This window comes from Phodopus roborovskii, unplaced genomic scaffold, assembly GCF_943737965.1.
Source record: "Phodopus roborovskii unplaced genomic scaffold, PHOROB, whole genome shotgun sequence".
Lineage (NCBI taxonomy): Eukaryota > Metazoa > Chordata > Mammalia > Rodentia > Cricetidae > Phodopus > Phodopus roborovskii.
In genome coordinates, this window is record NW_026126611.1 from 9,674,292 (window position 1) to 9,793,219 (window position 118,928).

At 42.0% G+C, this 118,928-nt stretch overlaps 1 protein-coding gene across 1 annotated transcript; it reads left to right on the forward strand.

Annotated features, from left to right (window-relative positions):
* The first annotated feature begins 24,928 nt into the window (after positions 1-24,928).
* Positions 24,929-91,066, forward strand: Ipcef1 (interaction protein for cytohesin exchange factors 1). Its single transcript, XM_051205984.1, has 10 exons — positions 24,929-24,970; positions 38,332-38,371; positions 39,191-39,360; positions 56,926-56,999; positions 58,295-58,366; positions 63,279-63,337; positions 64,633-64,733; positions 73,803-74,175; positions 83,380-83,573; positions 89,854-91,066. The coding sequence occupies exons 1-10, from the start codon at positions 24,953-24,955 to the stop codon at positions 90,055-90,057; spliced, it is 1,305 nt and encodes a 434-aa protein (XP_051061941.1). The 5' UTR covers positions 24,929-24,952; the 3' UTR covers positions 90,058-91,066.
* The last annotated feature ends 27,862 nt before the right edge of the window (positions 91,067-118,928 follow it).

Sequence of the window (118,928 nt, forward strand, 5' to 3'; positions counted from 1 at the left end):
CACTATGCTACTCTGCCCAGTGAAATTCAGCACCACTGTCATGGGGTTCCATCTTATGGCTTCTCAGTACCATAGACATATGTCTGTGGGCCACAATAATACAGATGTCTTTTGGGTCTTGAAGGTATTTATTTACTTATATTTTTAGTGTCACCTACCCGGAAGCACTTAGCTCTTGAAGTCAATATTAGTGACTCCTATTTGTTTCAGATTAATGTGAGCCCACAATGAGAGCCCTGAGTGTGTACTACATTGGGTTCTGCACATAATTTTGAAGACTGTAGTACTCCACAGGGCCAGGGTCTAAGACACAGAGCAATACATATGCCTTTAAACATATTTCATAAATGATGCTGATCGTAACTGAGCGTTTGGGTTGAGAACCAGTCGTTAGGATTTAATGTTCCTGGCAAGGATTGGAATGTGGTTAATTCTAGGCTGCAGATTAAACATTCCAAAAGTCTGGAGAACAGGAAACTCGCAGGCGCATTTAACAAAACACCACACATGTTTCAGGCTTGGAGGAGAGCCTGGATCACACAACACAGTCTCTGGTGCTGGAGACTCTCAAATCCCTGGAGTACAGCTCAGGTTTCTGGTGGCTACTCCTGTCTGGCCCCAGGAGATGACCCCCACAAACACACCAATGTAGACATCTCTGTGATTTCCTACATCCTTGTCAGTTCACAGTCCATGTTGAGGAAGGCTAGGCACAGACAGATGTAGGACCAACATGTTCCTTACCATATTGCAGAGACAAGGGGTTTCCAAGTTTGTAGACAGCAGGAGTATATACTCTTCTAGAAAGATCTCAATCTCAGTTGCAGACATGTGTTGTTACCATAGGGTCCTAGTACAACAAATATCTCAAGAATGTAGTACATGCAAAAATACTACTTGGAACTCTTTGGGACCCGAAGTTGTTCATAGGTATACGGAGTTATGTCGGTAGGCACATACTGCTATGGTGTGAATGTTATTTTCATGTCTGTCATGTGTCAGCATTAGGAGGTGTGTGAGTCATGAAGTTCCGTCCTCATGAATGTGTTAATGCTGTTCTGTGGGATGGCTATCATGTCCCAGATATGGGCTTATGATAAAAAAGATGAATATGGCCTCATCACTCTTGTCCTGAGTTTGTGTAATGTTTTGACATATTGTTATGTTTTGACAAAAATCTCATGTCCTGACAAAAATCTCACACCACTCCTGATCCTTTCCAGCCTCCAGTGCCATGAGCCAAACTTCTATTGTTTAAGAATCTCCCAATCAGTGGTATTTTTATTTATTTATTTTTTTAACAGTGTCAGCAAACAGACGGAGGAGCCTAGATGATTTACACTTGGTCCAGTGATTTTTATCTGGGAAGACTGACGTGTCTGAAATAATACCAGTCTCAGTTATAAACTGTTCAACACAGTGGACTGTTTAATCTGTAACTGATGGAACTTTTTGTGCCTGCCTAAAGACAACTAACTGGGGATATGTGCTTCAGTGAGCGGCCGAGTTAACTTGCTTTATTTGTTGAGTATGAGTCTGTTATGTATGGAGCAGGGTCTAACACAGATAATGGCTTTAGACTTGGGGTGGTTGGTCTGTGATTTCCCCTCACCGTCACCAAAGCAATTCCTTGTTCATAATCATAAAAACAGTTTCGTCCAAATAGCTAACCGTAGCCTTTCATCTATAGTATGTTCTTGCCAAAAAAGGAGAGTTTACTGATCGTCTGAGAGAAGAGTAAGTTATTAAAGAATGTGAAAGGGCTGTCTTTTCAAAGCCCATGGGAAATTTAAGATGTATGTGTAACACACACACACACACACAGTTTGGTATACACATGTATGTATTTTGACATATGCATGTGTATGTACATATATTATTTGTTTTTGTGTTTGAGACAAGATCTCACTGTGTAGCCTAGCCTGGTTTGGGACTCACTCATACTCTGGGCTTCTCTCTAACACAGCCATCCTGGCATTACAGGTATGAACCCCATTCTTGACGACTGTGAGTGTATACTTCGTTTGCTTAGTAAAGGTGAGCTTAGTTTTCAGTGACTAACTTTGCATGTGTATGTGCGTGTTTCTGAAGATCAAAAATTGGGCCTTACAAATAATACCCAAGGCAAGCGCTCTTCCACGGAGCTGAAGCCCCGCCTTAATGTTTATATTTGAATTAGTTGAAGAATATCTCCCGAGGCTTAGCGAGGCATCTTAACTAGCAATGCTTTATGCTTAACTTGGTTTTTCTGCTTTGGACTTTTGATGTAACGAAGTGAACAATACTTGCTCTGTCCTCGGAAGGACCACAGCACCGCCCTGGGCTCTGTTACGTTCCTTGCTGCTGTAACAAAAATGCCCAACAAAAGCAAGGAAGGAATGGTTGAACTGGGCTCCTGGTTTGTGGGTCCGGTCCACCATGGTGAGGAGGCACATGGACAAAAACCTGAGGCCGCTGGTTGTATTGTGCTCACAGCCAGGAAGCAGAGTGTGCCTTATTATGGTGCCTGGGATCTCAGCCTGTGGGAGGGTGCTGTTCACACAGAGTGAGCCTACCCTCCTTAGGCGAGCCTGCGTGGAGACACAGATGCTCTCTGACATTTGTCTCCCGGCTGATTCTAAATCAACCTGACCGTCACGATTAGCCGTCATGGGAGAAGTGCCCTCCACCTTACAGTGAAGGTTTGGAAAGCCAACAGATGCTAATGAGTCTACGCTGGCACTAGTTGTCTAAAACACTCAGCGAGATGGGTCTTCTTCATGTTTTGAATAACTGATGAATTTGGTAGACAGTGGAGGTGCAACATTTGAATTTTGGAAAAGTCAGATAGAATGCTCACAATTCTCAAGAGAAAAAACCAAACCAAACCAAACCAAACAAACAAACAAACAAACAAGCAAAAAAACCAACCCAGACTGCTCTATCCGAGCATAAGCATGGAGATACCCACTGAGGTTGCTCTGGGCAGCACAGCCTCGACTTCAACTTCATCTCCTGCTGTGCTGGGGCAGATGAGCAACTTAAAAGCTTACATATGTATACCTGTGTGTGTATGTGTGTAAGGAAGGTTGGGGACCACATGGGTAATCATTCCTGAGCAGTATAGAGTGGCAGTCTATCCAGCATTTGGCATGCACACACATAAGTTATCTGACAAACAGAACAAACACTTGGCTATTGTTTTTCTTATCGCTGCTATTCTTATAAGATTTCTTTTTGTCTAGATGTGTGTTCATGAGTGTGCATGAACATATGTGTGGGGGCCAGAGGTCAAGCTTGGGTGTCATTCTGCAGGTATCTCCTGCCTTGTTTTTTGAGCAGGGTATCTCCCTGTACTGGAACTCATAAGTAGTCTAGACTAGAAGGTCAAAGATCTAACAGACGCTGCCTCCTGGATCTGGAATTGCAAACAGTAAGCCTGGTCTTGTTCCCTGCTGAGGGTTCTAGGCATAGAATTGACAGCATCATGCCTGCTTTCAAAGCACGTACCTTACAGACAGAACCATCTCCTTGCCCCGTGGTTTTTCCTATCGATTTTCTACTTTATTTCATTTTGACTTTATACGAGACAATAAAATGGATTTGTTCCTATTTTGTGTTTAGAAGGAAAAGCTTTCAAGATTCATTTGGAAAAGGTTAAATGAAACCTGAAGGGGTTTAAACTCGAGCAAAGTTTTAAAGGTAATTGTATCTTAAAGTTGAATTTTTCTTGAACAAAAAACTTGGGCATTAATAATTTTTTTTTATTTAGGAAAGTTATGAGGGTAACTAGTACCCCCTGAGGAGGTTAACATATTACTGAAAGTAGTACTTTTAACGGTTTTAAACTCATGTTCAAAGATAAAATTGGACTAATTTTCAAGAGATGCCAGTCGTCTTCATTTCTCAGTAAATCACAGTGATTAAATTAACTGCAGTCAGCCACTCTTATTATTTGAAGATAATATGAGTGTGTTAGGGCTGGAGAGGAAAGAAGAATGATGTATATTCTAGCAAGGGCTTCCACACTTGAGCATCTCCCATCTATCTCTTTTGAAGCAACTTAGGTATTCAAGGCATAAGCCCCTACTGAAGTTTCCTTTACTGTGTTTGGCTTAAAATCCAATTCAAATGAAGGGCTAGAATGTTTTTCTTAGAACTGGAACAGAGAATTTTTTTTAAATGGAGTGCATAATATGCCAATTCTAAAGAAAATACTGTTATATATGAAGAACTCTGAATATTGAAAAGACAGTTCAGTTCCTGCCTGGGATGTATTTCAGGGACCTGTCCTAACTTCTCTATGAAATTGGGCACTGGACAAGCACAGTAATGTCACACTCATTTCTCAGCCCATTTGAACTGTTCTTTTCCCTTTGGAATGAGCTATTGAAATTGCCAAGTGTTAAGGAAATTGCACATGGATGAGAGACTTAATGATCCTTGTCCTTTGTGTCAGCAGAGGCTTTCTGGAGATGACGTGGCTTCCATCAGCAAAAAAGAGCACCTTCTTTTCTTCAAGATCTTTCCAAACGCAGAACGCTGCGGGCAGTATGCGTATATCTCGTCCCACCCAGATAGCAACCATAGTCTCTCCTTCCCAGACGGAGTGGGATTACCTTAAATTTTAGCCTCACTGGAAGCTTTCTTTTGCTCTGAGGTGGCCAGGACCCTAGACATGCAGGATGGAGCCTGTCGGTGTTCTGCCTGGCTGGACTGATCTGACTGTGATTTAACTTACATGCATACATTTCCAACTTTTTCCGCCTTGATCCTAAACTAACCAGAGGTCCAAAGTAAAAGGAGGTGTTGTTTCTAGTTAAACCACGATTGTTTCAAGAAGCGCTTTGAAAATGTTTAGCTAAAGCACCGAGTCAGGCTGCTCTGTAATTTAACACAGTAAAACATGGGAAGAGGAGAAAAAAATGATTGCCATTTACTTTGCGTGATAATGGAAGATTTCTTGCTTTAGGGCGATATGTCACATCTATATTTAAATTTTGGTCCCAGAAGCAGTTTTACTGCTTATATGAATGTGTATAGATTTCCATTCAAAAGGAAAAGATCATTTAAAATATTCCACCTCAGTGGAGTGGCAGTACAAATCAAGCACAATCATCCATGTGAGAAGGATTTCATTAATTAAAAACTGACACTAAGTTTATTTTATAGGAGGCGGTTACTTAATGTAACTGGGACTGAAGTAAAATATTTGTACAATCTATTGTTTAATTAGAAGACACACACACACACACACACACACACACACACACACACACACACACACACACGCATCCTAACCCATGAGTCAAAAATGTTCAACCCAAGTCTAACTGTGAGGAAACAATTATATGAACTCCACAGGAGGGATGCAGCAACCAAAACCAGAGACACTGTAGATACATTCTACAGTAGCCATGCGTTCTACACCCAAGGATTCAGTCAATTTCAGACTGTTGATTAGAAAAGGAATTGCACCTGCGCAGGATGAAGAACTTTCTTTTCCTGTTCTTTTTATTTTGAGCAACACAGTGTAGTATCTTAATATGAAGTATTCATACTGCATTAGCTATAGTTCCCAGGGGTTTAAAGCACACTGGAGGGTGTTACACGCTTCCTTCTGTGTAAGACATTGGAGCATCCGTGACTGTGCTATCCACAGGCTTCTGGAAACAGTCCCTGATAGATACTAAAGATACAACCAAGCATAAAGTAGTGATCCTTGAACGAAACCTGAATTTAAAATGAAATGCAATGACTTCTCTAGGCCGGAAAAGACATTGTCAAGACAGTTAGGGGAATTTGAATTGTATAGGTCTTAAAAAAGACACACACACACACACACACACATATTTCAAACAAATATGTAGTTTAGACAGTGAGTGGATTATTATTACTAATTTCAAACACTCTGTCACTGGCAAAATTCCAGGAAAATGAATGGAAGTTCTGAGTTCATGAACACATTTTTCTTTTCTTTTCTAAATGTGTATGAGTGTTTTGTTTTCAGGTATGTAAGTACACCGTATGTGCCTGCTACCCTTAGAGTAGTACAGGGTCAGCTTGGAGACCAGAAAAAGGCATTGGGTTCTCTGGAATCAGAACTACAGACAGTTGTGAGCTCCCGTGTGTGCGTGCGTGCGTGTGTGTGTGCGTGCGTGCGTGCGTGCGTGTGTGTGTGTGTGTGTGTGTGTGTGTGTGCTGGGAATTGAACAGAGGCAAGTGCTCTTAATTAACTGCTGAGTCATTTCTCTGGCCTCATGTGCACCTTTTCAAAGCCAGTAAAAACATGCTTGGGTGTATGTGCAAAGGACATGCTTTTCAGTATAGCAACGAACATTCATTTTCAGGGACCAGTGATTTCCCTACAACCTAACACTCATGTCTTCCTTTTAAGGAGTTGAAGCTATATAGAGAGAACTATACAGAGGCCCCTGGCTTTTCTACATTGGCAAACTTTTTTGTTTCCTGTTCTTAGGTTGATACACAGGATTCTGATTTCCTCACAGGTAATTGAAATTCTAATAACCTCTGTTTTTTTTTTTAAATCTTTTTTCTTGTCTAGATCATTGGCAGCAGCCCTGGACTGAGACACTTCCGCACATTTTGGTATGTAATTGATAGCTCTCTGAATCCCACTCTCCCCTCTGATATTCTAACTTATGCTTGTCCCCAGACTAACATTATGAAAAGGAAAGATAATAGTATCCATAAATTACCAACTTAATTTACCTTTAATTTCTCTTGAAAATGGATTCTGGGTGATGGTTATTTTACAAGGAAGGAATTGTCTATTTATTTGTGGGTTAATCTCTTTTTATTTTCCCCTCAGTCTGAGAAAAGCTTACTGTAGCACCATAGGATCATGTCATGAGAAGAGTCTATGTTGTAAACAACCGTGGGTTTAGATGTTCTACAAATGGGTATTATAATATACGTTTATCAATAATTAAGATGAAATGAATTATGATACAAAAGCATAACAACATTAAGGTGTTCCTATATCTAAAATTAATTCTAATGACCTATCCAAGATATAGGTATCTTGGTATAGGTATACCAAGGTATAGGTATAAACATTTATGGGTACCAATATTTTTTTTGTAAGCTGACTTAAGAAAGATTACATGTGCTAGCTCTCAACTGTGGCATACAACTCCTTATTGGTTTGGTTATTTTTTTTTTTTTAAAAAGATGAACCATAATTCTAAGCTTGCAAGGAATAGACTATTTTCAGAGTTATCTATCAAACACACCACCTCCTTTGGTGACTCTGGATAAGGCTAAAGTGTGGCAGTGGCTCAGAATGTGTTAGTCTATTCATGTAATGCTATTTTCTTCAGAGCCAAGAAGTGATCATTTTCATGAGTGTCTCTAGTAGGAAGTGTCTACCATTTCCAATTATTTGCCTACTCTCTCTGAGGCATTGTTACACATGATCCCTTTTAAAGCACCATTCCCTTCTTAGTCTGCAGTAGGTAAAACCCAGGTGCTAGATGTCCAGCTCAATGACATGAAATCAGTTTTGGGGTGTAGCTCAGGTGTTCAGATGCCTTCAAATGTATATACTCATGGCTTTGACAAGTGTATAAGAGGCATTTTTAAAACATGTATTTTATATGTATGAGAGTATATGAATGTTTGTATGGGTGTCATGTACATGCAGGCAACTGTGGAGGCCAGAAGAGGGTGTCATATCCCTAGGAATTGAAGTTACAAGTGGTTGTATGTTACCTAATGTGGGTCCTAGGAACCAAGTGTATAGGTCATCTTCGAGAGCACTAAGTATTCTTAACTACTGAGCTGCCCTTTAGTCCCATATGCATTAGTTTTTGATGAGCTACTTAATATGATTTAGATTTTGCCTTCTTTGGTAAAGAGTGCTTTATTATAAAATTGGATGCCATATCAAGTAATTTAAATGATAACCTTTCATATTTGCATTTTTACTGATGGCTTACAAAATTGGTTTCCTAAGATATGGATGAAAATGAGCAATTTAGCCATCTTCAAAAGTCAAGTACTTTTTTTCTAGTAAAATCTTTAGGTGAGAGACCGCTCTATCATGAAAACCATTTAGTTAGAGGCTGACTCATCAGAGAAAGGCATGTTACAAGGGAAGTCTTCACTGCTCCATAACTGGATTAGATGGGTTCTAACATCTCTTGGTATATAAAAATCTTGTGTTGATATAAAATAACATCCGGTTCTCACCTCAGTAATCAAACTGGATAATTTAATTTGTAAAAGTATTGTCAAAACGCTTACCTTGAAGAACAATCAGACATATTATAAGGGCGAAGAGAGGAGGCTCCCGATACTGATGGCTAGGATTGAAGCATGTCTTGGCCTCAGCATTTAACCTTTATTATTATTGTTGTGGGGTAGGGGAACACGCCAGGACAAGTGTATGGAGGTCAGACAACTTCTTTCCTTTTTAATGGGGGGCGGGGTAGTGACTCTTAAGGCTGGAACAGGTATTGATGAATTAGTATAAGCACAGTATTTAGAACATTGCCTGGTACCAGCGGGGTGTGTAGACTGTCAGTGGTGATGGTTCCTGTGTCAGCAGGGGCTAGGGGTAAGGGCGTGGGGGTAGGGGGATGGGAATGGGTGGGTGGATGAGTGTCTCTTACAGGCTACAAGACCTCTGGGACTCCGTTTATGAAAAGAAGGTCTGAATGATTTTGTTTAACCAACTGTTTCCAAGAGAAGGTCTTGAGGTAGCTATTAAGACAATGAAAGGTCCTTCGGCCATTGCAGAAGTATTTCAGCGATTTTCATCCTTGTGGTGGCCATTGAGCAGTGGTGAAGGGAGCTTGTTGCCACAGGCTTGGTTTCCAGTCTAAGCACATGCAATAGGAGCCAGCAGTTCGTACTCAGGTCTCACTCACATGTGTCCAGGTTTCTCAGCCCACGAAGAGTTTGAGTCCTTCCCAGGCTTCTTAATCATTAAATGCCTATCTAATTATTTTGGCATGTTCCCTTTGGGCAGTGAATATTGTCAGCTTTGTGACAGCTTTTCGTACTCTTTCTTGTTGTATCTATCAGTGCTTTGTTCTAAGACCTACTTAATTTGATTTATGTTACCATGTGATTCAAAGGCGTCAATGAACTTTTTCCCGAACTGAATGTGTGGGGCCAAGTCTCATTCCAAGGTTCCCGATTTATTTTAAAATAAACTTTTTGTTAAAATAGTGTGTGCTGGTAGTAAAGGGGTAGATGGCCACATTTTTTTTCCTTAAAGGTGCCTATCTTTTTTTGCACAAAATATGACATTATGAACAGGAATGAGGACAGTTGGGTTATAAGGCAAGAATTGGCAAGTTGAAGACATAGAAACTGTTACTCCAAAACAGAATCCGCAAGCTGTTTTGGTTATCTAGAGGGCAGATTAACATTTGAGTGATTATTTTTTTTTTTCTAGCGAACAAATTTTTTTCCTTCCTATATGTCTGTTCAAAATATAAAAATAGCTTTCTAAGGGGCAGAATCTAGTTCCAAGAATGATGAGGTGTTAGTTGGAAATCTCAAATCTTTTGAAGTTATTTCTACAAGTGAACAGAGGTTTTCTTTTTTTTTTTCTGTGAAAAAGTTCTGTACTACTTTGTAGATAGTGAGAAGTCGGGTGATGGAGGGTAAAGTTCTCCAAGTCCAAAAAGTTTCTTCTTGTCTAACACTTCCATTGTTATTAATCTTGTCACCCTCTGTGGAGACACCAGCATCATTCCCAATAAAATCTCTTGGGTGTCAGCTTATACAGGAAAAATGTACACAGACCTTAAAGAGATTTCAGGGATTTCGTTAATAATGGAAAACCACAGGAGCTCTTGAGGGACTATTGAAATTAACCCCTAGATATCAGAGGCTCAGCACAGCAAATCTTTATTTCTCACCCGCACCGAATGGATACAAAAGATCCATGCAGCGTGCCAGTTGCTGAGGGAGGGAGGTTGTCGTGGCTTTGGAGTCCATCAAGGACTTGGGTTGATGCAAACTTTGCCACCTTGTGGCACCATCTTGTTAGTAAATGTTCTCAAGGGTTTGTCACCATGGAGAAAGACAGTATGGAGTGTGCTAGCTAGCGTTCCTTAAATTGTGACACACATCACCTCTGCCCAGACTATTGGCTGTAGTTACTCACACTGTCTTTCCTAACACACAGGAAACTTAGGGAGGAGAGAACTGGGTAGGGGCTTCGGGAGTCATTTTTTTCTTTGATGACATTTGCTGTAAAACTTTTGCACCTATACGCAGTAACTTTCCCAAATCCTTCATACATATTGGTTCTCACGCTTTCCTAAGTAGCTGAGCTATTTGGATATTTTAATAATAATTTCACATTAAATGGCTATCTATTTATTTTTTTATTATTTATGTTTATGGATGTGAGCTTGCATGGATCTATGTGCGCCACATGCATGCAGGGGGCAGGGGAGGGTAGAAGAGGGAAGCAGATTATCTTGAGGTAGAGTAGCAGGCAGTTGTAAACACATGCTCTCTGCAACAGCAACTAGTACCAGCCCCTAATGTCATCTTTTTAAACTTATCGACTTTAATAGGAACAGATTCAAAGTAAAGGTTATTGAGGAGGGAAGTTTTTGTTCACTTCCGTGAAAAGTAAAAATAAGAGGCTTTGCCTGTTGTACCTAGCATCGCATCCTTAAGCCCCAGACACTTTGCTTGGCACATGGTTTATTATATTTGGTGAATGAGTGAGGGAGGGATGAGGCCCGATCCTTGCTCTTGTGTCAGATGGGTGGGCTTATAGTCGACAGTACCACAGAGATGGAAAGAGGCATGTCTTGACGGCAACAGAGCTGGTCTGAGTGAAAACCGAGTGTTCAAAGCCAAGGTGCTTCTGATGAGCATTAGGAGATGGAGATTTGGGCGGTAGTGGTGCACGCCTTTAATCCCAGTGCTTGGGAGGCAGAGGCAGACAGATCTCTGTGAGTTCCAGGCCAGCCTGGTCTACAGATCAAGTCCCAGGATAGGCTCTAAAGCTACACAGAGAAACCCTGTTTTGAAAAACAAAACAAAACAACAACATAAAGAGATGGAGGTTTGGGTTGAACAGCTTTGGGGTTGGAATTTGGAGAAGGAATTGGTAGACGTGATTGCTTTTTCCTGTTTGCTTGATTATGAGTTTTAAATTCATACAGTCGTCATTATATGTTCCAATAGTTTTTACACAATAAACAATTATGCCTAGGGAGGTTGTAGGGTCAATCATTTACCCTAATTTCCTGAATATATTTTTTTAATTACAATTAGAATTTTGATTTTTACTGAGCGGTGCGCGCGCGCGCGCGCGCGCACACACACACACACACACACACACACACACACACAGGCTTCAGGATAGATTCTCAGATGGTAGACTGGTAGGCAATGTGTCTATTCAACACATCTATTATTTGGTTTATCTTTAGTTTTAATCCACATCCAAATGCATTTTTTGAAATTAATGATTCTAAGTTGAATAACTGACAGATTATGAGTTACAACTGGAAGTTTTTTTTTGTTTGTTTGCTTATATTTGGTTTTCTCCTCATAGGTTTTATTTCATTACATTTTTCAGAACAACAGACTTTATTGTTATTAGTTTTCTCCATTGATTTCTGCCTTGATTATAACCTTTTTTTTTTTTTTTTTTGCCTGCTTGACAGTTAACCTCAGATCTCTCTGTGGTTAATTTGCCCGTGTAGCTGGAGCTGGGAGGTTGACTTAGTAAGATCATGTTTGTACGCGCACACACACACACACACACACACACACACACACACACTTGGCATCTTTCACTTTGTTTTCTATATATATTTATTATTTTTTCTTATCTTACATATCAACCCCAGTTATATAGAGGGTAACATGGGGTATATAGCTTAGTAGTATGTTTGAACTTGAGAATTGTGCACACAGAAAAGGGAAGAAGTGAATGAGAAAAGGAGAAAGAGAAAAAAAAATCAAGCCAGTAAATTAAGTCTTATGAGCCTGGAGGAATCCCACTGGGTCCAGTGACCTTTGCCTGAAGTCCCAAACACTGGGGGCGCTGACTCAGGGAATTCCTTGAGGCTACAAGTTCCAGACCAACCTGAGCAACAGACAGAGACTCTCAAATACGTGAGTTGGAACCCATAAGATCACACAAATTGCAATTAATTTGAGGTTAGATGAATTACGGAGGACAAGGAGAAAGAGCGAGTTGTAAGTTAAGGCTGGGGGTGGGCTCAGCGAGAGAGTGATGGTAGAGGCAAGTGAGTGATGGAGGGAAGGCAGTGGGTGGGACCACAGGAAGCTGCAGGGACCACAGGAAGCCAGGTGGAAAATAAGACCAGCTTTGGCTTTAACCTAACTTTAAACCAGAATACATCAACCCAGAGACGAGTGGAAAAATCTCACACACAAAGTCTGTAAAGAGGCAAAAACAAAAGTCAGCACTCACGCATACGGGAAAGGGAGGGGAAGGTAGGTGTTCAGTTACCTTCTGCTCTCTGCTGTCTGCATTGCTTCGAGACTTGATGTAGTGATGTAGTCAAATTCAGAAGACAAAAGAACCAACAGTTTTAACAGTTTTGTCAGAAATAAGCACAAAATGCACTATTGCAATATATATATATTGGTGCATGGTTCTAACAGTTTGGAAGGTGCTATCTTGAACTCAAATGCATGTGAACTCAGATTTCAAAGGGAGTGTCTCTTAGTCCCAACAATACATTTTGTACTTACAAGTGTTCCCACTAGGTGTCCCTTTTCATACATGTTCTGACTGCAGTGAAAACTGCTGCTTCTGAACGCATTAGCTTATGTGGACTGTATTTTTTATTTTTTTATTTTTCAAATCTGAATCTCGGATGATGTGAGGAACGTCTTTAGTTTATTGGAATAGTTCATCCAGAAGAGCCAAAGCTCTCTTAACTCTTGTTTTAGAGTCTAGGGGACACTAGCACACACTAGGTAGCAAACAGAAAACTCAAGTCCCTGCCTGTACTGGCAATGTTACAGAACAGGGGGATGGAAATGTTAGACTTCACAGCCCCGGTTACAAATTCTGCTGGGAGTTCAAGTGAAATCCCGGAAAGGATGAATGATACCATATAATCCATGTTTGGTTCTCTAGGATCTCCTGGGAGTTTATGTTCTGACAAAATCTCCCATTCCGCCTTGTGACAGCTCATCTGTGATCCTACAGATAGCCCTCTGGATGTCTACATGATAACTCTGGGTCATGTTGGATACCTTATCAATACATTGCCTGCCCACTTTTACATATTCCAAATCTGGGGTAAGGTCTACATAAATCCACACATATTTATTAGCCTCCTGCTGTTTGTCTGAGCTGGTCCCTTGTTGGAGTCATCCATCTGGAAGACTGAGTTAAGATTTACTGCTCTCAGAGAGCTTGAGCTTGTGGCAAATGAGCAGCAAAGGCAAACACCGAAGGAGACATCACAGCTGGTGACCGACACTTTGGGCCTGGTGTCAGAAGACCTGAGTGTGGATTCTGGCTCTCTAACCTGTTAACTGGGGAAACTCTTGGTGTACCTGTTAGTAGGGCAGTGTTTTCATGCCCACAAGTGTAGGGGATGGTGCCGTACAGGTTTGTCTGAGAAGAGACTCTGAGAGCACTGTTGTATGTCATCCTCCCAGACAAGTGGCCCCGTTCTTGATAAAGGCAGTCTTTCCCCTGACCATGCACAGGTGTAGCTAAGCGTGAGCCTCCGTTTTCCCACGAACAGGCCTTGGGCACTGTTTTTGCAAAGCCTCAGAGCTCATTAAGGTGAGAAAAGAACCAGACAAAAGAGGAATTTTGGTTCCAACTCTAGAGCAATGTGTGCAAGACACTGGTAGATGTTACGTTGGTTTTCCTTCAGTTGCAGATGCCCCAGCTACACAGGGAATATGTATTCACTGTGGAGAAGGACTGTGGGGTCAAATGATATTAAACAAGGCTGAAGTAAAGCGATTGGCTGCTTCAGACATGCATGCACTACCCAGATTTCACCAAAAAAGAAAAATGAACTCTCTTCTATGGAGAGGAAATATGATGATTACTTCTGTGGAGAAGCTGGGGAGGGGATGTCAAGAGATACAAAGGGAAGTGGCATTAAATGACATGCTTGGCCCACCTTCCAGTCTGTCACCTGTTCTTGTCTCCAAGGCTTCAGCGAATGGGAGTCTGTGGTGGGCCTAAGAACCGGACACTTGTCTGTGGGCTGCCAATGCTTTCTGTGGGTGTTGAACTCTATCTCTTATGTAATGAAGAGTGTAGGCCAGGTATAAACCGTTGAAGACACTCATTGGGTTCTCACACCTTCACATTGTGCTTAGGTACATAGTGAGTTTGGGTCTTAGAGGGACAAGTTCTGAGTTCCTTGCATTTGGAGCCAGAAGAAGAGAAAGGATGAAGTTACCTACAGGTTGTATGCATTGGTGGACAAGGGCTCCCAGTGGGGTATGTTTGTATGCACTGGAATGTTTGTGTGCATGCGCTCTAGGACTGGAATATACATATCCTTTTGAGGGATTCTGTCCATGTGAGTAACTGCAGAACCAAGACCTCATGCTCGTCAAGGTACTGATCTGTCCCACACACAAGTGAAGGGATGCTCAGGTTCAAGCTCTGGGGACTAGGAGATACTTCTTCTAAGGTGCAACCTATGGCAGTCACCCTATTGCTCCAGCCTAAGGGTGTGCTGTGGGGATAGATTTTAATTTTTGAGTTCTGAAACCCTGAACAACAGCAAAGAACTCCCGTAGATGAGGAACTCAGAGGAACCTCATGCCTCCCAGGATAGAATGGCCCACGGTCGTTGGTGCTTGGTAGGCCCTTCCAGGGTGCAGCAGAGAGAATTACTGGGATCTCTTGCAGCTACTATGTCTTCAGGGAGCAAGGTTTGACACTGAGAGCCAGAAAGGTTTCTTCTCACATATTTCAGATCCATGTGCCTGAGCCTTGTGAGAACACATGGGAAAAGCAGGAAGGAGCCTGTCGGTCTCCTCAGATGATGTATTCCAGGGTTTTAATGGTGTTGAAAACAGAGTAATTTTAAGCATCACAGTTTCCCTGTTTTATAAAAAAAAAAAAAAAAGCTTGAGATTCTTATAACCATCTGTCAGTTCTTCGCCAAAAGATATTCTGCAAGTGAGTAGGGGAAAAGAAAACCAAACAGGAGAATTTCCCAAAGTAAGAGAAGTGTGTTGAAGTCAGAGCCCCCAGAGGGAAATAAGCTGTACAAAACCACTTTCATCCCCATGGGTTTCCCAGAGAAGCAATCCCCGTGCAACTTGCACACCCATGCCAACCTCTCACACCCTAATGGCGGGTCACTCTGCATTGCCTTTCTTCACAGCTGCTCTGCTGTGACAGGAGAAATTTTGCTTTAATTGCTAAGACGAATGGATTATTTCATGTCCTGTGCTTTTGCACGGGAGCCAAGATGAGTGTCCTCTTTGCTTTCTATGGTGCCATTGGGATGGGCCACCAGCATCACACGCCTGCTGAACAAATGATCCTGCTGTCAGTCAAGGGGGAGTGTTCTCTGTGCTATATGCTGCTTGGTTTTTATGTCTGGGTCTTAGGCCCTGAGAACGGTGGCTCACAACCCTGTTTCCTCTGGTTCCCAGGTTCACAAAGATGTCCAGTTTACCCACGTTCCTGTACTCTCTGTAACCACTTCTGTGCTTTCAGAAGTATTAGTTTAGCATCCTGGTGTTTTCGTTTAAGGCTCAGGAGATGGAGAATGAACCTAGCCCACCCTGTATTTAAGTTGGAAAATGATTTCTAAGTCATGGTTCTTTTTATAATATGTCTATTGTTATTATTATTGTGTGTGTGTGTGTGTGTGTGTGTGTGTGTGTGTATGACGTGTGAGTGTGGGCACTTGAATGCAACAGCAATCATGTAGAGAACAGAGAACAGTTATTAGATGTCTGTTCTCTCTTCTCGCTGTGGGATCTGATGGTCGAACTGTGTCACCAGGTTCATAAAGCAAATGTTTTTTTATCTATTGAGTCATGTCACTGGCCTTAATCTCCTCTTTAAGACACTTCAAAATGCTGGACCTTTACACATTAAACTTCATCATCCTAAAGAATATCATGTCCAGAGGGTACTAATCAAACAGCTGTTGCTAGGTCTCATGAGTCTATAAATCCGTGTAATGAAACTTTTATTCTTAGTTTTTAAAACATATTGAATATACCACCCTTCTTTATTAATTGCCTGCTGCCCGTTCATATTCTTTTCCTATTTTCTGGTTTCTAAACGATATGGGGCTAGAGTGGACATTTCCAACTCAACTTACCCAATAGTTTATAAAGCAATTGGAATGCACTTGCCATACTGTTACGAGCATGTTTTTGTACCGGCCCTAGTCCCAGAGCCGCACCAGCCCCAAATAACACACTGAGACACTGTATTATATATAAAGCCGTAGGCCAGTTACTAGTTTCTTATCTGCTAACTCTGTCTTAAATATTAACCCATTTCTATTAATCTAAGTATTTCCACATGGTCTTATCTTACCAGAGAGAGGGGCTGGACCTCTGTTCTTTCAAGTCTCTCCAAGTTGACCCTCCCTACTACTTCCTCGAATCCTCCTTGTCTCCTAGTCCCGCCTATCTTGCTTTCCTATTAGCAAACAGTGCTTTATTCACTAACCAATAAGAGAAATATATTTACAGAATGACATCTCCCATCACCATACAGAGGATGTTTGTGCTTAAAGCAGAATGGGATGATTTTTCATTAGGATTCATTGACAATGAACTATATCTTTGGTGCAGACCTGCCAGGAACGCAACGTATTACACATCAGACTTTAAAAACAAACAAACAAACATGCATATGGAATCATTGGTTTGGCTGTGCCATGTGTTGTTGGGTCTTGAGAAGTTCTCTGATGAGAAGCCCGACATCAGTAGAACTGAGAAAATTGTACTCTTGAGATCAGAAACAAGGCTCCAAAAAACACTGTGGGGACTTCCAGCTAGGCGTTTTAATCAGTTTCAGAGTATGAGAGCAGCTCCTTTTGATGAGGCCCATTATCACACCTGCCTAAACCTCCTAAGTGTGTACTCCTTCCGTTTGGAAGAGTTGTTTCGCGTAACAAACCTACTCCTAGATAATTGTGCCACTCTCCACAATTGCTCCCACCTACTGAGTAGTCACTGCACCTGAGTGCCAGCATAAGTGGTTTCATTTTGTTTTTACAAACCCCTCATGAGCTGGTTGTTATTATCTGTTTAACTGGTGAGGTATCCTCTAATCAGATGAATTAAGTGACTTTTTCCCCCCACAAATCTGTATGCTTACCAAGTGACAGAGTTGAGGTTCAGACACAACTTTGTTTCTTTCTAATTCACATGCTTTAGTTCACTAGGTCAAGATTTAGATCTAGTGTTGTTTTTGTGCCTAAAATAACCTGGAAGCCCTGTGGATACCCTGACACCCCAAAATTGTCACATAAGGTTTATAGTATACGTATAAAATGTGCTTTTTAGAACACTGTAATCTCTATAATTGTCTCTATATAATAAATATCACAGAGATTTAATGAGTTACATCACTAAAAAAATATCTTCAGGACTTATACATTTCATATTTTTCTTTTCTCCTGAAAGTCAAATTGCTATTGCTTTTCCTCTTGGACTTTTATCCTACTGCATAACACGTTTAGGCTTGGCCATCTGTTGGTAATTCTCACATCTGTGCTATAGCATAAAAGTTTAAATAAATAAGAATTAATCAACATTTTTGGTGGAGCATTTATACAGATTAATTTTGAGTGAGCTATTGTTCCAACTGTTATATTATGATATATGAAATGATAGTTTATTAATATTAATAATTCATAGATATTTAGCAGGCAGCATGAACATATTACATACTTACTCAGTAGGCATAAGTACGATGGATAAATATCTTTGTTGAGTGCATGCTACTGGATGACATAAATTGGGCGTTTTCCTCTCTAACCGCAGAACACAAGTGTGAATGAAAGTTGCTTATTGCTAGGACGAAAGGAATAAAAACTAATCATAATCTTATTGTTAGTCTTTATATCTGTGAATATTTGAAAATACTTTCATATGAATAAAATGCACTGGGCACTTTCAGATACTGTATTAGCATCTATTAATACCCATAACAATCAATCCCATTATGACATTTCCATACGTGCATGTGGTTGATCACACTAACCCCATTTCCCTCTCCGTCTCCCTCCCACTCTGACTGCACCTCTTCTTCTTGGCTGGCTCTGCTTCTGCATCTGTGGTTTTTGTTTGAAATTGGGGAACCAAGGAGTTTAATTAGGGCTGTTTCCAGGCGCACAGAGGAAAGGTAGTTAGTTACAGGAGGACCGGCAACCTACCAATGTCTAAACCACTGAAGAGAATCTCCCAGCAACCACTTCCTGCCTATAGCTCCTCATGGAGGGGAGTGGCTATAAAACCGCAAGGAGGAGCTTGGCCTTGTGAGCTCCTCCCCTCTCCATGCGGGCATGCTGATGGGACCAATCTTGTGCTGGCCTTGTGTTGGGAATCACAGCTATGGAGCTCAGCCCCGTCGCAGCTAGAAGGCAGCTCTCTACAGCATTCTCTCCCTTCTGTGAGCGCTCACATTCTTTAAGCCTTCTCTTACACATGTCCTACTTACCACTTTAGAAACATTGCCAGCCATGTGCCGAATATCATACGATGATTACTTTTAATGATCACCAGACTGCTCAAGTAGGCTTCCCTTTGATTTTTGTTGAAAGAAAATAATAAAAGATATTTTTAAAATATTTATTCTTTTTAAATGATGTGTTTTTGTGGGGTTCATGGGCACAGGAGTTCAGGGCTCTGCAGGGGCCAGCAAAGGGTGTCAGACCCCTTGGATGTGGAGTTACAGATGGTTGTAAATTGATTGATACAGCTGCTGGGAACTGAAGTCTGAGGATAGAGTAGAATGTGCTTCTAACCCCTAAGAAACATCTCTGCACTTAAAAAAAAAATAATACACCCACAAAAGTGTCTTATGACATTTTCATTAGGGTCTTAATCATTTTAAAAATATCTGATAATGCAAAAATTATTTATCAAGGCATACCAAATTAATAGCATCTCTTCCTTAATTCTTTATTGGTGGGTAACTTGATATTTCCAGATGGATAGGTGAATAGCAAGAAAATAATTATTTTCCGCATGATTTTGCTATCACTCCTTTCCATCAACCATTGTGTGAATAATAATATTCTCACCAAAACCTTGGAACTACACTGTCATGTTACCAACACACGCTGCCCATGTTCCCTCTAGTGTGGTTGGGAAGTTTGTTCTCACTGTCAATTAGGAAACACCCCGGCCCCAGTCTTCCCAATTATGTCTGAATGTTTTTCATGGAAGAGAAACATGGGCTGAGTTTCGCTTATTTTCACCATTCTCCAAATTACCTTTGAGTCACTTTTGTGAAACTTTAGGTTTTAAAGGCTGTATTTATTTTCATTTTATGTTTACCTACATATAAGTATGTGTACCACATGTGTGCCTGGTACCCATGCAGACCAGAGGAGGGCATTGGATCCCCCAGAACTGGAGTTACAGATAGCTGTGAGTCCTCATGTCAGGGTTAGGACTGGATACAGGTTCTCTGCAAGAGCAGCTATTGCTCTTGATTCCTGAGCCATCGCTCCAGCTTCCCACAGTTTAGGTTTTGCATGTGTAGTTAAAGAAACAGAGCTCTGGAGCTCTGGGGTCATTAGCCAAATGCTCACAGATGGATAGCTTAACAAAGGGAATATTCATCCCCAGCTGACTCTGTTGCTCACTCCACCCATGCCAGTGACTGTTATTTTTACCATTCACTCTTCAAGCAGAGACAGAATAGCAGTAGTTCTGTTCATGCTCATGTTCTATTGACGGAAAATAAATTTCTAACCAATGATTCATGATGGCAGTGTTCCATGAAACAAAAAAAATGAGAATCCGTAGGTTTCTTTGTGGAAACTCATAAATAAGTGATACTATTGTTGGTGTATTTGACTTACTTGTTCAACACATATTTACAGAGGATAAGGATTATCAATAGATATGTGAATGAGACTCGACACAGGTAGTTATTGTGATTGGGTGTCATATAAAAAAGAAACAAGGATGAACCCCAACTAACAATCTAAGAAATAGTGGTTTGTCAGTCTGAAAAAAGAAAAGAAAAGAAACAATTGCAGAATTAATGAATTAAGTACTAACTACAATGATGCAAACACATTTCTGGATAGCATCTGAACTTTAGATTCTAAAGAGTGGTATTTGGCGAGAGGGAGGAAAAAGTAGATGGTATAAACCACTTTGGTGAAAGGTCAAGTGTGCATGGAAGTCCTGTGGTTAGGACAAGTATGTTTAGGGAAGTTTAGTTTTTAAAAAGACAAGTGATTCAGGAGATGGAGGAAGCGAGACATGAAAACCATCCAAGACAATGGCAGAGAAGAGTCCTGAGCAAAGAGTATTAGGCTCCCTTGTAAGAGATTTTCGGAATTTTGATGTTTATCTCAAGACCCCCTGTGGGGACTTAAGAAAAGCAATGACTGGTCACATAGTCTTAAGTCCTCAGGCCAGGCCCTGTGCTAGAATGGTCCTTCTGTATCAAGGAGAAAGAGTTGGTGTGTTGGGTAGGGTCAGGAGATGATGCTCAGGCAGAGGCATCCCTTCAGAGAGGTGGCTTGAGAGGAGCAGAAGTACGCAGAAGCAATATATTCTTCCTTGTCTGTGACAGTTCTAACTCCGTGTCTCCCAAAAACCCAGCATTGAGAGGAAGCAGGAGGGAGATGCCATCCTTGTTTTCCATACTCTCACATCGTTCCCAGGCTTGTTTCTAGAAATCTGGTTGAAGAACAAACTTAGAATCTAGTGGAATGATGTCTTCTGAGGGTGTGGTGAACACCCTCACCAGGTTGGGCAGCCAGGTACAAAGAAGACCGGGTCTTGGCCATTACATGTAATAGGCTCCTTATCAACTCAGGGTGCAGGAATACCACCAGAATAAAGGTCTAACACTGTGGCCATCATGAACAATGGCGTGGCCGGGATAGAACTCGTGGTAGGGCTTAGTGGTGCAGTTTTGTAATCTCATCTACTCAGGAGGTTGAGGCGGGAGGATCAAGGCTAGTATGGAATATAGAGCCCGCTTTAGGACAGCCTAGTAAATTAGCGAAATCTTGTGTATTAGAGAGGGGGAAGGGGACGGGGAGACCGACTTTGAATGAAGAGGAAGTCTAGATTCAAATTAAGACACAACTTTTGTCATTAGTTGCCTGACTTTCCTCATCTAAGAAGGGAGAAATAATAGTATTTTTAAAATAAGAAGCTCCGATAGTTATACGGCCTGGCACAGAAAAATTTCCAGTGAGTTTGGTACATAGCACATATTTAGGAAACACGAGAAAGTAGGCTGCCGTATTATGATAAGGAAGAGGCCAATTAGCTTCCAGGATAAATAAGTACAGCTTTCAAAGGGCTGTATTATATATTATTAGACAGTTTACATGGTTAACCAATAATACATTCTTCCTTAAGTGATGGATATATTTTACAATATAAGGATTATGAGATTTTATTATGTGTTAGGTCATGCCTTCAGCCTTATGAAGACCTATAATCATTTAATTTTCCTCCAACCCCCCAAAAGGAAATATGAATTATGTAACTCCACCTCATAGGTGGGTGTTCTGAGGCCTCAAGTCGGCTACTTACCTGAGATTTCATATAGTCAGCAAGTTGCCAAACTACATTTACTTCTATTTTAGTCTAGTCCAAAATATCCACTCTTAACTTCTACGGTTTTTCTCTTTACCTAAAAGTGTTGCTGATTTCAAACTATCTTTAGCTTATGATGCATTTTCTCAATCAATGAATGCTAAAAACACATCGCCTTAGTCAATAAAATATTCATAGGAGTCTCCCTCAACATTATTATTTTACACATAAAAGCTTATTAGAGAAAATAAACAAAGGTGATAAAAAGAGATGATTGGCTATTTCAGTTCCCATGGATAATTTCAGTAGGCATATTTTTTTTCTGGGAATATATTCAGACTTATTTTCTATCAATATATTGATGTTTGGGTGGCTCTGTATAAAGTTGTGTATATATATATATACATATATATATATATATGATTTATTTTTTGTTTGCATATGGGGTGGTGGGTGGAATATTGCTTGAAGAGGCCAGAGAGGGTTTCAGACTCCCTGGAGCTGGAGGTGTAGATGGTTGTGAATTTGCTTTCCATGGGTGCTGGGAAATGAACTTGGGTCCTCTGAAAGAGCTGCAAGCTTTCTTAACCACCAGTCCATCTCTCTATCCTCTAAAGTTGTATTTTTCTTGCATAAAATAATGGAATTATCATACACACATATTGTAAAGACACAGTCTGATCATGTAGCCCAGACTAGTCTTTAACTTGTGATCGAAAGATCTCAGAGATGCCTTAGCCTCCAGAGTGCTGGGACGGTGTTCAAGTACAGCTGATAATAATTCTGTATGTATTTCAAGCAGAATATGGTGGTGGTGGCACGCAGCTTTAGTCCCAGCACTCAGGAGGCTGAGGCAGAGGCAGGTGGACCTCTGTGAGTTCGAGGCCAGCCTGGCCTACAGAGTTCCAGGACAGTCAAGGCTACAGAGAGAACTCTTCGTCTCGAGAAACCCAAACCAAACCAAACCAAAGCAAGCAACCAACCAACCAAAAGTTATTTCAAGCCATGTTTTAATTAGCAATAGTTCTAAAAGCAAAATTCTTTTCCTACTGGGCATCGTAGCGCTGAGTATACTACATGTCACAGGGCAACGGCTCACTGAGCCTCAGTTGTTACACACTAACTATTGTCACTGCTATTCTCGCAGACGGGCTCTCTAGCACAGCTGTACCAGCACAATCTTCCAGCCCTCCTCTTCCTCCAAAGCTGGCTTTCACCGCTTAATCTTAAATGAAACTGTATTGTTTTGTTTTGCACTTATTTTAGAACTAATGCTTAAGGGTAGGCCGGTTGAATTTTCCTTCACGCTTGTTACTTCATTACTGTCTTATTGGCGTGTATAAATGCATAGAAAATTTCTCTCGTTTGTGACTTTTGGTGTGAAATTGAAAACTAAGTGCTTAAAGCGTCAGCCTTATTTTTGTTTCCTTTGTGTTTTTATAAGTAAATGTCTTAGTTGCGGCTAAGTAAGTATGACATTTTTTTGGCATTAGAAAGTAGTGTCATACTGCATCATGTATGTAGTATGAGTATATCTAAGACATGTGCATATCTGTGCCTCACTGTGCCTTAATTCACAATCACTAAGAAATGGAACCAAGTTAGCTATCCTACTAACAGATAAATAAATAAATAAATACATAAAGCATGGTGAATATACACAATGGGGTTTTATCCAACTGTAAAGAAAAATGAAACTATGGTATTTGTAGAAAAAAAAATAGTGTAGCTAGGCATGGTGAGAGACAATGCTTGCCATGAAAATATGATGACCCCGGTGCAATCCTCAGAATCCACGTGAATGTTCCAGATGTGGTGGCATGTGTTTGTAATCCCAGCACTGGGGAGGCAGAGATGGGAGGATCCTGGGGCCCAGGAGCAGCATTCTGGTGGCGGCTCTCACCAGGAAGCTTCAAGAACTTCCTGGGATACAGGCGATGCTACTCTAGGACCGATGGCAATGTTTTCCAGTTTCTTAATGCACAATTTGAGTCTGCATTCCTCCCAAAAGGAATCCTTGGCAGACAAATTGGACTGTCTACAGAAGAAAACACCAAAAAAGGACAATTGTGAGAAGCTCCAAAGAAAAGAATCGGCAGTGCCGTCAAATCTGAGCTGGCCGCCACTGGTGCATCTCTTGCTGGCATCATGGAGAAGAGGAATCGGAAACCAGACGTCAAGAAAGCTCAGTCACTGCAGGCTATCAAGGCTGCCAAGGAAGTAAAAAAGACGAAGCAGGCATCCAAGAAGCAATGGCTGCTGCCAAGGCAGCTACAAAAGCAGCTAGACAAAAGATCCTGAAGCATGTGAAGGTCTCTCTCTGCTCCCTGGGTTGGTGGAAAACGCTAACTTGGTAGATCAGCATTTTGAATGAAGATCTATCGATCAACAAACCGACCAACAACCAACAAGGTATAATGGCATATTTACCTATGCAACCAAACACTTGCATATATAAGGATGCATCTGCATATACAATAGCATATCCATGCATATATGAATATTTGCATGAGCATACCCAAATGAAACCTATGACCTTGTTAACAATAAATTAAATGATTAAAGAAACAAATGGCAAAAAGGGGTGTCAGTCTTCAAATTTGGGGGAACCTATGTGGTAAGAGATTAAGTCAGTGGGAATGGATGTGAGTCGGTGACACTGGGCAGGTTAAGAGGGATCTATCTGCTCTCATGTTTCAGTGGCTTCTGGGACTTCAGAAGTCAGGTCCCCTCTTGTTTTGTGTTTCTCAAAACCAGAGACTCTTGTTTTTCACGTAATCCACTACGAAGCAGCACTCAAAAAAAAAAAAAATAATAATAATGGTACCATAGCTGGGAGTCTTTGAAGGGGTTGGTTGTATTTATGAGATTTGATAACAGCAGTGGTCAAATAATTCCATGTTACCCACATGTCTGTACTGTTCTTCACTTTCTTATCTCAAAACAATCAATCAATCAATCAATCAAACAAACAAACAAACAACAAAAAAACCAAAAACCCCAAACTTCTACTGACAAGAAGGTATGTAAATCATATGTGTCATGCTCATACTATGAAAATACTATGTTTAGATAAAACTGGTTTGCTTTATGAATTGAACTTTAAGACATGGATTTACTTAAGTAATTAATGAATTGCCCTTACTGTGAAGTTTTCCGTGAGCAGCATAAGCCTACACTTAACTGAAACTATTTTCCTTTTCCAGCATTTGTTTCTGGCAGCCTGACTTCAATTATGGCTACTGAAGGCAATGTAAGTACCTGTATTGGCTTCTCTTAGCACGCCCAGGCTTTAGATATTTCCAGTTTGAAGAGTACGTACATTCCTTTGACCATGTAGATCCTAGTGATTAGTGGCTATTCTTGGTGGCAACTGCCTTTAGCTGCCGAGCCATCCCTCCAGCCCTCAAAGTTCGAGAAAATTGTAAAAATGTCTGTGCTTATAGGAATACGTATATGTGTTCTATGGACAGAAAAAACGGGGTCGGGGAGGGGGAAGTGTTGCCAGGGCCTTGAACATTATGCTCGTATTACTTCATTCTTAACTGAAAGGTTGAAATTTTCCAACTGGGGGAGATTAGTTTTTTGTGTGTGTAGAGGAATGGAAAGTTAAGGTAATGTGGGTGCATCTCACACTGCAGTGTTCATAGAGGTCTAGGAAGAAGAAAAGAAATCACGTGTCCTCTCTCATACCCGAACTTGCTTATGAGGTTTGTATGGATTTGTGGGTGTAAGTGTGGAGGTCGGCCCTGAGGCTAGAAATGAAATGAAAAGGGAAATGGGGTTGAAGAGGGGGAGGGTGATAAGACACACAGGACACGAACTATGAAGGAAGGTAGGAGGTAAGTAGAAGAGGGTGGGGAGGAGGAGGAGGAGGTAGAGAGGGATGGCGACAAGAAACGTTTCGGTTGGTTGAAAGTTTCATAATGAAAATCAATTGTGTGTTCTAACTAAAATGAATAAATAAAAACATCCATTTACTATGCACTCAGAATCTATTATCTGTTGGGGGGGGTCTGTGTTAGGTTAGAACTAGACATTTAATTGACCAGATAATGCGGTGGTTCAAATGAAAATCACTCCCACAGGCTCACAGGGAGCGGCACTATTGGAAAGGATTAAGACATGTGGCCTTGTTGTTTTGTTGTAGCCTTGTGAGAAGTGAGTCACTGGGGGTGGACGTTGATGTTTCAGAATCTCAAGCCAGGCCCTGTGGTCCCCTTCCTCTTCCCGCTGCCTGCCAACCCAGATGTAGAACTCTCAGCTACCTCTCCAGCCAGCCCCATATCTGCCTGGATGCTCCCATGCTTCCGGCCGTGATGAACTAAACCTCCGAACTGTAAACCTAAGTGTCTTCCTTTGTAAGGGTTGCCGTGGTCACGGTGTCTCTCCAAAGCAATAGAAACCCTAACGAAGACAGATAAATTGATGTCCACATCTTTAGAACGTAATTCTCAGGGATTAGAAGAAAACGGCTGAAGTCTACGGTGTCATCTGTGTGACCTCTGATCTGCAACCATCATCACCGTGGCTCCATTATCCCGGTCCTGGGCACCAGTGAATTCTGTTCTTGAGTGGAGGGAGACTGGCTATGTATGCAATTGCTCATTCCCTGAGCCACCCTGCACTGCATCCTCCTTCGGCCCAGCTCCTTCTGTGGCTCCATTTTCCTCTGGCCGCCATGGGCCCTGGGCGCTTCTATTAGCATCTCTCAGGCTTTTACCCTCCTTTCTTTTTCCATTCAGAAAATTAGTTCACTTTTCTGCTGTCCTTCCTCCCCTAAGTCAGATGAGACCTATTTTTGTCCCGCTCATTTCACAAGGTTTATTCGATACACTTGACCTAATCATATCCCGGGTTACACTTCATTTCCCCTAAACTAATTGTTTGCTGAGCCTCGGGAGCTGAACGGTCTGCCCGGGGCAGGGAAGCAAAGATGAGCGGCTCACCATCTCACGGAGTCGCTGGGACGTGTATGGTAAATAGTACCTACACCTTAAAACTAGAGTTAAGTATTTGGAAATTTGCTACGTGTAGGTTTTACCCATTTCGGCTAAGCAAGCTGGGTTGTTTGTAACTTGGCCGTATTCTTTTCTCTCTACTAAAGAAAAGAGTAGCATTTTTTTAGAGCCAAAGCTGGGGTTAGAACCTGAAATAATTAACTCAGCAACTTCTAGGACTTTCCTCTTTCTGTCACCTTCTGCAGAGTGAGTGACACGTGCCATTCCCTCTTCTCTTTGGGCTTTCCCTTGGGTACCTCTCCCTCCCAGCCCACCAGCCACCTAAATACTTGAGTGGGCTTTCTTTTTTTCCCAACGTAATCTTTTTATTGATTGTTTGCGAGTTTCACATAATGTACTCCGAGTACATTCACTTCCTAGTCTTCCCAGGCTCACCTCACCCCCTCCCCACCTTGTGACCTCCGCCAAAGAAAAGCAAGAGAAAAGAAAAATAAGTTAAAAAATTATCAAGTCCAACATGTTGCCCATATACTCACTGGAGCATGGTCAAACTCTCAGTGGCCAGCCCCTTAATGAAAAATGAGTTCTCCCCCCACAGGCCATCTACAGAGCTACACTTCAGGATTCCATCACAGTTTTAAAGCGTTCTCTTCAATGACTTCCTGTCTAAACTTTTTCTTTTAATTTTTTTGGGGGGTGAAATGGGGGTGGTCGTAGTGATCTGTGTTATCACCTGAGTCCATGCTGATGTCAGGGGCCTGTAGGGCTGCCAAGGGCCATGATGGTGCCCATGGTTCTTGTTATGGCCATGTACTGCCACCAGAGACCATGCTGAGGTCCATGGACTATGCTGATAGCGGAGGTCACATGGATGCCCGTGGTCCATGCTGTCACCAGAGACCACGGGAAGTCCATGATCTGTGCTGCGGCTGACTGTGGAGGGCAGGGAAGCTTCTTCTGCAGAGCTATCAATAACTGCAGGCTCACAGTTGGAAATAGGGACAGAGTGGATTCTCTGAAATGCAGTTCTCATGGTGTCCCTTAATAACTTACATTGGCTTGGTGGCGACCTATTGGACTCCAATAAGTCTGACAGCTTGAAACACGATTTACAAGGCCCCGTGTGACATGGCTTTGCCACTCAGGGCCGTTGTCTGTCACTCTATGTTGATACTTACTAGATCAGCCATGCTTACACTGTTGCATTGCATCCTTTTAGGCCTGGGTCTTTCTTTTTGTAGCATTTGATGCAATCAACTCTCAGGCTTGACTGCACACTTCTGCTAAACTCTCCTCCTTCCTCCGTGTCTCTGTTGCACCCTGTTTGAACACTTACCCTGACCCTCATTATCCTTGATCTATTGCATTCTCTCCGTTTCTTGCCATGTCTTGCCTCTCTGCCCCCCTCTGTGTGTGTATGAGTGTGTGTGCGTGTGCGTGTGTGTGTGCGTGTATGTATGTGTGTGTGTTTGTGGATGCCACAGGCCAAGATCAGATGTTTTCCTCAATTGCACTTATTTTTTGAGACTGGTCTCTCACTGGAAACTCCTGATTTGGCCAGAGTGGCAAACAAACCCCAGAAGACTCTCCTATCTCCACCTCCCTTGCTTACAATTACAGACGTGTGTCACCATGCCTGACTTTTTTACGTGGGTGCTGGGGATCAAACTCGGGTTCCCATGCTTGTGCAGTGAGAACTTTATCAGCTTAGCCATCTTTCCAGCCTCTAACCGTGTCTCTTCTGTGTTTGCCCGGAAGCTTTCTGAGAGCATGCTTAGCAATGAGTATCTGGCCTTTGGCAATGAACAATTTTCTAATAAGTGATTATTGAATGACCAAGAGCCACAGTTTATAGATAGATGTCTAAGAAAAATAATTAAGGCTATGGGTCATTGCTTCTTGGGAGATGTTTAACATGTCTAAGAATCCATATATGTATTCCTTGGCATCCATACAGCATCAATCAATCAATCAACCAACCAATAAATTGATCTAGCATGTATTATTCTTTAATACTTAATTAGAAATTCTCTGGTCTTGGATATTTTAATGGCATTTTTTTTGGTAAGAATAGAGAACAGATTTATCAGGTTTATAGATAATGGGACTGGCCCAATGCCTCTACTGCTATTCACTGCTCTTGTACCTATACTTGCAAAGCTGTCTTGCTTCTGGAGATGGTTCTTATGGAGAAGAAACTCTAAAGTTAACTCAGTTCAAAGCTGTGTGACTGTCTTTTTCTAAAGACTTATTTTAAATAACATCCCTTCACTGAATAGTGCCAGAAGATAAAATGTCAGGTAAAAGATTTCTTCTGAAACAAAGTCTACCCAAGCAAGTCACGATCATCTCCGTCTGGCACCCTACTTGTGTCCCTCTGCTCCAGTGGTCATTGTGCCTTACACTGTGGTTGTGTTCCTTGACGTGGGGTGAGTGGGGTGCTTATCCCCTGTGCTTCTTCCTGTGTAGGCTTCACAGAAGTCTCCGTATCGGCCCACTCCTCATAAAGTAGTTATTGCCTAGTTCTTTTTATGTCATTATGGCGGGTCAGCATCTTAGACTGCTTGCTGTCTTTAAGAAACCTCTGTGACCCTTTCTTTCTCTGGGCTGTGATGTGAGGGAGCCCCAGGGATGTGGTCGTAGTTACGGTGAAGAAAGGAGTTTAGTTTCACATGTCAGATCACATGAAAGGATGTGAAACCAAAGTGGCAGTGTTGTGTTGTGGGTGACATCAGCGTGAGCCCCACACTGAAGTGACAGAGCCAGCGCTGCTCTGTATGAGTCTGACATACAGATCAGGCCCTGGAGTCTGGGTCACACATCTACTCCCACGGAGCCTCATTAGGAAGGCTCCATGGGCTGCTAGAGATAGGTTAATGGGTAGGGTGGGAAGTGTTTTTGCTAATTGCCACTGGAAAACATCTGTCACCTGTCACAGGAGACTGTCTTGGGTTCCAGATTCTCGGCACTTAAATGGGACAGTTGAGACATGCTGAAAAAGGCATTGTGATTTTTGTGAAAACAGTGTGTTACGTAAAGCTAGACGTAGGCTTAGCATATTTTACTTTCAAGGAAAAGTTGAGGTCACTGTCTAGGTGGGCTGAAGTTTAGTGCCGGTTAATCTCAGGGGAGTTTTAGGGCAATACATGCGCTGGGGTAACTTTTAGATTTCCTAACATTACCAGTCTCCTTTTCCAATGTAAATGATTTGCAGTCAGGAGTAATTCCACAGCAGGAAACTTTCCAGATGATCGTCAACTCACCCTGTGACGGGAACATGGGGATGCATCCTACAGCCATCATAGGAAGCAAAAATAGACACAAGATCCTGTGTTTTGATTATTTTGTGTCAGACACAATATGTCTGAGTGTAATATGTCTACAAGAGCATTGGTTTTATCTTGAAGTCTTGGCCAGAGGCTCACTCAGCCTGACTGTCAGTAGTCAATTATGAGCCTAAGTATTTTTAGTAGGACCATCATGGTATGTTACTCAGATTGTCCAAGGTCTACACTGTAGGTGGTGAGATTGGGTATAATGTACTGCTAGTTTCAGAGAGAACAAAATGAGAGTTTGACAGAGGCAGCAATGGTGGAACTTAATATAGATAGAGACTAAACAGGCTCTGGCAGGCAACCTGGCCAGGGCAGTGATGGAGCATGTGTGTGGGATGGGGGAAAGAACACAGAAGTGACTCACAATTCTGGACTGAACCTCAGGTGGGCAGCGTTACTATAACACATGCATCACTTTGAGCCATACAGAGTGATAAACACTTAAATCATGATACCCAGTAACACATCCTAACAAGATTGGAGACTGGGGCGAAGTAATACACAGTTGAGCAAAAGGCTTGGCCTGCCTCACAAGTTGTAAGTGATGTCTATGCTAACCACAGTGGTGAGGTTCCTCATCTGTGAATGAGGGCAGAACAGGACATGCCTTGAAGGAGCTTGGGAGGTCACATAAGGCAGTCATTCCAACAAATAAAGAGCACTGAGTGAAGTTAAGAGCCATACAAGAGCTAAGTAACCACCTTCCAAAGCCAGAAAAGTCTTCATGTGGAAATGGCACTTGACAGGGTCTCAAAGGATTAGCTTAACTAGGTGACAAATAGAGGAAGGAAAGGCAGACTTGAGTCATCAAAGTGCCAGAGACTCCTGCAGGGTAGAAGAAAATATTAAAGTTTTAGGAGAGAAAGCAGGTATTTGGTGGTATGACCAGAAGAGACACCAGATTGACATTTCAATTGTAACTTTAAGATATATCACTGTAAATGAAATATGTGACTTCCATCTTAGCATGTGGCCGTGAGTTCACACTTAGCAACATTCTAGTCTCCTTCAAGCACATTATCAATGGTAGACAAAGAGAAACAGAAAGACAAGAAGCTGTGGTTACAGTCAAAAGCTTGCTAAACAGCTATGGCCATCAAACCTGGAAGACAGTAGGTGTTACTGAAGCCAAGGGCCTGATGGGTGCACCCTGGTTGGTGATCTGAAAAGTGTTTGGGTTCTATGGCAGGTTCAGAAAATGTGGGGGAAGTGAGGTCCACTCACTGGCGACAATGGCAAACACAGGCTCCCTGTGTATGAATGGGGCATGGCTAGAAAAAGAGGGGACATCTGGCCATCTTGGGGAAGATGGAAATACAGGCAGGGACTAAAGAGGTTGGTCAACTGAGTGGCTGCATGTGCAGGGTCCCTAACCAGCATTCCAAGTGGTGGTGGGGCTAGCTTTCATTAAGGAGAGGCAGTCTGAAATTATCAGAAAGGAAAGAGAGACAGGGACAGGAAGGAGCAGAAGGGGGAGAGGAATTTTATAAACATATATTTTTTAAAGTGACTGGTATGTATATATCCTCTCTGCCACATTTGTATGCTGGAGTGCCAATCCAATTCAAGATGGGATGCTGTTACATGATGTGTTGAAAGGTCATACGTCATGAAGATGGTGCCCTCATGAATGGTGTTGTGCCCTTACCGAAGACGATTAGTTTCTTATTGGTCATGTGAAGACATATTAGGATCATAGCTGTCAGCAAGTCAGAAAGAGATCATCACCATTGTTAGCAATTTGATCTTACCTATCCCAGCTTTTAGACCAAAACAATATTTTGTTTTATTGTTTTTTTAAGTCACCCAGTCTGTAGTTTTCTGTTAATAGCAGTCCACATTGACTAAGAAAAATTTCAGATACATTAAAAATAATTCCAAGAAAGACAGGGTATGGTATATGATTTAAAAAAAGACTCATTTTGAGTCTTTCTTTCTTCCTTCCTTCCTTCCTTCCTTCCTTCCTTCCTTCCTTCCTTCCTTTCTTCCTTCCTTCCTTTCTTCCTTTCTTTCATTTTTGAGACAGGGTTTCTCTGTGTAGCCCTGGATATTCTGGAACTCAATCTGCAGACGAGACTGGCCTCAAACTCACAGAGATCTGCCTGCCTCTGTCTCCCTAGTGCTGGGATTAAAGGCATGCACTCCGCAACCCCAAGCGAGTTAAGAGTTTTAAACTCTAATGGAAAAAAATCAAGGATGAGGAATCTAAGAATCTTCCTCTCTCTCTTAATTCTTTGGAGTCTTTCAAAACCTTGATCCAAATGGAAAATTATAAATGGATCTTGAAATTATTTAGTAATCTTAAAAAAAAGAAGGTATAATTCTTGAATTAGAGCTCAATATATGAGATATAGATGAGATAAAATCAATATTGAACCCCCCCTCTCTCTCCCTCTCTCCCTCCTTTCCTCCCTCCCTTCCGTCCTCTCTCTCTCTCTCTCTGTCTCTCTCTCTCCCTTCTGTATGTGCACGCACCCTTTTGGATCTATGTTTGTTTGTCCATGTGGAAGTCAACCTTGAGTGTTAGTCCTAAGGAGCTGTCCAGGGTCTCCCGTTGGCTTGGAGTTCACCAAGTAGGCCTGCCTCATTATCGACAAGTCTCAGAGATCTCTCTGCCTTCCCTCTTCACACGACTGAGATTATAAGCACTTGCTGTCATGACAGCATTTTATGTGGGTGGTAGCAATGAAGCTGAGGGCCCCATGCTCATGAAGTCAGCATCTCATAGACTGAGTTCTGTTCTCAGCCAAACGTCGCACACTCCATACCAAAACCTGACACCTGGAGTTTCATCTCTGGAATCCACATGGTGGGAAGAGAAAACTGACATCTTGTTTACACACACACACACACACACACACACACACACACACACACACAAATAAACGAACATAATAAAAAGCCTCAAAATTGTATGTTTCATGAGGGATTGTAAATGGACACTCTGAAAGCAATTTGAAAATAATTAAAGATTTGATGATGCCCATATCCTATTACCATGTAATTCCAGCTCAGATTAATACCAAGCCCAGAGTACCATGCATATATGCATACAATGTATATGCATACTTTTACACAGAAGAGTTGTTAATTGCTGATTTATAGCTGATAGCAAAACTGTAAAAACATTAAAGCTCATTACTAAACAATTGGATAAAGAAATCACAGACTATGTATTCATTGTCACACTGAAAATGAGCCATAGCTACGTGCATCAATATGGAAAAAAAGGCAAAAAAAAAAAAAAAAATGAAGTAAGGGTAGACGTTAGGGCTATTGTTTAACTATCACTCACAGTTATTAAGATGTATGTGGGAATGTAAACATGTCATGTTAGAGTAAGCTGGAGCAACTGAGAGTAAGTGGACGAGGGAAGAAACTTGGAGAGATTGCAGCATTTATATTTTATTTTCTTAACAATGCCAAAAATGAGAAAAGGAGGAAGAATAACATGGCATTCAGTAATTGAGGATATGGTCCGGCTGAAGCATTTCACATTGACCTGTCAATTTGCTGTCAAGTGTGCATCATTCAATTGGGCACAATAAGCTTAAGCAGAAAGCTTGGTTTGAGAGGGAGCACATAGCTTTTTCCATCCCGACCTTGAGCCTGCCTAGTACTGTCATGTCATCAACTCTGTGTATACTTCCTTAGTTCCCAGTTATGCTAGAACCTGCTGGAATTTGTCCTGTGGCTCCAAAGACTACATAGCCAAGATTTCTGTGGTGGTCTGAATCTGAAGTGTTCCACACAGACTTGTACACTTGAGCACATGATCCCCAGATGGTCACAGTTTGGTGAAGCTATAGAATCCTTGAAACATAAGATCTACCCACTTTAAGTAGGCCACTGGGGTGAACCTTGAGGGCCATAGCTACCTTCCTGCCCCAGATCTTTGCTTCCTGGTGACAGTCGCAAGCTCCTGCTGCCCAAGACCTAGCTGCTGAATTATGAATTCTCTAGCATGCTGTATTTCCTGACATTGTGTGAGCCCAAACATCCCCTCCCCATTTAGTTTCTCTTATCAGGCATTGTGTCACAGAGAAGAGAAAAATGATACAGAAATCTCGAATAAGCTTTTCCATTTAAAGCATTACAATTTGGTGGTTTGGACCAGCTTTTCTCTGGAGTCTCTCCCTCACACTCATAATAGTCTTCTTCTGAGTTTGACTCTGAGGATTCCTGTTCAGTTTTCCTCGGGGCACCTTTTTTTTTTTTTTTTTTTTTTAACTGCTTTACCAATTATATGTTGGTCTTCCTTTGTGTTCTTAGCCCTAGCCTTTGCCATTCTCTAGCTTTTCCAGCTTTTTCCCACTGCCCATCTCTGTTATTCACAACTAGAGAGAGAGAGAGATTTTCATTCAATATTTTGGTATTGCATAATGTTTAAGCGGCTAGCATTCAGAAAAAGTTAAGCCAACTTTTTTTTACGTGTATTATCACAGGTAAGTTTTTACTAATCAAGTGCCTAACAACGCCTTTTAAAAAGTCGAGTTTAGCTTTCCAACAATATAGAAAGAAGCTTGTGTAATTGTCAGGTACTTGTGGAGAATCCCAAATTCTTGGTCACTTAGTAATGGCAGTTTATATATTGCCAGGAATGTGTGGAGCATACCGTAAAAAGTGGCGGATGCCGCAAGCCAGTGTTTCCAGAAATGAAGAGCTTGGCCAAGTTGATGGTTAGCTTTAGTTGTCAGCTTAATAACAATCTAGACTTAATTGGGAAGGGAATCTCAGTCAGGGATTGTCTACTTTGGGCTGGCCTGGTGCGTGTATGTGGGAATCACCTTAGGTTAACTGATGTGGGAAGACCCAGCCCACCGTGGGTGGCACCATTTCCTAGGCAGGGTTTCCTGAATTGTGTGCTGAGCGCAAGGAAGCCCGTGAGTTTGTCTGTATTCCTTACTTTCTACTCCTGACTGCGGATGTTATGTGACGAAGCTGCTTCAGGTTCCTGCAACCCTGACTTCTTCTACAGTGACCACTTAAACTCAAATTACAAATTAAAATACCCCCCTTCCTGAAGTTTCTTTTTGCTACAGTATTCTACCACAGCAACAACAGAGATGAAACTAATCAAAATATCACTGTATGATTTTTTGCTGAAGACCAGGACCACTGAAAATGCATGTGTGCAGGCATGTAAGTGTGTGCAGATGTGGTCTGTGGAGGTTAGAGGTCAACATCATGTTTTCTGAGTCATTCACTGCCCTGAAACTTGCTGACATCATAAACACACTACCGTAGCTGGCTCTTTAACACAATTTCTAGGCATCTGAGGTCCTCATGCTTGTCCAGCAAATACTTTATTGACTGAATCATTGTCTCATCTCTCAAATTAAACATTTGGGCCACCTTTCCAAGGCCAAAGGACAAGTGTGCATTTCTCTAATAAAATCTATGTGTTTTCACTGAGACTTTTCCCCAAATTTTAGGTCTATCTTAGGGAAAATTTATATTTTTAGACTAAGTCGTCCCTTTTCTCTTTAACAGGAAGAAAATAAGTTGGGAGGAATATCTTATTTAACTCTAAATGTCAGGGATGGTCAGAATCGTCTACGGAAAGGCTCAGGCGGCTGTTAATGTTTTCACCTACCCAATGAGAAAGCCACATGAAGGTCTTGAAACCGACTAGTTCATGGGTTCCACTTCCTGTTGTGAGGAGGAAAATGTGTCTTAGACTCAGCCAAGTTCTCAGAGGTTGTTTTCATGACTTCTTGTAGAGCAGTTGGGGTTTCAAATGCACATCTACCAAGTGAAACCGAAACCCTTGGTAGTTTTTATTTCTCTAATGTGCAGCCTGTCTCTCTCTGGCCAGGGGGGAAACAGGGAGCATCAGTAAATTGGCTTTGGGGGAGGATTATCAGAGCAGGCTTGAGTCACAAGGGGCTTGCTTGGAGGAATGGAACATCTTGCCTGGGTGGGGTGGGGGGCTGTATTGACCTGATGTCGACTCCTAACTCTCAAGCCAAGCTAGGAGCAAGAAACCAGCTGTCCAGCTATAGCTGGTATTAGGAGAAATGAAGACACGTTTTTTTGTTTTTTGTTTTTTTGTTTTTTTTTTTTTTTTGACTTGGGGATTTCCCTGGAAACCTGTAAGGCTTGATGGCAGAGCTGTAGAGCTAGCAGAGTCACAGGGAGCTAACCAGCACTGACTGCAGAGACTCAGTTCCCTTCAGCATGGCTGAAGAACTAAGGAATGAAAGTCAACTTTGTCCTTCCTTTTCAGGACTCCATAGCTGTCCCCTAGATATCACCTCCCATTTTCTTGTTCTTCTTTTAGAGCCTCTGGTGTAGTTTGAAGTAATGTAGTTTTATTTTGTTTGCCCAGGGCTCCAACCCTCTAGGAATACCCTCTGCTTTCTCCCCTCTCCTGTTTACAGTTAATAAATTTGCTCCTTGGGACCCCAGCCTGTCAAACCTTTACTCTTCGTCTTTCGCCCCAGCTCTCAATTGGACTGTATTACGTAACCAGTAGACACTAATTGAGTTTACTGATCTCAGGATATTGGAATAATAAGAAACAAAGAAGGCCCAGAGACTAAGGCATGGTGGGGATCTTAGACCAAGAAGGTGACTGTGGGAAATATTAGGGAAAGGGAAGGGAGATGAGCCCCTTACATGTTTAGTCTTAATTAGCATGCCATGACTGACACATGTTCAGTTTGCTTAAGCATTATCCTCAGAGAGATCGGTGGTCCAAGGGAAGAAATGATGTTCATAAAATAAAAAGCCAGGTCAGGATTGTACTGGTTTTGTGTCCCCGAAGAAACACAATTTGACCTTAACTCCATCTTCCCAGCTGAGGGAAGCTCGAGTCATGTTTACTCTAAAATGATGAGTTTATTTATTAAGTGTTTGCTTATCTTTGCTAATCTCCACGATGCATTCACAGAAACATGGTTTTTAGTTATCAGAATCTTTTCACAAATAAATCTTGGCAGATCTCCTTGAGACTTACAGGGATTAGAACACACACACACACACACACACACACACACACACACACACACACACAGTGCTCTCTATAGGCCATTCTGCCCTTAGTCATGTGAGAATCCCCCTGTCTCAGCCTCCTGAGTATTTCTTGTGTATATCTTGATTTTTACAAACGGGGAAATAGGCTTAGAGTGAGTTTCCTTGGGTAATATAGCTCCTGGCTAACTCTGGGCCCCTGGCTTTAAAAATTCTATCCTAGCTCTTCTGTAGATCATATTCCCCTGCCAAACATACAACAGAGTCACACACACACATCATTCATCAGTAGCTGGAGATGTGGACTACTAGCCAGATGCATCTAGAGTACCATAAATAGTTGCGTGTTTAAATGTTTTCAAGTCTCTGCTTGCTAACAGTAAATGAAAAGTATCTAAACCTGAAAAATTTCAGCTTAGATGCTGTAAAAGAACAAATGAAAAATTTTGAAGCTGAAGTTCTCTGTAATATTTGCACAGAGAGAGAGCGAGGAGAGAGAGAGGAGAGAGAGAGAGTGAGGAGAGAGAGCGAGGCATTTGCAAGCATATTTTTTTAGGGGGGGTTTCCAGTTTTGTTTGGAATCTGGTTTTATATGACTTGATGAAAATGTATTGTGGAAAATATGTGTATTTTATATAAATTATCATGTCTGATTTGAATATTTGAATATTTATCGTCTATAAAGCATGTGAGAAATATTCAGAGATAAAGATAGAATAAGATATGTAAATTTGGCTGAGAATAAGAAATTCCCAATCAGGAGGCTTTGGAGTCCCTGAGGTCACACAAGAACAGATAAGGAATTTCTTTCCCAAGGCTATTTAATGCCTGTGGTTTAGGTAGAGCTCTGTATATTAGCAAGACTGTGAAGTTAGTCTGTTGTGAACATTTAACAGCTTGAGATGGAAACAATTATCCTCGGGTTTTATTTAAATAATCAAAATTAATTAGAAACCAAGAGAGAAAAGAGATGTTTCCTCTCTCACAAAAAATGTATAGGTAAAGTATTTCATGATTTTCTAGAACTTCATCAAGAACGGTGCCCTCAATAACGTAGTAGCGAGAGTTGCTTGTGGGAGGAAACAGGAAGCCCCACAGATAAATGCCCTGTTACCTTTTTCCAGGTTCAGCTCAATGTATATCGATTCTAATTAGCACATTTTGTGCCTCAGCTCTTAGCTCCCCTTGAGCTCTGCTTGGAGAGTCTTCCTTTCTTTCTTTTTCTTTTTTTTTTTAGAATCCACCCCGCTCATAAACACTGCCGCCCCCTCCCTCCTTCTCTCTTTACAAATGTTACAACACAATCAGAAATTGCCTCTTTTCTTTCCTTCCTGCATTTCCAGCAGGTTCCCTTGCGTCAGAAGCCGAGGAAGAAAACTCAAGGTAATTAGATCCCTTTTGTCCCTTTATCCCTTTCTTGTGCCTGTGAGTGTGATTTTTTTTTTTTTTCCTTCTTCTTCTTCCTTTCTCCTGGATGCCTTCTTGGGAAGGGGACTAGGTTCTTCTTGTCTGTCTGAATTTATTATCAGGAGATGGGCGGCAGATTAATTTTTTGGGTTGCTTTTGGACTGATTTTTAAGAAAGAATGACACGCTGTTCACTAGGACTAGTCCCTTGCGCTTTGTCCACACTGCGTGGAGAAGCTGGCACTGAGTCAGGAAGTCCCCAGGGTCCTAGGTGGGCTTTAACCCTTCCATTGTCTGTTGCATAACTGCCGCTGTTACTGTGTGAAGGACCCGTGTGGCTGCTGCAGTGTGCCTGCTAGCCCCGAGAGTTGAACGTTTTTTTTCAACTTACTCTTTTTGACTAAGGTTTTCAGACCTATGCTTGCATATAAGCCTCACTGCCTCTTTGCCCGGGTTTTTTAGGCACCGAATGAATGTTTAAAAATAGATCAGATACATGGGGTTCTTTCTTTCCTTTCTTTCTTTCCTTTCTTTCTTTCTTTCTTTCTTTCTTTCTTTCTTCTTTCTTCCTTTCCCTCTTTCCTTCTCTCTTTCTCGTTCCCTCCTTCCTTTATTTTTCTTCTTTCTTTCTTTCTTTCTTTCTTTCTTTCTTCCTTTCTTTCTTTCTTTCTTTCTTAAACAGTTACTTTGCATGAATGAGAACATCCAGTCTTTGCCGTGGAAACGACTAAAAGTTGCCTTTTATTTTGCCACCCAAGTCCGGGGCACACTTAACCTGTTTGTATAACTGCTGCAGGTTTTTTCACCATGAGTCGGAGGAGGATATCGTGTAAAGATCTGGGCCACGCTGACTGCCAGGGTTGGCTGTACAAGAAAAAGGAAAAGGGAACTTTCCTGAGCAACAAATGGAAAAAGTTCTGGGTGGTGCTGAAGGGGTCATCGCTGTACTGGTATAGCAATCAGATGGTGAGTGGTCCCTCCTCCCGCTGCCCCAGCCTCTTTACCAAAACGTGGCTTCCAGAGCACAGAGCAGGGATCCCCACAGGGAAGTTGATCCTGATCTCTGGGAGTTGGAGCAGAGCAAATTAGCAGATTTGATAGAGGACTCATTTCTGCTCCAGGAACTATGTAGGTTAGTGAGCTGTGCTGCTCAGAGGAGATGCCATCTGGCTTTACTATTCTGATTGGAGAGGAAGGAAAAGGGGCCCCAATTATATCCTTGCTTAAGGAAGGAGCTGTTGGGGTTCTACTGATGTTATTGTTCTATGAGATCCGCATAGTTTCACCATCTGTCTGGATAACATTTGCTGTGGGAACTTTGCCTTGCTAAGGTCCTATTAAAAAGGGTCTCAGCATTGTCCTCTACTAAGGACAAAAATCCATCAGTTCAGGGACGTGATATCCATCCCTTCTCCCAACGTCTTCTCTCCTCCTGATCTTTGCTGGTGTGGGATTGCTAACCTCTAAGCCAGCCTTGTGTAGAGATTGGCGGCATTGTTCCGTGATGGCATTAGATATGCACTGTGAGGAGCATGCTCACTGAGGTAGTAGCTGAGTTTGTCCTCTGATAGCCATGTGGTACTGTGGTCAGCTTCATGAGTTGACTGTTGAAAAGAGCTGGAAATGAAGTTCTCGTACTGTCTTTTTGTGGCTGGAGATACTTTGAGAGGGACATCAGTGCTGTTGAAAGTCATCTGTAGAGCTTTGTAGGTAGATGTTCTGTCACTGACTCTGGGGAAATGGGAAGCCACTGCAGGCTTGGGGTCCCTTTGTGATGGGAGGAAGACTGATAGAGAAGGTTTGTTTAATCTCTTAAGGGAATAGTACTAAATTAAGCCAACCTGGGACTGGGTGGTTTCTCAAACAAACACAGCTTCCTTCTTAAGTGGAATTAAGGTTGATGTAAGTATTTTATGTTTTCTATTTTTAATTACTGAATTATATTTATTTATTCAGTGTGTGTGTGTGTTTGGGTACACAAGTATCATCACTCATGAGTGGAAGTCAGAGGACAACTTACAAGAGGGATTTGTTTCTTTTTTTTTTTTTTTCCATCACGTGGGTCCCTGGGTTCTAACTCAAGTGGTCAGCCATGCAGCAATTACTTTCACTGCCCAAACCACCTCCTCAGCCTCCACTGCCCATTATTTTAGGCTATGGCATTTTGGTAGTTATCACAAGTAATTGTCACCCGCATCTTTCTTACGAGGAGCTGATCCGAGTTACCCTATAAACAGCCTTGAGGAAATTCTGAGCCTGTAGGATAGATTGGGTGTTGGTGGAATATAATGCATCTACGGGATGTAACAGGCTCAGGATTAAGCGGTCAGTTCATCTTATCATTTGGCCAGGGGCATGGTCCCTGTCTTGGTAGAATCTGAAAGAAGTTCTTCCTGGAGCTAAACCATTGCCACTTGGCTCATTTGGCTTCTCCAGCTACCTTTAGGCATAGGAGCTTCCTAATTTTAGGCATCAGGAAGCTCACTCTTCTGCATGGAGCAGTCATGTTGGCTTGGACTAGAGAGGGGAAATGATGGAGTCTTAGATACCTGTAGGCTCCCCATCCCTGTGTCCTTTTATCAGATGCAGGGAGTAAGCTTCAGGATGCTGGTCATGTATTTTAGCACTATTAAGCTAGAAGTACCATTTTGAGAATAAGCTTAGCTGGCCAGGGAAGCAGAGGGTTATTAATGGCGTACAAAAGGAAGGGTCTTTCATAGAGGACTTGTCATGTTCCCTTGCTTTCTATTCCCCATCCTCATGCCTGGCATCTTAATTGTATATTTGTTGTGGGTAGACCTCAATGAGGATTTAATTAGCAGTCATATTCCTTCTATCTGTGTTAATACCAACTGCAAAGTAACAGTTGAACACGCCCTCGCAGAGAAAGATGCACTTACTCTCTCCACTTTAAGAATTTAGATTTAATGGCTGAGGCACTTAAGAGCTGACCGATTTCTCCCCCCTTCCTCCACTGCTTTTTCTTCTTGGAGGGCCATCCCTGTTCTTTGTGACTTTGTGTATATCTGGATAGTCTGTCCCATACTCTGCCATATGCCAAGGAATATTCTAGGTACTCTGCACACTGGCTCTTCCCTATTCTAAAAACAAAACAAAACAAACAAACAAAACGAAACAAAACAAAAACAAAACAAACCTTCTAGCTGGGTATGTTGGCAAAGGCTTATAGTATTAGCCACTCAGCAAGCTGAGGCAGGGTGGTTGCAGGTTCGAAGCCAACCTGGGCTTTCGAGTAAGTTCAAAGACAGTCATGTCAGTTTAGTGAATCACTGTCTCAATGTGAAAAGGGAATATAGGAAGTCTGAGGCTATAGCTTGGCGGTAGAATGCTTGCCTAGCATGCATGAGATCCAGGGTGCGATCTCTGGAGGGAGACAGAGACAGAGATAGAGACAGACAGAGATGGAAGAGATGCTGAGGAATGCTTTGAAAGTTGGCGAACTGCCCAAGTCATACAGGAAGGAAGTGGATGGAAAGGGCTTCATGTCCCGGCCCCTTTGAGTCCTAAGTCCGTAATGATTATGACATGCCACCTTGTCTCCCTGGGGACCAGATAAATGATGTCATTATGTTACCCTGTTTCTAGAAGGAGACTGAGAGACCATCTCTAAAAGTGACAATTTGTGCTGTGAATGTGCGAGCTATCCTATGAGACTCTTGCTCATCCCTGTTGCTGTCGATACTGCCTGAGGATTTTGCCAATCTCTCTGCTTTGCTTGACTGGTGTTGGTACCCGGAAGTCAGTGAGTGGCTCACCTCCTTTCTGCTCACATTGCTTCTCCAGCACCACTACCCAGGCTTCCTTAGGAGAGATCACCAGCCATTTCTCACATAGCATTTCATTGGCTTGGAATGTGTCAGGGCACGTGAAGCTTCACACCCCTTCTTACAGTACCCTACATAAGCCTTGACAATATCAGTTAGTGAAAAACCCTGGAATTAGATACCATGCTCTCACTTTCCCGTGCCCTTAGGATAAAGTTCACACCCACTCCCTGGCTCAGGATGTCATCTTAACTGGTACCCTTTTTTTCTTCTTCATACTCCCCATTTTAATCCAGCCTAAGCCTTAGTGATAGAGCTTTTGATTCCTATTGATGTGTTCCAGCCCTGGGTACACCTTTGCTTGTATAGATTCCCTGCTCAGAAAGGCTTGCCTCTGTTCCTGGAAGCCTCTTCCTGCCCAGTTTTGGCAAACCTTCCCCTCTTCATAAGAGTCACATTTGAATTTGATAGCACATCTTCTACGCGGACTTATCCTCTGAGCTAAACTTAGATGCCCCATCTTCTTCCTTTTATATTATTTTATGATAGTTTGATTGCCACATGCATCCTTATTTTTGAATGTGTGTCACACTCCTGTCTTCCATAATTGGTCATTATGTCTACATAGCAAGATCATGGGTTTATATCGTTAGTCCCTTAGTGTCTGGTGTTTAATAAGTACTTGGTTATTATTTGTTGATTTCCCAAGCAAATGGGAATGAGAAATCATTGGTACTTGCTTTGCCCAGGGGATTCTGAGAAATGAGCTCTTATTTAAGTATTTCTCCCATTAATGGGATTTCCACTTCTATGCTTAAAAAAAATACAACTGAATTTGGGGTTTACTCAAAAGGATCCCCACATTGTAATATATTCCTCATAGTTTTTCCTATCCCTGATTACCACCTTCTTTGAAGCTTTGGGAGTAGAAAATGCGGGAAGGGTGAGCATCTTGAGTCAGAGGTCTAATGTGAACAAAGGCGGGCTAGATAGCGTGAATGAGTAGAACCAACATAGTACTGTGGACATAATGTCTAATTTTCATATAACCACTCAACATCAATTGTATTATTCCTGCTTTTCAAGTGAGTTTTCTGAAAGGGAAGAGCTGGAGGGACAGGCTCAGAGCCTCTGGAGAAGTAACTGGAGGAGATGGGATTAACCTTGAAATATTCCAACACAAGAGCCGGGCTCTTTTCTGTAGACTGTGTGTCTCTCCCTTTGACAAGTGACCTGGGCCCAGTAAAGAGGGAACTCAGACATACACTTGACAAATAGGCAGGACTACAGACAGGAGGGGCCTAGGGAAGATTCTCGAGTTGGTAGGAGATGGGCGTGTGATAATATGAACACAGCAGCAATCAGCCATGAAGGAGTGTATTGCTGGAAACCTGTCTAGGAGCTGGTCAGAAAATGCAAGTATTGAGATGTGGCTCCTAACAGTGAGAACTGGAACACACCACACCCATGAAAGGATCAACACGTAGAGAACACAGGACATAGTAGTTGAGGCTAAAATGAGACTGATCTCCAAGCCTTAGTACCTGGGAAAATAACACGAGAATTGCGAAAGCATTTGTGGGTACAATGTAGAATTTTGTATCAGTTTATTATCAGCTACATTTGTGTTACTTTTGTGTTATCCATGTTTCATTTACAATTACTAGAGACTTGACGGGATTTGCTGTATAAATCAACTGATACTGATGTAATTTGTGTTGCTGCAGCAACAGTCCAGGAGAGCTGTGGGGCTATTGAGTAAACCACCTGACCCTGTTTCATGGAAATTTCAGGCCAACCTCTGCCTTCTGCAGGGCGGTGTCTGGCTGAACACACACCTTGCAGAGTTCTCCATCCTCTGAGGCTCCCACTTATCTGTGTAAAGGTGGCTGTTTCCCCTGACCATCAACATAGTTGCACGGCAATGCATCCGTGGTAACTGTCACATGTGGACAAAACATGACTCTCAGAGGAGCTTCAGTGTGGAAGGTGCTTTTCTTAGAAGCAGAGCATCTTTTCTGCTTGAGCTTTAAGCAGAATTGACCATTCCAGAAAAAACCTTACTTGAAAGCCAGAATTTCTCTATTTATAAGAGACCTGTCTTGAATGTTTCGGCAAATATGGAGAGCCTTTCTTTCAGCTAACAGAAAACAATGCATGGTTAACTTCTTGAAAGAAGCCATCTTTTTGGCCTTTATGATTACTTTCATGAGTAATTGGCTCTAAGCATAAATTCTGAGAAAATATCTTAGTGAATTTGCCATAGGTTGGGAAAATTTTGTTTGTTTTCATTGACAAACTTTGCATAAGTGGCTTGTTTAAAAAAAACTTTGCTATTGTGTGTATGTGAATGCATGGTGTGTGTGTGTGTGTGTGTGCGTGTGTGTGTATGTTTTGCCTGGGGCATGTGGAAGTTAGAGTATAGCTGTGTGGAATTGGTTCTCTCCTACTTTTATATAGGCTTCAGGATTTGAACTCAAGTAACCAGGATTTTGTGCCAAGCTCCTTTATTGGCTGAGCCACCTTCTTGGCCCATTTGTGTGATTTCAACTGTCTCTTTAAACTCTGAAAGTAAAAATACATAGTAGACATCAATATTTTTTTTGGGAGAGTAATTCATTTTAATTTTATGTTACTTATCAATGAGTCATATAACATTTTCTCATATCTTCACTGATAGGGTTTCATTACAATGAGAATTATAGGTGTCTCACCTCCCAAGACTCTGTTTTTGCTTAGTGAAATCCTATTTCTGAGTGTATCTCAAAGAAAACTTCAGTGTTTTGAACCATTTCTACAGCGAAGAAAAGTAAGTTAGTGACATGAAACAGGTGGACTTTTATGCCAGCCTAGAATTTGTGTTAGAGCAGAGAAGAGGCAATGTTGACAGTGTGTAAAAGTGACATGGGACACTCTAGTGACAGGTGACCTCCCCATGATGATTCATTCATTTAATGTCAATCCTTGGGTTTTAAAAAGAGAATGCTTTTTACTAAAATCAAGCTAACAGATGGAAAACTCCCAACACGTGCTCACTTAGTTAAAGGAGTGACATATATATTTAATATATAATTTATTTATATACATGCAGGATACATATTCATAAATATTAATGTACAATTATATATGCATCAGATTTATCAACAGGGAGATCACTGAAGTAAATCTATGTGTATTCATTTTTTTTCTATTAATAAACTGACCAAGGACATTATCTTTACTTTGAGGGAATTGAGAGCTGTGAATGCAGATTAAAAAGCATCATAAAGACAAGAAAGGAACACATACAAAGAACAACAATTTTGTGCATGCGTTAGCAGAAACACACCTGCTCGGGGATTGTGGCTTTAGGATACAGGATTTTGCTAAGGAGTCTTGGGTACCAGAAGTAGTTCCTCTTGGTGACCACATCCTATCCTGAAAAGGTGCCTACCGACTCATATAGAGGGGGAGGCTTCAGATATTTTCCCACAGGGTGGTACCTTCTCTGCAGGAGCAGGTCAGGTGATCTGGGATTGAAGGGGAGATTGATGTGGGCTTAAGTATGTTTTCTAGGCAGAAGAAGTAACCCGTGGAAGCTGAAGTTGTGCTCTAATGTAAGGATTCCTTAGAAGTCTTTCCTTGAAGATTTATCACCCCTCTGTGAGGAGCCCCTTTAAGGGACAGAGCCAGCTGGTCCCACAGACAGCCTGCCTGATAAGCTCATTGGTCACTGGGCTCTGCGTTTAATCTTCTATACAGTGTGTTTCAGAAGGAAGCTATGCAAGCAAAAAAAAAAAAAAAAAAAAAAAAAAAAAAGAACGTAAGAACATAAGATTGAATATATTTAAGGGGTTAGGATTTAAGGGGCAACATTTGAAGCAGTGTCTTCAGAAAGGATGCAAGGAAATGGTATACTGAGGAAGAAGATGGCCCTGGGCCCAGAGGCGGGGGTGGGGGTGGGCAGGTCACACCATGATACTGCACATGCTGTCTTTGGGGGTTCAGCTTCTTTCTCTGCTACAGAGAAGCACAGACAGGAGTATGACACACCCCCCCCCGTTAAAGAGATAGTAAGATATTGTCCATCAGCCCATGATGCTCTTGAGTTTGCATACTCCCATCCTCTATGGAAGAATAATGACTTTAGAATACTGGCTGCAAATCTGAAAAGTTACTTGTTTTAAAATACTGACTCTGTATATTTACATACGTACACACACGTAAAGGTTTCTTGAGTGATTTAAAGGGTGCAGTCTAGTGCTACCCGGCCTCATCTCCTGATCCCTTTTCATCTTGCCAAACTGAAACTCTGCTGGTCCCTTGCAATTACCAAAGATTTTCTGTGAGTGCGAATTTGACTGCTGTGTGCCTACAGAGTAATTACGGTCACATTGCATTTATTCATTTGTGGCTGGTACAACATCTTCAAGTTTCTGTTCCCTTTCCTCTTGAGGACATCCTAATGTACCCACACTTTGCATTTGGTCATCCATCTGTGTCCATTGACATTCATGTTGTTCTTACCTTTTATCTGTTGTCAAGTGTCCCTGCTCTAAGGACCTGCAAATACATCTTTGAGGGTCTGCTTTGAATTCTTCTGGGTACATATGCAGAAGGGAAATTCCAGGATTCCAGGATAATCATATTTTTAGTTTTTGCAGAAATGGTTTTCTGTAGTGACTGCTCTCTTCCCTTCCTCCCGATAATGCACAGGGCTTGCAGCTTTTCTAGGACTCTCTCAGGATTAGATTACTGGTTTATTTTTGGTACTCACTATCTTAATGAGTTCGAGGTGATAAACATCTCATTGTGGTTAGGGTTCCATTTCTTTAATGCACAGTGACTATGAGCATCTTTCCCTTGCATTTATTGGCCATTTGTGTATTGTCTTAAAAAAAAATGTTTAGGCTGTTTTTTTGTTTGCTTGTTTTAAAGCAGAGCTGTTGTTTCTGTCGCTTGGCCTTCAATAGTATCTTAATGATATTCATGGAATTCAGGGAAACAGCCTAGGGAGATTGGAAAGCTTGAAGATGTAATATACATTGTATGATGGCAGATTATGTGCTATCTCATAACTGTGGTATCTCAAGGATTAACATTTATTGTTATTACTTATTTGTATTGCTCCTAAATCTCTAGTATCGACACACACATCATTTAAATCTTATATAATGTTCCCTTTTTTTCTTCTGCTAGTCTTTTCAACGTGAACATGAATTCATTTAAATTTTATTTTTATGTAAACTTTTGGCTAATTATTTCAGAACCACATTTTGCAAGCAATATATATTGGTTATATTTGTTCTCACTCCTCTTCTTAAATTCTTTCAACCCCCATGCGCCCTTTGCTCTGTCTTAAATATATATGTATACATATGTATACATATACATATATATTAATATATCTGTATCATCCAAGTCTAATTTGTGTTAGCCACAGACTCATGGGTCTATAGCTCACCCATCAGAGGCCACACTCTTAAAGAAAGCATATTCCCCTCCCCTAGTAGGCATCAGTTATCAGTAACTTCTCAGCTAGGAGTGTGATCTTCCAAATATCTCTCTTGCCCAAGCTACAATATTATCTGGGTGGCTTTCCTGTGAGCAACTATCTCACTATTCTTGCTGTAACTCTGGGCGGCATGTCCAATTTATTAGCTATCAAGATGTATTGTTTATTCTATAATAATGAAAGTCAATCAAATTTTTCAAAAACTTCCCTTTCATCTTTACTTCTTAACTTTCGTTGGTCTATGCTGGTGAAGGAGCTGTCTTGCATGGATGCAAAGGAAAAGCCTTTTCTAGGGAAGCAGGTGAGGCTGGCCAGGGGGGTAGCTCATCAAGGACATACATGTTTTGAGATTTTTCCTGGCGGAGAACACTCACTGATGTTTTAAATGATGAAGGTTCTGTCTTAACTGTTTTTGGAAACAATGTCTCTGGAATGAGTCCCTTTGTAAGAACAACATATTTTCACTTATTACATGATTCCATGGGGAGGAGGATTTGTGAGTCTAAGTAGAGTGGCCAAGAAAGCTGGGGCAGACATGTGAGATGACACCAGCTACCTCATTGTCCCCTCTCCAGGAGGACCTACTATGGTAGTGAGGTGGCTGAATCCTTGGGTGTTTCTTAGGAGGTGATAATGAGGAGGGATTGTAAGGATAATTGTGTTGTCACAATTGGTCACTTTGAATAGGAATCTCCCACCCCAAGGTAGGAAGTGAAGGCAGATTGGCTTAGGTTTCTCAGAGGAGAATTTGGCTAATCCCAAGAGGAGGATTTGGCTATACTTGTTTATTTGAGAACTGCAGGAAAGATGGTTGGTTTCTGGTTTGTGTGGTGGATCAGGCCCAGGACTCCTCATAAATACCAAGAACCTTGAATGCTCAGGTTCAAAACAGTGTAGCATTTGAGTGTAATCTGTACGCACCCTTCTTTATTTCTTAAACCATCTCTACATTACTTATAATACCCAATACAATGTGAACATTAAGCAAATTATTGCTACTGTATTGTTTTGAGAACAATGGCATGGACATTTTGTGTTTACTTGGTGTAGACACTTTTGTGCGTATTTATCATTGGTGATCTGTTCAATCTGTGCCTTTAGCACAAACCTAGAGTAACAGCTAGCTTGGAAAGGTAATGACAAATGAGAGATGTCAGAGAATAGCCAAGGATGGCTGCCGGTAACCCAAGCTTAGTCTATCTGGGGAATTCAATATTTTTGAAAAACACACAATCCAGAGTTTGCATGCCAAGGGTCAATGGCTGGGTTATTTATACACCAAGTTCTCTCAGTCATGAGCAAGGATCCCATTCAAGGGTTTGATTTGTGAATCTCTGCAAGTCAGAAGAGTGAAGTCATGGCCCAGAAGACCTTTCCAGCAAAGAGATGCAATGTGGATGGTTGGAAGTCTGGCTAGCATTCCCTGGCTAGGTTCACCATCAGCATCAATTGCACATTCTCTGCCTACCCTAGATCCCTGATTCTCTCTCTTGCTGGGGCCTCAGCATCCCAGCACCATTGTGGTCCACATTTAGAATAATAACACATTGAGAATCTCTGGATTCAGTAAGAACTTGTGGCTTTTGTTTATTATCCAAAGGCATCTACCAATCGTCTTCCATATAGAATACGTATTTCTAGGCACCTGTAAAATGAAGTCCTCTAGGGATCAAATATAATTATATTTATAGGATAATATCACATAAACCCAAATGCAATACTATTTTCAATAAAATACACCCCAAATAATGTGCAAACAGATTAGCAAGCTGGCAACCATAATTATGTTCCCAGTAATTTAATTTTTATCCTCACAGCCATCGGTATGATGCAAAAATGACAAGGTAAAACCTGGACAGACACAGCTGTTCCAGGTATCAGGGAAGGAGATGGAGTCAAGAAGCCTGTTTGATGTCAAATTTCTCCTTCTGAGTTATCTCTCTTTTTTCTTATGGATGAATGACAATACTTTCTTAACGTTCTATGGCCTGAAGCATCTTATGGTATTATATACATGCACGTTGATTCTACTTAGCTTGAAGACACTGGTTATGCCTTCTGTTTCACCAGGGAATATTTGTTTCAGGGAGCTCATATGCCTTGCCTAAAATCAGCCAGTGAGTGGCTTGGCGACAGATGTCCTGTTCCAGTCAGGGTTCTTTCTCCTAAGTCAGATGTTAACTGGAGTCTTCTATCCTTTCCTTTAGCCCTCTTTGGTGGGCACAGCAAGGTCGTCCATCTCCACATTAGAATGGCTCATTTGTGGGCCCTGTTCTGTGTTCTGGAAATTTATGAATATTGTACAATTTCTTCATGGGACAACAGCATCCCTTGTGGGCTGAAAAGTCACCTGCCTCATGAGTTCCGATACTGAAAATAGGATTAATTTTTATCTAAAAGGCAGAGGAAGGTACTTTCATATGCTTAGTGCTCAGCCAACGCTAGCTCTTAGCTGTTTCTCTTAAGCACATTCCTGAGGTATTTCATCCCTACGCGCTGTGAGACCTGATTCTTATATATATAAGAACAAGGAGGAAGGGGGGGGGGAAAGAGGAATGAGTGGGAGGTAGAAAGAGAGTAGGCCAAGCCAAACACACTTTCTTTGCTTGTTGTTTCCCAGGTGTGGTTGGTACTGTTTCCCAATTACTCTGGAGCCTACGCAGGCACAGACATTCCTGCCCAGCCCTCTGCATCTACATCCTCAGTGGAGAGCCACATTTGTTACGGTTGGCAAACCTACCATGACATGTCATTAGATAGCCACAGAAGCTATAGTTCATACTAACATTCTTTCTCCATGTTGATCATATTTTTTATTATTATTATATGTCCTCCATTATAAAAGTGTAAAGTATTTTCACTGACCCTTCCCTCACGAAAGCTTCTGTGGCCTTCAATTTAAATACCAGGATTTGATGACCCGTTTCAGTTAAATTTTAAAGTATGGCAAGCTTTATGTAAAATATTTATGTGTCAGGTCCTTTGACTGCATAGTGAACCTTTAACCCGAAGAGCATGGTCTCGGTGTTGTGTGAAAGTTTGAGCCAGTCACATTCAGGCCCAGTGGACCCTCAGACCTTGGCTGATACCTTCTGAGTTTTATGGTAACCACATAAACTTGCGTTGCATCTTCTAAGTCACAATAGCCACGTAAACTTGGATTGCACCTTCTGAGTTTCACGATAACCATGCAAGAGGAATTTTATTCACAGTATTTAGACCCCAAACTTGTGCTGCATCTCGTGTTTCCAGCTTATTTGAAATCTGTTTACTTTATCATAATACCAACTCATCCATTCACATCCTCTCATGGATTTAACCAAGATAACAAACTGATTTTAGATCTATTGTTTAGGACCACAGTAACTCCTTGTGTCCCTTTGCCGTTAAATCCTAGATCCACCCACCCCAAGCCTTTGCTTCACTTTCTACTTTCACAAACTTCGTAAAAATGGAGACACAGAGTAACATACTGTCTTCTGTACTGTCAATCAGTGATGTTCTTGAGGCTTATATAGCATGTGTGGCTATTCCTTTCTAGTGTTGGTAGTGTTCTCTATCACTCTAGCATGAGCACGCTATGCCGCTTAGTTATCCACTGATGGACATTCAGGTTGTTTCCTGTTTGGGGATACTATGACTAATGTGTCTATAAATATTTGCGTGGAACTTTTTTCATGGTTGTGAGTTTTCTTTTTTCTTGGGGGAGGGGAGGATAGGTACCCAGGTGTGGAATTACTGGGCTGTGCAGTTATTATATGCTTGAGATTTTTAGAAAATGCTGAAGTGTTTTCCAAAGCAGTTTCCACGTCTCATTTTAATATTTTCTTTATTACCAAAGGTTGGGGGGGGGTGTGTGTGGATCATGTTCCATCACTCAGTCATTCATAGCATTTGTATAGGTTTTTCCACACATAATGGACAATTGCCTTATAAATAATATATAGATGAAACAGTTGCTCCCTTCAAGATACTCTGGTCTGTAGGCGAATCAGGCAAACAACGTGGTCACATCACCCTGAAAGGACTGTGAAGAAAGCCCATTTCTAGCTCTGAAGACAAATAGGAGGGAACCTGTCCCAGACTTGTGGGCACAGGTCCCACCCATTATGACTCTTGGAAAGTCACCTAAGAAGGTCAGGTGGTAGGGTTTAGTAACATCAGGGAGCAGCAGGCAATCTGACCTGCTCACATCCACATCTCCATTGTGATGCTCATCCAATCAGCCTCACATGATTACACAACTGCAAGATGTAATCTCTTAGCCGGGCGGTGGTGGTGTTGCTGCGCACCTTTAATCCCAGCAGAGGCAGGTGGATCTCTGTGAGTTCAAGGCCAGCCTGTTCTACAAAGCTACACAGAGAAACCCTGTCTTGAAAAACCAAAAACACAAGATGTAATCTCTATGGTTCATGTTGAACTTATTGTCTGTTTTCTCTGAAGAGATGAGGTCTCTGCTTTGCTTGCTACTGTCTCCTCACACTTGTATCACAGCAAGATAATTGTTGAGTAGATGAATTATGGAAGCTTTTAGTGAGAGAGAAGAGAGAGTAGAGTCTTAGGGAGAGATGAACAATGGATGGCTGGCACTGGAGGTTGGACCAGTCACTTTATTCCTGTCCTGGATGTTTGAACTCCACCAGTTTTGACAGAGTAAGAGTTTGGCTCTGCCTAATGGTTCTGCTGGATTGTGGGGGTGCTCAGGGAGTCGGAGGCACCAGGGGAAGGAGGCAGGAGGACTTCAGCTTCACTGAAGACTGGGGAGTGTGTACAGCCGTTGAAGGACAATGCTTTTAAAGTCCCCATTAGGGTTCTGGATTCTGGGGAAATTAGCAGGTCCCATTACATGACTGTCAGGTGAGTTTTTAGAACGTTAGGAATCGTTAAAGGGAAGGATACCACTCAAGTCAGTTTTCTTGTCTTTTCTTTTTCTTAATGGATCAGGCAGGAACAGATCTGAAAGGAGGAGAAGAAACCTGACATTCCATGAGAAGTTACCCATTGTGATTGCCACTTCTGAGGCTTTTCTTTTTTGCAGGTTAAGTAAGCAAGGGGCATTTTTGACACAGCTGCTGTGACTTTGAACACAGCTCAGATGTCTTCAGAATAGTGACAAGGAGCTGCTGTGTGTGAGAGGGAGGGTTCCTGTGCAGCGGCTCCACTCAAGTTTCTTTGGATCTCTATTTGGAAGAGCCTCACCCTTTACAGTTATGCAGAAAGTGAAGCAAAGATACGTAATTTATCTTTCATTAGTTAAAACGAAACTGCATTGTTTATTGGTGGCATGTCTCGGTGTGCTTGTGGAGGTCAGAGGAGTCTGTTCTTTCCTTACACTACATCTTTGGTCCTGGGGATAGAGTTCCCTTTGTCAGCCTTGGTGGAAAGCGCCTTTACCTGCAATGAGCCAGCTTGCCAAATCCATTAATTTACCTCTAAATGAATACAAACATTAGTAAAAGCAATGTTTGTGTGTTTTGGTTATGGGTGTTGGTGTTAGTGGTGGTGGTGGTGGTGGTGGTGTGTGTGTGTGTATATGGAGCCTACAGGTCTATGTAGGGCACCTTCCTCCATACCTTTTCACACAGGAGTTCCCTAACTGGATTAGACAGGCTGGTCTACAAGGCCCAGGGACCCTCCTGTCTCTGCTTCCCCAGTGCTTGGATGATAGTTGTGAGACACCGTGCTCAGCTCTTTCCATGTGTTCTTGGGATTGAACCTAAATCTGTATGTTCAAGTGGTAAGCACTTTACCAGCTTCTCACCCCCTGTATGTTTCATTTTTGATTGCTTTTTTAAAATGTGATTTCCACATGAAATAAGCTTGCCTAGAGGCGCATGTCATGACATGAATTGGGTGTCTAATTTTGTTCTATAAGGACATACTTTTCTTTGTTTTAATCTTTCAGTTTGTTTTTGGTTGAGTAGAGGGCAGGGGCATTGGAGAAAGTGAAATTGTGGAATTAATTAGGGCTCAGCTTTCTGCTGAGGTACTTAGGCTTCATCCAAAGAGCAAGTGGGAACCACACAGGGTTTTAATTAGAGGAGTGACATGAAGCATGTTCACGTTGTAGAGATTTGCTGTGGCTGTTACTTGGATTCTATACTGGATTAAAGGAGAGAATTAGAAAGAGTGAGCGGGACTGGCTTTGGAGGCTTTTGCATTAATTTAACAGAAAGCTAACGACGATAGACAGGACATGACATAGTAGGACTAGATGAACGAACAATCTGTGGAAGATGTAACCATAACTCAACTTTGTATTTACGTGCATGAATTTCTGGGAAGGATTGTTTTGGTTCATTTTCTATAACAAAATACTGAAGGCTGGGTGGCTCATAAATAAGGGGGATGCTGGGGCTGATACTGAAGGCCGGGGCTGGAACCTCTTGGCTTCCAGCAAGGACCACATATAGCATGTATGATGGAGAAGAAGGAGGCATAGTGGTTGTGTGCAAAGGGTTCCCAGAACATGAGGCACCTTCTTACAACAACCTATTCTCTCAGTGGGCAAACCAGTTTTCATGAGAAAAACCTTAGTTCCCAGCGACTTATTTAGTATATTCATTCATTGGTTCATCATGCACTTGTGGCATGTGTGGTCTCATATGTGTGCACTGTGGAGTGTACAGTCTCATATGTGTGCATGGAGATCAAAAGGAGCATCTCAGTCATTCGAATCCATCACTCTCCCCCTCATTCTCTTGAGCCAGGATCTCTCGCAGAACCTAGAGCTAGGCTGACTGCCAGATATCCCAGACACCCTCCCATCTTTGTCTCCCAGAGCACTAGTGTTATAGGCATGCATTATACTATGCCCAGCATTTTATGTGGGTGTTTGAGATCTGAAATTATGTTGCCATGTTTGCACAGCAGATGTTCTTATCTGCTAAGTCATCTCTCTATCCATGACTTGTTTAGCTTTTACTTCATTTTTTAAACGATCCTATTAATTCTTTGAGAATGTCGTATGATATATTTTGACCATATTTACCCCTACTCCCTCTCTATCTCCTCTAATATACATCCTTTATCTCCCCACCCCAACACACTCTAGGAGAAGACTGACTCCCCATCCCTGAGAAGCCATTAATGATAACAATTTCCTGGTTTGGCGTGTGGAGCTCATAAGGCCATCTCATCTCCATGTTAGAATGCTGACTGGCTTGATCTTGTACAAGTCTTCTATAGGCAACCACAGCCCTGAGTTCATAAGTGAAATGGCCTTGTCATGTCTTGAAGATACTTTTGCTATAGTCCTCCTTAACCTCTTACAGTCTTTCTGCTCATTTTCTGTGATGGTCCCCAAGAGTGCTTTCTGTCTCTTTCTCTGAGTTTCTCTATCTAGTTTCAAAACATTTACAAGACAAAACTTGATCCTCTTCAAGCAGTTGTGCCCAATTGTTCATTCCTCAGGGCCTGTAATATATCTCTGTGTTTTTTCTTTATGTACTTCTTATTCTAAATACTTCATATACATGGAATCAAATAATTTTTGACAAAAATATTACATTTAACAGGATATTTTCAAGTTTTATCTATACAGCATATGCCAGTCTTTCCTAGGGTTTGTGGCTATACATAATCTTTCTGTATATGGATTTATTACAGTTTATTGATGGTCATTTTGTGTTTTGGTCTGTTGCCTGTTGTGGAGAATGTTTCTGTGACTATGCATATATACTTGAGCAATTGTATTTGGTTGCTTTTTGTATGTTTCTAGCCATGGAATTGATGGGACCTAGGTTTTCCAAAATTCCATTTATTCATATAATTGCAATTGAAAAAAATACCACAGGAAGTTGATTTATAAAATATCAACTCATGTTTCAACTCATCCCTTGAACACTTTATGTGGTGGTTTTTTTTTTAAGAGATTTGTGAAGCCACCACCAGGTGGTAACTAAATATCTCATTAACTATATATGTACTCAGAATGTACTTGTGTGTGTATATATTTTCAAGAGAGAAATTCTCAAGAGAATTGAAGTTTAGCTCTTGTAAGAGAGCACATGTAGGTACATACTCAGATAAACTGAGACATCTAGTAGATAGAGGCTAGGAATGAAGTTGACTAGTTTAATTTTTCTGAAGTAAAGATATGAAAAAGAGACAAAATAATGATGTCAACTAAGATCACCCTGGAATAAATCTTACAGCTAGCTGATTTCAAAATTAATAATGTAATTTCAAAATCAAATTTTGTTCAACTCCTAATATCTGCCATTTAATTTACAATTTACTTTTTTAATTGTGTTTCGATACTCAGGGATATTATTGTGCCTGAAAGAAGATGATCTCCATCATGGCAAATGACTCAACTTCCTTGTGGATCATTTTGACTTTTATTCATTCATTATAGATCAACTAGTTTGTAGAGAGGTGGGGTCTTGAGACATTTTCTGTGAAGTTTTGTTGATTTAAAGCAACGTGCATCTTATGCCATCCACTGTGTCATTCTTTCTTGGGGACTTTCTCCTACAAGAGTCATGGCACTAGGATTTTACAAGATGTCAATCTACTGAACCCCCCAAACACCACTGCCTACACATTTGGGGCAGAAGTAATTCCTGTTGAATGTCTGTTAAGTGCTGTGTTTATTTGGGTTCCCTAAAGTCCCAACAGCCAGCAATGCATATCTGTGTGTTTGCCAACTTCAAGTCCTGGGCTCTGTCCACCATTTCATGGCTTCTTGCTGATGAGGTTTTACCTCCTGTACTTGTGGCTCACCACGCTGTGGCGGGGAAGTGATGCTGAGCATGCCTCTGGGTTCAGCAGGAAACAGGACATAGATTGGTTAGCTTTGTGGGTTTCATAAGGACAGAAGGGGAGTGGGGGCAGGCACAGAACCTGCTGTATATTAATCAGCCCTAAGCTGTATCTTGTCAGTTCTTTTTTGTTATCTTTTATTTATTGAGACAAGGTTTTTCTGTGTAGCCCTAGTTGTCCTGGAACTAGCTCTGTGGACCACGCTGGCCTTGAACTCACAGAGATCTGCCTGCCTCTGCCTCCTGAGTTCTGGGATTAAAGGTGTGCACTTCCATGGCTTGGCTCTCACGTTACTGCTTATGAAAAGTTCTCATTTATGTTTTTACTAGTTTCTCCCATAAACTGTACCCAAGTCCATGGCTAGTTAATGCTGCTTCACGAACATTCTACTTCATTTCACTTTCACTCTCTCTAGTTCATGCTGTCAGTATGAGGAAATCCATCATCTGAGCATTTATTACTGTGTGTGCTATGTGTTTGTTTCAGGCAGAGAAAGCTGATGGATTTGTCAACCTGCCAGATTTCACAGTGGAAAGAGCCTCTGAATGCAAGAAAAAACAGTGAGTCTTTTCCTTTTTCTCCCCATGAAAGCCCTTGGCCAGGATCATAGCCATTTTCAATGTTCACCTAGTAATGTGTTGATTTGGAAGTGGATGAAGGTACAGTTCAAATGTCTGATAATTTTGAGCATTGTGGGTTGGCACTGTAAAATTTATAGAAAATGTACATAGAAATGTTAACTTCTCATTTTCTGGCATGTCCACTCAGGCAGTGCATGAGTTTTAACTGCTTTACCACCTGTACCCAACACACACAAAGGCAAGGGTATCAATGTGAAGGTTTTGGCCTTCACCAGAGTTGTAGACCCTACTACAGCAAGACTGGGTCATCTTAGTTTTTGGTACCAGTTATTAGTACCAGCCTTGGCATTCGGTGCTCTGATGCACTGGGTTGGGATTGTATCCTGTTGTAGTATAAGTATGAGCATTGGTGGGGATGAAGTAGGCTCAAGCTCGAGGTTCCTGTTCTGCTAAGAAGAAGAGAGCCTGGAGGGTCTGGAAACAGCCAAGAGCTCCCTAGAGAGCTGGGTATCCACTCTGGTCACATGACCATTTCAAGACAGCATCCTCCTGTGACTTACTATTACGTCTTCTGTCTTTCTCTCTTTCTTTCTTCAATGTCTTCTCCTTTACTACCAGAAAGGAATATTTCTTCTCTGACAGGCACTGCATTGTTCCCTTGGGAACCAGTAATAGCTTTTATTCTTTGCTATACTGGTGTAACAGCTGCGTCTTGTTCTGTATTCTGTGTGTTGATGATTGTGGGTTTTGATTAGTTATTAAACAAAACAACTCTGTCCTGTTCTTCAAAACTTCTGGTGTGATTGGTGAGTTAAAAACATTTTGCTTGCTATCACCGATGGGCTATAAATTTCCTTTAACTAATATGTAATTTGTTCTTCTCCTTTACCAATACAGAGTCCCTTATCTCTATGACTTCTGAAGAATTATGTGGTGTGGGAATTGCATTCCTGATTATTTTCATATGGCTAAACTTCTACTGTATATTTGGTTGAATTTAAATAATATCTTGCTTGAATGAATTGATTTAAATACCATTCAGTAGCAGTTCAGGGACTCTCAACTTGAATGTATTGTCTCTACACCTTCAAATAGTTAGCAAGTAAAAAAAGATAAACACACACACACACATTTAAATGGACACTGAGAGGCTAAGATGCAATTCTGACATGATAAATTGACTCTCACTTCACTAAGTGAAAGAGGGGCCAGATAATAGGTATTTAATACAATTACTTTAAAAACACTCACACATGTGCTTTTCTCCTTTCTAGTGCATTCAAGATCAACCACCCACAGATCAAAGCCTTCTACTTTGCAGCAGAGAATTTGCAGGAAATGAACGTGTAAGTAGAGGAGACTGTCACATCCAGTCTCTAAAACAATCAACTTACCTTGGACAGGCATCAGAATTTTAAAGCCAACAACCATGTCAGTTATTGTCCTATTTATTTTTTGCTATTTAAGTTTGTTCTGTTAATTCCCTTAGCAACTACAAAACCATCCTGCTTTCTTCTCTAGCATGTGTAGTCATCTGGGGACATACACTTATCTAAATGGCTGTCTTAGGGAGTAGTTGTGAGATTCTTCTTATGGAGGCAATGAGAGGAGACAGAAGGTGGTGTGATGTGGAGCATTTGCATCACAAGGAGAAGGACCCAAAGAGTCAGGGAACCAGTCTCCCAGCTCTCCACATCTTAAGGCAGTCTCTGTAGCTTCTATCATGTATCACAAAGGCTCATGGACTTACCACCTGTTTCTCCAAGTGTCACCCAAACATTTACTTCCTGTGTACCTGGCTTTAAAAAAAGATCCTAGCTCTACTTCTGGCTTGCTCTTGTCAAGTCGATGCACTCACTTACTCCCGATTTAGATGAAGATGCATTGTGTCAGCTGTAATTTGAATGAAGCTGTCTATGAGGTGTTGCCTTGAGGCATCAGAGGACATCCTATTAACTTATAAAGACTGTTATTGATGTCTTCAAGACAATCATATAATACTTTAATATCTATGGAACATCTATCATATAACCCGTTGCCAATGATGTTGGGCAGTAACAGTCAAACCCTCCCACAATTCCTCCACTCATAGTTTATACTGAAGCATTGCTATCTATTGTACATGTTAGTTTCATTGCTTATCTTCCATACATGATCCATCTTCGCCTTCTTGTTCCAGAAAACTAAATAAAATACATGCTATCTCTCATCGTACACCTCCAACCTCCTTCAGGTCATCTCTTCTGCTGCATTGTCTAGCCAGGAGCCTTCTCATTTGTTATACCCACTTAGCTTACCCTCATCTCTCTAGATGAGGACAAATTGCTCACAGGAAGTTGGAGGAGCCATGGGTTAGTAGTCAGAAAAGGAACCGTCTTTCAAACATGTCTTTGACAGACAAAAGAGTGTCTGTTCCACACTCTTTATGATCATACCTTTTGCCCCTCCCTTGCCTTTCTCAAGCAACTGAGGGGGATAAAAAGAACAGACAGATCAAGAAAGGGAGTATACCCTTCAAATGCCATCACTCATCTCTGATGGCACTGGTGACTCAATCCAGCTGATTTGCTGTCCCATGCTGTGCAAGTATTCAGAAGAGGGTAGTGCTCTCACCAAGAAGTAGTTAGAACCCAGAGAGGGTGACTGTCAGTCTGCAGCTGAGTCACTGCTGGGGTTCACAGGGCTGTCTCTGGCCTGTAGCGTCAGGGAGACAGGGCTGCCCACCTTCCCACCCGGATAGCTTCTCCAAGAGCATCCTCGGCATCACATATCTTCAGCTTTATCCCTGTTACCACCTTCCCCACCCATCTTGGGGCTGATCCTTTCAAAAATAGCTTTCATCTTCTCAACAAGGGCTGATTGAAAGACAGCATCCCAGATAAATAGTTCTTCTGAGTGCATTGTTACTTAGTGTGTGTCTCCTACGCAGAACAATCCATTTTCAGTCAAGAGGAGGTTAGACTCTTATGCGATTGTTGGAATCCATTGCACTCCAGACACTCTAAGCCACAGTTCAAGGCTATTTAGCTTCCTGTTCCTGGCTGCCACCAGCTCAGCCTTTGTTTCCATCTTCACTCTTTATAGACTTTCTTTCCATTTGCAGTTCCTACTTAACAGAAGGTCTTGTATGAGTTCCAGCTATAGATATCTCTTCCATTGTTGGCTAGTAATTAAACTGTCACCACAGTCAAGGTTAAATCGCATTGCCAGTCTGTGCTATGAAGAGCATTGACTAACTTGAAATTCTGTTAGTGTATCCTTTTCCAACTCATAAACAAGCTATACATTGAAATCTGAATTTCAGGTGGCCTGGGCTCTGATTCTGAATCTTTCCAGTTGTCTTTATGTTTTAAAGGATGATTTTAATCTTGCTCTTTTTGAGACTCATGGCTACATGGTCCATTTGCCTTTTCCTAGACACATGATGATTTCTTCTATCTGTAATATCGTTGCCTTAGTTTCATTTCTGCTCCGTCATAAAATATCCTGACAAAATGCAACTTAAGGAAGAAATGGTTTATTATACTTGCAATTCTAGGTTCCAGTCTATTGTTGCTGGGCAATCAAAGCAGGAACTTCAAGCGTCCTATCCATAGTCAAGAGCAGAGACAGCAAGGGCCTGGATCTTTGCTTGCTTGCTCTCTTATTTTTACCTTACTTTCCTCATTCCTATACAGTTCAGGACCCCAGCCAAGGTAATGGTGCTTCCTACAGTGGTTTCGGTCTTCCTACATCAGCAACAATCAAGACAGTGGCCCAGAGACATGCATATGGGCCAACCTGATGTAGGCAAAGCCTTCACTGAGATGCTGTGCTCTGGTGATTCTAAGCTGTGCCAGCCTCATGAAACTAATCACCACAACCATTCCTGAGTTTTTTTCTTCTTAAGACAATTCTTCCAAGAGTCAACAAGGGAGAACCTCTCTGGACTACCAAGCTTGTCTTTTCTTCTACAAGATTATGCAGATGATACCTAGAGGTTTCTTTATCAGTGGCACCTGAAACTCTTTCTCTTGATGGAGCCTGTTGAGACTAGCCAATAATGAATCTAGGAATGACTTATGGGAGGGGTAGACAGGGAGGGAGAGGTAGTCGTTTCAGTTTTCAGTCATTTAACTCTTTGGCTAAGTACATTTTGGGGGAGGGCATTTATCTCAAGGGTAAAGAAAAGTCAGTTTAAGTCTATCTTACTTTGCAATGACCCTCAATTTCCAGATGTAGGAGTAAGTTATGAGTAATGGAAGAGTTAGTTCTAAGCAAAGATGTGGATTTGTTGCCTGTCTCAGGTGGTGTTCTTGAGAAGAATGCTCTTATTTGGGAATCCATCTTCTTACACTTGTACTCATTCAACACACACATTTCCAACAAGTTAGTATACAATAGACTCCCAGGGAACAGCCGCCATCTTTCATGTCAGTGTTAAACTTTTCGTGTATACATGCATTTATCCAGAAATGGGGACTCTATGCTGCAGATTTACAGAAGGTTCTCAACGAAGGAGGAGCTCTAAATAGAAGTCTAAACCATTGTTAGGTTATTACAGCTAGTAATTCCCAGTGTCAAGGAAAGCACTTGGCTTTTGGGGGAGGGGTGGACTTTCCATTTTGGTGTATATTCACACTTGGGAATAGAGTTTAGAAACATCTTTGCTTGTTTCAGTTACTCTCAATTCAAACTCTTCGTTGTCTTTTTATGTTTTGATATTTTAGTTTATGGGGAGGGAAGGACCAGCTATTCATAATTATAAAATCAGGTATAAACTGAAAACTGGTAGTCTTTTTAAAGCGAACCATGAAATATATTGTGTTTTATCCGATTTAGAAAATGTGTGTAACATCTTTGTGAATTTGTGTAACATAACCTGTTCGTTCACGTGCACGCATGCATGCAGATGTTCATGTATGTTACGTGTGGAGGCCAGAGGTCAACCATGGGTGCCTTCCTCTGTTGGCTCTCATTGTTTGAGACATTATTCCTCAGCAAACATGGAGGTCATCACTTTGGCTGAACTAGTTAGCCAGAGAGACTTGTAGATCTGCCCGTCCTGCCCACTGTCCCAGTGCTGCATTTACAGGCAAGTGCCACTGTCCCCCTTATTATGCGGGGACTGGGAATCCAAAACCAGGTCCTCATGGTTGGATGGCAAGCTCTTCACCCCACTGAAACATCTCTCCAGTTTCCTGCTATATACTTTCAAATGTTAGTGAGGCAATATATTGAGCATCATGTAAAAATTAAATGACACAAAAAAATAGAAAACACATGGGATTTCTGTCGCTCTCCACACCTTCCAGTCAACTTCTCGGGGTCATCCACATTTGACAGTGTAGTGTGATGTTTCTCCTTCCTCACACTGTGTGCACTAATCCACGTACATGTATGAGTGTATCAGTTCATTGCACACACGTGAATTTGCAGTACATTAGGACAGGCAAAACTATGGCTTTGCATGTCTTTTCAACAGTATTTTTCCCCCTGAGTCATTACAAATCCCCTTGTATTTTTTGTTTATTAGTTTCATTATAATGTAGTATTCACATAATCTAGATTGTTATATATCTGATTTCTTGTTAATGGACAATTATTAACTCAGGGTATTTTTTCCTACTGTTACAAGCCTTATTGACAACAATTTTTCTACCATAAAGGTATGTTTTTTTTTTCAAAACAGATATTATCAATTATAATTATTGAGCAAAGAATATTTTTTTCTGAAATCATTATTAAATAGCTCTATAGGTAAAATAGCTTCCCAGACAAGCCAGATGATGTGGGTTCAACACCTGGAACACACTTACAGGCACAAAGAGAGAACTGATTCCCCAAAGTTGTCTCCTGGCCTCCAAATACATAATACATGTGTACGATGACAATAAACTTTAAAAACTGATAGAGATACAGCTTTAATGTCAGGTGGATGGATTTGATGACCAGTGCTTTGATGGTGGCTGCAGGTTTAAAATATATAACTACTAAAGAAGACGTATTTGTTCATAGTTAGAATATCTCATTTAACTTTCTACTTTAACCACTGGATAAAGTCTCACCCCGAAGCCAAGTATTGTGAAGCCAGAAATCTTAGGTCTCCACATCTCAAACTCATGATGCTTTAGGAGATATTCAGGCTAAGTGTGGAATTAGGACTGAATTTCTCTGTAAAGTCTGATGCAGGAAGCAGCTTCAGGGACTAAGGAGAAGAGCGAGTGGCTGAGGGGCCTGGCTATTTGGTCAAACATTTACTTCCCATTTGAATCTTAGGTGGTTAAACAAACTTGGGTTTGCAGTAATCCACCAGGAGTCCACCACAAAGGATGAAGGTATGTTGTTCTGTTTTACATTTCTGAAATGTTAGCAAGAACATTAGGATAGAATGAGTCAGGATGAAGAGAGACAATTCGGGTTCTATGTATAGGCTGACCCTGGGGAAACATAGTTTGACATTTGAAAGGATCTAGAAGGTACAGACAGCCATCTTCACACAGGCTCACCATGGAGCCGATCCTCCCTGCCAACTCGAAGTGACTTCACACTTCACCCACACTTGAGCAGCTGCAGGCTTCTCTGATACTCAGACAATTGCCAATGCAAATGTTTTGGTGCCCTCCTTACAGAGTTCTTACTCACAGACCTGAATGTGTCATGATCCAGCCAGATCACTTGCATCCCACAGTTTCCTCTGAGAGTTTAACCTTTCCACCAGGTGTACGTTGACATTAATTACCTCGAAAGTCTTCTTGGAACCTGAAGATCAGGCTGGAGACACACCATGTTCGGGCCTCACAAGTCTACATGTTCATAATATTGTTAGCCTTTAGTGTGGGGAACAGAGAGGCTACAGGTACCAGGGTCCCTGACATGTACCAGTGCTGAAACACAGATCACGGGGCAGTCAGACATCATAAGGAGAGGGTTATATGTTTGATTATGAAATCTGAAGTTTAGAAATGGGAAAGTGGCCAATGCTGTGAAGCTGGCATCTAACTACCGCATTAGTCCCCTTTTCTGTAAGGTAAGCATCCATTGGCCATCAACTGGGGGAGAGAGGCCTGTGGAGAAGGGCTTATCCTGGCGTTTAAGACCTTTTGTGATGTTGCCTCTGTACCTCTAAAGCTTTGTCATCCAGGCTCTGCCTTGGGGATCTCCATTTTTTTTGTGTGTGTGTGTGACTGGGCCCATTTGCTCAGCCTAGTCCTCCTCTTGCTCTTTTGGGGTACCAACCATTGGCTGAGTCATCATCAGTCAGATTCAGCCAGCTCCCATCTCCACCGATGATGGTGTTATAAAGACGCACACATTTTTAAAGGAATTGTTTATTTTTTTTCCCCTTGAGAAACAATAGTCCCCATTTTGCATACCGGATGGTCTCTGGCAACAGAAACCGCCATGGAGGCGGACACTTGCTTACTTGCTTCTCCTGTTCTTGAGTTGCTTTTCACCAGGCTGTGCCACCAATTTCTTGCCTTCTATTTTTTTTTTTTTTTCTTTTTTGAATGCTCCCCTTTTGAGTGAGATTGAAATCGCAATAGGCAGATGGAGGAAAACCTTGCTTGTACATCATGGAATCAGCGACCAGAGCCTTGAAACCTGAAGCATTTATTTCTTCCTGTTATAGAATGTTACAGTGAGAGTGAGCAGGAAGATCCTGAAATAGCCTCGGAGACGCCGCCCCCTCCATATGCTTCGGCAACTTCCTCTCCCGTGGTACGCGTAGATGTGAGTAGTCTGCTGGTCACTAATTCAGTGTGCGAATGTCATTCTTTCCAGCTATACATAGCTATACATAACTACCCCAGCCAATAAAGTTTTACAGTTGACCAAGTTAAGGCACCTTCCAAAGAGCAAGTGAAATTCTCAGGGTGCTGACTCAGGGTGCTGATGTAGAGCCTTCTCCATGGCAACCCAGAGGGATGACATTCTTGATGTCTTTGTTTGTAACCCTCAGATGGGCTGGATAACAGTCAGGGGATGGAGATGCAAAGGCCTTTTGAGTAGCAGCCTACTGCCTGCAGAGGCGATTTTGTAGTGTGTGTTTGTGTTATGCCCTATGTATTTTCTGAAGGAATGTCAGGTGCCTTGCCGAGGTGCCTGTGATCCAGCAATGCAAAATGAATTTAAGAGTGGTATTAAAATAGAGCATGAAAAGAGAAATAGAGACAGCAGCTGGAGTCATCTCATTAAGTTGCATTGTGTATGGGCTGGTGTGGTGTGTTCTCAAAGGAGGGTCCCAATTACATACTAAGCTTTGGAAGTTCAGGTCTTCATGGTTGGCAAGACTTTGGAGAATAGCTTCATGTTTAGATATATGGTCGCCAGCAAGGGGCACACTGGGGTCATTGAGTATATAGTATTTAAAAAATTAATTAACAGGTCATTATTATTATTGTTTTGTGTATGTGGTTGAAACTCATGACCTCCTTCATGCTAACACATGCCTTATATCAGACCCACACCACTAGCCAGATTTACAGCTTTTATGTTTATCATGTCCCAGGTGCTTTAAATACGTAATCATTTAATCTTCAAACAACCTTGAGAAACAGTAGTATTTTATTTGCACTTTACTGATCACGTGAGGCCAAACCAATTTCTATGGTTAGAGCCATTTGTATTTCTTCTTTGTGTTTTCTGCCTCCCCTTCCTATTCCTCTTGGTTGTTCTTGTTGGTTAATGAGGTCTCCCCGTTTGGTCCTCTCTATATTTGAAATAACATCTATTTGTCATGCATACTTGTCGGCCGTAATCAAGACATTCTCATGTATTTTTTTTTTTTTAACTCTTTCATGGATTCTTTTTATAAACGGTTGTTTGTGAATTTAATAGCTCAGGTTTACCCATCCTTTTCCCCTTTTTAGTTGAACTTAGTATCTTTATTTTTTTTTTTTCTTTCTTTCTGGTTTTGAAAATTTGTTCCTCTCCCAAGACCATGAGGAGGTTGATTTTACTGTCTTCATTTCCTGACAGAGAAAATCTTTTTGGAACTGTTCCATAATACTTGCCCATCCATAGACCTAAAGTTCCGCATCCCACGTTTGAACTTAATGAAGGGACTCTTCTAAGAGCTAATAGTCGGGTTAACAAACTTGGATGATTCTCTATATTTGTCCATGTCGTTAATCACATATTGCTTGTTAACTTGTTTTTTAAGGCAGAGTCTCATGTGGCCCAAGCTCACCTTTAACTTGCAATATAGCCAAGGATGATTTTGCACTTCTTATCTTAATTCACCCCCCCATTATAATTACTGCAATTATAGGCGTGTACCACCATACTTGGTTTTTATGTAGTGCTGGGGAATGAACCCAGGACAAGAACATTACCAACTGAGCTGCCTACCCAGCCCTTAAATGTTGTTTCTTAAGTTGTTAATCAGCTGGTGGTGGAAATGCCAGCCTTTAATCCCAGCACTCGGGAGGCAGAGGCAGGAGGATCTCTGTGAGTTTGAGGCCAGCCTGGTCTACAAAGCCAGTTCCAGGTCAGCCAGGGCTGCATAGAGAAATCCTTTATCGATAAACAAACAAAAAGTTGCAAGCTGATCACTTTTAACAGATATTTTCTAAAGTAATACAGGATAAAATGGTCAGGTAAATGTCGTCTTGGTAGTGTTTGCCAACTTAATATAAGCTACTGTTATCTGAGAAGAGTGTCTCAGATGGCTGGTAGGCAATTCTGTGGGGGCTTTTGTGAATTAATGATTGATGTGGGAGGGTCCAGCCCACTGTGGGTGGTGCCATCCCTAGGCAGGTAGTCCAGGAGGTATAATAAAGCAGGCTGAGCAAGCCACTGAGAACAAGTCATTAAGCAGTGTTGCTTTGTGGCCTCTGCTCCAGTTCCTGCCTTGAGTTCCTGCCTTGGCTTCCCCTGATGATGGAGCGTTTCCTGTCAGCCAAGCAAACCACCCCCAAGTTGTTATCGGTCATGGTGTTTACTACAGCAACAAAGAGCAAATGTTGAACAGTTAGATTTTTTTTTTTTCCCCTCCTAGTAATAGAGTATGTTCCTTCTGCTCACACATTGCCTGGGCAGATTTTGTTTTTGTGTTTTCTTGTTTCGGAAAAACAAAAACAAAAACAGACATGTAAGACATTTGGTGAAAATAACATTAGGCTTACTATTTAAACAGATGAAGTAAAAGAAAAAAAAAATCTGGGTGACTTTAATCCTGGCACGAATCAAGCCATAGTTTCACTCAATATGATATAGGCAAGCCATGAATCAGATATACAGATACACACACACCTCTAAACCTAAGGTAATTTTTTTTTTTTTTTTTTTTTTTTTTGCAGTTGGGCAATGACTTTATCTCTTGAAGCAGAACCCAACAGAATAAAATAATATTGTTCTAGAAAGTTATCATTGTCTTAAAAACTTTCAAGGTTTGCAATAACTAATTCAGTGTCCATCCTTTCTTAATTCTAGAGAGTAGAGGTAATCTTAATTTCCAGTGCCCTAGAGTTTGGGTTTCGGCTTCTAGTGGGCTGAATCACAAGGGGGCTGAACTCCACAGGGAAGGTAGTGAGTGAGTGAAGACAGGTTTCCAGAAGCCTCTTGCGAATGACAGCAGGAGGACATCCACTTTTCCCTCTATGTCTGTGTGTGGGGCATGCACACGTCACACGTGTATGCTAAGGCCAAGCCCATGTGTCATTCTTCAGGAGCCTACTCAGGATTCCTCATGGGAACCTAGGACTCTCTGGTACCCTAGGGTGGCTAGCTAGGAAGCTCCAGAGGGCCCCCCAGGGCTGCTGTGGTATGCCTTGCCTGCCTGCCCTGCCCTGCATTTTATGTGGGGGCTCAGTTTCTGAATTCAGGTCTTCGAGTTTGAATGACAAGTGCATTGTTCATCCAGCCATTTCAACAGCCCCAACATGACCCGATTCTTAAAGAAAAGATAGAGAATGTTGTTCTCTTAGGCTTATTAAAAAAGGTTTAAAAATAGATGGTGGTTCTGTACATTTCATTTTGAAAGATAATTTGTAGACCTCATTGTTCGGATTTCTTTAATTTCTCAAAGAGCATAAAAGGAACCAACTTCCCAAGTCTCTGAATGTCCTGAGTTACTAAGGGTTTTAAGAGCTATTAATAGCACTATAGGACTCATCACATCCCCCCCCCCCAACCCCAGGTTAATTTTAAAGGCGTGGTCTGATAACCTGGTTTGTTATGCCGATTTACTTAAATTGTGAACCCTCTTCTCAGAATATGGGATCCATTGGCAAATGGTTCACGTTCTTTGTGGGATGAAACTTCCTGTACAGGGAAACAGATGCAGATGACCATCTTACGTGGAAGATCCAGTATGGCAGAAGTAGAGAAGGGTGGATGAGGAGGACCAGGGGAGATGGAGGTAGAGAGAGGGCTGGCAGCTGATAGGCATGGATGGCCAGAATGGTTCCACACAGCTTAGATCTGAGCACTGGTCTGTAGAGATACTTGGAGTCAGCTGGGCGACCCATTGAGGAGGAATTTCCCAACAGAGAAAACAGAGTCAAGATCTCATTGGTGAGAAGTGATGCGGGAGCATCTGAGTCTGAATGAGACTGATAGGATGTGAAGTCAGGGTAATGGTAATGGGAGCCACCCTATACGGGGCTTGTGGGCCAGTTCTGGCCTTTGATGCTCCATTCTGGGTGATTTCGGGGAACTCTTGGGGGATATAAGCAGAAGGCTTGTGAAGTCAGTTTTGAACTTAAAAGGAGACCCAGGCTGGTATATGAAGAAGCCTAGTGAATCAGTGAGAAGCACATTTTCACGGAAGGCAGGAAAGTGTGCATTGTTCTGTGGTGTGAGGCGGTGGTGCCTCTCCTGGGTAGCACTCAGGCCGTTGAGGAAGTGAGGAGACGGGACTTGAGTGCACTTGGAATGAAGACACCGAGAGTTGGATCCAATATGAAAAGGGGATGCATATTTATAGCCTCAGCTTCTGGCAGCTCAGATAGTAAGAATTCAGATTATTTTAACAGAATGGTCCAGTCTTCACCCTTCGATGATTTCCGAAGAATAATTCCTTTTTGTCTCCGAGAATGTTGAAATAAGCCATCTAAAGCAAACCAAAGCAGCAGGAAGTAAAAATAAACTCTGGAAAGAGATGCTCTGGCTAGGGGTAGAGGGGGAAGTTGAACACTAAACAAACAACGGTAGGATGATTTTAGAAATACAGATTTCATTTTAATAGTCTATGTCTTCGATAGCTGTCTACCAAATGTCACTGGGTCAGTCAATATCTACCATACTAAGCTGTACAGACGCTTGCAAGCAGGTAATTGTAGGAAGACTCACCAGTGAATTTAGTTTATAATTCCAAACCTAGAATATATATATGTATATGTATATGATGTGCAAGAAATAGGGATCGGAAAGGTGATTTTTCATAAGCTTTATGTTTGGAAATTGAGCTGATTTTCAAACTTTGCTGTAACTGGGTGTTAAGGTATTTTTGTCTCTTGCTTTAATAGTTCCTTTCCACAGCCTGCTAGCGTGGTGGCTGTCCCACCACCCTCTCCTGCCTTCTGCTTCCACTGGCCCAACTCCACCCCCCTCAATAGCTCCTGCCCGAGTCATCGCAACAACAGGCTCTATCTCTCCCTGCTCCTAGTCCGCCTTTTCTTTGAAAGGTTCCTCAAAAGGTGCTTTGTAATAACACCGATTTGCCTAGAACTCACCACGCATACCAGGCTGCCCTTGAACTCCCAGAGCTCTGCCTGCCTCTGACCCCCAAATGCTAAGATTAAAGGCAGGCAACACCACACCTGGCCTTACTCTTCGTCCACTGAGAGCTCTTTTGCTGCCACATTCCTGCCACTAATCCCTCCTTTGTAAAATGCCCCTTTGTCCCGAGTCTTCCAAGCTTGCCCTCTGCATCTGCAGGGAGAACTTTCTTAGCTCTTAGGAAGCTTTGGTTCCAATGCCACTCCAATTCCACATTCATGGGATCTTTTAGTCTGCTTCAAGCAGCCCTTCCCTGCCTTCTAAGCCATGACAAATTTACTCTTTCAGGTTTTTTTTTTCCTATTAATCCTTTTAGTTGGCACTAGTAGTAATGGATTTCATTGTGGTATTTTCATACATGAATGTCATTCTGCTTTGTTCTTTTTCTGAATTCTGGAACATTTTTTTTAATGCCTTTTCATGCTGTTAAAATAATTCACCTTGTACTTGCGGCTTTATGTGTCTGTGTTATTTATATAATTATCATATTCATGTAAACATGCTTACAATTTTATGTATATGTATGTGTGCCTGAGTGTATATATGCACAGCACATACATGAAGTAGCTTATGGAGGTCATGTGGGTGCTGGGAACCAAACCTGGACCCTCTGTAAGAATAATAAACACTCTTAGCTGTGAACCATCTCTCTAGACTCCTAATTACCAAATTATTAGAGTCAGAGAGCATGTTCAATATATTTTTGTTTATTAGTGATATTTGTGTGTGTGTTTGTGTACTTAACTCCCACAGACACATAAACAGATAAGTGTAATAAGTAAGCTTATTCAAACTCAAACATCCAGAAATGAATTAAATCGCATTGCCAGCAATTCCCTCACAAAAGGAAGCCATGTTGCTTGAGATTATACACACTCAGTGGGTCTGTCTCCTCTAGTAATTCTCCTCTATCCTGAAGTTAGCAATCCTATCCAGCAAGCTGATCGAGATCTGAGGAAGCTCCTCAATAAGAGACCAAACTACTGTGCTGAGATTTTCTTCACAGAGCTGGTCCTCCGACCCATTCTTTCCTAGCAGTAATTTATTATCAACTATGTGTTGGGCACAGATGCAAGAAAAAAAAAATGGAAGTGTAAAAATGACTAAAAGCAGCCTGTTCTCAAGTAGCTCACTAAAAAAGACTTAGCAGTCAATCAGCACTAGCAATATAAGTTGTCAAATAAAATGGTATTCATCTGGTATGGTGGAAGAAAGCATCAGGTATCGTGACTTCACAGCTTGGCGCTATTGGGGAGATTTCTTACAGAACCAGGCACATGAACTGGCTCTGGAGGAGAGATGCTTTAGTCAGATATAGGGAGGAGAGAAGGGGACCTACACCCTGCTGCCTGCATTGCCTTTGCTGTTCAGATAGGTCACAGAAGGCTAGGGTGGTACATCCAATGTTGCCTACTGGTAGCTACGGAATCTTAGAAATAATAAGCCATGTTTTGGCACTCTGTTGCTTACAAAAAACGGTTCCAGATGTGTCTTCTGAAATGAACTCCGTGTCCAGTTTGTTCCATATCACCCGCTCTCCGGTTCATTGGTCTCCAACATTTCACACACACACACACACACACACACACACACACACACACACACACACACACACGCACACTTTTTCCCTTTTCATTTGTTTTTCCATCTTCCCTAATTCATTATTTTTTCTTTCTCTTCATTATTTACTCCTGTTCCCTTTGTATTTTAAAACAAAATCTGGGGCAGGGGAGATGGCTGTGTTGGTATAGGGCTTACTTTGTAAGCACGAGGTCCTGAGCCTGATTCTCAGAATCTATTTAAAATTCCTAGTGTGGCGATGTGCTTCTCTGCAACAAAGGGAAGCTGATCAAACATAAGACGAGACTGACCAAAATAGTTCACAGTAGGAGAATGTACCGGGACTGGAGTAACATGTGTGTTTTTTGTTAAATTTTGTAGATCCATCTCTCTCTCTCTCTTTTTTTTTTTTTTAAAGACAGGGTTTCTCTGTATTGTTTTGGAGCCTGTCCTGGAACTAGCTAGCACTATAGACCAGGCTGACCTCGAACTCACAGAGATCCGCCTGTCTCTGCCTCCCGAGTGCTGGGATTAAAGGCATGTACCACCCATGCCCGGTTTGTAGATCCATCCTATGAGTAAAATATCCCTGCATTTATTTGGATAATATGGGTACTGTATGTTCCTCTCCTGGAGAAGTAGGTCTTACAGATTTTGCATCTCTTAGTTGTTAATTGGTCTAGGAGACTTAAGGTAGCCAGCTGCCAAACTATTTGACACTTTGCCAAATAAAACATATTCATGCCTGTGGTCATATCTTGTGATATGAAATTTTATATCTTATATGGAGGCATTTTAGTGTCATGTTAATATTCAATGTAGGTTTATTTCTGGACTGAAGAGATGGATCTGTGGTTTACATGTTTGCTGTGAAAGGAGTTTAGATCCTAGATCCTGAGTAAATGCTGGGTAGTTGTGGCTTGCTTGCAATGCCAGCTTTGGAAGGTAGAGACTAGCCATATCAGTGAGCTCGGGGATTGATTGAGAGACCCTGTCTCAGTGATTAAGGTGGAAAAGTGATTGAAGACAATTCCCAGTGTTGTCTTCAGGCTTCCAGGAGTACATGTGGAAACATACATTACATGTGTGCACAGCACATGCATATGAAAAAGGGGCATAGTAGATTTTTTTGAGCATTTGGTAGCCTATGTTCACTGAACACCCAAGAAGACACATATTAGTTAGTAGCAGTTTTCCCATTAAAAGCTCAGAGCATAGGGCCTTTAAAATTCACAGTGATGTACTGAGTTTGAACATAGGCAAGCATTTTGACTTGGTTGTTATGTTTCTGAGACTTTGAAGAGGATCTAAATGTTTTCTTCAGTTTTATATTTTTAATGATCTCCATCATGCGGCTTCCCTAATTAACAGGATTATCCAATAGGATGATGACATGAAACTCAACCATAAGATCACTTCTCAGTCTTATACCATGGGACATACAGGGTAACCTAGAGAACCACGAGTCTAGATATTTGGATTTTATTGACGAATGATGTTAAAAATGGAAGAAGTTGCCAGATCTTTTGCCTGGTATGGATGGATTGCATTAAAAAAATAAGTGTAAACTTATTTGTCCAAATTCTTAAAATATTGCAACATTAAAATGTAACTCATATAAAATCTCAGCATATACGTGGTGTCTGTCTCAAGAGAATGTCCTTATTGATGACGTGGTCTTGGTACTATGACTGTGGATTGATGAAATATCCTTCAGGGTGGCCATTTGCCCTTGGAGAGCATGCTAGGAAGCTGCTGTTAGAGGGTGCTCAAGCAACCCGCCTATCGCCATCAGTTGGGAAGCGGTGGCTTCTTTCATGAATTCAGAGGCTATAAATGTGTTCTTATCTCACTCAGTGGAGCTGGATTAAAAATTGCAAGTGATTGGCTCTGGCGAGATGGCACCGTAGGTAAGGATGCTTGCTGTTAAGCCTGATGATCTGAGTTTAATACAAGGGGCCCACTTGGTGGAAGGAGAGAATGGACCCCTCTGACCTCTAACACATGCTGTGGAATCTGGGTTCCCTCCTTCCAGCCACAAAGTAATAACATGTACAATAGGAAGTATTCTTCTACTGGGCCATACCCCAAACCTCTGCTTTCTTCCTATTAGTTACCTTCCTCTGTTATTTTTGCTCATTTCATTGTGAATTCAAGAATGGATGACAAATTACCATTGTACCCACAAGCATTATATATATAAAAAAGTTGTTATAAGAGAGTCTTTAAAGTGTTGGAGAGGCTCACAACTTTGAGTCAAATTTTTTGATATGGAGATTTTTTTCAGGTCTTATATGGGGAACTGAAAATTACACCAGTCAGTTCTAGAGACGTCCCTGGTGACTGCCATACAGTAATAAGTATCATACATTTGTCCTTTGACTTTTTTCATTCCTGGTCACTTTTTCAAATAATTCTGGGAGAATTTTAATAAAAACAAAATGAAGGGAATGGTCATTTAATCACAATGTCTCTCCTCCTCCTTCTCTTCCTCCTGATTTCATTTGTGGAAAATAGGCTTCGCGGAGGGCGTCGTCTTCTTCACCTAAACTGAGAAACTCATCATGCTCTTTCTCCTCCCTGGAAAATACGGCAAAGGCACCCAGCCTGTTTTCTTCCTCCGGATCTAAAGACAGACAGACCTGGCTTGACATGGTTAACAACGCGACTGCTGCTGAAGATACGGGACACCCCCTGACATTTAGTGTACAGGTCCATACACCTGCATCTTCAGAGGCCAGCAGTTGCCCGGCCCCAGGAAATAGCTCCATCACTTCAGAAAGTGGATTTTTGAACTCTTTGTCTAGCGATGACACTTCTTCATTGAGCAACAACCAAGACCATCTAACAGTTCCAGACAGAGCTGCTGGATCAAGGATCGTGGATGGAGGTAACACAGGGGACTGCTTACTCTTCCTTAGATGCCGAATATTTGTGGGAGTGTTATAGAGCTCTGGTGTAAATCCGTAACTCAAATGTTTAAACCCATGAATGGCAATTTGAAAATTAGTCAGATGGGGCTTAGCCTCTAGCTCTTTTTGTAAAGTTTGCCTGTGGCAGCTCCTGTTACCTGGCCACTAATTACCTGTTGTAAATGTCAGTAGCCAAAAGCTTTAGACCAGTGGTTCTCAACCTTCCAAATGCTACCATCTTTCAATAGAGTTCCTCATGTTGTGGTGACCCACAACCATAAAATTTTATTTTCATTGCTGCTTCACAACTGTAATTTTGCTACTATTATGAATCATATCTGTGTTTTCCAGTGGACTTAGGCAGCCCCGTGAAAGGCTCCTTTGACTTATAAAGGGGTCATGACCCACAGGTTGAGAACCACTGCTTTATATTATGAGGCAGGCAGACATGTGATCATAATGTAAACATCTCCATCAATTTGAGAACGAATCCCCCATTTTGGTTCCATAGTCTATGTTCTGGGGGGGGGGGTTGTGGTAGTTAAGGGATGTGTGAGATGGATTTATATTACTCGGATGTGTCAAATGGGTTTAGAGCAGCCATTGTAGAGGGACAGTCAGTGGTCTCCTAAGGGTGTCTGTGCGGTTAATGGAGGTCAAGAACTTGGCACGCAGTTTGGAGGGCAGTACCTTTACTACAGAGGAGGTAACAGCTTAGATTCCTGGGAAGCAGTTTGCTCTTAACCAAGGAAATGGTTGTATATAATCATTCCATTAGAAGGCGAAGCAAAAGAAGACTTGACAAGACAGCTCAGTGGGTAAAGTGTTTGTAATATAAACCTGGCAACTCAGTTTTGAGCCCTGAACAAACATAAAGGTAGAGAAAAAAAAAAAAAAAAAAAGCTGACTCCAAAATGTTGCCCTTTGAATCTGCACATATAATATTACACGTATGTGCACAGCCACACCTCACACACACACTAATAATAATAATAATAAACACATGTAAAAAGATGTAGAAATCTCCTCATCTCTGTGACAATCAAGACTTCCAAAGCATCAGAGATACTAAAATTCCATTTACATTCTTTTCCAAGAGGTAACTCCGCAGATTGAATTTCCCGTTAGGATTAATAAACAGAGTCATGGGAAGATGCATGAGTTTCCCATCCTTGTCTAAGTGCCATCCTGGGAATTCATGTGCTGAGGAATCCAGCTGGGAGCCAACAGCTCTTTTAATATAAGAATAAAGAGACCCTGGTAGTCATCACACAGAACGACCAACAAAATCTAGGCCATTTTTCAAATAGCTCGATGGAACGGTATTTGTCCTGGTAGAGAGGAGGCGAACAGGAAGGTATCTTCCCTTCACTGGTTTGTTGGCAGTTGCCATATGTTAGAGAATTCTTGCTGATGATTTTCTCCTGCTGTTGGGGATTTGGTTTCATTCCCAGAAGAACTGAACCACATTGAGTCATCTCCATGGAAACGGCAGCCTAGTGTTTGCTGTGACTTGCTATTGAGTAATCAAATTGGGTGTTGCGCATGTATATGTTTGCCTGTTGGAGAAGAAGGTAGCTTTTCTTGTGTGACTTCTAGAAATTATTGTTTTGACTTTCCAGTGTGGGGACGAACCTCTGAAATTTCAGTGTCTAAAATACTATGGCGAGGGTTTTAGAGCAGACCTGAAGTTTCAGTGTCATCCATGAGAGGAGTTAAAATTTTAGAAGATTAAGATCTAGTCTCATGACATGTTTTCCGGGGAAAGAGAATTTTATCCTTGAAAAGAATCTTGAAGGTTAATAACCGAGTTCTGAAAAAAAAGCAGGCAGCTTGTATTATAGCCTTTCTTTTATGTAGACAATGGAAGAAATATTTCGTAGTTGGTATGCAATTAAAATTGTGGTTGCTGGAATTTTATTCTGAATTCGAATATCCTTTTAGACATTTCTCCCTGTCTTGTAAGCCATTAGAGAAGGGGGAGGGGATGTTAATGACATCCCCTCCCCCTTCTCTACTGCAACTTTCAGATTGCTACAACTCTAGAAGATTCTCCAACAAGCCTTTTAAGAGTTAATGGTGTACTCATCTCATCTGTTTTACTATGGGCATTTTTCTGACATTGCTGTGAGATATGAGACTAAAATCAGATTAAAAAGAAACTGTGTCTAATACTGAAGTCAACTCAATTTAGCCTATCTGTTATTATGAAGACTGTTCTAACGTATACTCATGTTCTCTGTGCTAACACACACTCTACAATCTAAACATGGCTGTGGTAAAGCATCCTCACGTCTAATGGGGTGAGTGGGAGGATAAGACATGATTAACAAAAGAAAGCAAGGCAGAAGAGTGTCACAAAGCAGATTTACAAAGCAGGTACACAGAATTCAGTCACATATAAGGGAGCCCTGTGCGTGGAGCAGGGGCGTAGGAGAGGGAGGTAGGAGGAAATTAGGACAATATTGAATGATGAACAGATCATGCGTGGCCACTTGCAAACTGGCGTAACATAGATGAACCTGTGATGTCAAAGAGCTCCTTTAGTCTTAGATCCCAGGCTATCCTAGGATAAAGAGAGGCAGGAACTAAGAGGGGTTTGTGGTACTCAGGGTTGAAGTAGAAACTGGAAACAGAGGAGAGAGGGAGGATTCTGTGTCCTGCCTCATTTCAGTCAGTCATGGTACACTTAGAATTTAATTTATTCCACAGAGTATTTCCCAGTGATATTATTTTTGTAGTAGGACGAGAAATGATCTTAAAGTGGTGATAAATATTTCCTAATAGGAACATCTTGTATATGTGACAGTTGACTATCGTGGCTTGGATCTCAGGCATGGATGGATGACTGATTCACCGTGCCTTCAATGGCTCCTAGTTAACTGCCAAAGATCTCTCTTAATTACCATAAAATAAACTGATTAGCTTGTCTGAAAATCCATCCATACCATATAACTAGGTCATTTGTGGTACTTAGATCTTTATTGCCTTCTTTATTCCTTCTTAGTTTTATACATTTTGCTGCAGCTTAGGAAGTAGGAAGGAGTGGGAGTCTGTGGAAGCTCACTGGGACAGATAGAAGTTCTGAAGCTGGTGACAAGTGAGTCTAGATTCCAGAAGTAGGAAAGTGGGCACAGCTGGGAAGAAGCAGAAGAAGTCCGAGGAAAAAACAAAAAAGAAAAAAAGAAGAAGTCAGAGGTCGTAGCTAATGGTGGAGGATGGGTGTGTCTAGAGGAAACCACGGGGTGAAGGCACAGGAGAATGCTTGTGTTGAGAAGGGAGTTCTAAGGGGAAGGTTTTTTATGAAAACACCTTCAGGAATTGAAAAAGTACATTAAAGCAAGTCTTCTCTGGGACCAAACTGTACCAGATATGATCCTGCTCATGGCTGTGACTCCTTCTCAGAAGTCCAAATTTATTCCCCAGAGAAGAGAAACCTCTGATGAGCATCATGTTGGAAATTCCTCTTAAGACTCTGCTACTGGGATTGTGGCTTATCAACTATTGAGCAGATTCCTTTCCCTTTTCTTTTTGTTTCTCTATGCATAGAGTTTTAGAAGAACATATGGAAAGGAAAGTTAGGGGACATTTTGCTACTTAACGGTAGAGTCATTTTTGAATTCACTGTTGGGCTATCAATTACGCAGAAGTTCTTACTGGCTGATCACAAGGTCTAGTGGACATGAGTGGCTTTGGGAATTACCACAATGTCTTCAGCCATTTCCAGTTTTTAAATAACTTCCTTCTGAGTAGGGATAAATGTTTGGTTTCTTTCTAGTTCTTGTCATGTCCTTCTGCACATTGATATACTTAGTGTTTCTATCTTGAGGATGATTTGTGAAAGCATACACTTCAAATTCATAGGCTTAGCTTTTAAAAGAATGCTGGACATGTACAGTGTGCAGTGTAGAGTGAGCACACAGTCTGTACCTCCCTCCCTGTCCCTGCCGTCCTCCGTGGTTTAACTTTTCAAACGAGTGTGGCTTGCTTCTTACAACCAAGACCAAACATTGAGGTAGCCCTTGTGAGTGCCCTTCACTCCATCTCAAATTCATGGCCTCTTCTTAAATTATTATCACATATGCATGCATGTATGTATGTATGTATGTATGTATGTATGTATGTATGTATGCAACCTACTGAGTCCCTGGAGAAAATGGATTCTTTCTTAGCAGCTATTGACTATCTGCACCACCTAGGGGAAGGGCCTCATGACATCCGTGTTGCCACGGATTGATATCGTTTTGCAAGTTGTGTTTTAGGCAGCCATGTTGTTAGGATTGCATGGTTGTAGCTCCCTCTCCTATGTAAAAGACACTGTCTCACAGCAGACATCTTGGCTCTCTCATGCTTACAGTCTCTCTGTCTCCCTTTCTGGAACCCACGTGTAGGGGTTGCATTATGGATGTATCAGCCAGGGCTGTGCACCCCAGAAGTACAGGTATGTTCTTATGGACTGAAGTCTATAGTACATAGTTAACTCTTTGCTGTACAAATGCTTTGTGCATTTGATGATATGTAATGTCATGTATCTCCACCACAGACTCACAGAGGCCCATCTCAAATTGGTTGTCCAGAGTTGTTCTTATTAATTGGGAGTCTGCCGTAATTCTAGCCTTGCTATGTTGTAGGACTCTGAAATTACCATGCAAAGAATGGCCATAAACACCTTTTAATCGCTAGGCATCAGGTGCTATATGTTAAATATTATTTTCAGGATATGCAGTATGTACAGATCACCAGTCTCTTGTTTGAGTTCTGATAACAGGTGTCTTCAATGGCTTTTTTTTTTGTTGTTGTTGCTGTTGAACACTAGAACATTGTACGTGGAACTTACAGTGCTTTGTCCCCTCCCCAGAACTTTCCAAATTCATTACATTTGAAGGTTAAAATGATCTCCCTTGGAACATTATTTGGACTTTCCAACTCTCTAAAAAGGCTTCTTTTTCAAGCCCTGGTATGAAAGCTGGTGTATGAATTTCTCTCTTGTCTTCTGAAGCCAGCTTTTATGTTCTAAATAGAAGATAAACAGCCTCATTCTAGAAAGCACAAGCAAGACCAAAAATAAGACAGTGGGGGAGGCAGAGTTGAAAATACAGCATTTCAAGGGATAATCTGCATACAGTGTTCTCGACAGGCAAATTCTGGGCCTCCAGGAGCTGTCCTGCCCTGCCAGAGACAGGCAGTAAGATGGCACGTAGGAGGAGGCTGAGGAGGAGGGAGGCACACACTCATTTACACAGCCTCAGGAAGGAGAGAACTTGTAAGCACTAGTGAGAACACTGGTATATCTTCAGTCTTGCTACAAAGGACCTGGATTGTAGTTGCTGTATATTTTTGTTTTTTAGACTATTTATTTCGTTTTACATATATGAGTGTTTTGCATGCATGCATGCGTGTGCACCACGTGTGCCTGGTGCTTTCCAGGTCAGAAGATTTCCTGGGGTGGGATCTCCTGGAACTGGAGTTGCAGATGGATGTCAATCATCATGTGGGTGCTGGGAATTGAACCCAGGTCTCTTAAGCACTGAGCCAGCTCTCTAGCCCCCAGGACCTGGGAGCTATCATACTAACCCTTTCTGACTCAAACCGACTCAACTCTGGAGACATCTCCTGAGTTAGTCTAGCTGACATGGTGGGTCACCGTCAGATACTTCAAGTTCCTTTCCATTCACCCTGTGGTGTGAAGTGCTTTCTGGCACTGATTTCAGGTGTACTTCATTTGAGCAAGCTGAGTCGCTTTCCTTTTCTCTTTGAATAGCATATGGCCCAGAGACAGCCAGGGCAGCCTTTTGAACTAGTTTCAATTTTCTGGTTGTCATTCAAGTCCCTCTCCCCTCCAATGAATCCAGGCTTGTGAAATTTTGCCAGCAGGTGATCCACATTTGCTGTTTAAAGTATAGTCAATGGGCCCAAGAGCTTGCCAAAAATCTAGAAAGCCTAGAAGGTCTGGGGAAACAACTTTGCAAAAAAGACCTGGATTTGATCCCTAGTGTGAAAATCCATTTGTAGTGGATTGATTGTTGTCCCAGAGAAGTTAGAGAGAGGTGTCCTGGAAGTCACCAGCCACCCTAAGCTACTCCAAAGGCAAAACAGATGTGGCCTGAGGAATGACAACTAAGATTGACATCTGGCCTGTATATGCAGGAGTGCAAATGTGAGTGTGGACCAGTATATGCAGGGGCACACACGTGTTCATGTGCACACCCGTATGTTCTCACACACTTACACATATACACATGCATTCATCTATACACACATGCACATCTGCATGCATACACTCATGTATGCACATACATAGGCACACATATGCCCGCAGGCCCCCCCACACACATTTAGAGTATTAGTGCCATCCCAGATGGCTGAAGCAGAACCTGAATTTTCCTAAGCTCCCAGGAGGCTGTTTCTCTGTTCAAATTTGTGAAGAACGGTCTAGAAACACATGGACCCACAAAAGATGGGGTTTTTATTTTTAGTACCCACCACTAGTTGGCAGTTGGGAGAAAAAGTCACGGATTGTTTTTCAAGACTATCTACTTTCCTCATCTGTATGATAACACCTTCAACCTTGACCAAGCACTAGTGAATTGAGAGTCAACAGGCCATAAGGTACCCATGTGGCAATGGGCATTGAAGCCCTTCTGTCCTACATGGGAAGATTGATCCTGCACTCGAGAGGAGACAGTTAGCTGCCAGGCAAAATCCATTTGTTTCATCTCCGGAGACGAGAGAGGTGGAAATAACTTGCTTGGCGTCCATTTTCAATGGGAGAGAGATGAGGGGTCTTTCCTGCCAACCCTCTTGTTTTGCAATCTGGTAGGATGAGAAAGATTCATTGGTGCTTTCTACAATGAAATTACAATTCAGAAAAGAACTGTGTGTACACAGAGAGGGATGCTAGGTTTATTTCACTACAAGAGTAACCTAGAAGGGCTGGAGAGATGGCTCTGTGGCTCAGAGTACCATTTGTTGCTCTTGCGGAGGACCTGGGCTAGGTTTCCAGCATCTACGTGGGGGCTCACAACTGTCTACAACTCCAGAGGGTCTGATGCCCTCTTCTGACCTCTACTGGCACCAGGAATGCATGCACATGGTGCATATACAGACATGTGAGCCAAACACATTAAGCAAAAATATTAAGAGGATGCTAAAATCCTAATCCAGAGAGGCTTAAGCAGCAAAGCCTGAGCTCATGCAGCTATCAGTCAGGTCACGGTATAGCAGTGCCTGCAGAGGGTGACCCAGAAGTACTAGAGCCGATACCCCAATTCAGAAGGACTCATCTCTCCTCAACTTCATGGTTAGGGGCAAGCTGTATTGTCACACATGCGAAGTTTTGGGTTACACTTTATCCCATATTTCCATTATCCCTGTGTCTGTTGTTACTAGATGTCCCACAACGATGTAAACGCTAGCCACTAACACCAGTAAAAATGATACAAATCCCTTGTCTAGACTGTAGACTTGGTTGAGTCACAGACATGTCCCCTGAGTTTCTGGCAATACATTGTACCTCTCCTAGAACAGGACACACTGGAAAGCTGATGAGCTATTTCCTTTACTCTTAATGACACTATCTGCTCTTTTGATTTCTGTACATTTGTGAATCACTTCACAATTGCACTAGTAGAGTTCGGACATTAATCTTTCAGGTTCTGGTTTCTGCTGAGGAAGAAGAACCAGATTGCTGATTTGTTTCTATTTCCCAGGTGGTCTTTAACTGGACACACTCACTCCTTATGGATCTTGTTTCTGGATAGGTTAAAGCAGGAAGTGGTTATCTTTCAGACATTGCAGATGGCTTAACAGAGAACTGTGTGTATTAACTTTTAGACACATGCACACACACACACACACACAAACACACACACACACAAGCTAATTAATATCTTCATGACTAACACCCCAAAGTTTAAACTACGGAAAGAAATCGTGTGTGTGTGTGTGTGTGTGTGTGTGTGTCCAGGGGATGGGGCTCAGATGCAGCTTCTGATATTTTTAACATAAACACATATGCTATGAAAGTATGTTAAAAGATAATAAAAGTTATCTGAAAGAGAAATCTCATTCCTGTCTGTGTCCTTGTCTCCCAGGGAGCAGCTTTCTGTCTTCACGAGTTTGCTTGTTCTGGATACTTGATATGGCAGAGTCTGTGGTCTTGTGTGACTATTTTTTGTAGTCACAAAGTTTGTTAGAATTATGGTTTCAAGTTTAATCCATGTTGCAAGGTGGTGGGTGATTCAGCACTTCATGAAGTTGTTGGTAGAGCTCTAGCACATACACACCACATTCCCTCCATCCACTCATCCATTGATAAAAACTTTTATGTTCTTTCCCTTTTTCCTCCTGAACAATGCTGTTATGAGTAGCTATGTAGAAAGACTCTCTGACACCCCCAAACAAAAGTTCTAAGACTGAGTGAGTCTTTGTGTTCCCCACTGTTGTACCAGAGTAATGTGCCTATCCCTTAGTTCTCTACAGAGGTTCATTGCTTTCTAGACTCTGATGGGATGGGGCCAGATAGGTGGATTTAAAAGGGGGCAGACAGTGTGCGGCAAGGTGAGAAATATGTCATCTATAACCAGCAAACAGGCAGGTTTCTTTCTCAGAAAGCACTGGGAGACACCAGAACAGTAGGTGCTCAGACCTTCTGCAGGGCTTGCCTAGAAGGTAACTTCTTCACAGGTTCAGGAACATAGAGGAATTTTGCACCTAGACAAATGATCTCTGAACCTCTCAGTGTTTAACTCTAAGGATATGTGGATGTGATACCCATCTCAGAGCTGATGTTGAAATGATCTAATACTTTAGGAGGTGTTGAAATGAGATGTGTATGATTTGTGGGTGAAGAGGAGATGAATTCTAAGGGGCTAGAAGTGGATTGAATTGTGTCCCACAAAAATCTGTAACATTAAAGGCCTATACTGTACCCCTACAAAAGTTTCCAAGCATGTGGCCTTGCTAGAATAGGTTACACTCATAGGTCATGAAATGGTTTGTGGTCTCCTGAGTAGCAAAGTAGCATGATATGAAGGTTCAGACAAGGGAACATCACCACCTTACACTTCCGGATATCAGAAGTCTGAGATGTAGGTGTCAACAGGGATGCTTTAGGGCCATGATGTATGATGTTCATTCTTTGGTTTTAACTGGGTTTGTGGATACTGTTCTTTTTCAAACAGAAGAAATAAAAGTGTCTGAAGATGATGAGATGGAGAAACTCTACAAATCACTGGAGCAAGCAAGTCTGTCTCCTCTCGGGGACCGGAGACCTTCAACCAAGAAGGAGTTGAGAAAGTCTTTTGTGAAACGGTGCAAAAACCCATCCATCAATGAGAAGCTTCACAAGATCAGAACCTTGAATAGCACCTTAAAGGTAAAGCTGTCTCAGGCTGTGCTACCTGGGAGGGGGAGGGAGGCTGGCAGAGAAAGGCTGGCTGCAGGGAGATTCATGGCCACCTCAGAGTGCTTGTGTGGGAGGAGGAAAGAGCAGAGAGCGTACCATCCTCATAGTGGGGTGACTATGACCTTTTAAAAGCACCGGGCCACTCACACAGCAGCATCCGTACATAGCAGCCTTCAATTTTACGTTCGGTCTGATTCAAAGTTTGCATTCCCAAATCCCAGATGGCAAGGACGGCGCGTGATTTGCTTTGGTAATTTTGTGTCTAGCACAATACTTGGCTCTGGAAAGTTTTTTATTGTTGGAGAATTTCATCTATGCATGTAATATACTTTGATCAAATCCACCCCCATCCCCTCCCCATCCCCCTCCCTCGGCCGCTCTCCCCGTTCACCTTTGGGTGCTCTTGTCTTAAAACCCACCAAGTGTACGTAGCGCTGCCTGTATGTACGTGGGGTAGGGCCGTTAACAGGAGCATGGGCAGCCGCTCAGGGGCCACATCCCTGAAGTAAACTTACTGCCCTTCCCGCCTCCGCAATCAATCTTTTCAGCTAGAGGTGGAACAGTAGTGAGGTATTCACTTTGTCCCGCACAGACCACGCCCATTGGGGGTGGAGACAAGGGCCGACATTCCCTGGGGGAACTAAGTCTGAGGAGGGGGCTCCAAGAGCTCTCCTGCTTGCAGCACGGGGACAGGAGAGCATCGGGAGGCATCCTTGGGACCAGGAACCTGCTGGTGTTCATCTGTCTCTGTTGTAAGTTATTTCTCCCTGAATAAACATCTATTAGGCCTATTTGTTTCTCCTGAATCTCGTTAAACCTCAGTAGGAACATATGAGCCTCTTCTGGGTCCATGATGGGATTTGAGCTGAGTTTGGTCTTGTTCAGGTCTTACTGTTAGTTTACCTGTTCATGTCCAGAAAGTACTATTCCTTACAGACACCCACCATCATTGGCTCTTATGAGCTTTTGCTGATTAGCAACAGATAACAACCTTTGGCAAAGTCAACAGTAATAGAAATAAGGTTTCACCTGACTCATTCAAGGGCACTACCCCTGTGTGCTATTAGTCTCTCTCTCTCTCTCTCTCTCTCTCTCTCTCTCTCTCTCTCTCTCTCTCTCTCTCTCTCTCTCTCTCTGTGAGGCAGGGTTTCTCAGTGTAGCTCTGGATGTCCTGGAATCACTGTGTACAACAGGCTGGCCTTGAACTCAGAGATGCACCTGCCTCCCTACCGAGTGCTGGGATCAAAGGCATGCACCACCATTGCTTGGCCAGGAGTTTATATTCTAATTGTCAGCTGTAGTCATTACAGCTGAGAACTATGGTGAGAGCCAGGCAATGGAAGGCACACTTCTGTGGCAATAAATCAACAGATGTTGTCACATGGAAACAGAGGACAGTGTGCAGGGTGCACGGGAGCTATTTTCAGAGCTTCCCCTAATGAAGGATTCCTCACAACAGGGGCATCTTAATTTTACATTTAGTCTATAACACCAGCAGGTGGCGGGCAGGGCGCTCTGTAGTCATCTTAAATTAGCAGAAGATTCATAGGCTCTGAAAAGCCCCCACTGGAGTCTGTGATTTAGTTCTGAAGTGTGCATGTCCTTTCTCGTTAGAAATCCTGAGTCCTTTTTTTTTTTTCCAGGAAGAAATGTCACCAGCCATGAGGACTATACTGAGATAGCTGAGTGGGTATTGGTAGCCAGGCATCCCATGTTGTCAAGAGAAAAAACCAGGCACCACACAAAGGTGCAATAGTGAGGCTGGAAAGGACAAGGGGAAGAATGGTCCAGTTCCACAAAGACTCTCCAGGTTCAGAGAGATCCTCTAATAGTTAACGATGAAAAGACATCACTAACACTCATTTTGTGGTGTGTTCAGAGCTGTTGAATGTGTTGGGTTATTCAGTGTAATACACCAGAGAAGGCTGAGACTTTACCATCTTGCAGGATGAATGACTTCATTATTGGAGAGCTGTTTCCTGACTATTACTGTGTACCAGGCACCATCCTGGGTCACTGTGACCATGGAGTGGGATGCTCAGGATAATGGAGACAGGAAAACAGATGGTTAAAATGCAGCATGATAAGTGCCATTGTGCATGGAAGCTTTGAGAGCCTGAATAGCCCAGAGGTTGGAAGCGACTGAATGTCTAGGACCGATATGTTTACCTGACAGCTGGTCCATGAGTAGGAAGTTAGACTATGTGGAAGATGAGGGAAAGGTCCTCAGGGAGGTAGAGAATCTACTGGAGGTTGGAAGCAGCAGGAAGTAGAAGCCAATGGGGTTATGAGTAGCTCAGGATATTGTGTAGGAAGAGACTGTGACTCCAGATTCCATAGAGCAATAGACCAAAGATTCTAGACCTGACAATGTCCCACGTGCTTTGACAAAAGGACCAAAGGCCATTGCTAGCCTCTCTCATTTCCTATGAATCCTTGCTCTTCATAGTAGGTCATGGAGTGAATGATCTTGGTGACTTCTTTCCTTCTGGTAGAGTAGGTCTCGATGTGAACTAAATACCCTGAAGCTTGGGAGCTTCAAGTAAGAAACATTATTCCATTAGAATTTTTGTGGCTCTATGGTTTGGGCAAAGCTTGGACATGAGCTTCTTCCAGTAGCTCTTGTGTGAGCATGTGGTCAGACTGTCCTCCAGCCTATCCATTTCCCCACTGGGGAATGTCTGTTTCTCATCCCGATGTTGGCATTGACAGCATTCAGTACCTTGCAGCTTGTGGCTCTGGGCATGCCTGCTGTTGTCTGTCTGGTGAGTGGAGGCTGCTCTCAGGTTCTTGTCAAGTAGACTCTGTGGGGCCAGCTCACATTGAAAAGCTGACTCAGCCCAGCAAGTGATAGTGATAGCGAGTGATCAGAGCGAGTAAAAACCCAGTCCCCACAGCTAAGCCACCTTACTTCTGTGATGCTCTGTTAGACAGAAGCAGCCAATAATCTGGAGGAGGATTCCACAGGTGGATGAATCTCAGGAGGCAGGGAGTGGTGGGGGACATCTCACGGGTCATCTCCCTCCTAATCTATTGCTCTCTGCTGTGTAGAAGTTGTCCTTTCCATGGTTCACTTAGCCTCAGAGAAGTGCTGGAGGCCCATGACCCGTAGCTCATGCTATGTTGCCCAGTGATGCTCAAAAGGCAGCAACCCCCTGTCATGTATAAAGTGGCTGTGTTGAAAAAAAAAATAACAACAAGGTATATATATATATAATATATATATATATAATATATATATATATGGTCGTGTTTGCATAGCGCACACAAAACAAACCAAAAGGATAGCAACAACAAAATGCAACAACTCCCTATAATAAGAAACAAAATTAAGCCGTAACTTATTGACTGGATCAGTGTGTGTATGTGTTGTCATGAGCAAAACTATCATAATTATTTCTTAGCTATTGGGAAAGGACATAGGTAGAACTTATGGCTGTTTATAAAAGCTGTGGTCAGATTTTAAACAAGTATTCTGAGAATGTGTACTGTGTGTTAGTCATTCTGTCAGGCATGGAAGGTCAGTGGCCCTGTCAGACAAACATGTCGGTCCTCATGGGCTTTCAGTTCATAGGGGGATACAGAAGTGTGACCCCCTGTCATTTTAGGATGATGATTGATGGCCTTGAACTTGAGATGAGAGCACTGAACGAGTATGACTGTGAGTGACATTTGAGCTGTGCATGTGTTCCCATGGAGGTGGTAATGATGGGTCTAATGGTGAATAGGTACTTACTATCCACATGGCACCTGTCATTGTGTTATGAGCTAAGGATATAAGGCCACATGTCACCTGCCATTGTGTTATGAGCTAAGGATATAAGGATGGAGGGAATGTACTTTTGGTCATCTTCTTTAGGCTTGGTTAATTAATTAACCAATTAATTGTGTGTGTGTCTGTCTGTGTGTGTGTGTGTGTGTGTGTGTGTGTTTCTCACTCATGCATACACACATGGAAGCCAGAAGAAGTGACATGTCTTTATCAGTTTCTGCCTTTTTGCCCTCAGGCAGGTCCATTCATGGAATGTGAAGGGACCTTTCTGTGAGGCTGACTGTACTAGGAGCCTTGCAGACCTACCTGTCTCTGCCCTCACTGCAATGCTGAGGTTACAGGCACATGCAACTACCCTGGCCTTTTGTGTGGGTACTGCTGGTTCAAACCCAGATTGTCTTAGTCGGATGACTGTTGCTGTGATGAAACACCATGACCAAAAGCAACTTGGGAGGAAAGGACTTATTTGACTTATGCATCCATCACTGTTCATCACCAAGGAGGTTAGGAAAGGAATTCAAACAGGGCAGGAACCTGGAGGCAGGAACTGATGCAGAGGCTGTGGAGGGTGCTACTTACTGGCTTTTTCAGCCTGTTTCCTTATAGAACCCTGAACCCAGGTATGGCTCCACCCGCAATGGACTGGACCCTCTCATATTAGTCACTGATTAAGAAAATGCCCTAAGAATTTGCCTAAGTTTGATATTCTGGAAGCAATTTATCAACCAAGGCACCTTTCTTTTCTGATAACTCTAGTCTGTGTCAGAATGACATAAAATTAGCTAGTGTGCAAACACTCAAGATTGCACAACAAGGTGCCATTAGCCACAGATCCATCTCTCCAGCCCCTTTTAGGTTTTGGGGATAGATGTGGAAGTTGACTTCAGGGAATTCTAGGCTCTGCACTGAATGGCAGGAGAGCATGGAAATAAGACTGTGAGGCTCACAGTTCCCCACTGAACATGATAGCCCGAAGCAAGTACAAGTTAAGGAAGGTGCTCCAGGTAGTTCAGCATTTTGGAGGCATAAACCAGCATTGTGTGGGTGAGAAAACTCGGGCCAGTACTGTTTTACCATGAGGCAGCATGGAGCCAGAGGAGTATCAGACGGAGCCAGGTTCTTGAGAGCCCTGCACAATGAGGGAAGTCAGGAAGAAGTCTCGGCATGCATGAGGATCCCAGCATTTCTGTAGAGTGTGGATTTAAAGTAGAGGATCCTGGCGGGCTGGGTCAGCACTGGTCCAGCGTGACTCATTGGACTGCACATGCCCAGTTAGCAGCGTGGTTCCAGAGATGGAGAAAAGCCATTTGTGGTGAAATTATTCTAAGAATGAAGTGTTAGAACTAAGCCTCTGGTTAGGCTTCTACCTACGGATAACGACAGACACTCTACCTGGACGTTGTGAGGCCCTGGCTCACAGGCAGGATTTCTCACCCGGGGAGTGAATTAGGATCAAAGCCGGTATGGGCCAATATTGGGGCTCTTGGTGCCACACACATGCCATTCCCCACCCCTCCTGCCTCCTGCCTCCTGACAAGACCTCCCCTGTCCTCAGAGAGCTGTAAAAGAGAACCCCGCTTCTCCCATGTGGGCTCTGGCGCTCTTCACACAACCCTCCAAACAGTCTCTCTGGTACTGCCAGAATCCCTGCCACACAGTTGCTCCTCTGTCTGTCTGTCTGTCTGTCCACGGTGTTACAAGTCTCCTAATAAACTCCCCAGTCCCTAGTAACCTGTTTCAGTGCCATCTTGAAACACCTAGTCCCAGACCAAACCCAACAACTGTCAGGATGGAGTGATCCCCTTTTTGTAGACCCCGATGATATTTCTAGTCTATTCTTTTCCTTACATGTGAATGACTGATCGCCAGTGAAGCTGAGGAAGCGGCACTAATACGTTATTTTACCCGGCCATACATACTGTTCTGGTGGGAGTGAGGTACCTCATCTTTGAATAAGAAGGGAAAGCATAGTTTCATACATAAATATGTATGTTAATGGCCTATGACTTACTAAAGTAATTTAAAAATCTACGAAATTTAAAAAGCTGTGTTTTGTTGCCTTATGCCTCAGGTAAAGTGCTATGTTCCAGTTTTGCTTCGTGAAGTTTGGATGGTCAGTGAGGTGCCTGTGTGTACAACTAGCTAAGCTTCAGGGCCCAGTGCCACACTAAGATAGAGTTACCCCGCAGTGTGGGGTAATAGATGGGTCAAGGGGCCAGCACAGAAGACAGACTGGTTCTTTCACTAACTTGGGGAGTGAATACATACAGCTTCTTGGCAGCTTCCACATGTGAAGCGATATTGTGCCAGGCCTCAGGTGTGTTGAGATATTAGACTATTAATGTGCGAACCCACTTGGGTAGTGTCGCGGTGGACGGGTCCACATGTCTGGAAAGGGCTGAGGAAGTTGACTCATCAGAGTTCAGATGCTCATGTACTCACTGACGTCCCCTTCCTTCCTGTTTTCTCCGCCGTCAGTGCAAAGAACATGATCTGGCCATGATCAACCAACTGCTGGATGACCCTAAGCTTACAGCCAGAAAGTACAGAGAATGGAAGGTCATGAACACGCTGCTCTTCCAGGACATCTACCACCAGCAGCAGGTGCCTCCAGACCCTGACGTCGCCCCCCAGGAACTCAAGAACCCCAGCTCGTCTGACTGTGTTGAAAATTCTCTTTGAGCAGAAGCCAGAACTGCTGTCTTCCTTGTTACTGTGCCATTCTAGAAGACGCTGCCAGGGCATACGTTTTGCTTGCAAGGAAACACCAAACCCGGTTCCTGAGGCATCATCCCTCCCTGCTAAGGATGAAACCAAGTTCTGATGCGGTGGGAGTCCTGATTTCCATGTGTTGTGTTCATCAATATTGGAGTTATGGAGTTCATCCGAGCCGGCGTATGTTCTGAATTCCTGCTAGGAGCTGGTAGGGATGCTAGGCTCTAGCTGGGATGTGAAAAGGGTAACCCCTCCTTTGCTTTCAAGAGAATTACAATCTACCATAGACCAGCGGCCCAATTTTACTAGGGATAATAATGCATAGAAACATTCCGTTTTGCAGAAGAAACAAGTAGAATCCTGTTTGGTGGAGTGCAGAGTTCTGTAATACATTTCAAGTGGAGGCGTTTCTCCCACAGTAGCTACTGGAGCTGGACATGAGTTAGCAATTGTGGAACACATGGCTGTTCTTGCCTTTGGTACAGAGAGCGGTGCCTTTTCGACTTGTTGAGCACTTATTTGAAGAGTATGGGCTAGTGGGGTGGAGAGTGGGGAGCCCAGGGTGAAGGCATGCTTTTTGCTTCACTCAGAGGACACCTTCATATTTTCATACTTTGCCTGGGGTGGGGGGATCTGATTAAGGTGGCCCTTCTTCACAATGACGGTTGGAGACCTTCGTCCTCCAACCCCAGCTTCTCTGAACAGTGGTAGGAGATAGTAATACCCATCGCAAGGAATGGTATATTGTGTTCAACCTTGGCTGTGGTGCCTAACCCAGTATGAATTTTTATCCAGTTTTCTTGGGGTCCAAATGCTTAAGGCTATTTCTGAATTGTTCTGAACTTGGAAAAGAACCTAGACCAACAAAACGGTTAAACAGGATCATTTTAGTTTTGTATGTTTATGTGTGTCAAATAGTGTGAGATGTGAATAGCTACCTATGTTTCTTATTTAAATGTATTTATAGATGTGCAAATTATAGTGTTCTGAAAAACAGTGTACTATTATGTGTTGTTATATATATATATATACATATATATAATATATTCTAGAAGCATATCGTGTTTGCTTGAGAAAAACTAGACATACGAGTGACTTACTGAAGTTGTGTTGCACTATGTTATGTGAGGAATGCTCAGGAAATCTCATGAGAAAACTATGGGAGCATGTATTGATAATTAGTCATTTTCTGGATGCCTTCTTTCTATTCTCGCCCCTCCCTACCAGCTCCAGAGCTCTTAAATTTCAATGCCTGTTGTACATTGTTTTCTTAACTTGAACCTTAGGCTAATTCTTCTACTCATGAAGTTTAAAGTTTATGGCATTTATGCCATAAATCGTAGATCCAAATGAACACATCTTATGAAATCTTGGGCCAAATGAAATATAAGCAATTAATTCCCAGATAATATTAATAGAAATTAAGGATTGTTGTTAAAGAGATCTCATAGAGAAACAATATATTAGTCACAATGACATCTTCTCATAAAAATAACTATTATTTGGGTTCAGTACCTTTCCTGGGATGTAAATAAACAAATTAAAAATAATTAACCCCAATTCACTAAGAACCCATTTGAGTCTCACCTGCCCTTTGCAAATTATTGATATACATATCCATATCTTAGCATCAAATGCGGCTTGACAAATTCAAATAGAAGTAGCCACCTGATCTATATCTAGCAGCTGTTAGAAGGGTGATGCTCTGGGAGTCACAGTGTAAGGAAACATCAAAGGGAAAAAAAGTGAATTAGCAATGGAGCAAATCTCAGCGTCAATCTACACACTTCCATTACTCTTCCACCCCATCTCCTGCCCCAAGTTGCAGCTCTAAACACTTTTATTAGTCCTTATTGCTAAATTTAAATGTTTTCCTTTGGCTTCTCATTAATATGTGTTTAACTGACCTTTGAATGTATATTCCTTCAGTAACATTCAGCTCTAACAGCAACATTAGTCCATGAAATTCCTTGCCCAATCCGTAGGGCAATGTTTTCAAAGTAACTTCAAGAAAGCCAGAGTAGAAATGTCTGCTTTGATAGAGCCAACCTGCAGAACATTCCAGAGTCAGCCTCAGTCGTATCCTGGCCCCCTGGACATGAATGAACCCACTCCCTGTTTCCAATTTTGGAAATAAATACCTTTTCACTTTGTTATGGGTTCAGTTAGGAAGTAGGGGGTGGTGGCTGTGTGGATCCTCAGCCTCAGTGGTGGCCAGGAGAGGAGGATGAGGACACAGGGAACTGCCCAGAAGAACCCCAGTGCAGGAGAAACTATGATGAGCTCTCTCTTGGCCTCAAGTCTCTTCTCTGGTTCAAGATTTGGGACAAGTAGATCTCCTCCCATTAATTGCTGGGGAGTGGGTTACTGATAGTTAATGGGACCCTGAGGGAGTCTGCTGGCCTGTCTGTGGGATGTACGGGAACGATGGTTGCTCAGGACACCCCAGCAGTGGATCTTTGAGCAAAGTCTTTCCAAATCTGTGGTGCTGGGTAAGGATTAGGTTTCTCTGGGGACCGTTTTTTCTCAGTGCTGGGAGGACTTTCCTCTGTCCTTGCCTGAAGAGCCAGCCAAGAGCCTGGTGGGAGACCCTCCCTAGTTTCAAGGTTGCTAACATACATGGATCCCACATTCTTCCAGAATTTGGAGTATGTCTCGTTTCAGAATAGTTCTTAGTTTTGCCAGTAGCTTTAGTCTGAGACTAGAATGAAGAGTCCCAGAAAGATCCTGCAGCAAACAATTGCTAGGATCCCAGAGCCAGATTTCAGTGTGAACCCATGTCTTATATTTACATACCACTTTGGAGTTTGCAAATTGCATGTTCCAGATCCCCTTCCCCGAATCCATGGCCCCATAGGTCAATCAGGATGATTGTAACTATGGGTGTAGTGAAATGTCTGGCTCCAAGCCTCAAGTGGGAGAGCTGAGTGAGTTTGAACTTCAGCTCTGTCAGCCCTCTCTTTTGAGGAAATAATTTCTGGGCACAGCCTGCTGGGAGCAAGAGGTCTGATGGGCTCCTGCGTCCACCACGACAGGCTGGGCACACCTGGCTGCAATGGATGGATGGCTTTTTGCTAGATCCCCAGGAGCTCTGCTGTGAAAACTCCCTCCCTGATGGTCCTGCCACCTTGCTTCTGGGTTGTCCACAGACTGGGGCTTGACCTGATTGTTGTTACCTCATCTATTACAGTCTATAAAAGACACTAGTTGTTCCCACTGTGAGAACGTCAGAGCTTGTGTGTGTGTGTGTGGGGGGAGGCAGTATCTTTAAAGAGATGGAAAGCGTTTATTTTCTTATTTCTTTTTTCCTTTTGAGCCCACTCTTGCTGGATACAAGAGGGACAGTGGTCAGCAGTAAGGCCCCTCATACTCCGTTCTCAATTTCTTCTTATGTGATTATAATGATGCTTATTTCCTCAGGGAGGACTTCAGATCATAGAGATGAAATGAATTAAAAGAAAAATATTTTTAAGTCTTCTGAGGAGAGGCCCTCTACCAGTGAAAGCCATATTAGATTTTATGGACACCGACGTCTTCTTTGTAAAAAAAAAAAAAAAGAAAAAAAGGAAGACAATATTTTGATATAGCAATACAAATAATTTAGGTATAGGGAGAGAGTGACTGTCCAAATGTCACATTTTATTGAGGAGCTGCTGTGTCCAATTGCAGTTTTAGAATGTATTTCTGTTTCCAGCTAACAGAATGGGCTGTATGGAGGGGATTTCCAATTTATTTCCCTTCAAACACTTTTGTATATTCACCCACAGGAGAAATCATTTTGTCACACATAATGGTAAAAAACCCTTTATACTAGATTTTATTTCGCTCTCTGTGAAATGAATGGAGGACGGGAATGTCCCATTCACAAAAAGCCAAGTGTCTCAGCCACACCACGCCCACCCTGTCGAGCACGTTAAGATGGGTTGTGCATTTAAAAAGAAGTTTTCCGTATCTCCTGTTGTAAAGAAACTTAGTTGCTCTGAACTGATGTCTCTTTAGCTTTAGTCCAAAGGGAAGCATGCCCTGTGGAGACATTTAACATCCTGTAATGAAAACCATGGTTTATGTCACCACCCATTCTGATATTTGCATGGTGGGGCTGGGTTTGAGGTGCATGGTATTGGGGCGAGATGTGAATGTGGGGTCGATATCTTAACTGTCACTGTGTTTTTGGTCTTCGTCATGTATCTGTTTTGACTAAACTGAAAACGCGAAGGCATGCCTGGTTTCTCTTGTACCCTGTTCCCTGGAAAACTTGTAAGATACCGATAAAAGCAAACTGTCAAAAGTAAAACAGTATGAAAAAAAAAATCAAAATACACTGCTGGTGTTCATTTTCTGCCTTGTATTATTTCTTCCTTTTTGAAGACTAAAATAAACAACCCCAAATCAAGTAGACAAACTAACAATGAAAAAACAAACAAACAAACAAACAAACAAACAAAAAACCAAAAAACCCAAGAAAACCACTACGTTGTAGCTGGGTGTTGAACTTCAACAAAGGTTATTTCGCCCTCTGGTGGCCATAATAAAGATAACAGACTTAACAGACTCCAGAGTAGATGTGATTTTAAAATGAAAGCTAATGTTAATGTTGGGGATTTATTTCGGCACGAACCTTTGTGGTCTTTGTCAGTGTCTATCATTTTACAGGCCTGTTAGTACAATTATTTAAAAAGTTGTCATTGGTCCATGAAACCTGACTTGACTATTCGATCACATACCATTATTGGCCATGCACACTGTCTAGAGAATTTTTTAAAATGCAGATTTAAAAGTTAGAAGCTTGTTCAAATACGAACAAAAAAAGCATGTATCAAAAATAGAAGAATAGATTGTTTTCTACTTGTCCCCACCAACAGCAGGAAGCTGGCCTGCATTTAGACCTGTTCCAGACATCCTGGGTTGCGGGGTCCACAGATGGTGTAGTTTCCTGTTTCCCTCCCTCTCCCACAGTTCTTGCCTTTCCAGTCCAGTGCCATTCTCCTTCAGCTCCATCCTGTGTTCAAGTATTTCTAAGCACCCTCCCACCCCCACTCAGCCAACAACAGTAATGCCATTTTAGACCGAAAGCATCTAGGCTGGGGATGTGGTTCAAAGGTAGATTGCTTGCCCAGCAGGCACGAGGGCCTGGGTTTGATTCCTTGTGCCGCATAAAGTGGGCATGGAGGGGCACACACACTCCAATGGGAGACCAGAAGTTCAACATTATCCTCTGCGTTGGATTGCAGCCTGGACTACACAAGACCATGCCTCCACAAAAAGTATTAACACAGGGCATAGGGAAAGGATTAGCAAATGGCATAAACACACAGCTTTTTCGAGAACAACCTCCGGGTTTCCAAGTGCAGCTGTAGCGGCTTTTTTACATTAACGACTTACACGTGTTCGTTATCTCACAGCTCAGAGGTTGGGAAGCTACCTTGGGGTTTCCCTGTCTAAGGCCAGGCACATTTTGTGGAGGCTGAGAGGAGTTATGCCCTACAGCTTCCGGAAGTCACCCATGTCCCATGCCTCTTTGTCTGCTTCCCATGTCTTCCTAGTCAACAGTGTCCCATTTCTTTGTGTCCTTTTAATGACATCTTCCTCAGGCTGATTTTTTCTCAATGGACTTGTGGTCCCAACCTGTCTTAAGATCATTGGAGCTATATTTTCAGTATTCATTGGTCTTCAGTTCTCCTGCACAGCCTACTCACGGGTTTTGGCGTTTACCACAAATGTCCATTTCAAATATCCCACGGAGTACCCCTGTAGAAAGTTCCAGAAAGTCTGGGCTTCCAAAGCTGTAGCAAGCTTAAAGTTCATCAAAGAGTGTTCCTGGTTGGGAATATCCCTTCCTTTTTTTTTTACCACCACAGGTATACAGACAACAAAGGCAACAACAGCTGTTGAATAACGACATCAGGTGTTCACAGTGTTTGCCTGAAAGGACAGGAAGGCTGGCATTGTTGGTGTTTGACAGACGTGAGTGGTGACAGACGTGAGTGGTGAGTAGTGGCTGACTGCAGTTAGGTTCTGCAGTTAGGTTGTTTGGCAGTCTTCAAAGAAATAGTCGGAGGGCAGGAAGAGTAGGAAGCCAGACTCAGAACTAAATTGGGAACATGGCAGTACTTCAAAAAGGACAAAATCTTCTGAGAGAAGGAATGGGAGCCTACAACTTGAGGTAGGGATGCCTGGGGTTTTTGGAAGCAGCAGAGTCTGTAAGAAGTGCCTGCCCACTTGGTGAAAGGGTTAGGCCTCCAGCCCCTCACATCCGAAGACTCTTCAGATTATATTTTTACATGAGGCAGGTGCCGTATAAGACAATGCAGTCCTTCCATGAGCCAGACAGCAAGGGAACTACTTACTAGGCCCCTTGAAAAGCTTCTTGGCTGTTGCTTGAGTTTGGAGCTGTCACCAGAGCATATGCATTGTTTAGTAGCAATGTGGATGACAGGATCCTAGAATAGGGAGACCAGATGGCCACACTTAACCATGAGTCAGGATTGCTGTAATAGCAACCAGGTTGGAAACGACGGCCAGGGTCAAGGTTGCCATCAATCGTGGTCTTGGGATATTGCCAATACAATAGTGTGTGGAAAGATACAAAGGACTCTAGCCATCAGGTTGATAATGGGGAGACTAAGATTAGACACCTAACTTCAGAGAATGAGAATTAAGTGCTGTGAAGATTCAGGAGCCCATTAATTATGTGAAACATTTGGGTCCAATGTGATGGGACAAATCAAGATCTATCGCTCAGAGGGCAAATTACTGCACCTTGCATTTCCGCCAGTAAGAATGAAGCACGATTCTTGGTGAAGCCTGTCCAAGCTTTTAAGGGAACAAATTCTACACTGGAGAGCCTTTTGACTTCCTTAAGTGGTATGAAAAGATTCTATGTCTGAGCAAGAAAGAGTTGTGTGGCAGGAGCAAGCCATGCATGTCTCAGAGCATCTAGTACAGAAAGTCAAAGCGTGGATTCACTGGAAATCAGTCCTGAAAAGAGAGCCACAACACAGATAGCAACGTCTCTGATAGAGTGTTCAGGCAGGGGTGTAGGTAACTTTGCAGCCAGAACTCTCAAATCTAGGCACTACTGGACAGCAATTTGGGATAGCCCAGAAGCAATTCATTATAAACTGGAAATGATCCATTTGATGTTGGGCTTAATAACCAAGGAGGCACAAGGAAATTGGGTGGACAGGTGGCCCAGGCACCTGCACACTTACTTATAACTCACTTTACATGTTTGACTGCCTTTCTCCACAGGAGTACTTTCTGGTCAGGACTGCCAGGCCACAAACAATGACCTGGGGTCTTCTTATTAATTGTGAAAGCTTGACATTTAGCTTAAACTTATTTCTAACAAGCTCTTATAACTTAATTAACCCATAGATTTTAATCTACATTCTGCCTTGTGGCTTGGTTACTTCTCAGCATGGACACCCGACTTGCTTTGAGTCTGTTGGCAAATCCCCAGTTTTCTTCTTCCCAGAGTTCTCTCTCTCCCAGGAAATCCTGCCTATTCTCTCCTGTCTAGCTGTTGGCCATTCTACTCTTTATTAGACCATCAAGAGTGACATGTCTTCACACCATGTAAACAAATGTTCTGCCATATTTCTCATTGTTTGGCAGAGGATGAAAATGCTGGAGGCGAATTCTTTAATGGTTGGCTTGCTATAAGATGGATGAATATTGCCTTTTAGTCTTATCTATGGGTAACTTTGTAGAAGAAAACATCCCAGGGGGAATGGAGCCTTGCGTACCACACCTGGCCATCCATTCTGTGTGGAGAAAGAAGTGGTCCAAGAGGCATTGGTATTCTAAGGGGAGAGACGTAAGCATGAATCTGGCAAGGTGCCATGTGTAGAGACCCAATCTTTGTCTTTTGATTTTAATACCTGCCAGGCAGTGTGCATTCCAGGAAAAGTGCTGAGTAGGCAAGTGCTCAGGAGTCAGCCAAGGAATGTCTCCCAGCTTTTGTAGATGACTACCTCAGGGCTCCTGCATCACGCTCATGAACAGAGGAGCCTCAGCTGTAGAGATAGAGGCTACCACGTGTGTTCCCAAGCATGTACGTGCTGGCTGGTGTTGAAAACTACTGTAGCCGCTGAACTTCATCTTCATGTAACAATTACAAAACATCCGCGCTCCAATAATGTATTTTATTTAGGGAAAACCAACCCCAAGTTGATTAGAATGGCATCTTTTATCTAAGAAAAGGCGGGAATTTACTCAACAAGCAGAATCCCACCTGTGTCCAAGTCCTTCTTTGGCATAGGGCCTCAGTCAATATTACTGTTCAAGGGCTCACAGAAGAATAGCGGATGTGACAGATTCCCTGGGGCATCTCTTGGTACTCCCAGGCCATGTTATAGCTACCTATTTAGTTAAAGAGACCATAATCAGCAGAGTTCTCTGTGACTGATTCTATTTTAGCGACATCTAACCTAGGACAGTTAAGTGACTCTTCATGGCCCTTCCACGAAGGAACTCCTTCTGTGGCATGTTCCATAAAGGTGCCTGGGGGTCATGGCCCAATGAAAATGCCATTGTATCCTTTTACATTCTGTAGTTTTTTTTTTTTTTTTTTTAGCCCTGAGAACGAAATCACAATGCACTCTCCCTTTTGCACAGCCTGTCCTGTGAATGAGCCTATGAGCGAATCTCAGAGTCTCTGGCCAGCAATTACATGCACACTATAACATTTACTTTAGATATTATGCGCAAAATGCTTTATTATGCGCTCGGAGACTTTTGTTGGAATTGAAGACACTCAAGTGAAGCAAACGCCTCTCCAAAGAGTCACTGCCTTGCAGAAATGCTGAGTGCTGTGCTTAACTCGACACAAGTGAGGGTTATCTGGGGAGAAGGAACCTTAATGGAGGGATTTCACCTATCTGTTTGACCTGTAGGTAAGCGTGTGGAGACATTTTCTTCATTAATGATTAATGGGGTGGGGGGAGGTCCCAGCTCACTATGGGTGGAAGCCCTCCTCAGAAGGTGGTCCTGGGTGGTGTGGGAATGGAGGCTGAGCATCCCATGCTAAGCAAGCCAGTGAGCAGTGTGTCTCAGCAATCTCTGCCCCATTCCTGCCTCCGGGTTCCTGCCTTGAGCTCCTGTCTGGACTTCCCTCAGTGATGGACTGGGTTGTGTAAGTCAAATGAACTCTTTTTTCCTTCCCATAAGTTGGTTTTAGTCAGAGCTTATTACACCAACAGAGAGGCAAACTAGGACACCCGAGAAGAGGGGATTTCGTTTGAGGAAAATAGTTGAACAAGCCGGAGGAAGTGAGCCAGTAAACAGCATTTCTCCATGCCCTCCGCTTCATGTCTTGGCTTCCCTCCTTGACTGATCAGGAAGATGAAAAAAAGTATCCCCTCTCCCCGGCTAAGTTGCTTCAAGTCAAAATTTTGTAATAGTGGCAGAGAAACAAAATAGCGTGAGCACCTGCCCTGTGAGTGCCTTGGAATAGGTGGTTTTACCACGGAAAGGGCAGTGCTTTAGGTAAGGGATGATGCTCTTGGCCTTGTGAGTCTTGGCTCTTGTTCTTGTGCATATGAATGTCCAATTACTCCAACGCCATTTGTTGACAATGCTTGCCTTTCTCAGCAAGTCACCTGCGAGCCTTTGCCATAAACAAGGCTGGCATGCTTGTGAGTCTATTTCTGTTTTTTATTCTATTCGTTTGATCTACAACTCTACTTGTTTGTCACCACCAGAATCTTTGATGGTTGAAGCTATCTTTATGAATAATTATCATAATAGGCCAATTGCTTCCTCTCACTTTCTCCTTCCTTTTCAAAATGTCTTAGCTATTTTACTCCCTTGGGTCGAAATGTAAAGTTTAGAACAATCCCCTCTATATCTATTTATAAAGCAGATCTTGCTGAGAGTTAATGGGCGCTACATAACAACCATTTTAAGGAGATCCGACACCTTTAATATATTGGTTCTCTCAATCCATAAACAAATTTAGAGCTCTTTGATTTTGTCATCAATGATTTATATTTTTAGCATATGTAGCCTATGTATTTTTGGTAGATTAACGTCAAAACATATTTTGAGCTGCTATAAATGGAATTGTATATTTAACTTTGGTATCGACACTTTCATTGCAAATATCTAGAAATGAAGTCATCTTGGGAATATTTATCTTGAGTCAGTTGATTGTTTTAAAAGTCTCTTATCAATGATAGGATACAAATAGTTTTAAGAAGTTCTAGGAATTTTCTAGCCAACTATGTAATTTACAAACAGGGGAGTTTATTTTCCCTTATTTAAACCACGCGCCTTTTAGACCCTTAATTTGTCTTGCTGCATTGGCTATCATTTCCAGCATCATGTTTAGTCATTTAGTGATTAGAGTGTATTTCTCCTGTTTTCAGTCTTAGGAACAAAACATTCAGCTTTTCACCAGCAAGTAAATGGCAGGGATGGGCATTTGGTGGATATTTCTTATCAAGTCAAATAATTTTCTTCTTTCTACTTTTTCTTATTCTTTTACATGTCCTAGTCATGAACAGATAGTGAATTTGATAAAATGAAATTTCAGTATCAAGAGATATAATCATGATTTTTCTTTGGCTACTGATAGGACAGATTTTTTTAAAATTTGTTTTTGAATATCAAACTAGCTTTCATCTTGGTGTAATGATTGTTTATGTATTGCTTATCTAATTGGCTGATATATTGGTAAGAATTTCACTTCTATATTTATGAGAGGTATTCTGTAATTTTAATTTGGACTATGCTTATCTGTTTTGTTGAGTGGTATAATAGTCACTTTAGAAAATGAATTATAAAGGTCTCTCCTCTCTTCTTGGAAAGACTATGTAGAATTGATTTAATTCCTTAGCTATGTGGTAGAATTCCAAAGCAAAAAAAAAAAAAAAAAAAAAAAAAAAATGGAATGATAATACCTGTTTTATCTTACTTTTTTAGGATACTTATATTATCTATTTCATGTTTTCTAATTTGTGTTACTTTGTGATTTTTTTTTTAAACTGGAGTTGCCACATTTAATTTTGTTGTTTTATGTAATGATTATATTTTCATGCCTGCAGGGTCTGTACTGATAACCCTTGTTTTAATCAGAGATTTCAGTAATGTGTGTCTTTACTCTTCTTTTAAGCCTTGCCAGAGACTTGCATGTTACTGTTCACACTGTAATTCTTTTATTTTAAGTGATTTTTATGTATTGTGTTTGTGCTCAAATTTTAGTTACATTTTGTGGGAAAAGTCGGGAAAAGTAGCGTGCGTATCTATGCCATCTTCCTGGAAATAGTTTTCTGAGACTTCATTCGGTTGAAATAACTTTGTGGTGTTCAGCTCTTCCTGCTTTCAAAGAGTCTAAATTGTGGCTGTACCTATCTAGAAAGGAAATGGCTAATTTGTCATGCCAAGTGTCATGATAAGAAAAAGTGCAGGGTACTCTGGGGAACACCAAGCAGGACCTGGTATCGTAGAGTGCTATCTAGAGGTGGTAGCATCATATTTAAATATGTGAAAAGCAACTGATACAATAAATGGAAAGGGAAGCAGGGCACTCTCGAGCAGGAAAAAAACATGACGTGTAAGAAAAATAACAAGTAATCTTGTGGCTGAAGCAAATAGCCTGTGTCTTAGGTGAGATTATTAGGAGTGAGGGTTTAATCAGGGAGCAGACTCTGGAAAACATCACAGGTCACGTGAGAGAGGCTGAATGCAAGGGCCGAACAGGGAGCGCTTTCGAGCTGAAGACCAACAGATTTGATGACTACAAGTCTTGAAGGAGGGAATGCAGTTTAAAGCCTGTGGCAATTGTCTAATGGACACAGTGATGGGCATGTGGCGGAGACGATGGTGTAGACAGTATTGGGTAGATTTAAAGCACCTCAAAATCATGGAAGCTGTACTGGGTGGTTTTGTGCATTAACTTGACACAAGCTGTAGCATCATCAGAGGAAGGAACCTCGGCTGAGGAAATGCCTCCTTGAGATCCAGTTGTAATGCATTTTCTCATTTTGTGACCAATGCCAGAGGGCCCAGCCCATGGTGGGTGGGGCCATCCCTGGGCGGCTGGTCCTGGGTTCTATAAGAAAGCAGGCTGAGAAGCTAGGAGTAAGCCAGAAAGCAACTCCCCTCCATGGCCTCTACATCAGCCCCTGACTCCAGGATCCTGCCCTGTTTGAGTGAACAGCAATGCTGAAGTATAAGCCAAATAAACCCATTCCTCCCAAAATTGCTCTTCTGTTATGGTGTTTTGTTACAGCATTATAAACAGTAACCAAGGCAGAAGCCATCAAACCTGGAGGTGTCAGGAGCTTTGTGGGTATTCTATGCAACAGGATGAGTGGAGTTGTCAATTATGAAAACCAACAGAAGAGGCAATTTTAAGCAGAGTTTGGTTTAGGAAAATGCACACTAAAGAGGCTGTGTGATTATTTAGACCACAGGCTGTGAGTCAGCCTTCTGAGTTAAATTCTACTCTTCCGTTTTAATGCTAGGTGATCTAAAAGAAAAATCATTTAATTTTGCTGTGTGTAAGACCCTCATCAAAATGGTTGTTGGCGAAAATAAGTTGACATCTACTTTCAGGGAGAAGGGGAGGCCGAGGCCGATGATTGTCATGAATGTTACTTTGACTGTTCTATAGATGACTGGGCTATAAGACGGGGATTGAAGACTGAGAATCTAAAGCCAATTTAAGATCTACTTGGTCTAAACTAACCCCTTTAGTTTAGAGATTATAACAGTAATGTTTTCCTTAAAGCCACCCTGTGGCAGAGTAGAGCAAAATCATGAATGCCTGACTTGTGATTATCATCTCATTGTATTGATTTTCCATTCACACTAGGTAGACTGTGGCTGCACGGTAGACTGAACCTGAAGCCCCAATTCTTTTCTCTACCCCATTGCAATTGCTTCACCATCAGAGGGACATGCGTGGCACCTTGGGATGGGCGTTGGCCATACGGCTTGCCTTGGTGTATGACAGTGAAAGCGTACCTCACGTTCTTTCTTCCTCTGGCGGGTTAGTGTGCTGATGTAGGATTGCGGAGCTGCTGCAGGAGATGTGTACACCCGAGTAAGGAGCAGCCCCAACCAGCTGATGTGCAGCTCTGCAGCAAAAAAGCAGAACCAACCAGCCGAACAGAATCCCAGTCTACCTGTGCCTCTGTGAACGCCTGAGTAGAACCACAGGCTACTGAGATCCTTTGTGTTTGTCCCACAGCATTATTGTGGAAAGAGCCGATATGAACACTGGATAGGACATGCTTATTCTTAATGAAAAGCTCACCTCTCCAAGGCACTCAGAATCTATTGGCAGTCCTCTACAAGTGGGAAACCGTTGTTAGACACCACGAACACCACACACACACACACACACACACACACACACACACACACACACACAGAGTTCATTATGCTAGGTTCTCTCAGATTCAACTGTCAGTCACATATCTGTGGGGTCTAGATTAAGAGAAGTGACAGAGGGTGGGACTATAAGACCTGAAGTCTCTAGAGAGAGCTATAGATTGAAAGAGACAAATTTCCAGGTCATGGAGAAACACTAGTAAACCCCCCCCACACACACAATGTTTTAAGTGCCCAAACCATGCTGCAAATAAGGACATTTTAATATTTCAGATTCCACTGTTTACAGGGCATCCTTTGTAGAAAAAGAGGTCCTGGCTGGGGTGAGAGAGGCAGCAAGAGGGTGTTGGTTCTGAAAACTCTTGGTGCTCTGGGTGGACGGGTTGGACTCCAGATCGCAGGGTTGCCTGGAGTCCCGCCCTCACAGAGGCCCAGGAAAAGGCAATTATTGAGGCGGGAATGAATAGAAATGACTGGGCTTTTGCCACCAAGGTTTTCGGGACTGAGCCCACAAAGAGTGGGCTGTGTGTTGCCCATGCATCATTGTGTGCGCGGCAGCCCGCTTTCTGAATACTGTCTCGATTTCCCGTGAGGTAGATTTTATGACTTTGTCAAATAAGAAAGCAGAACAAAATGTCGGATTAAATGCTTTCTTTTTCTTTTTTTTTTTTGCTGGTGGCCATGGCAGAGGAGCAGAGAGTTGCAATTGAAGTCCCAAGTGTCAGTCTGCCGGAAGGAAATTCTCTGAGAGGTCAATCTCATTTAGGCAAGGACTGCAGACCCTGGAATGTCTTTTGCTTCTGCTGTGCCTTTGTAAGCTTGTTGCAGCTCTCTTCCTCTGTGGAAACATCCTGTTCTGCTGGGCATTTTTACCCATGGACCGTCAAGAAGATGACCCCTTCTTCGGCTGTACTGTCTAATGTGATAATAATAACGATAGCTTATACGGAGTTTTGATGAAATAAATACAAGGATCTGTTTCACCTAATGAGATGCATGGATTGTGGCTCAAGTTAAAGATTAATAATGGAGTCCCAGTAGCTCAACTAGTTTAAATCCTTTTAACCTTAACGTCAGTAGATGTGTTCACAGGTTTCAGTGTGCCTCAAAGCTCTGAAAACAACAAAGACTGAGATGTTTTGGTTAATAACTTTGAGGTGGAAAACCCAATAAGACAATTTGAAGTTTTAGAAAGGCACATAGTTAAATGTGGAACTCTTCAAGGTCAGAGAACAAGAACAGGCAGCCTAATTATTACTGGCTGATGTACTCTCATGGCTCAGTTTGGTTGATGACCAAAGGTGCTGATTAATTCCTTATACCCATTTCTGACCTCAGTCTCCTGATATTTGAAAGAAAACTATTACATGGATGGATACATACCCTAAAGATTTAAAGTAGAGCTGGCTAATTATTTTTCACACACGAAGTTTAGGTTTGTGATTCCTGTAAGATTACCTTTGAAGATAAGTTGATAAAGTAACTGGCCCTTTGTAACTGCAAAATGCAGCCTGCCAGTAAAAGATCTGACAAGAATACCTTGCTCACCCACACAGTTAATCTATAACAAGTTGCTTGGGTATGGATGTATGTGGGTTCTTGGAATAATTTGTCTTTTACCTATAATACATAAAGTGTTTAATCATGTGATGGAGATGCAAAAACATATTTTTACCTGTAATCATTCACTTGGGAAATGAAAAGCAACTGTTTTGACTCTTGTACTGCCTGGAAGATTCTGTTGGGGTATAAAAGCTGTGAAAAGACATGTGAAGAGAGAAAGAGAGAGAGAGAGAGGATAAAGAAGAGAATAAAGAAGGAAATCATCAAGAGAGTTTGTGAGTGCCTTTTTCCCTGCCCCCCTCCCCCCCCGTAGAAAACTTTAGCCTCGTGACTCTGGATTCCTGTCAAAGCCCTGTGCTACTGGAGGCTGCCCCCCCCCCCGACAGTGATAGCTTTCCTTTAGATTATGCTCCAACCAGCATTGGAGATAGACCTCATTGCTGACTGTGGTGCTGGATTCTAACTTAAACTAATTGCCTCTGGCTGCCTTCCTCAGTTTCTGGGCAAACTGAAAGCCTATGGCAAAAGAGACCCCGGTCCATGGGTTGATGATCCATTCATTTTGGCTTCTATGGGCATCTAGTATTGACTGATAACTGGCACATGACAAGTAATTACCATGTTTGCTCTGATCACATGGAAACACAATCAGCATAGTGAGAGAAAGAAGCTTGCAGGTAGGGTGCTGTGAGGGCTAGCTTTTCTTGTCAACTTGACACAAACTAGAAGCATTTGTGAGGAGGATCTCGGTGAAGAATTGTCTACATCGGGGTGGCCCATGAGCATATGTGTGGGGCATTATCTATTTAGGCTAATTAATGTGTGATGACTCAGTCCACCGTGGGCAGCACCGCTCCTTAGTCAGGGGATCCGAGCTGTATGGGTAGAGAACTCAGGTAGGACACAGCAAGCAAGGCGGCTTGAAGCAAGTTTGCCTGCGTGCATTCACTTTTTCCTCTTCTCTTGACTGTGGAAATAGTGTGACTAGCTGTTCAAAGTTCCTGCTTTGACTGTGCCTCAGTGATGGGTTGGAACCATTCCTCTTCTAAGTTGCTTTTTCTCAGACTATTTTTTTCTTTTAAACCACAGCAATGGAAGGGAAACTAGAAATGGTGCCCTTCCTAGGAACGAGCCAGCGTGAGGGGTGTACCCTGGTGCCCCCATCATCCCTAGTCTCTGTCAACACTGTGAGCTCCACGGGAGTCTTGGGAGTGCACCTGCGAGCAGCTCCTCAAATAGAAATGGCGGAACTTTATATTATTTTTAAAGTTGATGATGAAATAAATCATAGGTCTGGGGAGTGTGAGAGCCTGAGAGTTGAAGAGTTCTTAAAGTCTTCCTTCCTCAGAGGAGAAAAGCTGCAGATCTTTTGTGCGCTAATGACAGACTGTCAGCATCTGTCTGCTTGCCTGACTCCCATTCACTGAATAAATGCTGGTAATTGCTAATTGCCTGGAGAAGAAAACTGACTCACAACCCCAAAGTGCCCTGCATCTTGACGTTGCAGCCTCTCTGAGCTGCTTTTGTGTCTATATCAGGGGATGTCTTGTTGGAATCTGTATACTCACTTGCCTCCTCAACTCTTCGGGGTTTGATTAATTCTAGTGCGATTCTGTCAATGGTACCTCCCTGGGGACTTTGGAGGGGTTGGCCTGTGCATTACATCTTGCCTTACATGCGTAACAGAGAAGTGATAGGCATTTGATAAAATTTCTCCCAGGTTGGATGGATGCTAGGGGTTGATTGAAGTGCCTACTCACACTTGGCCAGAGTCCTCAAGTGTCTGCCTCTCTGATTTCTTCTCTGAAAACATATTAGCTATCATGGATTTATGATTGCATAGGCAGCGGCCACAGTAACTCCCTTTTTACCTTAAAGATAATTGTGAACTTGATATGGAACCCCCAGGGCCCACTCATCAGAGGGTTTTCTGGCATGCTGATCACGTGAGTGAGGATGGGAATGTGTCCAAGTCACCCCTCAATAGGCCACTGGTATTGATTATCCAGTCCCTGTGACATGGCAATAGGCGAGTTTTCTTTTGGCAGAGGTGGTCAGCTACTTTTTGCGAGGTTCCCTCTCCTACCCTTCCATCACAAGTAACATGTTGGAATTCTTTCTAATCAACAGTCTCATCTATACTTTACGATGCAGTATGGAAGGCGGCCTCAGATGCAACCTCTGTCCAGTGTGTTTATATTCATTGCTCTAGAGAACATTTAATATCACACCCTTTTAACTTTCTTTCTGTCTTGAAGTGTTAGTACCCTTGCTTTGAGTTTTCTCTTAGAAAACACGCACTTCTTTTCAACAAGAGCAGCCATAAATGCCAGGCTCTCTTAGGGAAATTTTGGATGGAGCCCCCAGCTGCTAATTTCATCCTTTGGGGGCTTCACAACTCTGCAAGGGTTGAGAAAGGCCTATACTTCAGGACCCCAGTCTCAATGACCAGAGAGGTCAGCATTGCGATTATTCAGCTCTGACCATGGATTCTGTTACTAGGGAGAAGATGGAAGTAATAGCCACTAACTTTGCCCTTATGTAGACAGAGGTCAAGTTTATCAGTATTTTTAGGGATGGGTACACTAACTAGGGATGGGCCTTACTAACAGTAGGGAAACTGTGGCTCTCATATACATCCGGTTATTATAACCTATTTTGTCTTTGGAAAAGATATCTCCAATTAGTTCTATGCAATGAAAAGGGAAATAGCTAAAAGAAAGTTTTATTAAGACACGGGAAACCGTCCAAGATTTGGTTGACCACAAGTCTGCCCCTGGGCGTCCTATGACCCCATTACAAATGTTGGATAAATAAAGGTGATGTTTTCTCTTCCCAGCATGAACTTTCTTTTCAACAAGCCATTTCTGTCACCTATTTTTGATAACTGGGTTAGCTCTTCTTCTCATTTTCACTTCTTGAATATTGCTTCTCTTTGACTCTACCCTGAAAATGCACATGAATTTTTAAGTAATCTTCTCAGCTGGCCAGTTTCTGGAAAGATGTTTCTCCAGGGTGACCTGATTACCCCTGCTATCTGGGTCAGCAGTTTGGGGAGGGAGCTTCTGAGTCACGGCTAATATCTTTCAACACGTTGCTGTCCCGCATATGATCGGTAGTCCCTGGTATGGTATGGGTGTGTTGTATCTCCAGCATTTTCGATGCCTAGAATGCTACCTTTGTCAGATTTTCCTTGAGGGAGTGGGGTGGGGGGTTCCAGTGGCTGAGGGTGGGTTATTCAGAGATTTTGTATATGCTGCAATCATCAGGTATATCATACCCTGTAGATCTGAGCTCTTTCATCCTGGATAACACTCACACACCAAGGCTTGGTACATTAGAAAAGGACACTGTGTAGACAAAGTTGACTCTATCCCATGAGGCTCTTTCCCAATCCTTTGGATGAAACAACTCTACTTCAGGCTTTTGGAATGGGTAGCTCATTCCTAGTCTTTGGGTAACAACATAACTCTACATTTTCAGTAGACATCTATGCAGAATTAAGTGATGCACATCTAGACACAGTTACATATACACATGTGTATCTGTGTATATCCCCAGTGAGAAAATGTAGAGAACTATAAGCCAGTTGAGCATAATATACAATCTAGTAAAGAATAGATAAAATATTTATGTAGGCATATTATAAAAAGGAAGTATTCAAATGTTTTTGAAGAAATGTTAAGGTACTTATAATTTCTTTACTGTATAAAATAACCATCAAGTATTATCAAGAGCTAAAACTGATAAGAAGCTGACCATATCAAATGCTGACATGAGTAGAGACCATCAGCCAGGACTCTGACAGATTGCAGGAGGACAGGGAAATTAGTACAATCACTTTAGAGAACCATTGGGAATTACATACCAAATTTTTCTGTGCTGAGATACATACCAATGATCTCTGGTGAAAGTAGGGCATCCGATGCTATGCTCTTGAAATGCTCTTCTCCAGCCCTAAGATTCTTGTCAAAATGAGAGCAGCCTGAGATCGGAAAATGTAGATAAACGCAACCTACTCGCTATACATACCAGGAATTAAGACATCAGTATTGTCTGCAAAGGCAATATGCTTTTCTACAACTATGCTTAGTCATCGGCTCTCTGGAAACTGGTAGCACAAGGATGAAATGACCTGATGATGGACTGCTTAGGCACTCTAGCTTACAAAACTCCTTCCTCTATAGTAAACAGTCCAGGACTAAGCACTGTGGGGTGTATAGATACTGTTTGTCCAGCTCGCCACCACTGGGGAACTTTCTGAGGTATGCCATTGGCCACATATAGTCTTCATGGACCTTCTGAATAGCAGTACTGTTCACCCATGCAATGGCTTCATGGATTTTCCTTATTAGTTTTTCTTATTCCATACCACCATGTCTCAACATGTTGTTTTTAGTCTTCTACAGCCTGTCTCACTGCCCTATCACACTGTGGACATTCTAATACTCAGGGACATGGTTGTCTCATGTGAACCAGATGTGTACATATGGAGTTTGCTCATGGCACTAAGACTGGGAGCAGCCTACATGTCTATTGCGATATATTTTCTATAATATAGGCTTTTGGAGGTCATGGGAAGGACTGGTCCTCAACTGTTAGGAAATGGACACCATTAAAGGTTTGTTTGGGCAGTAAAAGTATAATGAATGCTTGTGTCCAGAAGCTGCATCTGGTAGTGGCCTATAGAATTCACATAGCAACAGCTAACAGTTTCTGTAAATAAAAATATGAAATTATCCAGGTATTGAAGTAGTTTACTTTCTCACTAAATGCACAAACATGGTGAGATACCATCTCATTCAAAATAACACCTAATCAGTAAATGTGCTTTCCACTTCGCCTATTGGAGCCCTTATTTCTTACAAAGAATTTCATTGCTTAATGTCTGTCAATAGCATGCTCATTTTTGGAAAGTATATTAGAAATGGCTTTAGTGATTCTTATTTTCAACTCTGTACTTTACAACACAGAAATTTTGTTTCTATTTTGCTATTTGGTTTGATTGACAACTTCATCTAATATAAATATACTTGTTGAGGTTTGGGGCTACTTCGATTCCAAAATAAGAAATTGTGAAGACAAAATGTCTACTTTTTTCATCCCTGTTTAATTACTGAGTACCAAAGTTGATATTGTTTAAAATTTTTAATTATTTTATTAATTAGTATAATCCTTTAGCTTAAGCTTACATTATGACATTTGTCTAGAGAATATATATATATATATGTATATATATATATATATATATATAGTGTGTGTGTGTGTGTGTGTGTGTGTGTGTGTGTGTGCCCATTTGCCTGTATATAGATATGCATGCACATGGAGGCCAGAAATCAACTTGGTTACAATTCCTCAGGTGATGTCTTCCTTATGTTTGAGACAAGGCTTTTACTAGGACCTAGAGCTCATGGATTAGGGTAGGAAGGTTGGCTAGTGTTCTGTGGGGATCTGCATGTCTTTACCTCCCCAACTCTGGGATTGCAAGTGCATGCTACCATACTTGGCTTTTCTTTCTTTATCAACATGGGTGGTGGAGATTGAACTCAGGTCCTCTTAAAGACTAATAACTTCAAAATATCTGTTATCATGTAAGAATAAAAAAGACAAATTATATTTGCTTTACTAGTAGGTTTTCTTTATTTGTCATAGATAATCATACATACATGCAAGAAAAAATACAATACAGCCCAAAATTTTTATGGATTATGGCACATCAACAGTAACACAGTGCAAGAGTCTATGTTGTTTTTACATATAACTTCCACAAACAGTCACGTAGGAATGCCACAAAAAGAATTCAACAACATTCTTAATGCTTGATACACTAGTCAATACTTTGATCTGTGTAGAAGTCACTGTGATACCTCAGATAATTTTCGGAAAAGCTACATTTGATCATCTTTTCCTACCTGGAAATACACAAAGTATGGAATGATAGCTTAGTCTTTCCTGCAAGCGAGGGTGTTTATTTTGTAATAATATTATTGTAGGGCCAGCATAATGACGTAAACAAATAACCAAACATTAAAGGAAGGACTCTGAGGAAAGAAGGCTGCATGCCTTTGACCATTCCTCTGTGAACCATCCCAACAAATCGTGTGTGTGTGTGTGTGTGTGTGTGTGTGTGTGTGTGTGTGTCTGGCAGGGGCAAAGAGGTATGACACAGACTTCCAGGGAAAAATAGTTTTGAGAGGCTCTCATATGCACATGTGTGTCCATGTGTGTGCATGTATGTGTGCGTGGGTATGTGAGTGTGTGTGCATGTGTGTGCATATGTGCATATGTGTGCATGAGTGCAGGGAGGTTGTTTTAAAAATCCCAGCTAGACAGCATGCTGTATTCATTGCTTTGCCCATGGATTTCACACACAGTTTTGGAAGGTACGGTTGTGGTTTCAGTTACATGGACACAAAAATCTGCAAAGCAGGATTCCAGATTAATTTCACCCCTGAATTTTGAGGGAAGGGGTCCGTTCCAATCTTCTTTCATACCCTAGAGTGCAAGGAAGAGATGAATGGGTGGGAGACTCAATGCTCTAGTTAGAGTAGACTCAATGCTATGGTTCAAAGAAGGGCACCCTGTCCCCACTTCTGCAGTTGGAGAGAAATGCAGCCCCCAGGCGATGATCTACTTAGAATAGTTGAACTTAGCTACATGAGAATCTAACCAGATTCATTACTATATCTTGATCTTTTTTTTTTTTCTCCTCTGAAGCATTATGGGTTATTTTTAAACACTGTCATTGGTTACCAGGATTTCAAATGTGATTAAAACTATGAAGTACAACTGTTTTTCTTTTTTTCTATCAGAAATTCTCTTTAGATACCAAGAATGCATTTGGATGTTATTAAAAATTTAAGGACAAGCAACACACTTGCTGTTTAGACTTTAGCTTTTCCTTAAGAAAGGAAAACTTGATATTTGTTATTGTTTGATAGATGTTGTGCAATGCCTTTTTTAGAAGGGCCATTTGCAAACTTGTTTACTTATATTCCCCGTAACATAGTGAGATGAAAGCAAGGACATTGCACATTTCAAATTTAGCTACTAATTAGGTGAAAAGCTCAGGAAGTGTACTGCTGAGCAGAAATTGTCATTTCACCTTTGATTCTAGTTAAATTAAAACATCATTAGTACTTGTTCATATATTTCTTTTATATTGGTAGATATGTTCCTAAAGGCCTATAGAGTTCCATATAATAACATTGGTAACATTATGATCCATATATAATTGCCATGTAATAGGGATAATGTATATACACATATATTAATATTTCTAACAGTTCTGGTTAGTTTTTGTGATTTTTTTTTCAAATTGTGCAGTAAAATTTTAACTGCATTTCTCTGTGTGGGAATCTCCAACATTACATGATGTTGACATGAGGTTGTTTTGCTTTAAAATATTATAAAGGACAGAACGAGGTCTAAGCTCCTCTGCTCTTTGGACACGACAGAGTCACACTGGCTTTCGTAGAGAGAGAGGCAATCTAACATTATTTTTCTAATTTTCTCTGCAGAGATGTCCAGAGACTGGGCCAATACGAGCCAGAAGGATCACTTCTCCTTTAAAACTGGTCACACATAGCCCAGTCATCCTTCAGCAGTTGCCACTCACTGGAACCCTCTGTGCTCTCCTTCCGTTCTGTAGGTAGCTCTTCTCTTCATGGTATCTGTGGTTTTGATGACTTCCTGCTGACTCCAAGGAGTCAGGCTAGTTAGAAAATAGTCAGCAGGAGGTTTCCTCTGTCTTCAGAATCAATAAGAAAACAGTAACCTAGCTGATCTCTGAATTGTTTGCTCAAAGCTACAGTGTTACCATTAGAGCATCCGCATTCTCCAAGAGATACTCCAGGTTTCATAAGCCCACCCACGCTGTCTTTCCGCACAGATCATCTTGATGGGTGGTCCCAGTGCCTACCTTCTACAGGGCTTTGTTGTATTGAACATTATAGGGGATAGGACATCCACTCCTGGGAATTACTTTATGTAACTTGGTTTGCGGATTATGTAAGATATTTGACTGGGAGGAAGGGGTTCTTTGTAAAGGTGCCTTTGGGATTGATGGCATTTTCATTTGGGTTTCTTCAACATTTATAAAAAAACAAACAAACAAATGAACAACTAGAAATGACCTGGGCAGATAGGTCTTGCCTGTAACCCTGGAACTCAGGAGGCTGAGGCAGGAGGATTGCCAAGAGCTTGAGGTTAGGATACAGAATGATGGAATATAAAGAGAGAGAGAGAGAGAGAGAGAGAGAGAGAGAGAGAGAGAGAGAGAGAGAGAGAGAAAAGAAAAAGAAAGGAAAGGAAAAACACAACAAAATAACAACAACAAACCAAACCTCTCCCTAACAAACAACACACAAAGCCTGATAAGCAAAATCTAAAGTCACGGACAGTTCTTCAGGTTAACCAGAATTTTCTTATCTTGCCCCAGTTCTAAGTGGAGCGATTGAGTCACAGACAAAGGGGGCTGGGAGAACACTTGTCAGGGTTACCATCAGCAGTGCTGAGATTATGAATCCCTAAAGTAACCTGTCGCTTGAATCTAATTTGTATAGATTCAGTAGCTTGCATGGAAAGAACCAGCTGGGTAGGAGGCCTGTTGAGTTTCTCTATTCCCCTGAGAAATAAAGGCCCAGAATTTCCATAGAGCAAATGAGTTGTGAGTTAATACAGCCCGATCAGTAGCAGCTTCCCACTGAGTAAGAGCCCTGGTGAGCCTGGGGGCAGGAGGGAACAAATTGTGTCTGTAGCACAAGAGAGTAACAAGAGGCCTTATTATTTCCCGGTTTTCTGTATGGACCCCTGCAGAGGGAGGAGCAGGCACTGGGAATCAGGTTTGCCTCCTGCAGAGATGCAGAAGAACAAGAACCAGCTGATTGGGTTGTGGGTTGGGAGGAGGATGGACATCGGACATTAAATGCTAAATGCTATATTTAACATGATAGAGCCCAGCAAGTCTTTAGTAGACATCGCTAAGGGGAGTGGCCAGCCAAGAAGTCAGGCTGGGAGCCAGGACTGTGAGTAGGAGGTGCTGACAAGGGCCAGTACAAAAGGAAACCCATCTAGGACAGAATACAGAGGGGGAGATGGTGGGTGTTGGTCTGTGGAGAGTGCATCTGTGTAATGACACATGCTTCAGGCAGAAATGAAAGACCCAGAACACAGCAAAAGGTGAGCAATAATGACGAGCAACACTTTCCCCAAACAAGCAACCAAATAACAACAACCCAAACTTCTAAGAAAGTGGGTGAAGGAGGACCCAAGCTCCACAAACACTTGTGGGCCATTTTGGCCACATTTGCCCTCAACAGGACCTTCTGTCTTTTCAAAGTGTCTGGTAGAATCCTAAGAGGATAAATCCACTCGTTTTAAAGTCTGAATGTATTTTGCCCACAGCAAAGGGAAAGTTACACGCACTGCTATCCTAACAGAAAGAACATAATCCAACACTCCATCTCAGCACTGTGCTCTGGGAAGAAAACCAGTGCAAATGGCATAATCTTGTTCAAGGACTCTAAGAATTCTAGTGTCACTCAAGATCCAGCAGGATCCGTGGGCTCCCTTCTGCCTGGAGATCTTTGGAGGGTGTACTGAGGACTGGCCACCTGCACTTAGCTTTCCCGAGGACACTGGTAGCCGAACTGAGCCTATCTAGGCTTCTGCAGCCTAGAGAAGATAGGCAGTGAATCTGACACACTTGGCTGCCACACCAAAGGGTGATATTGCACTGTACCAGATCCACAAAGTATCTCTGTAGACTGGGTGCCAATCTCCAGAGGAAGCCAGGACACAGAAAGCATCAGACACTGGTGTTTCTGCTCTCCTTGACGTGGAGAAAATCCCCGAATCCTCTGCGTTGGCATGTTTGAGAAATCATATCCCCAAAGTTAGGGGAACACAACCTCTGCCTTCTCTCTGGTGTGCGTTAGTTAAAATGCGCCTAGATGGCCCAGCTCATCACTCATTGCTCTTGCCTGCATGCAACTCTGTTCGGGTCCAAACAGATTCTTAGGGAAATTACCACTGCCTTGATTTCTTCCCATTCTCTTCTTGCGGCTTCCTCAGAACATACTATTTCTCTTTGCATTTCCATTTGGCATTTAGTAACTTTGTATTCATGGAAAATTTTCCCGACATTAGTCGATAATGCCAATTAACTAAAACATTTTCATGTTTGAAGCCAAACAACAGAAGTTTCTTTCAAGAGGGTTGAAAGGAAATGGAACATCACAGTCTGCTTCTGAGAGTCAGGATTTCTTCTTTTTTTTAAAATCAAAATCTCTAGGTGGGAAGAAGGAACTCATAGACAGCCTTTAAGCACACTCTTCCTGAAAGATATTTTTGGCTGCTAAATATTCCTATTATGGTGCTTGTGACAATGTTGAGATAAAATGTGCCCCCTCTCTCCAAAAGGGCTTCTGTTCCACCTCTGTGAAATCACAAAAGAGGCACGCGTTTTCTACATAGGAGCTGCATACTGTGCCATGAAAAACAAGCACTGTTTGCACAGCTCAGCATGGCAGCAGCTCACTGAGAGGAGTAGACAACTTCCTGTGAGATAGAATCAGGGTTAGCATTCTTTCAGAACCAGAAATGGTATGTCATTTGATCCTTATAAATATGTCTGTATTTGCATTGGAACATAATAGGATTGTTCCAGTTAGCACAGAATCAGAAATGATAAAGTGTCATTGGACCATTATAAATATGTATTTGTTGGAACATACAGGACTGTTCCGGTTAACATGAATGGTTTAGACAAACAAAGGAGTCGCATTGTGTTTGCATTGTACCAACACAGTTACAGTTTGTTTCTCTTCCGTCTTCTCCTTCTCACTCTCCTCCTTCTTCTCCTCCTCCTTGTCCCTCTTCCTCTTTCTCTTCTTCCTCTTCCTCCTCCTCCTCTTCTCCTTCTTCTTGTGTGTGTTTATGATGGTAACACCTTGTAAATGCAACCCATAGGCTGAAGCAGGAAGGATCCTAAGCTCAAGGCCAGCTAGGGTTACACCGTGAGCTGGAGGAGCTTCTAGCCTGTGAACCTACCTTGGGAAGAAGTGAGAAATAAGAAAGGAAAAGAAAGAGGGTGGGCTGGGTGGGCTGAAGCGGTACCCTGTCAGATAATATCCAATGAATACTGTGGAAGTTGGAAAGCACTGAAAGGAAATATACCTATCTAAGGAAGTAGGTATATGCAAGATGCTTGTAGACGCTGGGCACAGATTCCGAGGATGAGTCATTTTTGTTTTTCAGTATTTTTCTCATTGCACTTAATATAGGTTTAATAGCAGACTTTATCAGATCACTTTGTGCTTCCTGTAAGCTGGTACTGAGAACTTCTGTACTCATGGCTGCACTTAGATTTCACACAGAGCAGGCAGGAAGGTGCTGCTTTCTCCTGCTGTGTCCCACGGAGGAGGATCCAACCACCCCACCCACTTTTTGTAGTCCAAATTTTAAGCTTCAGGCATCTGCTGTTTGCGATGTAGAGTGCCTAAGACACAGTCAGGCCAGTTAAACAGGACCACTCATTTGCTTACACTACGAAATGCCATGGCCTTATTCAATGACCATCTTCACACACTGTGCACAAGAAGTTGTTGGCCCTTGCTCACTCCTGAACAGTGTAGGCCATCCCATAATTCCTGGAACTTTTATGGCAGCAGGGAATATATGACTGTAGGGTAAAACTATTTCTAGTGAAATTCATTCATCTCTAGAAGAGATGTCACAAACTTGGACCATCTTCATGTGCTTCTGCCTGAAGTCTTGGTCCAGGAAACAAGGGTGTGTTCGAGTTATCCCCAAAGTGGATATGTGCAGCGAAGCCCCTAAGCTTCCCATTGTCACTGTTTTCTTTGTTTCAACATTGATGGTTTTCATGTATAATAGAAAAAATTTAGTGCAGGACAGGCCCAGATTAGTTTTAAAAACATTGCATAATTTAATCCCGATATTTCTTTTTGTTCATCATTTTATTTACCTTTAGATCACAATAGAAAATTAACTCCATCAGACAGAGGGCTCTCACTTCTCCATGCCCTGAGTTGCAAGTTTAGCATACAGGCATTGAAAGTGGCTTTCCATAAAAACTCCTGGCAATGTCTGGCTTTAGCATGCATTTTTAAAACGAACCCTTTCATTGCCTGTTTTTTTTTTTTTTTTTTTTTTTTTTTTTTTTTTTTTTTTGTAGAATCAAAGAGCCTTGTGCACAGGTATATGATATTTGTAGAAAAAAAAATCATGGATCAAGTTCAACATTAAGTCCAGATTGCTCTCAGCCACATGCCAGATAACTCACACCAAGAGTGGGTCATTATACCGAAACAGTGACAACTGAAGAGAAGCCCTGTCCCTCGAGAGAACTTGTGTCATAGAATACTGGAAGCAAGAATGTTCTTCCTCAGTACTTACACAGAGATATTTCATTCTCCCTAATGAGTCTCATTTGTGTTATCCATTTTAAAACTCTGAACCTTTTAAAGATTTTGGTTTTAATTACTTTTACGAGAAAATATAAGAACTGCAGCACAGTGCCCATCTATCCTGGCATACAGCATCTGAGAAATGGAGGTTATTAGAGACATCATTGGAAGGAAACATTAAAACACTTATCTTGGTTTTTTTTCCCTCTCTTCTAATGGATGGATACATGGCCGGGTCTATGTGATTATATCCAGTCAGATCTGGGACAGTAAATTCAGTTATTCTGATCTCTGATAGTTGCCTTCCAGCAGCTGTGACCCATGATCGTGTCTTGTTGGACAGATGAAGGGATACACATTTTTACAGTAGTATCTGCCAGCTGCATGCAGAGTCTGGAACCCTGTGTTGGGTGTGGGAGGGGACCAGGGCCCTTGTTTTCTACTTCTGCCTCCATAGAAGATGACAAAAGACTCAATTCACTTAATCAGTACAGACAAAAGTTCAAAGAAGAGAACGCCCTTGCATTGGTCATCTGACTTGACCATTCTTCCAGATCTAAAAATAGGAGATTGCCAAATTTCAACTGCATATTATGTCCAAGAAAACTAGTCAGACAGGGCTTTTCTTAGAGATTCTACGTTGAAGACTGACACCTTATCAAGGCAATCTTGCAATTTATCAGAGAACAAAGAAGATGAAGATAATGCTTATGACATTGCAAAAAATGCAAATATTTAGGAAAAATGACTTGGGGTATTGATAACATCTCATGTTTTAGTAACTACATAGGATTGAAAAATGGGTCACGTATTTTTCTATATGCTTGTTTGAGTCTGTCTTGTAATTATGCTTATTGGGTCCATATGTTTTAAAAAATGCTTACACTTTCCTGGTACCCAGTGAAAACATCTGTTGTGTTATCATGCTGATTCAGAGGGTATCCAAGAAAATAACATAGAACAGAGCATGCAATGGGGAGAAATTACAGAGAAATGAAGGTAGCAAAACTCTTGGCTTCTGACTTGGATGTTATGATAAGCTCACCAGGTAACTTGGTGAACCTGACTGTGTGAACAGTTTGGAGGACAACCATCGGCATATTATAACTTCAGGAAGTCCTTGTACTGCGAGAATCAACCATTCTGCCATGGACACTGGGTTTTTACAACCCTCTCGTCTTCATTACGGAGCCAGGGGAGAAATCTATGTGTTCTTTCAAACAACACAAAGTCAAGAAATGGAGAAGCCATCAATGTCTTAACTGGACAACGATTTCAAGGTGAACACTATAGGTCAAACATAATGTATTCCCTCACAGAAGACTAGAAAGACTGGGACCTTCCATGGAAGGTGACTGGGTCAGAGGTCAGAGGTAGCATTTACTTTATGGGTTACTACAATAAATTTAACAATTAATGGTTTTCTTTGATAAGGTCATAAGTATTTTCTTGAAAATAGAAACTCTACATACAGAAGGGTCATCTTCTATGATGACTCCAATT

Coding starts and splice junctions, on each gene's coding strand:
- Ipcef1 (XM_051205984.1), top strand. Junction 58,367..63,278: donor AATTTGCAGGAAATGAACGT/GTAAGTAGAGGA, acceptor TTTGAATCTTAG/GTGGTTAAACAAACTTGGGT. Junction 74,176..83,379: donor ATCAAGGATCGTGGATGGAG/GTAACACAGGGG, acceptor TTTTTCAAACAG/AAGAAATAAAAGTGTCTGAA.